We start from the raw sequence: 143,210 nt of genomic DNA on the forward strand, positions 1-143,210 counted from the left end.
ACCTTTTTTTGGGTGTGAACTATAGTGTTGAATAAGCGCATCAACGCTTTTGAGTTTGATACTTGTTTATGACCTTTATGCAGTATAGTTTTTGTTTGTAGTTTGGGTTGTGAGGTATTACACTTAGTTTTTCCAGACAGACATTTATGCCGGACTATCCTTGGCTCTATGTGGCTTTGTATACTGTATGAGTATGTTGCCAAGAAATCCTCTATATTGGTTGTAACTCCTTTGTGGGTGGTGATTTTTATCATTTTGTGTGGATAGTTGTAGTTGCTATTATATTTGTACTGCCCTCATGGTGTAATTTATGAATGCAATCTCTCTACCGTTTGATAAAAAAAAGACTAAATTTAAATATATAAAAAATAATATCATGATTGTAGATGCTCTAATACAAACTTTTAACAATGTAGAATTAATTAATATAGAAAAGTTGATATTGATCCAAATTCCTATTGAGGAGTTAGGTTTAATCCTCGAATTTGGTGACTTTGATCCAAGTCCTTTGACTTTTGTGCCACATAGAATTACATTCCTTTTTTAATATTTTATTATGTAATTTTATTATTTACTATTTATTTTAAAATTATTTTTTATTCCAATGTTACTCCTTATGACTTGAATCGGGTAATAGTCATCTATGTCATATTGCCTATTGCCTATTGCATAGGTATATATATATATATATATATATATATATTCATATTTTCGACAATGTGTCATAGTATTTTATGTACCTTTTTGTAATAGGTAACATACAATTTGATTTTGTCTATTTTCGTATCTAACTTATAGGTAGTCTTTTAATTTATGTTCCTAACTTATAGGTAACACGTTTTATCACTAAGTATTTTTCGTTGCTAATAATAACACTATTTACCTATTTGTCAGGTACATAATTTAATGTGGGTGTTTGTCTGATCGATTGGTATAATATGTGGGTCTTTACTTTTTATTAATTAAATTGTATTTTATCCATATATTAGGAATATTATCAAAGAAATAATTTAAATTTTAAATTCTGAAATTCAATTACAAGGAAATAATGCATTAAATTTAGATTTTCAATGTGTTTTCCTTATTTATCTCAAAGAGTAAAATCGACACAATAAAAAAAAGTAATAAATCTCAAAGGACCTACATCTAAAACAAAAAACGCGAGGACTAAACCCAATGACAGCTAATCGTTTTGGACCTAAATCTAAAAAGCCCTAATTAATAAAATATGTTACATGCTATCTATATATATATATATAAAGCAAAAGGCAGAGAATGGTGAAACATTCAAAATACCAAAAAATGCCCTTGGTTAATGCAAACATTAAGAATTAAAATTATTAATTAAATGAGGATAATATGGTAAATTCACAATTTTTCATATTAAAAAAATTAAAATTAAAAGAAAATTCAGATAATTGATCCTATTTTTATGGAACACAACTATCCATTATCTTTTTTAATTCTAAAATAAATTTAAATTTTTTTAAAAAAAGCCTCTCGCAGGCGCAAAAGCGCGTGCAGAGAGGCTAGTTATTAATCATGTGAATTACATTGAAGCTTAAAATTATTAATCAACTAATAATAATTATTGACACTAACACCTCTTAAGATTTTTGGTGTTTTCACAAAATTCCTTGACGTTTTTGAAATTACACTAACACCCATGAGGTCTCACATGGCTTTTCAAAAAACCCAGTTTCATTAATTTTCCACCTAAAAATTGTTGATGTGAGTTGTAACTCTGAGTTGGGAGCTTTGATCAAGTATGTAAGTTGTAAGCAGATATTCAACCTCTCCGATTTTAATTCTACTAAATACTAGTGTCCAATAATCACTATCTGGAGAAATTATTGGCCCTAATAATATATGAGGATGCTAATATCTTTCTGTTCTTTTGATAACTTTGAGAAAACAAAAATTAAAAATGAGTACTTAAACATGATCTAGGACTTAAGGCCCACAAAAAAAAAAGAGGCAATTGTATATAAACTTTAAGTTTAGGCTGAAATTAAACTCAAGACAACTTAAATTTGGAACTTAAACTATTATAGTCACTGATTGGAAAAAAAAAAAAAGAAAGAAAGAAGAAAAGTATTCAATTATTTCGAATGTCTTGTGCATTAGAATATAATTACATATGACATGCATTATAGAAAGTTCCAAAATTCTTGCAGTAGAACTTACCCATATAGTTGATGACAGTTAAGCTATAAAAACAAAAGTAAAATTGGCTAAAAATAATCTTTTTTTACAATTCTAAAATAGCCCCTTCTTGCATTAAAGAGGCATAAGGACAATAAAGAGAAAACTATAGGGACAACAAAGAGACACTATATAGGACCGAAACTATTATAGAATAAAAGTTGTGAAAAGTGACTTAGGATTGGGATCTAAAAGGGTTTTTCTAGATAGTAAATATTTACCTCTATCTTGAAGGGATTTACCTATACAGTTAATAACAGTTAAGATTTTCAACCTTATTTAGTTCACACTCATTTTCTTCACCTTGCCAAGTCCAGACAATGTCCTTGAGTGCAGGCCTCACATCCTCCTCACAAAACTTGGTGTACTCAAGAGTGTCACCGGCCAATTTTGAGAACTTCACCACCTCCACTTCCGTCGCCACCTGAAACAACTCCGCTGACACAGCCAACTTCCCCTTCCTCCCCTCCTTTTTCCCTTGCAATTTCACCTTGAATTCCTTCTCAGACACCACTCTAAAATTCAACCTCTCCGCCACCACCCGCAGCTTCGCCATGATCGCGGAGGCAGAGCACTTGGACGTGAACATCGACCCGGATTTCCTCTTGTCCTCGAACATGTTCGACAAGTCAAACCCGGATGACATGGACGATATCAATTCGAAAGCATTGAAAAATGGTGGAGATGATGATGAATATTTTGTAGTACTAGTAGTAATGCTACCACTTCTTGACCTACCCAAATTTCCAATTCTATCATCCTTTTTGTTTTGATCGTTTTCAATGGAATTGGGAACCCCAATTGGCCTAGGAAAATTTGAACCCTTTTGAAACCAAGGATCCCTCATTATCTCCTGAAACGAAATTCTCTTTTCCGGGTCAACAACCAAAACCTTTTTTATCAACAACCTTGCCTCCCCTGAAATCCAAGGTGGAAATTCATACTCAGCTTTGAAAACCTTCGTATAAGTTCTCATCACATTCTCATCTAGAAATGGCAAGTAGCCGGCAAGAAAAACAAAGAGAACAACCCCACAAGACCATATGTCTGCCTTTGCTCCATCATACCCTTTTTTCCTCAAAATCTCAGGCGCCACGTAAGCCGGCGTGCCACACTGCGTGTGAAGCATACCGTCGCTCCAATGATGCTCTGGTAACGCTGACAATCTGAAATCGGAGACCTTCAGATCTCCATTTTTATCCAGAAGAAGGTTTTCTGGCTTTAGGTCGCGGTGTGAGACACCGCGACTGTGACAAAATTCAATAGCGCTTACGAGTTGTTGAAAGTACTTTCTAGCCACGTCTTCCTTGAGTTTCCCTTCGAATACCTTGTTGAACAATTCACCACCTGTTACGTGCTCCATAACGAAGAAGATCTTGGTTTTCGTGGCCATAACTTCTTTTAATTCAACAATGTGGGGGTGGCGAACTAAGTGCATGATACAAATTTCGCGCTGTATTTGCTCCATGAGGCCTTCGTTTTTGATGTGGTCTTTGTTTATCACTTTGATGGCTACACTTTCATTTGTGATGAGGTTTCTTCCATGGTAGACTTTGGCAAAGGTGCCTAGTCCTAGAAGCCTTCCCATCTCATACTTGTCAAATAGAATGTTTCTTGGTGACTTGGGACACAGCTGTTGCCCTAACTCTTGTTCCTGCATATTTTCAAAACAAGAATTTCTTTTGGGAATATGAGAAATTAAACAAATTTGAGAGGACTCAGTTTAGGCCAAGAAACTGTGGGGCATGGTAGAGATGGCGAAGACCCAGGTCAAGAAAAATGGAATTGATGATTTTCCTGGAAAACGGTTTGGGATGGAAAGAAAAAAAAAATCTAGAATTTGAATTTGGGGAACATTTTGTTTATGCTAAAAATGGTTAAGACAAATTTTAGAAATCTACAATTTTACCTGAAAAAAAAAAAAAAAGGTTATTGTTGGAGATAATTGAGAACTTAGAAGGACTAAAGATGGCCATGGTCCTTCCCGGAAAAATTGTGCAACATGGTCGGAGATAATTAGGTGGTTGTTGTTGAATGATTACAAAAGGGTGGTGGATGTGGACTGTGGACTATCGTTTAGGGTTTAGGGTGGAGAATTTGGTCTGAAAATAGGAAAATATTTAATAGTTGAAAATGCCAAAAATGGGCACAGAAAAACACATTGTAATAAGACCACACAAGTACTGCAGACATATAGTCCGTAGTATTATATGTGAATTATAAATACGTGTATATTGGTGTCAAAAGTGTATATTAGTGTCGAATTGTAATTTGCAAATAAAACACGCATTTTTCTAATAATACTGTAATATAAAGTAGGGACCGTATGCAAATGAAAAGTTTTATCCAGAATTTATATGAAGAAATCCCATAATAGTAATTCCTGCATAAACTTACTTTCATGATGAAACATACAGCTGCTAACTTTATATGCAGTTTTCAATAAATAAATAAATAGAAAGAAACTTTATATGTGCTCACAGGTGTTAGTTTAATAATATTCATTATTCTCGTATGAATCACAACCATCAGAAAAATCAGCATCATATTGAGAACGTGATATGCTTCACCAAGTATCATTTTCGTGACCAATAAAGGCATATATGTTGTGAAACAGTTTTTTTTTAAAGCATCCACACCGGCTTTTAACTCTATGGTTGTCACCATTGAAACAAATATCAAGATCAAAATATAAAATATTTGGTATTTTAGAAAAACAATTGCAATTTAAATTGAGATTGTGGAGGAAACTTAATGCAAACTGAAGAAGATTTGCTCACTTACTTGCTCACTTCTTCCGATGTTCAAACTAGATGTAAAAATTTCATTTTAATATAAAGTATATAGATGAAAGATTATCTTGTTTTATTTTTAATAAATCTTGACGACACGAGAAGAATTTATTAATAGATGAACGAGCTACACCTCTAGCTTCTATTCAAACTCTAAAAATTGAATAATGTGCTTCATGTTTCTAAAATGGCAGCCGAGCCTATTTCAGTTCATGAATTTTGATGGATCTGGTTTTTGTGTGCAGGAAAAGACAAGGCTAGTGTTGTTTGAAGGATGTAGCAACCAACAACAATATTGGAGGAACATGTTAGTTCAGAGTCCAATGTGGATCCACGTCCTACAGCACCACAATGAAATGTGTCACTCATAACAGTTATATTGTATCTTCGAGCCCTACCAAGCCTACCACCCCCTTCTCTGCACCTGATACAAGGCAGTTGAAGTCCTCGCCACCCTGCAGATCTCAATCTAGCAACTGCACCTGGAACCAAGGTAAAATCAAGGTAAGCTGATCATTTGATTTCATGATTTAGTTTGTTTATTTATTACAATTTTGAATAGTACCTTATAATTAGAGCATCCAACCTAAAGTATTAATTGACAATGTATGAAGAGACTCAGATCATCATATATCGTTGGACAAAACTTTGCTTTCCCAATGCGAAAATTCAGCAACACACCCAAGAGAAGAAGAAATTGGTTCGAGGAAATCTTTACCAGGTTATATTCAAGATTGTCCTTGCTGGACTCTATACAACTCAATGAACAATTGCTAACAATGGCAGAGGTAGTGCATGGGGCTGGCTTGTCAAAATAAGTGCTTTAAATTTTACAGATCTTCAAGATAAATTGTTCAATTGATGGGCGATGGAAATTGTCATCACATTCCACTGCACATTCATAAAAGCATGTCATGTTAAACATTTCAAAGCATAAAAGCATGTCATGTTAAACATTTCAAAGCTTGGAGATGACGGTTCGATGGTTGACTTCTCCATTGGCTTGCGTGGAAAATATTGCTACAAATATAATCTTCAATATCATTGTCTTCCACGCAAGTCTTCTTATGATAAGTAAGCTTTTTCGTAGGATTTAAAAGGAATGATTTTTTATTTTATTTTATGACATTTTCTATTGAAAGGGGCGATAGCACATTAAACTTACACACACTACACAGATGCTAGGACTCAAACCCAGGACCTTGCCTGAGAGAGTAAATACTCCAAACCACTACACTAGTGGGTCATTTGCAAAAGGAATGATATTTTTTTTTTTAAGGAAAGAGCATACCTTATTTATGAAATAAGGAAGCTTTTTTTTTATTAGTTAGGGAACTTAAATTTGTTGTTATCATAAAATGTTCAGAAGGCTCGTAGCATTTGTTTTTTTTTTTTTTTTTGTGTCTCTTGGAAAATATTGGAGACTATTTATTAAAAGTTAATTTTTTTTTTTTTAATGAGAAGATTAGAGTTTTAAAAGGAAAAATCATAGCATTCCTAGTGAGTGGCCTCGTGGCAACATTCATTAATTGACATGGCATGATACATCAGTTGTCACATAAGGTGGTCATTTAAGGTGGTCAATATTGTGTGTCTAAATAGCATTACTCGCTATTAAAATAGAACAATCTCTTTGGAAAGAGTCAGATACTGAAATTTACCATTTCATTAATTGAAGTACTTTTTTATTAGTAGGTAAATTTAAGTTGTTTGATTGGCCAATGTGATCATTACCTCTACATTCCTATTGCCTCAAACATCAAGCATGGCAACTGAAGTGTAAAGCAATTTAGGAGTTAGAACAATGTGGGCCAAAAATTTATGGATGCTTCACATAGAGGGCTCAAAGGGTTAAGAAAATTAGAGAAACGTACTTCTTAAAGTGCCTCCACTTTTGAAGTAGGCAATATTACCTCATTTGAGAGAATTTGTGTAAAGTTTCCTGTCTAAAAGATAACAACTAAATTTAAGTAATCGCTTAACGTCGTATATAATATTCTCTATCTCTTTTCTCACGTGATCAAAGAATACGACCAAGGACGGTTTGGTGTAAATGATATGATTCATACTTCATAGTGGACAACTTGTCCTTAAACAGAATAAAGTTTGGGGGATGGCTTGACAGAACCAAGCAAAATCCAACCAACATTAATGATGAGTTCTAAAACAGATATAAGCTCTTTCATGGGCTTTTCGAACTTTTAAAACGAGAGAAGGCACAACGCTTTAGGTTTCAACAAAAGCCCACATCTTTGTTAAGTGGGCTGCTGTGAAAAACTTATCAAGCGAGTTGGTTTGTTTGAAATCCACTATTTTCTTCATTTCTTAAATATATATATATATATATATATGTATATATATATATGTGTGTACAACTGTTTTTTTATGTTCTTTGTCATATAGTGTTTTTTATTTATAAACATAAGATAAAAATTTTATTAGATCAACATGAAAAACAAAATACGACCTTGAAGGAGCCGTCTTTATCAGTATGGCATACATGAGTAAAAACTTTTCCAATAACTTGAGCCAACTCTAAATAACACGGGGTTTAGTAAAAGAAAATTGAAAAAGTCAAGAGCTTTGATTATTTTTAATTTTCAAAATATTTCCTCATCAGCTTATCTTCCAGGCAATATATATAGATAGAGATAGAGAGCCATGTATTATATATCAATCATTTTATAGTTTTCACATGTTGACGAGAATAATCTCCAGTCATTTCAATCTGATATTTATGTTTTTTTGGAATTAAGCAATTACCGCCATAATAACCAAACAAATTAATATTTCATTGTCATTTTCAGCAAAATTTAGAAAATTATCTAGTCTAGCTAATCAAGCGAGAAGAATCTCCGAATTCTCAGTCTCACACACGTGCAAAGAAGGAAGACCAAATCATTAATTTGGTTCGTATATGTTCTTCTTTTCTCTCATAGATTAGTATTTGTAAATTTGGTCGTATATATATTCTAATTCAACGCAGACATGAAAAGAAGAAAAACAAAAACAAAAAACAAAAAAAAACCAGTTCATGAATGAGAACATGGACGACTATGTTTACAGGTTCAATGGATATATTGACCGTTACCTGCCAAGTTGCCTTTATTTATACTAATCTGGTCACCATGGCCCATCTCCATTCCCAAGTTTTCTTCTTCTTGACTTCTGTGTTTTGCTATGTTTAACTTTTTTCGGGTTTTCTGGTACCAAGCGTGTTTAGTCCACGCATGTATATATATAACGACATAAACATGATCCACTTGCAATCCAACCTACATTTTAATCAAACTTCGTACTAAATACACTGGATTCGAGGTTTTGAAGCAATATTTCTCCTATGTGCATACAATTGCGTGGTTGGATTGCCAACGTTTTTGTTTTTAAATTTCAAAAGACTAGTATATGTTTAGTTATAAATATCGTGTAAAAGACCTGCTAGTGTAGTGATTTGAATTAATTATTCGTTCAGAAAAGTTCATGAATTTGACTCGAGATTCTAAAAACAGAAGAAGATAAACAGGGTATAATTTATTCATGTTTTATAATACAAATTGATATTAATTTTTAAAAGAGGAAAATATATATAAATACTGTATTCACAGCAAAATTTTGACTTTTCGTCTTCTCCCTCCCTTCCCTATAAATCAAACTTAAAAAAATATATTGCATGTTTTAAACTTGACTCAACCCAAGTCATTAAGGCAAAGTCTTTCAAGCCTCCACCCGGTCGACCCGGTTGGTATTGTTTTAATTGCATGTATCTGGAGGGGGTGAGGGGCTGGATTCGTGGTCCAAAAAAGTAACCCGTCTTGACGTGGTTTACTAATTTGACCCAGTTTCGCCCACCCCACCTTCTTTGCAATTAATTGTCTCACTTCCCTCATTGCACTGTTTTGCAAATTGCTAAAATCCAGTTAATCAGTCCACGTAGGTTTTGCGTTGAAGTCTTACTTGAAATTCCCCTTTTTGTAGGCTTGAGTACAAATATACAAATTTTTAATTGCATTCAAGCCCTTCATTGATTTTAACCACCACCTGGACTTAGTAATATTTGATACTTGCAACAATTCTTAAATTCTTCTAAGATAAATTTTTTTTTTAAACAATGTTCATTTTAAAGAAGGGCATTTGTTCTAAACATATCCATTTTCTATCACTTTTTTTTATAGAATAAGCGATAGTTTTGTTATTGATAACCAAATAAAAGTACACAATAACGATGTGCTGAATATGGGTAAATCTTCTTCAATGACCAAAACGCAACAACATGTTGAATTGATCTGGAGAAGATGACTAAAATCCTTGATTCATCAACTAGAAGCACATGTACTCAAACCTGCAATACAGATTCGCCGCGCAATGGCAGAAACGACAAATCCATATCGAAAGCCAAAGCTATATAGAAATAAAACAACATAATGATAAGGCAAACCACAACAAACTCCTAAAGAGTTCTTAAGAATTATTAGACTTAAACAAACTAAAGCAATACCACCACTCCACATCTTCCCAAGCAACCCAAAGGGAGCCATAGCGCCAATGGCAATCCAGGAATTTTTATAGCGGTAGGCTAAATTTTATTTTTTACAGGAGATATATCGTAAGCCTTTTTTTTCTCTTTAAAAAAATTGTAAAAAAAATTTTATAAATCAAACTTGACAACATTACTAGCAAATATAACACAAAGAAGTACGAAATATAAATAAATATCAAATCAAACACAATGTTCAACTACTTGAGATCCGAGTTGAGTAAGTTTTTCAGGAGTTGAAGTATCAACATCAGATGCAGAATGTGTATCCTTGTTATCGTTACCACTTTTTTTGAAGAATAAATAAATAGTTTTTCCTCTCTTTGCCAGTCTTTTATAATCATGTGACATGATATCTTAACAAGAAATATTAGGCACCAAAAATCATATATGCTAATTAATAATTCAAGTTATAAAAATAAAACATATATAACAATGCCCAAAAATTTTCACTTAAACCCTAAATCATACGATAGAATTTTATTAGATTGCATATTTACTATTTCTTATATGCTTTAAGAGTGGGCTTATTTCTACACAGAGATGAGCTTATTTTAAATAGAGGGCCAGACTATTATTTACTTTACCTAAATGTGGCTCATATCACAAAGCCTATAAAATAAAAAATAAAAAATAAAAAAACCAGCACTGGGCTGGAGCCAACTCTAGCCCAAGTGTAGATCCGCCCTAGAGTCATACCGGCTAAACCATAGTGCCGTATTGACTAAACCTAAATTTGACGCAACCTGACATCTTCCTTGTATGTGTGGGCCAAAAGATGATGACTATTTCATAGCGATAACATCGTTTTATGGTGACTGTTTTCACATCACAAAACAAAAGAACAAAGAAGGACCATTCAGGAAAAAGAGGCAAGAGAGGGAGGGAGAGAGGGAGGGAGAGAGGGAGAGGAGATGGGAGGTGGGTAGGGAGGGAGGCCATTGTCCCAAAAAGGGTGGGGACTGAGATTTTTCTTTAGGGTTTTTCTTATGAGAAACCTTTTCTATTACGTTTTAATAGCTCCTCAATTAACAAATTTTTATGAGCACTGGTATGCTAGCTCATCAATCGAAGACTCCCATACTCAATTCCAAAAATCCCCATAAAAATATCATGCAAATGCAACTATTCAACTTAATCCAAACGTGACCATGCCGTCTAATTAATTTGTTCATACCTTTACTCCATGTGCATTTGTACCAACAATAGTCTAAATTCCATCTTAAGAAGCAGTGTTAGTAAAGTCAAACCCAAACGTGTACAGGTGATTCATTGCCAATCCACTTGAAAACTTGTGTTCCACGTCTTCAAAGTGAGCGTGCAGTTTATTCACAACACACTCCAAAAGTCTTCAGTCAACTCCTACTTAGAAGACCATGCCAATTTCATATTTAATTTCTTTTTCTTTTTTCTCGTTTTTCTTCGGGCAAATTAAATAATTTTGTAGCTCACTGCAGGCACTGTTCCTATTTCGGCTGCAATATAATACACGAGCCATTTAATTCAAGTTTTGTAATTTAAATGCGTCGGAATTGAAGCTTGTTTCACTTGGTGAGTAAAGAAAGACTGAAGAAAAAGGACATGCGTGACCGACTTTGTATTTCATGAAAAGTGAAAAGAATATTTTCAATCATACCACAATAAACAACAAGAAATTATGGAAATAAAACGTGTTTTTTGTAGTTTTATTTGGAAAAATTGACAAATTTGGGACCACATGATAGTGATTTGGCAAATCCATGCATCTCCAAATGAAAAGCTGACCTCATTCATGGCGTCTAAGGCCAACTTGTGATTTGAAACTTCTCATATATATTTGATTTTAGATCATATGGTTTAGAAGAAAGTAAAAGTAGTTGAGCCAAATATTCTCTTATCACATCGTCTAGCACATTATTTGATAAAATAATATCATTTACTTTTTAAACTATTATTTATTGTTTTGTGATATTTATGAATTAACGAGTTTTAGTGCAGTTTTTGTTCGTTTTAATTTTGATTGACACATTAGTTTGTTATCTTCTTAAAATGAGTACTTTAAATGTCATGTTAATATCTTTGATTATACTATTAAAGTTTATCTAATAAAAATTTATAATTGATAAAAAGAGAAAAAAGAATTAACAGATTTAAAACGATAAAACCCACGAGGTACAGTGAAAGAAAAAAAAAACATGCAAAATACTGAATTACTAATAGATTAGAAAAAGGAGCTTCTTACTCAACGAGGAATTTAAAGATGAAGAAAAAGATGTCATTTTTCAGGTTCATTGTCATATGGCCGACACAAGTGGGTGACAATTGGGTGACAATATTACAACATTCTCCATAGTCAATGTCAAGGTCAAATTCTCTGTACGCTTCTTTGTTTCTTTCTTTCTTTCTTATTATAATTTTTATTTCTGTTTTTTTGTCGTTTTTAGAGAAAACAGGTAATGCATTCAACCTAAATATAACATGACATAATAAAAACGAGTATATTAACAGTAGTCTCGTTAAAATATTTCCGAAGAAAACCACTTTCTTGATTTTGTCTTTTATCTTTTTGGTTAACTTTCTTTCTTTCTTCGAACAAAAACAAGAAGAAAAAAACTCTGTTTATAATTGGTGGGGTCCTGTGCGCCTTTTTTAGTAGTTGGAGCCTCCCCCAATCAATCTTGCAAGTTGAACTGGGGGAGTTCATTAGTCTCAAACACGTGCTTGGAAGTAAGACCACAGCCTTTGAATTCCAATATAAAAAGTCTTGAAATTAAATGGATATGGACGTACGTGACAAAAAAAAACCCATTCATGAATGAGAACGTGCGTGGACAATTTGTACAGGTTCTGTTCAATGGACTGATATATATTCTACTGTTAGTTTATAGTAAAATTTCCTTTAATAATTTTGGTCATGGTCTCCATGGAACTTGAGTCTCGTTGTACTTCTCGAGGATTAGGTATTTGACTTTTTGTGCCCAATCTGATCAAGCTCATGACCTCATTGTCTGACGTACTCCACCGTCCAATTCATCAAACTATACAATGTGAAAGTCTAACTTTAACCACTTTTGATCTAAAATTATTTGCCCCAATCAACCAGTTTAAATCCACTTTGAATACTTAATTTGATTTTTTTATTTGATTTTATATACAAATGATATTCTACTTTAATATAATATGAAGGAGTTTTGAATTCGGGTGCAGAGTGGAGAGTAAATCCGTTCTAACGAACATTTTTTTGTTTTGGTCAAACTGCTCTAGTCACCTTGGCTAAGCCCATGTCTAATAAATAAAAATGAACTAGTTAGGTCACCCACAGTATGGTTATTTCTCATGTCAAAGATGCATATTTACTTTTCACGAATGGGTGAAGTCATGAATCAAAGAACTTAGATAGGGAAATCAAGGAATTGGAATTGAATTGGTATCAACTACTTCCCCTTATTGACCTCATTCTTGATTTTGGGGGTTTTAAATTATAGATTTTAACGTGAAACCCACATAAGTTTGGATTCATTATGTGTTAATAAATGAGGAGGAAGTCAGGAATTGAAATCATTCCAATACTCATTTCTAGTAAGTAAAGAAGTGCATGTTAAAAAGATTTGATGCACTTATTACAACTCAAAAAACTGCAATACACAACAAGAAAATAAAAACCAATTTCTTTCCACGTCAATCTATACACTGTAGAACCCATAACACATGACTTAATTACCAACTTATAAGTATATACATAATAGTAATACTGGAGTATAAAACTTTCACCAATAAGTACCGAGAGGAAAGTAATGGCCAAACATGTGTGGAGTAATCTCAACACACGTACGAGAAAAACTAATCATACATGTGCAGACGACCACACAAGGGAGACTTTGGAAAAGTCCAAAGGAAAGAGAAATTTTTTATAAAAAGTCAAAATGGACAAATTGAACAGGTAAGCAGGGGAAAATTCTGGCAACCACACATGCATGCATATATTCTTGTCAAACACGTGCAAAGGAGGCTCGATGAATGTACATGCCAAACTAGTCATACACTTGTGTAAAATACATTCACACTAACATAGTGGAAATATGTTGGTCATGCACTTGTATGAAACACATTCACACAAGAAGAGCATGGATATGCTGGTCATACATATGTGTGGAACACATTCACAAAAGCAAAGTAGAGAATTGCAGGTCATACACTTGTGTGAAACATATTCACACAAGTAGTGCTGAATGTGTTCTTTATGGCAAAGACTAACTATATTGTAATCGCTGATCTGATTTGGGAAGGGTACTTATGGTGGTTTTAAAACCATTTCTCCAAACTCAACATAAGTATATAAAAACGCAAAGGCAAATCCTTTTATAAACCCTTTAACACATTTTTCTAATCCTTCCCACATCTCAACACATAAGTTATATATCATTTCATTGAGAGATTCATCAAATAATTTTATTTGAGGGATACTCTTTAGGGTATTCTACGATTTTTTTTCAACGATCCAAACAGTTTATTATTTTTCAAGTCTTCATTCATAGATTATCCTTACAAAAAATCAACAAATTAAAAATTATTAAGGCATTTAATTGAGACCAATGAAATCAATAAACACAGTACTTCAATAAAGCACTTAACTTTCAATAATTTAATTGAATAGTCAAATAATATCGGATTCAAGTGATTTTTTGTAGAGATGATCTTTGAATGAATATCTATAAAATAGAAGGTTTAGATCAGTGAAATATAATACAGAATAGGCCCTACAAGGGTGTCCCTCAATTAAGCTTATTTGAGAGATCCTTCAAAAGCTTTCTCTCTCTCTCTCTCTCTCTCTCTCTCTCTCTCTCTCTCTCTCTCTCTCTCTCTCTCTCTCTCTCTCTCTCTCTCTCTCTCTCTCTCTCTCTCTCTCTCTCTCTCTCTCTCTCTCTCTATATATATATATATATCGAGAGAATGCACTCTCATAACAATAAACCTTAGTAAGCTTTTCAAAGCATTCTCAAACTAACTCATACTTAGAGAAATCACCAATAGAAACAATGAAATGTTATCACATAAATATCAAAGAATTTTCACTTTAAAACAAGTAAATGTCAATAGTCATGAAATGTCTTCAGTTAGAGTATACTACGTCTTTTTCACAAGTTTCCATCGGTCCACAAGATGTCGTAAGACGTACTCTAAGGTTAAGGAGGCCTCAGATGACATCCGGTCAACCAAGCCAATGGGGCCATCATCTAGTTACGACCTAAGATTTTCGATATGAAAGTTCCTATAGATTCTGACTGGTCAACTAAACACATTCAAGAGGTTGGTCACGATCTAAAGGTCAGATTTTCATTGATCGCACACTCGGGCGGCGTTTGATTAACCTAACCTTAGAATTGTCAATTCCAAATATCTGAACTCTAATTCTAGATCCGTAAGTTCCTACACACTCATGGAAATATCAGGAGCAACAATCTCATAATGGGATCCATGCAACGGTTTGATCGTTCCAGATCGAACAATACATTATAGCAAAACCTCTAATTGTCATCAAGCGATAAAATCTCACCAATCGAAGTATACCATCATGCTCGGGACGACATGGTGTTAATTCTAGGTCTAAAATAGGTCACCAACAACTAGCCCTCGTGCCACCATCGATGATGGTGTTTCAGGGGTAGTTTTCGGTGAAGGAAAAACTCAACATCACCGGGGAAGGCCCATACCAAAATGTTTGGAACGACAAGAAGAACAACTTTTGTTCTAGTCTCGACGACACTAGCTGGTCAGTTTGGCCGAACACTCCCCCAAAGTCGCGGCTGTTGTGGGTGTTTAAATCAACACCAACCACTTACACCAATAGCTAGAGCATGAGGAGGGGATGAAGATACATGGATGGATGGACGAAAACGGCTGCTACGATCGTCGAAAACGGCATCAGAATTTTCAGAAACCCTTTGCCCTTTTGAAGCTCAAAACAACGTCGTAAGTGACTGAGTTGGCCGCGTCCTTGGCCCAATGAGTTCTGTGGTTTGCGCTGAGCATGTCCTACCGGTCTTGTGGTCAATGGTGATCGTTCTTGTAGCTAGATGTGTGGTGCTTATTTTGAAGTGTTAATAACATCTCTATTTAATAATAATAATAAATAACAATACATAAAATAACAATACATAAAATAATGTCACTTTATTATTGTCCCCCATCGTTAGTTGAAATTAGATTTTAGCCTCGATAGCAAGTCAATTGAAGCCTTGAAAATTTATAAAGAGGGAGGGAGAGAAGGGAATAATCTCATTTGTGAAGTCCACAAAAGATGCACTCATGTGAGAAAGAAGAGCTCAGAAAAGAGAAAAAAAGGAGTAAAGGAATAAAAAAAGAAAAGAAAGGCAATTCCATATACTTGTTGGGAATGCTTTAACACTCAGCATAAATATATGAATTATATATAATATTCCTTAATTCATCAGTCATATTATTAAATTATAAATATAAACATGTATTTTGTTTGAATATATAACACATGTGGGCATTATAATTAAGTAAACACTACTAATAATAGTTTACTGCTGCTGATGCACATAATCGTCATTATGCGATTTAATTAATTCTATGGGTACGATTAAGAAGAGTATCGTTTGAGTTGCAGTACAAAATGGAAGTCAAAATTTTGGATAAAATCCTTGGCATGTATTTCAACAATTTTCCATCTTGATTAACAATGAATTAATTACTCCTTTTGAAATGGAACCCCAAAATAATAGCATATGCTTTTGTGTATGCATGCCAAGTTCCTACCATCTCTTTGCAAACATAAGTTTTGAGTTGAGCTAGCAGCAGCCAACTTTGACATTAACTTTTTAACCTTAGAAGTATTTATTATACAACTTACTACTACGATTAATAAATCATTTTATAAAAGGATGTGATGACTAAAATGGCATGTAATGTCACCAGGGAAACTTTTATATGTTTAACACTAGCCGCCATGCATCGCATGAGCACGTACAAGAGTTAGGGAAGTTACTATAGGAAGAGAAAAAGAGTGTATGGGAGAGACAAAAATTGCTGTGCATAAATGTCAAAATGGTCATACTGTGTTTTTCCTCTGTTAGCTTATATTGGACATTCCGTACAATCATATTTAAAAATGTCATAAACTTTTATAAAATTAATAAATAAATAAAAAATTATATTTTTAATTTGGGAGGAGATATGCAGTTTCAGGAGATAGAAGGAATGAGTGATCTGATAGTCGGAGATCGAGTCGGGTAAGGTGGAGGGGAGATCACATTGCCGCAACTAGGGGCGCTAATGGGAAGATAGGTAGCTCCTAGGTCGGGGCGGCGGTAAAGGTAGGTGGGAGCGGCCGTAAAGGTGGGTGGGGCCTCGTGTGAAGGGATCGGTCGGGTTGGGTAGGTAGATGGTGGTTTTTTTATAAAAAATAAAAAATAAAAAAAATCATTTCTTTTATTTTAAAAAATTTGAAATTGAATTTTTAGTAGCAATTAGAAATTTGTATTAATTTTAAAATAAACTTTAAATTTTTTGAACATTAACTATATGTAATAATAAACAACACCTAGTTACCATATGACTAGTCAACAACTAGTCATAGACTCAAGAACACTAATGCACGTTAATCATATCTCCAATCAAACAATCAATTTAACTTGCAAGTCTAGAAGAATTCAAAGTGACAATCTAGATATTCAAAAGAATATGTCAATTTAGGACTCCTGAGTGCTAGAAGCAACTACATTAAGCAAGTTGTGTATATTCATTCAATATCACCAAACAAGCAGAGAATGAAGAACATGTCAACATTAGAAAAAGTTTAATCATAAACCCACCACGGGGAAAAATTGGAGACCAATAAATCCACTAAATTTGAGGAGACTTGACTAGTCGACCAAACTAATCAACCAGGTACCAAATAAAAAGCCCTGAATATTCAAAAACATGATGCCATGCAATATTTGTGAGTGATTTACCTTTGTTGATCATGAATTGCAGCTTAGGCCATGATGAAATATATCCTCAATGAATGAACCTTCTCTTATCCTCAACTTAACTAGAACCTAACAAATGGGGCAAGGAAAGCCAAAACTTAACCAGAACCTAACAAATTTTTTTATAATGAATATACTACTGTTAATCAAGTAACGTGTAATTTACTAATATTTCTCTTTTCAATATTAGAACAGATTCGCACGGTAAATATCATCCCCGAAAGAAAGTACTTTTAACCCAATACATCTAATGTAGTGATGAATGTAGTTCTTATCTGTCATATCATTCGTCTGGGAATTCTACAGCCGCGTTGACAGCTTTGGACTTGGGGAACAAAACATAGAATATATAGAATATACATTGTTATCCAATGTAAAATTAATACATGGTTTTCATTTCATGGAACGTGGAAAATGTTTCAAACTTGAAAACGTGACAGAGAAGTAAAGCAAAGCGGCCCACCCCCCCTCCCCCCCGCCCAACAATTACCCCACTATATATAATAAAATAAAATAAAAGCATATAATATAATTATATAATTAATACAAATGACAGAGACAGCATCGGGTCAATATAGAACTTCTCTATGTTCCCCCCTTTCTATTCTTTGATTTGCTGAAAAAGAAATTAAATCCATAACACAATTCAAATGATTTTATTTATTTAATTTGATATGGCGTGCTTGACTTTGCACATCTTCTACCCCAGAAATTCAACGCTCACGACCGACATGTCGTACAACTTGCAGTCTTTATAATATTCCTCTATACACAAACAGCACACCAACTCCAAGCCAGTCTCTTGGCACTATATTATTATTATTATATATATGGAACCAAAAGCTCATGCCAGCTCTTCACTGAGACTACTCGTTTATATCTTTATCTTTCATTCTCTTTCTTCCCAGCTTCCTTTCTGGTTCTATATATTTGCTTCATCCGCCCAAGTTTACACAACTTGGTCAAGATTTTGGTGAAGGAGTCTTCTGCCTTGTGATTTTATTATTTCTTCTTCTTCTTCTTCAAAGTCAAATTCAGGAGGTATATATATAATATACTTGGTGGTGAGAGATTTGCCTGCTCGCTGTTGAGGATTTCTGGAAAAGAAGAATTCAGGTGTTGTTTTCAGAAGGATATGGACTACTCATCTGCTGCATATGATGATACTTCTTTGGATCTTAATACCAAGCCTCTCCGACTTTTCGATGATACTCCGGTAGGTGCAAACTTTATGTATCTGAACTTTTAGTAGAGAACTAAGCTCTCTCTCTCTCTCTCTCTCTCTCTCTCTCTCTCTCTCTCTCTCTCTACTAGCTATTTATCTTTGAACTTACAGAAGTTGATTGGTTTTTTTCAGATCAAGAAAGAGGTGCATAGCAAAATATTGATTGACTTTGGGAGGCAGCTTTCAGCAAATGAAGAGGTTTGTTTTCAATTCTTTCTCCACCTTAGCTTCTCTATCTTCTGTTTTGTGGCTATATCAATGAAGGCCTTGAACTAGGATTTAATGTGTCTAGGAGCATATTTTTCAAGCTATTATCATATTGGATAGAAAGCGCGTAAATCTTCGTCAGAAGTCTTACAAATTAGGATGATTAAAGTACTAAATATGATACATGAAATATCAAATGATTTATTAACTATTGGATTGCATGTCTAAAGAGTTTGTTTTATTGTTCTCAGAGTGGTGCTCTATTGGAGGAATTGCAACGGGTGAGTGCAGAGAACAAGAAGCTAACCGAAATGTTGACGGTGATGGGTGAGAGCTACAATGCTTTAAGAAGCCAGTTGCTGGATTACATGAGCAAGAACCCAGAGAAGGAGCTTAGCCCAATTTCAAAGAAAAGAAAGTCTGAAAGCAGTAACAACACCAACACCAACACCAACACCAACAGCAACAATATCATCAACGGAGCAGTGAATGGAAACTCTGAGAGCAGCTCCAGTGATGGAGAATCTTGCAAGAAACCAAGGGAAGAGACCATCAAGGCAAAGATTTCAAGGGCTTATGTTCGTACCGAAGCATCAGATACAACAAGCCTGGTAAGTAATTAGTCCTTAATCCATGTATTAAACAATGTCACTGAGGAATGTTCTTGTTGATTTAGTTAATTATTTAAGGTTTGTATTGAGAAATTTTATGTGTATTTATAGGTTGTGAAGGATGGATATCAATGGAGAAAATATGGCCAAAAAGTTACTAGGGATAATCCTTGTCCTAGAGCTTACTTCAAATGCTCTTTTGCTCCAAGCTGCCCTGTCAAAAAGAAGGTGAGCCCAAATTCAAAACCTTCCCCCTCTTAATGCTTCAAAACTTATTATGTAAATAGAAGAATTAATTGGTTTTAGGAGCAGGATTTCTGTTCCCCTTTTAAGTGGCATATTAATTAAAGGTGCTTCTTGTCCATGGTTTTTGCTCTTCAGGTGCAGAGAAGTGTTGAAGATCAATCTATTCTGGTGGCAACTTATGAAGGTGAACACAATCATTCCCACCCTTCTCAAATTGAAGCAACATCAGGCTCAAACCGCGGCATGACCTTAGGATCAGTCCCCTCCTCAAGCTCCCTTGCCTCATCTGGACCTACCATCACTCTTGACTTGACCAAATCCAAGTCCAGTGCTGATACCAAAAGTACAAAAACAAGAACCGAAACACCAGAAGTTCGAAAGTTTTTGGTGGAGCAGATGGCTTCTTCCTTGACAAAAGATCCCGATTTCACGAAAGCACTAGCAGCAGCCATTTCAGGAAGAATACTTCAACATAATTCTTACTGAAAAGGTTGGTTTTCACTTGGTCAGACTGGTTTTTGAAGATTAGGTGTATGTGTAAATACAACATTGGAAAAGAAGACATAAGGACACAGCTTTTGAATTCACTTTGATGAGGGCCTAGATTTCTTCCATAATTGGACTCCCAAGTTTCAGCTTATATAAACTGCAGTGCCTGGCTATCAATTCAGCTAGGCATTGATCTGGAAACCAGTCTTTTGATTTCAGCCAAACCGGCTTTTGTAGCTCTGGAAATCGATCATTTCATTCTTGCTTCAAGCATGGCCAAGACTCAAGAGGTCAAGAAAATATATTAAACAACTCCTAGATCATGTAGCTGTGACACACTGTATTATGTACTTATTTGAGATGCAATATATAACAGTTTTTCTCTAAAAAAATTCTTGCAAATGCTGCTTCTCTTTTACATGTCCTACCAAATTTGGCATCCATTCTAAAGAGGATGCTCAGTTGCCAAAAAAGAATTGAGTGTAGATAGTTGATGTGCGACGAAGCTCATAAAGGATCTTTTTCGACCAAAAAAACAAAAAGCTGATAAAGGATCTCAACTACTGTGAGATTCTTTTGCCCATTGAAATCTACGACAGTCGGTGTTTGTTTCTCGGTCAACGTTAGACACAGGAGGCTTTCAAAGAGAACATTGTCTTTGATAGAACCTACCACTGCGTTGAGTCAAAAAGAAAAAGGGAAAACAATGAGGCAGTTGAGCGAAACTGGGGAAAAAAGAGAGGAAGAAAACAAAATCAACTGCATTAATAAATTGTGAGCAAACAAAACTGACCCAAATATATATATTCTATAGGGAACAAGAGCTAGCCCAGTCTAATGGAGTAATTTACATTTAATGACCTCATTAGTTATCGTTGTGAAAAACAAGTTATTCATAGCTTTCTAGTCCTAAGTTGGATCCTACCTCCAGCATTTTCTCTTCGGTTACTCGAAACAGCGATCTTGTTCACGTGCTTCTGCCATGGCAGTCCTGAAAAGGGAAGGATCCAGTGAGATGATCATTTGTTAGTCCACCAGCTCCACGGCAAACTTGAGTGAATGTAATCGGCCTTAGGTGGTGATTTGAGCAAATATTATCATCACTTCGGATTAACCAATACATGTAAGCATCGTGCAGATTATCTAAGACATTGAATTGAGGAGTATCACCCTCTGTCCTTTCACCGTACTTGTCCAGATCATTCAAAGCTTCTTCCTTTTCATTCAATCCTTTAAAAAAAATTTCCTCTTTCTTGGAACTTTTGGTTCCTTTATCACAATCCAAAAAGTAACGGAGATAAAGACGTGACATCAAACTTTTAAACCTCTCAGCAAAAGCATCCTCTTGTTCAGTTATCTTCTCTTCAGCATCCAAATATCCTCTATACACATGTCACACAGTCCATTTTATATCGAGGATCCAGCAAACTATAATGCAACAACTAAGGCCTCGTTTGGTTCATGGAAAAGAAGGCTTAGGGATAAGAAATCAATTGTTTTCTCATGTTTGGTAAGACCATGCATTTTGCTTTTCCATGTTTGGTAAGTCCATGCATGGAAAATGGTTGCCTAGCACATGGGAAAGTAGGAGGAAAGTGAAGCCCTCCTCTTATCTCGGGTTTTGTTTTTCTCCTTATAGGAAAGTTTGGGAAAATGAACCAACATTAAATATATATTTTTCATGAACATTTTGTTCACATTAACAATTTAGAATTACAATATAGCATTAAGTACATTTTTTATTTATTTCATATGGGTATAATTGGAAAATTAAACAAACATTGTTTTACATTCCTACACAAACGGAACATGTGAAAGGAAATAACGTGATATTTTCTGATTACTTTTCCAGGATTACCAAACATGAGAAATGAATTTTTCATTTTTCATCCCCTTGGAAAGACATGGGAAATTATTTCTTAGCAAACATTTTCCGTGAAACAAATGGGGCCTAAGAGAATCCATATTGCAAAACTTGGGCTTGTGTTACTTCATCAAAGTAGGTATTGGAAGTGACATAACATACAAGTAAACCCAAAGAGAAAAAAGAGAAATAACATACCAGAAAGAGATGCCCTGCTAATTTTTGAATCAGAGAAGAAATTATGTAGAGTATAAGAAATCGGTGTTGTTCGGAGAATTTGTGAAGTTTCCGGGGAAATCCGAAATTTTCTGAGAAAATTCCAACAATTTCCGAACACATTCCAGTCCAGAAAGGGGCCAAAAGAAAGAATGAAAAATCCCATATCCAACTAGTGGACCCAACTTATCCAACTACCTTCCACACAACAAAATCACAAGTTTTTATATGTCCTGCTAATTCCCCATAACAATAATTCAAAAAACAAAGAAAAAGAGAAACTTGGCAGCCACAATTCATGGCCACTACAGCATCTCTGCTTCCCAAACCCCCCTCACCATTTCTCACCAACACACGTTCATTCCCTTCAACACATTTCACCAAGCTCTCATTTTTCAGCCCATCAGACCACCCCCATTGCACAAAAAGGCAAAACCTTCAGACACATGCCAAAAAGAAGAACCCCTGGCGTGACCCTTTTGATGATGGAGAGGACCCAGACATGGGGTATGGCTCTCTTTTTTCAGAGGGGAAGCAGGAAGAGGATGACAGACCGCCCGAAAACCTGGATAATCCATACGGGTTCTTGAAGTTCCCAATGGGGTATAGTGTGGAAATTGCATCATTGGCTTTGAAAGTGAGGGGGGATGTTAGGAGGTGTTGTTGTGTGGTTTCTGGTGGTGTGTATGAGAACTTGCTGTTTTTTCCGGTTATCCAGCTTATCAAGGATCGGTACCCGGGTGTGCAAGTGGATGTAGTGGCGTCTGCCAGAGGGAAGCAAGCTTATGAGTTGAATAAGAATGTGAGATGGGCTGATGTCTATGATCCTGATGATCATTTTCCTGAGCCTGCTGAGTACACTGACATGGTTGGACTTCTTAAGGTTGGTTTGTTCTTGTTCTGTTAAACTATTTTTGTAATTGATTTATATCTAAAAGTTGATAATTTCTTTTTTGGGTCAGTTGAATAGATATTGATGAGCTTAAATAGAATGTTATCCGGGTGATGTTGAATAAGATATACAATGTTTAAGGCTCTTTCTGCATATACCTGCCAAAATTTTGTCTTTCTTCTATTTGTCTGCAGTTATACCATGTTTCAATGGAAAATGTGGTGCTCCCATATAGGTTGGGTATGCTTAGTGTAAGTTATGTAGCCTCAAGCATTTAGTTGACATGATGGTTCACATGAAGTGGAAAACAGGACAAGAGGTATTGGACTATAATGAGAAGAGGAAACAGGGAGAGCATTGATGGCCTTGCATGAATGGAAAATGAAAAAGGAATTAGTTGTTTTGACTAAAAAGAGATATGATTCATATGAGCGTTAAAGTTTTCAGTAATGAGCACAACGGGACCAATACAAATCAATGTAAGTTTATTTAAGATGAACTAAAATGCAGATGTTCATCAGTTTGCTACATCAGCAGCAACACGATTTTGTAAAGGGTTAAAAGTTTTTATAGGTAATGTAGCCAAATTGTGTTTGTTATAAGAGTAGTTATATGGCATGGTTCTTTCTGTTTGATGGAGCTTCTCCAAAGAGATCTTTTTTTTGGAGATGCTCTCTCACAGTGTCGTGTTAGAAACACCAGCTTCTCTATCCAGCTGCTCGAAGGAGACGTGGTTTTGCTTCTCGGATAGCAGATAAAGGATTTTCATATTCTGCAGCAAAATGATTCTCTCTTCTTGAATCACAGATAATTAAGAAAATAAGATTATCATCAAGAATGACATTTCCATTTTTGTCTGCAATGCTGCGTTGGACCAATTAAAGATCGACTAAAGGGGCTTTCATACTCAAGTACGCTAAAAACAGATTATTACAGGCCTACTACAAATTTAAGAATCCTTGCTAAATCTTGGTTAGGCATTATGTATTTGTAGTTCATAATTATTACTACTTGATTCAAAAATTTGTAACACACTGCTCTGTTTTTACAGAATAGGTATTATGACATGATCTTATCAACCAAGCTAGCAGGGATCGGACACGGAATATTCTTGTTCATGACAACAGCCCGAGAACGGGTGAGCTATATTTATCCAAATGTAAATGCTGCAGGAGCTGGATTGTTTCTATCTGAAACATTTACACCAAATAGCATGAATCTCTCTGAAGGCGGATATCACATGTGAGTTTACAACATATCACAGATTATTTTGATACTTGTTGCGAAATATAGAAACCTCTTGAATACAATAGTGAGAATGTTCCTTTTGAGCAAAGATAGTAGTAACATGAATTGGTAAAAATATTATGATATGATTTTGATACTTCGTTTAGATTCTGTATCTAGAAGATTCACACATGTTTGTCCATTCAGGTATCACCAGATGGTTGATTGGTTGGGTAGACCGGTGCGGGATGTGCCACGGCAACCTCTGCCGCCACTTAAAGTATCAATCTCAAAGAAGCTAAAGCAGTTTGTAGAGTCCAAATATCAGAATGCAGGTGTAAGTAAAGGAAAATATATTGTGATTCATGGGTTGGAATCGGATTCGAAAGCCTCAATGCAGTCTAAGGGGGATGCTGATAGCTTACTGCCCATCCAAATGTGGGCTACAATAGCTCGTGGTATAAGGTATGAAATTTTATGGATCTTTTAAGGTATTTTAGATTGAACTAACTAGCATGTTTACTTAATAGTTATATATTATATATTTATATACTCTTTTTTTGTAACAATGGTTTGAGTTGACAGCAAGTTATTAATGTGGATTTGCATTTGTTATTTTATATTGCAACAGGGAATTTAGGCCAGTTTTTGTCATTCCACATGAGAAAGAAAGGGAAAATGTGGAGGAAGTAGTGGGAGAAGATACCAGCATTGTGTTCATAACAACCCCTGGGCAGGTATGGATAACTTTGCTAATTTCCCAAGAAACAATTGTTGAGCAAAAATAACCGAACTTGGAAAAATGACACGCGGGAGAAATTTTGGAGTGATTATGGTGAATATATGGGTGGGTAGGAGAACCATCTGTGTCATACAAATAATTTTTCTGTGCTTATCTTGACACTTCATTCTCCTACTGCCCCCATGAAACCGCATTTGTTTCGTGATATCAATCCTCCATGTAGAGCAGTGTTTTAAATAGCGATTTCAATAGCGTGCTTTGTCGCTAGCTTTATGGCGTAGCGCTCGACTTTTTCTGTTAAGGTTGTTTCAGGATAGGTGACAGGATTGACACTCTTGAAAGCACAAAGTATGTTCAAATTCTAATGGTTTCACTTTAATTTCACTCATTTTTTTCTTCTCTGTTTTCTGCTTCAGCTAGCTGCCCTTATCAATGACTCGGCTGGTGTAATAACCACTAACACTGCAGCTATCCAACTTGCAAATGCACGCGAAAAACCCTGGTAAATCACATATGGCAAGACTAGTTTGCTAACATTACATAAGTACTTGCTTGAACACATATCTGTTGTGTTATTCACTTATTTATTTGCCATTGAATTTTGAGCTTCAAATCGGTTCCCTTCCAAAACATACACCATATCATCGAATTCTTTTATTCGAAAACGTCATTATTTTGCAGCATTGCATTATTCGGTTCTGAAGAGAAAGGGAAACTATTTGTTCCCAACGCAGAAGAGAAGAAGAATTGTGTTATTGTTTCATCCAAGACCAGACAATTAAAGGATATCGACACTGAAGCTGTTAAACGCGCACTTCAAATTTTCAGTGTGTCCTTAGCTCTAGTATAAATGGGGTTGAGGGTTATCCTGATAACTGATTAATTTTTTTTAAAATTATTTTCAATGTTGTATTATATGCATTCTTTACCTCAGTTTGTATAGCAGATCATTAAGTTACAATAACAATTAATAAAATTGATTCTCTCAACGTTAAACATAGTCCCAAATCATTTGGGACAGATTATCCCTATTGAGTTTAACATGATCACAAATCAGGAGATCCCGGGTTCGAATCCCGGTAGTCGCAACGTTTCAGTGTAAGTGCCCGTTTGGCATTGCTTATTTGGGGTGATAAGTGATTTTTTTAAAATTTTAGAAAGCCCAGCCCGTTTGGTAAACTATGAGAAAATCACTTATTGTTGAAAATTGCTGTGAGAGAAAGCTATAAGGAAAAGCAGCTAATGAGGTGCTTTCATTTTCTGATTATGCGGGAATCAGTTTCAAAGAGATGCTAGGTTTAATGATTATGCGGGAATTAATACCAACAACACTTTTAACAAAAAGTTTACCAAACGCCAAACTGCTTTATCTCACAGCTGATTTCTCTCACAGCAAATTTGACAGCTATTATTTTCACAGCACAGCAATGCCAAACTGGCCCAGTGCCCGTTTCGCATTGTTTATTTGGGGTGATAAGTGATCTTTTTAAAATTTGGGAAGCCCAGCCCGTTTGGTAAAGTATGAGAAAATCACTTATTGTTAAAAATTGCTGTGAGAGAAAGCTATAAGGGAAAGCAACTAATGAGGTGCTTTCATTTTCTGATTATGAATGAATCAATTTCGAAGAGGCGCTGGGTTTAATGATTATGCGGGGATCATTTTCTGATTATGCGGAAATCATTACCAACAACACTTTTAACAAAAAGTTTACCAAATGCCAAATTGCTTTCTTTTACAGCAAATCTGACAGCGATTATTTTCAAAGCACAACAATGCCAAATTGACCCATAGTATAGCCATACGGCTATACTATTTAAATACATTATATTTAAAGGTATAGCCGCACGGGTATACTATTTAATAATAAAAAAAGGACCCTCCTAGTTGCATTAGTTTGTACCTTATAGATATTAATTTGCTAGTTTCAACATATCAAAAGTAAATATTAATCTTCCACTCTATGATATTTTAAAGATTATTTGTATAATACGTGAATTTTGTGTGTCTTACTGAAAATTTTGTAAAAAATATGTGTATAAAACATTAGAAATACATACATATATGTACAATAAGACTATTGTATGTTTGCCTTTTAAAAAACATGATACGTGTATAGAACACGAATGTATTATTGAAAAATACTTAAGTATATATATATATGTGTATATATATGCACATGTAAAAGACTAGCCGCTTGTCTATACTATTTATTAAAGACAATTTTTAAAAACTAGTAAAGCAGACTGGCTATACTATTTTTTAAAAAAATTGGAAAACATCTGATATGGCCGCACGGCGATACTATTTACTAAAAACAAAACAAAGCAGCAACACAGCGCTTAGGCGTCCCCGTGTAAAATAGTTTAGCCGTACGGCAATAAATTAAAAACTGAGTATAGCCATACGGCTACACTACTTTTTAATATAAAAAACCCCACAGCGATTATGCGCCAAGTGTCAACACAGAGGATATTTTTAAAAAAATAAAAAAAATGTAGTATAGCCATTCGGCTGTACTATTTTTAATTTTTTTAAAAATAAACCCTCTATCGATTAGGTGCCACGTGTCAAACATAAGTATAGCCGGCTGGATATACTATTTTTTTTATAAAAAATATGTAGTATAGCCGAGCGGCTATACTATTTAATAATAATAAAAGGACCCCCCTAGTTGCATTAGCTTGTACCTTATAGATATTAATTTGCTAGTTTCAACATATCCAAAGTAGATATTAATCTTCCATTATATGATATTTTAATATAATTTTTATAACATATGTTATTCTTATTCAATAATATGTGAGAATTATTTGTATAATACTTGAATTTTGTGTGTCTTACTGAAAATTTTATAAAAAATACATGTATAAAACATTAGAAATACGTACGTACATGTACAATACAACTATTGTATGTTTGGTTTTAAAAAAAATGATGCTTTGAATCCCGCCCTACTGAGAGGTCGATTAGAGATAAGAAATTATTGAAGAAAGAACAAGATGTTTATAGCATGAATTAGACTTAGTTACTATTAAACAGGCCCTAAGGACCAATAAATAAAACAGCCAATACCCTGTTTGTTTCTCAAGGATCTAAATTTGAGCAAAAAATTTCATTGAAGTATCATTTAACATATGAAACCATTACTGGAATTGCATTATGTTTAGCATTAAGATCAATGGTGGCAGTTTAGGCTAATGTATGTAATGCTTGGCTCATTTACAGGGCCTTTAGGTCCTTTTGTGGTCCGAAAGCCTTCAACTCAATTCCAAGGTGGCATGGTGGTTTAGTGGTGAGGCGCTGTATAGTGGCTTTGCGTATGGCAAAGCAGTGCACTGTGAAGATTTTGTGGACTTTAGCTTGAAGGTTTGGAACTTCTTTCTGCGCCGCAACAAAGTGGGGTTGGGGTGGGGGAGGTGGTTTCTACCCCTACTCCCCTCTCCCCCTCCTCTTTTCTCCTCTTCCCTCTTCCCTTTTAACCCCTCTCTATTCCTTTGTCCGAATTTCTGAGGGTGACTCTTTTGAGTTGTTGCCTTCTTGTAAAGAAGCCACTCCTCACCCCCTCTGTATCTCTCCTTCCCTCCCTCCTTTTCCTTCTCCCTTTCCTCATCTTCTTAGGTTTCTTTTTTGTTGTTGTTGTAGGTTCTTGGGTTGCAGGAGCTTCAATGGTATTTACCCTGTCTCCATTTCGGCGGCAACGACTGCAGTAGTGGAAGCATTGGAGGCGCCTCTGCAGTTTTTTGTTTTTTGTTCGGGTCTGCCTTCTTGCAAGCCTTAGTTGTGGGCCTTGGTTAGCTTTGTTTGGTTGTGAGTTGTTTGGTGTTTAATAAGTGCATCAACTCTTTTGAGTTGTATGAGTGTTTATGGTCTTTCTATGAGAGAGTTTGCATTTGTAGTTTGTGTTGTGGGTGCTATACTTGGCTTTTCTAGATAGATGTGTATGCCTAATTGTCTATGTCCTTATGCAGCTTTTAAAAAACACATTTTATACTCATTGGTTATATGAAAAAATCAAAAAGTCTTTAAAAAAACACAGCCCAAAGTGGAAAGACAAAGGAACTGTCCAAATCCCGACATTAGTTACATAATTTCGTAAACTGCTAGCATAATTAATTGTTGAACATAGTAAATAGGGGGATTATTGAAAATGGAACATCATTTTATTATCATTATTGCACAATAAAACATAGGAACAGGCATATAAATTGTTTTATGATTACATTGAAAGAACCAATTTACAAAAACAAATGCTACCTAATCAAAATTGGTAAAATTCAAATCGAACGTAACAACTCTCATAAAAAGTACAACGAGCCACCGATAACTTTCAAACCTAATCATGTGAATAAAGTACCGATTTTATATCTAATTCATATTGGATCATCATTGAAATTAGTACTCACCACATAGAAGCCATTATATGTGTCACTTATACCAAAGAAATTTATATCTGAGTACTTTACGAGGCAACCCATTATTAAAATTATAGCTCCATGACTGAGCGAGCAACATTTGGGGAGTTCTTGGCTTGCTTTACTTATACATCCTTGGCATGTGTACCACTTATCCTTCCAAATAGATCTCCAACATTGTGCTAGCCCATATACATAAGTATTTTGTTCTTTGATAGATTGAATTGTTCTATTGATGACTCCAATTCGTTGACCTAAAATTGAAATTTGTTCAGATAATATTTTGTTCAATAATTAATTTAATTTAATTTATTCATAATACCCCTTAGCTCTACTTGATTGAAACAATTATGCGCCAAAATAGAAGGTCCATTTTTTCCTAAGGTCTCTGGCTGGAAAAGAGAGAATTATAAAATACTCAGAAGGATTAATGATTTTGAAAAGCACATGTTGTTTTTTCCTCGAGAAGAAGAGATAGTAATTATTGATGAAACATAACAAAGTACAAAGCACCCATAATGCAGAATATGGGTACAATATTTCCAGTGCCGAAATACAACAACATGTTTATTTGATTCGGAGAGAATTATGCCTAAACCATAATGACTTGAATCCTCGATTCAAAAGCCAGAAGCGCATGTACTTAGACTTACAATACAGCTCCACTGCTCAACGGCAAAAACGGTAAATCTGTTTTGAAAGCCGAAAACTAAAAAACAAAGTCCTAAAGAGTTCTTGAGAATCATTAAACTAAAATAAATAAAGAAACAGAATCACCACTCCACATCTTCTCTGACATTCGAAGAGACTCATAACGCCATACCGGCTAAACCCCAACCCACACAATCCGACAACTCCCAATTTTGTAACTCCAAAATCTGAAGTGCAACCAAATCTTTGATTTTGTGGGCCAAAGCTGCAACTATATCATGGCGACAATGGTGTTTCAAGGTGGTGGTTTCAACAACACAAAACAAACCAGCATAGCAATTGATGCTAATCCAACCGACATCGACGTTGCCGCCTCTGCCAAGATAGAGAGCACCACTAGCAGTTACCCAAGACCATTGTCTATCTACAAATCACAAGTTGAAATGAACCACAAACATCTGAAGTAGATCTAAAGCTGGAGCTCCAAATCTTCAAAAAGAAAACAAACAAAAACAACTAATAAGAGGGCAAAATATCAACAATAAGCCAAAGGGGAAATAAAGCAATAAAAGGAGTTTAGAGAGGGGAAGGATTGAGAGAGGAGGGATGGGAGGAAGCAAAGCCACCCACGCCCCTTTAGGAGGTGGCAGCTTGGAAGGTTTTCCTAGGGTTTTTTCTCCTCTTTTTGGTTGAGGACTCCTCCTGTTTGGCAGGCTGATCATCTGATACGTGATCTCCTTAGCTGAGGCCCCCTGCTCTCACGATTTTGTTTATGGGAACTCACGAGCAACTTCTCAGTGGGTCACCCATCCTGGTATTGCTCTAGCCCAAACTCCCAAATGGCCTCGTGCTAGATGGAGGTGGGTATGTACATATAAGGCACATCATCTCCTTTCCATTGGTCAATGTAGGATGGTACAATTCACATTATCAAAATAGATGATCACCCGGTACACATTTAGAGTACATTGACTTGGGACACACTCCATGGCACAAAACACCTTCATGAAGAACTTTGACAATGGGAACTTAAATCTCAAGGAGAAGTAGAAGGTAAAGAATGTGATAATCCTGGCGTCTGGATTGTTCGAATCCACACGAGGCACATCGTCAGTTAAAAACGCCTCTAGCTTGACATGCACATCATTGGGTATGGCAGAAGCATATGTGGTGCACCACTTATGGAAGTGAGCCTCGGTCGTGACACGATAAAGATTAGCCACAAATATTTTCTTATACACCTTGGAATTGCCCCACAGGTACAAGGGCACTTGCGAATTGGGTGATCGGCTCCCCTCGTTAGACGAGATGGTTGCTGAATAGCTACAAAAAGGAAAGAAAAAGTGCAAGTCAAATTACAAGTCAAAAATCACAATTCAAGTCTTAAAGGAGGAACCCTAACTTGTGGCGCAATAAAAAATCACAAGGAGAATGCAACATGGCCAGAGCTGGCATTGAAGGCCCTCGGCCCGAGCCGAGCCGTAACTTGCCCATTAGGTGAAGGATCATCCTAGCTTTAGAAGGAAAAAAAAAAAAGAAAATGTTATCGGCGAACAACCGGTAACCGTCACAGCAGTAGCCGCCATTCGACGAAGACTACAGGCGCCTATAATAGGAGTTGTAGCACTGTCCAGCTGCCAAACTGCAACGAAAGTGGTAATCCAGCAACCAGGCTTGCGACGAGCACATCAGAAGAAAGAAAAAAAAAAAAAGGTAGCAGCTGTAGCCACCACCGCCAGTGGTGGCGGCAGCCTCGATCATGCGGCCATCATCCCATTGTTTTTGTTGCTCCAGCCTCCACGCCACAACGACAACTAGCGGGGCCCACTCCAGTTGGTACTCGCTGTGAGAAAAAAATTGAAGAGAAATAAAAACCCAAGCGTGACCTACCTTGGTGTGCGTGACGACTCCTCTCCTTGACAAGCAGTACACTACTCCAAGATCTCTCTCACAAGCTAGAATGTAAAGGATGATAAGTTTGCAATTTGAAGAGGAGTGAAGAGAAACCTTGCATTTATAAAGGTTAGGCATCCTAGGTCAAGGAGGAATAACAAGCCTATTCCAATTAGTAGCCCAGCTCTACGAAGAAGTCAAAATCTTGCTCCAGTTAGGAACCCACCTCACAAAAGAAGCCCAACTCAAAGAAGAAAGCCCATATGCAGTTCTAAAGCACGAAAAATATTTCTCATCTCCTCTATGCCTCACAAGCGCTATGCAGAAGTTAGGGACATTTGTGGAAACACATATTTCCCTGGTCAATAAGGAGATGACACATGAAAAAGGAATATTCCTTAGGTTAATTTAATTAGGGAAATTATGATTTAATTAAAAAAATTATCTTTGATTTAATATAGGAATATCTCCCTAAATCAAGGAACAAATTTCTACCAAATCTCTTGAAGTAATTCCTATCATCTTATGGGTAAAAATAATCATAACCAAATAAGGATTACTCTCCCAAACCTTAGTATATAAGGAGCCTATAAATACCTGGCTACACAAGGCATTCAAGGTAATTCTAAATTCCTCTCTAATTCCACAAACCCTAGAGAAATCACACACTCTCTCTCTCTCGCCGCCCCTCTCATCCCTCTCTCCTCACATAGCCACAAGCTACCACACATGGCTAAGGCCACCCGGCTCTCCCCTTAAGAGAAAACTCCATCCACTTTAGCTATTTTTGTATCTTTATCAAGATCTAATCGAACTAACTTAGGCATCAGAGGGCCTTTGGCCAACACCCCCCAAGTGTGGTCTATTTGCCCTTATCTATTTTGCAGGGATCGAGGAAGAGAGAGAAGGAAGATCGAAGATCGAGGAATCAACTCACAAATATTCCCTGTGCGGAATTTTGCTCAGACATAGTTTAGTTGTTATTTTTTCCGCTCTAGTTTCCATAGATTTCAATTATGTCTTTACATTTTAATGCACATTTTCATTCTTGTATTTCAATTCCATTTCAATTCAAGTCTTAGTTTACTCTTTGTCATTCTTATTAATCTCGTTTACTTTCAGCACTTTAATTCACACACTTGTCTTTAAATTTTTTACTTTATGTACTTTAATTTCCGTTATTGTCTTAATTGAATTTCCTTTTCACACTTTCTATTAAGTTTAATAATATTTAGTTTCAATTCCTTTTACTTTCTCTTTCAGTAATCTTCATTTCCATTCACTCTATATCACTTGGTTGCTCACATAAAGTATTAACCCTGAGATAGTGAAAGAACCTAGGCCATGAGGAGAGGTTCCTTGCTTGACCAAAAAATTGTTTGATTAGAATCAAATCTTGCATGCATTATCTACTCACATTTCATTCAAGCAAAATTCGTTGTTTGGTGCTGGCACACTTGCACACCCAACTAAAAAAGGAACAAAAAAGTCCTTTCCTTGGACTACCCAGCCGAAAAGAGGGAAACAACTAGTTTACAAAAGACTTAATCATTCTAGCAAGCCCATCATATGACCCTGTTTTTTCTTTGCCTCTCAAAATTCACTTTAATTCTCATTTCCACCCGAAACTCATTCTAGCATCTCACTGAACACCATATTGTTAAGTCTATCAATAAATATGTTAAGCTTCATGGCATGGTACAAGTGAGGAGGGTAGGATGAGTGAGAGAGAGAGAGAGAGAGAGAGAGAGAGAGAGAGAGAGAGAGAGAGAGAGTTTGGAGGAGAGGGTCCAGTAGTAGGGGCAAGATCGGGGTATGTGTTTGGTTGTGTAGTGTGAGATCAAGGTAAGGTTTGGCTTGGTAGTTCTAGGTTGTTTTTTATGTGTGTGGTTAGGAGGGAGATAGAGTGAGGTGGTTAAAAGCACTAACCGTGCTCAATATCATATTGGGTATAGTTATGTTGTATTCTTGTGGGCATAGAGTGAGATGGATAAAAGCACTAATTGTGCCTAATATCATATTGGGCAGAGTTATGTTGTACTAATTTTTGTAGTTGGTTGTTAGAGAAAACTGATGGGAAAGGATGTTTGAAGTGATGGGTGCTCATAAGAGATATGACGAGACATTGGGGAGGAGAAAGATGAGTCAGGAGGCCTGTGCATTAGAAGGAGAGGAGGAGAAGGTGGAAGAGGGCCTAGGGTGAGCCCTAGTTGCTTGGTTTGTTTTTCTTTTTCAAATTTTGGTTTCTTTAGTTTTCTAAATTTGATTTAATAATATCACTTACCTTTTACAATTTTATGCATTAAAATATAGTCAAAAGATTAAATTGAATTACATAAGAATATTGTTTCACAAAAGAATACTATGGATACTAGTCCCGCTCACCTAAGGACCTAAAAATGAGATCCTGTGAGCAACTATTTAATAAAAACCCAATCTAACGGCACATGTTGTTAGTATTTAAACCCTCATTCATACTCATTGTTCTACCCAAACAATTATCTATTCTAATCCACTATAAAACAAAAAATTAGGGATATAGTTCATCCCTATCCCTATCTTCCTATCCTGCCCAGCCATCTTTCTCCTCCCCCTCCTTCCCTTCGCTATCACACTTTCTCAGTCTTCTTAAAATTAGGGATACAATGAGCTACCTGCACATTAATGAACTTGAATGCTAATTGTTAGGGAGTTACATTAGTTACCACCAAATCAATGAGATCAATTCAATATGATTTGTAACAGCTTTGAGTTATGAGATTAATTGTAATTTACTTTGTAATTAGTATAGCTGTTACGTTAGAAATTCATGTATAAATATTGTAGTCTTGTATCCTTCTCAAATAAGTAAAGATAAACCTTTTCTACATGGTATCAAAGCTTTACCCTTAGTACGATATTTGTTGTCCTTTTTCTTTTTCTCATGGTGTCCTCCTCCTTCTCTTCTTCTTTCACTCTCAATATTGCTAGTCTTGTCCATCAAACTCAATGATACCAATTATCTTATCTGGGAATGACAAGTTAAGCCTTTTCTCATTGGACAGAATCTTTGACGTTTTGTTGATGGCTCCTATCCCTGTCCTACTGCCACCATTCTTGATCATGCATCCAAAACTACTAATGATACGCCTGCCACTTCCCAAAACCCTGCCTAAATCTCTTGGTACCAAACTGATCAATCCTTGGTCAGTCAACTTTGTGCCACTATTTTGGAATTTGTTATTTGTCTGATTGTTGGTCTTGACACATCCTATGCTATTTGGGAATCTCTGGCTCAAAATTTCTCCCAGCACTTTGTTGCCAACTCTACTCAGTTAAAGATGCGCCTCATGTCACTCCCCAAAGGTTCGCAGACCGTTTCTGAATATCTCAACCAAGGCAAACCCCTTGCTTATCAACTTGCCGCAATTCAAGACCATGTCTCTCTTACTGATTTGGTTACATATGTTCTTCTTGGATTGGGACCTGACTATACCACCCTTGTCACTGCTACACTCTTCTTTCCACCTATTATTTGCTTCCCGGTCTTCATACTCGTCTGCTTTCATTTGAAGCATAGTGTTGAGGCCCAAAAAATCCAAGGCTGGGCCTAAATATATTTCTAGCCCAATACGACACCTAACTTAGGAAGAAACCCAACTTGGATACGCAAGAGTTTGTCATATATGCTTGTACACATGCCACACCAAGCAAATAAGCAACATGTCATGCTACAACTTTAAGTGGGCCCAAGCCACGCGAATGCAAGGGGCTTGCTGAGTGTGTTGTGGTATGAATGGTTACAAGCATTCATGAAGCCCATTGATGGGCCAAGAAGTGGAAGTTTTGGGTTGCTTGGGAGCACTAAAACTTTTGCCCATTTCTTGAGCCCAAACATATGGTTAAGAATGAGAGAGGAGCAGCCCAATAGCTTAGGACAATATCCAATAGCTTGCAAACACTTGGAGAAATCCCACATCAGCCAAAATATCTAGCACCTTGATCAAATAGGCTGTTTCTAGTAGCTTGAGCAAACTCACAGGCCGCTGGAAATAAAATACCAATAGTCTAGCCCAGCATCATGGAAAATATCCAGCACCTTGATCAAATAGGCTGTTTCTAGTAGCTTGAGCATACTCACAGGCCGCTGGAAACAAAATACCAATAGCCTAGCCCAGCATCATGGAAAATATCCAGCATCTCTGTTAAAACCAGATCGAAGCCAAACCATCAAAACCAAGCAAACCCATGTGCTGATCATCTTTTTGACTAGCACCCTTACCCATTCTTTCATATTCAAGCTTTGGTGAGAAAACAAGAAGCCAAAGTGGGTGGCGTCGTACCCACATAGAGGAGTCCAGCAGCCTCAGGACCTTGGAACCCCAAAAACTTGAGTGCCTATGGGTTTAGGCTAGGGAAATTTCACCAAACAAGATTAAATGGAAGAAAGTGAAGAAAAAGAGGAGGGAGGCTTGACAAAATTAAGGTTTCCAGCGCCTATAAAAGTAGGCACTTCCTACCCAGCAAAGAAACTCACCTTAGTTGTTGCAAGCCTTCCAGCAACCATGAGAACTCATCGAAGGCAAGCATCCCCTAAGGAACACTTTAATTCCATGCTTTGTTCTCCCATCTTCTTTCTCTTTCTCTTTCTCTCAAAATCCACATCCAAAGAGAGCAAGCATCATCTCTCATCCCTAGAACACTTTAATTCCGAGCCCTATTCCTCCATCTCTTCCCATTTTCTCTTCTGTCAAGCAACCCAGGAGCCTGACGAAGCTTTCGTCTAGCTGTTGGAAATCTGCTAAAGCCACCCATGCTTCCATCTTCCTCATCTCTTCCCATGAACACATCCAGAGAGAGTAAGCATCACCTCTCACCTCTGGAACCCTTCGATTTCAAGCCATGTTCTTCCATTATTTCCATTTTTCTATTATGTCAAGCCATTCAAGAGCTTGACGAAGCTTTCGTCAAGCTGTCGGAAGCTTGCTCAAGCCACTGAATCTCTTCCTTCATTCTTTCCTCTCTTTCTTCAACAAATCCTCTCAAAATTCCCTTCCCCCTTACTTCAAGCCTCTGTCGTTCTACCAATTTCAAGCTTCCTCATCAGCGTGGCCCCCATTTTGTTGGACCCAACCGGCCCAATTTTTATCGTCCTTCACCCACTTCTGCCAATTGGCTTTTAGGCCCTGCACCATCCTCTTGTGGGGCTAGTCAGTACTAGAACTATTAACAGTTTGGTCATATTCCGCTCAATGTCCACAAACTACGGATTTGTCGCGCACCTTTGTTGGCCTCCATGTCACTCAACCTACTGATTCCGCTTGGTACATGTACTCGGGAGCCACCAATCATATGACTCATGCCACTCCTTCCGTTTCATCTCATCCCTTTTCCGACCAAGTTGTTGTTAGTAATGGTGTTTCTCTTCCTATTACCAAGTACCATTTCTTTTTCTTCTTGGCATTTTTTTTTTCGTCTGTATGATGTTCTTCATGTTCCTTCTCTTTGTAAAAATCTTATGTCTATTGCTCAACTCACTCATGATCTTCTTGTTAGTATTATCTTTTATCCTTGGGGTTATGTTATTTGTGACTTACATTCTAGTAAAATTCTTTTTCAGGGACAATGTAAAGATGGTCTTTATCATGTCTTACCGTATTCTTCTCCATCCCATGGCTCTAAGCAAGCTCTCATCTCCATTCCCCATCCTCCATCTGGCATCATCATCTCAGACATCCCTCTGATCGTGTTCTTGGAAATCTAATTTCTCGATCCTTGTTAGGATCTCGTTTTTCTTTGTCTTTCAATAAATGTACTCTTCGTGCACTTGCAAAATCTACTCGTCTTTCCTTTTTGTCTCATGATCATTGGCACTGCTTCATTTGATTTATTACATTCTGATGTTTGGATGTTCCCTACTACACCTGTCTTTGGCTTCTGATATTATGTTATTTTTACGAATGATTATACTTATTACACATGGCTTTTTCACATGCACCAGAAATCTGAAGTTTTCTCTCATTTCTCTAACTTTGTGACTTATGTGCAAACTCAATTTTCATCCTCCGTCAAACAATTCCAAAGTGATGGCGGCAAAGAATTTGATAATTTGATGTTCAAGCATTTTTTTGCACATAAAGGCATTTTATATAGGTTCTCTTGCCCTCGTACCCCACAACAAAATGTCCTTACTGAAAGAAAACATCGTCATATAGCTGACATAGGTCACTCTCCTTCAAACTGCCCAAATCCCACTCAACCTATGGGTTAAGCTCTTTGTATTGTTTTCTATTGGATCAATCATCTTCCTACTCATACTCTTCAATGGATTTCTCTATTTTTCAAACTATATGGCAAATGACCTGATTACTCTCTCCTTTGTACCTTTGGCTATGCCTGCTTTCCATACCTTAGGGATTATGTTTCTAACAAATTACAACCTTGTTCTTTAGCTTGTATTTTTGCAGATTACAATGAATATTATCATGGCTATCGATGCCTTCATCTTCTCACAAACCGTCTTTACACATCTCGGCATATTATATTTCATGAAGATTCATGTCCTTGTACTGCTGCTACCTCTTCATCACCACCAGTTCAAGAAATTGTTTTTGTTCCTATTGGGCCTACACCAATTAACTCTATCTCTGATAGGCCTTCCTCACCACTTCCCTCAGTCGGCCCAAGCCTACAACAACAGTCTTTGTCTTATGTATATTATGTTGAGACGCCTTTAGACTCTATCATCTTTGTAACCTAGTCTCATATCGCGTTGCCCAACCATATTCTGCCTACTTCTACTCCATCGAGCCCTGCTACGCATTACACAAACTCTCCACCACATTCTCCACCATCCACAGATTTGTCTCTCTCTTCTTCAATGCAGGCACGACCTCTTCCTATTGGTCGCTCCAGCCTAATTCATACACACTCTCGCTTTGCCATCTAAAAACCCAACCCAAAATTTTAGTCCAACTTCTCTGCTCGTTATCCAATTCCACAAGCTCTCATAGCCGCGATTGAGTCCGAGATTGAACCCACTTGTTACGCACAAGGGTCTAAGTCTCCCCACTGGCGGTAGGCCATGCTAGACGAGTTCAATGCTCTACTTCGCCAATGAACATGGTTTCTTGTCCCCTCTTCTTCCCATTAAAATGCAGTCGACTGCAAATGGGTATTCAATATCAAACGATGCTTTGATGGATCAATTAAAGCATGTCTTGTCGCCAAAGGGTTTCATCAGCAATCCGGGATCAATTATTTTCACTCTTTTAGTCCAGTGGTCAAGTCGACCACTATTTGCACCATTTTGAGCATTGCTGTTTCTTGTGGGTGTGGAATATGGCAACTTGACGTTAAAAAAGCTTTTATCCAAAGTTATCTCTCCGAGGCGGTGTTTATGCAACAACCTTCTGGCTTCGCTAATCCTCTTCGGCCCACTCATGTTTGCAAACTCCATAAGGCAATATATGGTCTCAAGCAAGCCCCCCGCGCTTGGTTTCAGAGGTTTAGCGCTTTTCAACTTCAGGTTGGTTTCATCGAAAGTCGATTTGATTCGTCTTTATTTATGTATCGTGATTGCTCGCATGTCATGATTTTACTCCTCGACGTCGATGATATTGTGCTTACGGGTAGTAATCCCTCTCAACTCTTCGCTTTTATTCATGCTCTTAGTATTGAATTTAAGGTTAAAGATCTTGGCAGGCTTTATTACTTTCTTGGCATCGAAGTCTCACATCTCAAAGATTCTATTCACCTTACACAAAATAAATATACACTCAATCTTCTCTGGAAAAGTAATCTCCTAGAGTGTAAACCAGTCTCGACCCCCATGGCCTCCTAGACCTCTGCTTCTTGCACTGATGGGTCTCCCCTTACTGATCCAACTCTATATCCCCAACTCGTGAGTGGTCTTCAATATCTCACCATAACTCACCCCGATATAGCCTATGCAGTTCAACATGTTTCTCAATTCATGAATTCTCCTAGTGAGACACATTTGGAAGCTGTGAAACATATACTTCATTACCTCAAAGGAACTCTTGGCCATGGTTTATCCCTTTGCCATTCCAATGAGTCTTCTGTACTTATTGCATACTCGGATGCCGATTGGGCAAGGTGTCCAGACACTTGTCGATCAACTACAGGGTAGTGTATCTTTTTGGGACCTAATCTCATTTCATGGAGTGCCAAGAAACAACGTACAGTGTCTCGATCTAGCGTCGAAGCCGAATACCGTGCTCTAGCTTATGCAGGGTTGATACTATTTGGATTCAAGGCCTTTTATGTGAACTTTGGTATCCTCTCCCTCGTCCAATTATTCTTAATTGTGACAATCTTTCAGCTACTTACATGGCAGCTAATCCGGTATTTCATTCTCACACAAATTTTTTTGGTCTTGATTATCATTTTGTTCGCAAAGGCGTTGCCCCTAGAAGTCAACAAGTTCAATTTATTCCCTCTACACACCAATTGGCTGACGTTTTCGCCAAAGGTTTACCCACAAATTAGTTCAATCATCTCGTTTCCAAACTTGTCACCTCCCCGGAGTCAAGTTTGCGGGGGAGCGTTAGGTAGTTACATTAGTTACCACCAAATCAATGAGATCAATTCAATATGATTTGTAGCAGTTTTCAGTTATTAGATTAATTTGTAATTTATTTTGTAATTAGTATAGGACTGTTACATTAGAAATCCCTATATAAATATTGTATTCTTGTATCCTTCTCAAATAAGTAAAGATAAACCTTTTCTACACTAATCATTGTGACCTTAATTGAATCATAAGAGACGTCTCGAACTCCATGCGACAGCGATCCACAACTCAAACTACCACTCTGTATTTGCACAGAAAAACCGCAGAAATTAAAATAACTGAGAATCAACATAAGCTTCTTCTCTCCACCCTAACAAAAACACTTCATCTTCTTCTAATATTTATTTATCGTGTATGCGTTTTAGTTGACAATAGGAATTGGCTAGCCATACACTTTTATAAGCCTTGCTCCTACAAGAATATGCTTTCTTTTGTACCTATATTCAGAAACAGCGATGAGAAAGGGAGGGGGAGAAAGATGACTGGGGAGGAAGGGGCAGGGATAAACATGTAACCCTAGTTTATCTATATATATAAAGTAAAAGAAAAATCAGATAATGAATCCTATTTTTATGAAGCACAACTACCCATTATCTTTTTCAATTTTAAAATAAATTAAATTTTTTTTTTAAAAAGCCTCTCACAGGCTCAAAAGCGCGTGTGTAGAGGCTAGTTATTACTAAGTTTTTGTTTTTTGGGGTTAGAGTGGTTAGAAGGATTGTATGAGTAGAACAAGGAGTATGAAAGAGGGTTTAAACTACTAACAACATCTGCCGTTAGATTAATCCAAAGGTTTTTATTAAATAGTTGCTCATAGGACTTTATTTTTAGGTCCTTGGGTGAGCTTGACTGCAATAGATAGTACCTTACGCAGGATTAATGAATTAATGTCATTACATAAGATGTTATGGCAGAAGACAGAGAAACCAAATTCGACATGAATGACGCCGGACAAAAGAGAAGAAAAATCTACTGCAATCTCAATTCAACAACTTTTGGTGTTCTAAACATGATTGATTCTCTGGTCTAATTCAAAATGTTGAATTATGAAGGTGGCTTTGCACGAGTTGTAGGATCTTCCTTTGACTCCACTAGTATCATTACGACATAGCCCAACGTCCACAACAAAATGTATCGAAATGGTACCAACCACAGGCATGCGAGAAGACTTAAAATACTTCCCACATACTGAGGATCTTTTATGTACCCAAATGGAAATTCTGTCACCCAGGGAATGTTCTTCCCAAAACGTACTCCATAATAAGTACCAGATTCGCCGAGCAACTGATAGACCCTAAAATTGACAGGAAAATAATCAGATATAGATATTTGGAACAATCAATTGACCAAAGAGAAACAGAAATAATCAATCTTTACTTGGCAACTTAAAATCCCTGCTGCTGAACTCTTGGATAGACATAAATTACAGGCTACATTTAATGATTAAGAGATTTCATAGTTCTTTTAAACATTCCATGCTATAGCTTCATGCTGACCACCATATAATTGGAATGTAGGCTACAGTTACATCTAGCTTACGGTTGAGACAAACTGAGCTTCAAAGAGAGATTTCAAATCAAGGACATTTTCATGGTACTTTAACAACCAATGGAATTAATGAGTCCTTCCTCACTTTAGGCCTATCTTTCTATCAAGGACCCTTGCGGTATTCTCAATATGCTTCCCATTATGCACAGTTCATCTATTTCGACTGTTGCAGATAAATTTCAATTTACTGAAAAAACTAGTTTATTAAGTGTAGTAAATGCAGTAATGCCTTAGTATAGCTACCGAGTGGAGTAGGCTGATAGGGGTCATCACTCCCCGTCCAAACTCTTCATCCTCTGTGTTGTCTTGAGCAGCGGGGCGGAATGGATCATCAGAGGGTGGAAATTTCCTCCAATCGGATTTATTCTTCATGGGCAAGATTCTAGCCGCAAGAATAACTTCACAAGATGCTACTCAGTACTTTCTTCTCCTCATCTCCCTTTTTCTTGCATTACCCTACAAGTCTAAACTTGTTTTCTTTGGGATGGGGAACATAAACTTTACCTTAAAAAGTTTAACTGACAGGGATAACACACAAAATTTGTAACGTGTTCAAGCAGATATTCACCATGAAGGAACATAATGGTGCATCAACCAAACACCAGTTCTAGCATATTGATTCTTCTAACCGATGCCTACTAAGGAGAATCATTACATTAAAAGTGCACACGCTATTTTTGTCTGAACCCTTACTCTTTCCTTCTTCCATTACACCATGAAGGAAAATCAATTCCCAACCCTCATGAAAATCACTATATTTAACTAGCCATACCAGAATATTTCATTAACATGAATTATATGATTTCATAAATTCAATGAATCTTTCTTCTCTCAGTCAGGATTTTTACACAAAAAGGCCTCCTTTCCCATTAACTAGGATTAGCTGTCTATAGACGTACAAGAAGAAAGAATGGCCTGTAATGTGCCATAACCATCAAGGAAAATCATTTCCCAACCCTCATGAAAATCACTATATTTAACTAGCCGTACCAGAATATTTCATTAACATGAATTATATGATTTCATAAATTCAATGAATCTTTCTTCTCTCAGTCAGGATTTTTACACAAAAAGGCCTCCTTTCCCATTAACTAGGATTAGCTGTCTATAGACGCACAAGAAGAAAGAATGGCCTGTAATGTGCCATAACCATCAAGGAAAATCATTTCCCAACCCTCATGAAAATCACTATATTTAACTAGCCATACCAGAATATTTCATTCACATGAATTATATGATTTCATAAATTCAATGAATCTTTCTTCTCTCAGTCAGGATTTTTACACAAAAAGACCTCCTTTCCCATAGAAATGATGACAGATCTCACATCACATCACTTTATCTATTCTAGGATCACAAATACGAGCTGAACCACGTTTGGTGTGTACTAAAATGCACCCTGCCCTCCACATCAGACATGAAAAATATAGGCATCACCAGTACCCATCAAGGGAATTCATTTTAAAAGCAAACAACCTGCATAGGCTGCAGCTGTGCAGCATGACACATAACAATGGCCAACATGAAAACCATTTGCCCTGAACCATCAGCTCTAGAACAAGAACTAATTAAAGATGATTAAAAAGAATTTTCTCAATCCTATATGTTTGACAAAAAGAAGATGGCCAAGAACCTCAGTGCCCAAACAACAGTAAAGACCTCTGCAAGTTTCATAAAGATTCAATTCAGGTAAATTAATTCCCTGCCATTAAAAGACAGAGCTTCACAAACTGCCTAATCAATGAACCCATATATTAGTTGCACATGGGTCAGTGAACAAACAACTCCTCTCCAATCTTTCCACATCAACACATCCAAATTAAACTGAAAACTACCCATGTCCCAAAATCTTGTCAGTGGCAAAATGAACATGATATAGTGAGCTTCCAATCACACAACAATTAAAAACACCTGAATATGTGTAAATGAATATAGCTGGACTGACCTGAAGTTGAGGAACTGGCCAAAGGCAATGAGGGGCCAGAAGTAAAGAAGGGGAGGCCAAGTGAAGGTGGAGACTGAGAAGAGAGAGAGGAACTGAATCAGCTTGAGGAAATGAGACACATAAGCCATCACTGTGCATGGGTCACGCCCTTTCCCACACAGGTCAACCCATGTTTGTGGGTAAGTCCATAGCCAATAGTAGAATGGGAAAGGTGAAAGCAGTCCTAGTGCGGCTGCTATCCCCATTTCTTTTCACCTGATTTTCTCTCACTTTCTCGCGAAAATCTGTGGTGCAGCGAATCTGAGCTGAGGTATTGTGTGTGTGTGTGAATTTGGAAATGGGACAAGGGCCGTACCATGGTCGGGTACCGAGGCCCATTCTCATAGCCCAATGATGATGCAATCAAGGGACATTGCTTAAGGAGACCTAAGATTACAAGTGGGCAAAATATTAGAATGTGAGCATCTAACGCATCAATCGTAATGATGGGTAAAGAGACTCAAAATCATTTAACTATTATGTAAGTCTATAATTTCTTGATGTGAGATTTACTCCTGACACAGAAAATCAAACGAATTATTCAAATCAATCAAATCAAACCAAGGTCTAAAATATCGATGGTATCGGAAATATCGGTAATTCAAAAACACGGAAATTTCGATGAAAATACCGGGATATTATCGATATTGATAAAAATTGAATAAAAACCACAGAAATTGTAAGAAAAACTTGAAAATTTTTATTGAACTTTGGAGGATGTTTATTCAGTCAATTATCTATTAGTTTATCACGAAAAATTAGAAAAAAAATGCATTGCATGATGGGTTAACTTATTTAAGTTGATTATATAACGAGTTGACAAACACTGTGAGTGAGAAAATATGCAGTAATTAATGAAGAAGATTAAACACACCATAATCATTTATATATTATGATTTACTACAATATTTTACACTTTATACATTGCATGGTAAGATACATAAGTGACTTAGTACCACACAGAGTTCTTATGAGGTTCAAAATTTTAACTATCTTCATCATCTCTATGTGTAGAGTAAGTGTATTGTGAAGAGTAGTCATGAAATGATAAACCCCCAAAATAGTTTTGCATGTAATTGTTCAAAACTAAACAATACAAATATACATATTTTAGCATATTATCACAAAAACATAAGCAACATGATGGTTAAGGCATTGGATGAGTGGCAAGGGTTTGAATTCCCTTTGTGTGTGTGTGTGTGTGTGTGTGTGTGTGTTTTTTTTTTTCTTTTTTTTCATTACATCAATATTTTCGATATTATAGCGATATTTAGACAAAATATTGTTGAAGTGTTAACGAAATTATCAACATCGATATTTATACGATATGTTTATAGATATGTTCCGTAATATCCGTGACTTGAAAAAATAATAATATCCTCGATATTTCGTCGATATTATCGATATTTTATACTATGAACCAAACCAATTTGTTATTTGATTCAGTTTTCACATTAAAATACTTAATCTTGGATTCTACCCAACCAAACTGCAATTAATTTTATGGGAAATAGCTTAAAATGCCACCTTTTTTATAATTTTAACTAAAAATGCCATCCCTTCCCAATTTTTTTACAACTACCACCTATAAATACATTTTTATTGTGGAATGATTGTACCCATTTCAGTTTTTCAGAAATTGGGTTCTCTCTCAACTCTCTTGGCTCTATCTCTCTCCCTCGTGTAACTCTCTCTCTCTCCGACGCAATCGTCTTTCTCCCTCAGCGGTGGCTATTCATCCAAGCTTAACTCCACGATTCACATCCACGAGGTACTGTTCATCTTCCTTGTCTTTGAAATTTGGGGTTTTTGTGAATTTGGTTTATGGTGTATGGATTTGTAAGAAATTGATTTAGGGGTTTCTTCGAAATTGGTTTTGGGTCTCAATTCTTTGTGCCCAAGTACTAATTAATACCAGTCATGGAGAATTGTCACTGAATGAAGCATCCGTGGAGAATTGTTGGATGAAAATATCTTTGCTATATTCATGCTACTTCCTCTTGCGGGTGGTTTATGTTGAGTTAATATTTAAATTTTAAAATGCATTCTTTTTTCAATTTTGATTTCAACGTTTTCTTCAAAATTGTTTGTGTGTAAATGCAAAATAAAGGCATAGATTCTAATTGGACTATTCATTTTGCCCAAAAGCATTCCTGATGCTTGATCTTTGTCAGTGTAACAATCATGTTATGGAATTATAAGTTTGCACATACAATTTGATGGTTGTCTAATTATATGTTTCATGTTTTGGAAAATTTATGGTATTTCTTGAAACCAACCATGGTTGACTAGTTCACATTCTCATTATCAATGTTTTTTTCTTTCCCAATTTGCTTTATCCGCCATATAGTATTGTGATTTTAATAATTATTTTTCTTATAGATGTTCACATATTAACTGGTGAAAATAATTGAACAGAGAAAATCCAATGATGCAGAAGTCGAGTCACTGCGAGAGCAATACCATCAAAGGGTTGCAACACTTGAAAGGAAGGTAGGTCTTCTCATAAAGTCTTGTTTATAATCGTGCTTGGATTGATCTGGGTGTTATATGTGCCCCTTATGTTTTTGATGAAATTGGTACTTGCCTATTTTTAATTCAGCTCCTGATAATTGGAGGGGCTATGCCAACTTATGATTGCAGGTGTATGCTCTTACAAAGGAAAGGGACACGCTTCGGCGGGAGCAGAATAAGAAAAGTGATGCAGCTGCTCTTCTGAAGGAAAAGGATGAAATAATTAATCAAGTTATGGCTGAAGGTCTCTTTCTGTCCCTGTCTGTCTCTGTTTCTCTTGAGAAGCTCAATATGTTCTACATATTTTGTGCCTCATAGTGAATTTCCGTTACTTGTAAATCATGATTTCCTTAGCGTATTTAATTGCATTGTGTTTCTCGTTTCGGGTAGAACAGAGTTTTCAATGATAGGATTTATTTGGAAAAAAGGAATTCTGGTAGTTATGCTGTGTTCTCTATTTTTGCATGAAAGTTGAAAGTAAGATGTCCCCTCTATATGTGTGACAGCTTCAGGATTATGGCCTTCGTCTACTGAAAGGAAATTGCTATTTGATCCTGTTATATCTTTTATGGGACAAACAAATGAGGGAAGTAGTGTTGATTCATCACAGAAAGCTGAGTCTTCAGAGCATCCACCAAAGGTTGACAAATCATCAGGGGAATCTGAATCTCCACAAAAACTCTCTACTGTTGAGGCAAAGGAAGGGGTCAAAACAGAAACTTTACAACACTCTTCAACTGAACAGATGGCTGATAAGGAGGAAACTGAAGTTGTCAAGGAAGAAACAGATGATAAGCATGCTGCGACGGTGGAGGAAACAGAGACTGTGGTAGCTGAGCCTGAAAAATCTGAATCTGAATCTGAAAAATAGAAAATCTATATGTTGGGGGTTTTCTGGCTAGCTAAAAATTGTGAGAAATGATGAATCCATCTGATTGCAGCCTATTTAATGTTTAATACCTTCATTAAAAAAAGGTTGTTGACAGTGCTTTGACTATCTTGCAGATTATAATGGCAAAACCAGCAGGTGGCCCTAGTGAGAGAGATCAGCATGCAGGGATGGATGAGGACTAATTTTGTGTGTATGACAATTGACTATCTTTGCTTGTATTGCTCTATGTTAGGGATCTTTTGTTCCATTTTAGTAACAATTTTGTTTAGGAGAAAAAGAAACATATTGCAGTTCATGCTTTGTAAATGCCATCTTCTGTTATGATGGACACGTGGTATGCTCTTGTTGGGTAGGTTTTGGATTGAAACCATGGTCGAGTGCTTGAGCCATGTTTAGTGTGAAGCTTGAATGGATTTTCTTTTCTGTTGTATTTGGCCCTTGTCTTTTCAAGCATGCCAAAAATCATCCTAGTTTTGTAATATGTGGTTTGTGTCCAATTAATTTACTGTGGACCTTGCATTTTTGTACCCAATATTTGATAGCTGCGTTCTTTTGAACGAAGATTCATTGAGGGAGAGAATTACTTTCCTTTTGAATATGAATCGATGTGCAACTCCAACTATCATTTCAAAGGTCAACATCAATTCATGCTAATATAAGGATGGATAACAATTGTCGTCTCCATGAGATTCGAATTCAGGATTACTTTTCAACGAAGTGGAGACTCTGTTATTAGACCAAATGGCCATTGACATACGATATAATAGCAATATTAGGCCAATACATGTACACTATAGAGGCAATATTAAAGCAATATAACCACAATACGATAGCAATAATATTACAATATCACCTATAAAAATATAATTATTGTCCACTTATTGCTGATTTTTCACATGTTCAGAAATTTTGTTCTCTCTTAGCTCACTCGGCTCTCTCTCTCTGGCACATCTCTCTCTCTCTTTGGTATCTGTCTATCGCAGCTCTCTATCTCTCTCTCTCTCTCTCTCTCTCTCTCTCTCTCTCTCTCTCTAGTGCAACTCTCTCTTTGCTCTCTTTCTGTAGCGCAGCTCTCTCTGTCTCTCTCTAGCTTCGTTCTGCCTCTTTCTCCCCTTATTCGCTCTCTGTCTCTTTATTCATACCTTCCTTTTTTTGTAAATTATTTTTTAGTTGTTATTATTTTTTAAAATAATTTCTTACAATGTCTTACGATGCAATTATGATGCACCTGACTGCCTGTTTTTGAAAGGCACGTTGTTTCTTTCTCCTCCTCGTCTTCTTTTTGAATGCAATATGGCCCAAACAGTAAACCCATTGATGAGCTGTAGTCAATATACATACACTAGAGAGGCAATATTAGGTCAATATAATGGCAATACGATAGCAATAGCATTACAATATACATGCAATACGATGGCAATATGCATACAATATTAGTACAATACACAGGCAATATTAGTACAATACACATGCAATAGTACAACAATATTAAGTCAATCTACATACAATACACACACATCCATTACAGACTACAATTTAGACATGGAAAATAAATCGCCACCGAACCCTAACAGTACTATCCCAAGAAGCAAAAATTATTTCTTTCATAAAACTTGACAATTCAATTGTTATTACATAGTCAACCAATCTTTGCTCTATTACATACATACTTCCCACCTATAATTATAAATAATGGAGAGCTCACAAATTCTACTAATTTGATCTTAACTTCATCAATTTGTTCTTCGTTGTATGAGTTAGCTCTCCCTTCTTGCACATTTTCCAAGTTGTTCTGTTCTCCTCCCGTGTAGCAATATCAGCAACAACAGGTTATCTACATATCTGAAATCATAACTGCACATGATTCTCAATTAGCAAAGAGGAAAACCATTTTCTTTTATAACTTCGGTTCTGAAATATATAACAAAATGCAAATATCTTTGCTTCTGAAAAGGAGCAAAAGTTTGTCAACCAATTCATAGTAAAAACGAAGAAACTAGTGAACATAACCAGAAAAATGCTAACCTGCAAAACCAACTCCAATACTTTAACCACATCATTAATACTTGAGATTTTCTTCTCATGGATTATGATTAGAGGATTTTCCAATTCCTATCAGCACATACACAAGTTTGAAGATAATCAGCATCAAGCAAAAAGGGACTTGAGGTGCTGCTAACTTTAACAAGCAGCCCTCTAACAGTTTCAAGACATAGTTATCGCTGAGTCAAACTAAAACTTACACATTTCTGATTGTTCTGGTTGGTGATGAAATAAGGGGATATGTAGCCCCTGTCTAGCTTCATTCCCTCAACAACCTCCAGCTCGTTGTCCAATGTTTTCCCATCCTGCAAAAATTAACATAGTGTGAAGCTTACATGTTTTGGGTATCATTTGGGAATAAAAAACTAAAATAAAATTATTTGCCCTCCAATATATTTCTGTACAAATTTCATAAGACCCATACATACCTCACTTTAAAACAACAATAAAAAGAAGCTGATATCATCCAGATTTCAGCCCTTGCAATATGGTAACTACACTAATATGCCTATGACAAATCTGCTGACTAGAAACAGACATAGGCAAATAAAGTCACATACCCATCAGCACAGCCACTGTCCAGGTCGTGATGAGATACAAGCCAATAGACGACCACAACCAAATTGCTCTTCAATATGCTGGTCAAGAGTTGTCTTTATCAAACGAAATCAAAGAACCAAAATTTTAAAGATTCTAACATAAATGAATTACCTGAAGTTTAGTAATCAACCCTTTCTTCTCTTCTGCAAAAAAGAAGGAATTTCCATAATTATTGATATGATTGCATAAAGAAACCCTCCTCGCATCCACAATAGAACATTGGCTACGTTGAAATTCACTATGAGGCACAAAATATGTAGAACATATTGAGCTTCTCAAGAGAAACAGAGACAGACAGGGACAGAAAGAGACCTTCAGCCATAACTTGATTAATTATTTCATCCATTTCCTTCAGAAGAGCAGTTGCATCACTTTTCTTATTCTGCTCCCGCCGAAGCGTGTCCCTTTCCTTTGTAAGAGCATACACCTGCAATCATAAGTTGGCATAGCCCCTCCAATTATCAGGAGCTGAATTAAAAATAGGCAAGTACCAATTTCATCAAAAACATAAGGGGCACATATAACACCTAGATCAATCCAAGCACGATTATAAACAAGACTTTATGAGAAGACCTACCTTCCTTTCAAGTGTTGCAACCCTTTGATGGTATTCCTCTCGCAGTGACTCGACTTCTGCATCATTGGATTTTCTTTGTTCAATTATTTTCACCAGTTAATATGTGAACATCTATAAGAAAAATAATTATTAAAATCACAATACTATATGGCTGATAAAGCAAATTGGGAAAGAAAAAAAAATTGATAATGAGAATGTGAACTAGTCAACCATGGTTGGTTTCAAGAAATACCAGAAATTTTCCAAAACATGAAACATATAATTAGACAACCATCAAATTGTATGTGCAAACTTATAATTCCATAACATGATTGTTACACTGACAAAGATCAAGCATCAGGAATGCTTTTTGGCAAAATGCATAGTCCAATTAGAATCTATGCCTTTATTTTGCATTTACACACAAACAATTTTGAAGAAAACGTCGTTGAAATCAAAATTGAAAAAAGAATGCATTTTAAAATTTAAATATTAACTCAACATAAACCACCCGCAAGAGGAAGTAGCATGAATATAGCAAAGATATTTTCATCCAACAATTCTCCACGGATGCTTCATTCAGTGACAATTCTCCATGACTGGTATTAATTAGTACTTGGGCACAAAGAATTGAGACCCAAAACCAATTTCGAAGAAACCCCTAAATCAATTTCTTACAAATCCATACACCATAAACCAAATTCACAAAAACCCCAAATTTCAAAGACAAGGAAGATGAACAGTACCTCGTGGATGTGAATCGTGGAGTTAAGCTTGGATGAATAGCCACCGCTGAGGGAGAAAGACGATTGCGTCGGAGAGAGAGAGAGTTACACGAGGGAGAGAGAAGGGCTGAAGAGAGAGATAGAGCCAAGAGAGTTGAGAGAGAACCCAATTTCTGAAAAACTGAAATGGGTACAATCATTCCACAATAAAAATGTATTTATAGGTGGTAGTTGTAAAAAAATTGGGAAAGGATGGTATTTTTAGTTAAAATTATAAAAAAGGTGGCATTTTAAGCTATTTCCCTAATTTTTTTCGGTTCAATTTTGCCTATTCAGAACCGCCTAAACCAAACCAACCATCTATGTTTTATCCTACCATCAATATCAACCATTAAATATATATATTAAAAAAATAAATTAAACTTACAATATGATGCTCCCTTTGGTATATGTAAGAGTAGAGCCAGCCCTAGCCCAGGGCTACCAGGGCCCAAAACTGTGGGGGGCACAAAAATATGGTTTTTTAGCCTATATATTTACATTTTTTTTTATAAAAAAAAAAACCCAAAACCGCTAGTGTCCTGGCAACACCAAACCTCTTTGAGATTCTCTAGGAAACTAAATATAAATTGTATAATATAATATTTCAAAGAACAAAAATTAATGAAACTAAACATATGGAAACAAAGAGTTCTAAAAAAAACAAAAAAAACCAAACAAATGTTCTTTTCTTAGACAAAAAAAGACCTGGCAGTGGCAGCAACACACATTGGAAAGCTTTAACAATTTGAAGGTCTTTTTTTTTGTGTCAGTCTTTTTAATAGATGTATAATATGAATTTTGTAAGAGACATTTTTGTTAACTTATTTTTCTTTTTATTTGATTTAGCAAAAAACTCAACAGAGATTCTTGTTCTTCACAATTGAAAATTTGAAGTTTCAAGTTGAAGAAAAAAAAATGCTGAAAATCCAAAATTTATTATTCTTTGTTCATTAGTTTTATTGTTATTGTTTGTGTTTTTATAAAAATTAAAAATTGTTACCTAATAAAATTAATTTATTGATTAAAAAAAAATTTAATTTTAGTTTTTAATTTGTCTAAAAGGGCACTCTCTAGAAATTTTTCATGGGCCTTAGAAAACCCAGGACCGGCTCTGTGTAAGAAAATATAAACTATTTGTTTAATTGCTTATATGATAGGGAAATAATCAAACCAAACCAAATCTAACCAAATTGAAACCTCACTCCCTCTTGATGTTGCATTTGTTCATTGTATGATTTGAGGTATAAATCAAACCACGTCGGGCCACACCTATCCCTAAAAATCATCCAAATAAAAAATTATTTACTCATCTAATTGTAATGAAATAATAGAGAAAATACTTTTGTTTTCATAGAAATCATCCTTGAAGTATCGTAATAAAATAGACGGTTTTAATTATGAAACCACGCACTAATGGAAGAGGGAGAAAGATGAGAAGATAAAAGATAAAAGGAGAAGGTAGTAGCTACTCTCTTATTTCATGATGAGTACCACATACACTCACCCTTTCAAATTAAGTTTGAACTACCAGCTTTCTCAGGCAACCTAAAACTTTTTAAAAAGGGGAGGATGCCAAATGCCTACAAGGTCTTGGTGCCAGTCAATGAGAGCAAGTTCACATAGTTTTCCATCTTCTTTCCGATTCATATAGGCGGCGCCACAAATTTTTATTTTTAGGTGATGATCATGGACCACTTGTCCCATGTGATGCCAGGTGCCAAGAGAAAAAGCCTACCCTTTTTTTGGATGATTATAAATACTAATTGCTTTGTTGAATTAATAATAACCAAAGCAGGACATGCATGTACCTTGCATTGCATGTATATATATATATATTCATTTGAGAAGTTTGAAAACGCGTTATGGATATCTGCATGATTTCACACTTCTATGGCAATGTGATTGTTTGCAAGTGGAAACCCAACAACAAGTTTTCTCTTTTTTGGGTGCTCTACCTATAAAGAATATATCATCTAAATCTTGTCAAGAATCTATGAGCAACTGGTTATGCATAATTTTTGTGCTTTTCATAATGTTTAATATGAAAGAAGAAAATATACGTCACATCGGGACGTCGGTATAGGATATATATGTTTTAATAAATAAAGAAGAAAATAAAAATTTATGAAATTGACAGGAGACTTATATACTTATAGTTGTAGGAATTCTAAATTATATATGATGCATTGAAAACTAACCATACCTATTATCTCTTGGAATTTTTTTTCTAAACCATACGTATACATACGGTTTGGAACCAAGGACTTAAATCGTGCGATTGCATAATGTAAAGCAGCTTTATAAAGCAAGGGACTTGAATCGATTCCATGGCATTTCCTTTGTATGTTCATTTTTATATATACAGATATCAAATTTCATTCTCAACTTTTTAGGATTTAATATATGTTGAGAACCAAATTTCTACAAACCATTTGTTTCACTTTGCTTCTAGCTAATCTGGAATATTATCGTGAACTTTTACCATCAACATAGTCAACCCAACTTGCCAATAAATCTTAGACCAAAAAGTTTACTTCGTTATTACAATTATTAAACCAATCATGTGAAAATTAATCAACAAATTGGTGGTAGCAATAATTGGATCACTTTAAAATAAATATTTCTCGGATTTATGTCAATTACATATTTCCATTAGTACAAAGGACCCACTGGTGTAGTGATTTGGAGCAAATGCTCTTTTTAAAAAAGGTCCTGGATTCGAGTCTTAGTATTCGTGTTGTGTGTGTGTGAGTTCACTCCTCTCAATAAGAATGGTCTTTGAAAATGAATAAAAAATTATTTAGTAGTAAAAAGGAGCATGAGGATAAGATTATGCAAAGCATGGTTATTTTGATCATGTTAGTAAAATGAGGGAATATTCTCAAAACAAGAAAGAGGGCAGATACATACAACACTTCTTCTTTTTTCTTTGTGTTTGCCATACCCCAAATTATAATACAATTAAACACACTAATTTATCTTTGTATGCAGCTTTGTGCAACTAGAAAGAGTGCACAGATTGCGGAGATAATGGCCATATATACCAAGGGTTCGATAATTGATCAACAATGCTCTTTGGTGAGCATTTCCAAGATACAAGGCAAATGGGCAATACAAATTTACCTTGTCAAAGGCTCTTGGCTTAATGCTAATTTAATCCATTGGAGAGGGTAAGATCTCTCATACACGAAACCCAATTATATAGATGAGTTTCACATGCGCATGCATTCCATCTTTATAAAAACAATGTTTTAAACACTGGATTTAAATTAAAATTTAAAACCTTCTTAAAAATGAGCTAAGAATATTGTATATCAAGTTAACATACTCCCTCATGTGCAGTCACATCGTGAACTTAGTTGGACTTGTATGATGACATGTTAGACAATTATTTGAACCCTAAAAGCATTTTTTAATTATATGAGCGATATTAAAATAAATAAAAAAACCAAATCTGAGACCTCAAATGTAAAAATAAACACTACAAATCTCTTATCCACCTTAAAGACATTAATTGTTAACCAAGAATGCATAAGTGGAAGTGTGGTACAATTTAGTTTTATTCTTTTGGGATTATATTGGAGTCCTACAAGTACAGAGGTATGGGGCTCGAGGTCAAATGGGGACAAGATAATGAAGTACATTTTGGCTGATGTGCCAACATATGGATGGTCATAATCTATCCAGTGGGATATTTTGGCCTTTTTGTTGGCAATGACATCCTCTTTTTTTTCTTTTGTTTTTTTGGGAGTGTGCTGATGATGTCTCATTTCTGTTTTTGAGAACAATTTCGTGTTACAATCCTAGTAAATATGTCAAACATCAAATGACCATATATAGTTGAGACTTGAGATAAAACATTATTTCCTAAGATAGGCTTTAAGCAACACTTGTTTACAAATTACAATATATATAAGCTGAGAAGCAAGCATCATTCCTTTTGGTGGTGATGATGTACTCACAGGACCATTTCACATGCTTAACAATTACATGGTGCTCGCATGCTTCCCTCTCTCTCTCTCTCTCTACCTGCACCAATAATTGGTGAAACAAAATTAGTATATTATGTTTATATTTATATGATTTAAAATTAGTATATTATGTTTATATTTATATGATTTGGGAAGGGTTCCTATGTGTTCATAATATATAGGCTTTTAATTATATGCATTTTGGTAATCTAAATGCTAGCACACAAAAATTTTGGGGAAGGAGAAAAAGGAGAAGAATATGATAATTGGATTAAATTGTTATCCAATTAACTATTGAAAAATAAGGATTACATATGAATTTTTAGTGATTAAAAGCGTTTATTTTTGTGCCGTACGCCAAGATATTGCGTTAAAATTTTCCCTTTCAATTATTACTTGTCTCGAGAAAAAAGATTACCTAATAAAAGATTTTATTTATTTATCCAACTAGCTAGATTACATTTGAGTATACCACATCAAGTATATTCAGGTTACGGAACAGATTACATTTTCACAAAGATGAAATAGACATAGGCATATGAATCTCAAATCTGTAATAGATGTGTGATATCCACATAATTTTATTTTATTGACTGATTTTGTTGAATTTTACTATACTTACAAAACAAAACCATACCCTCACTATATATTTTGCCTATATAAAAAGTGCAATGATCGATGTATGACCACAGAGAATCCCCTGTCATAAAATAGTATATTGGTACATATGTCATAAATATGATCATCATTAGTCATATAGTTATATCATAAAAATCCCCAGTTGACACACTCTTCCACATGATAAATTCTATTCTCTCTCTCTCTCTCTCTCTCTCTCTCTCTCTCTCTCTCTCTCTCTCTCTCTTTTTGAATTTTCTATTATATGTTGTGTGCTTCATAGATATCATGTACCTTATTTGATGTCCATTATTGGATTGAATGTGATAACTTACTAAATTTAAAGTATGTTGAAGGAGGAAAGTATGAAATGTTGTCCAAATTAAAGGTAGATGGTTTATTTATGAAGAAAATTTATGCGATAAAATTTTCAAAAAATGATAGAATATCAGTATCTTATAAGGTATCACTAATAACCCCTTTAAAATGAAAAATATTTAGCATCTACCTTCATTTTTTCGTTTGACATATACCTTAAATTTAATAGTTAATTATCAAATCCAATCAAATCCTAACACCAAATCAACCTTATGAGCCAATAATTGAAACAACATCCGGTCAATTCCCCAATGGAACAGTACATATCCTGCGGCAATGTGCACTGGTGGGGTGCCACATCAGCACACCTCTACTTATAAATAAGAAGAGAGATTGAGGCACAGAGAAACACACTAGAAAGATAATACCAACTATATACTTTGAGCATCATAGTTCTAATTTCTTTCTCTACTATGGTGCCAACTAAGGTAGCTGCTGAAAATTCGCCATCTCTGGTGCTGCCGCTTGAAGTGGTGGTGAGAGAATATGACAAAGAAAGAGATAAGGCGGCGGTGGAGGAGATGGAGAGGCGGTGTGAGCTTGGGCAGCGGGGAAAACCTTCTCTAGTCACTGATCTCATGGGTGACCCTATATGTCGCATTCGCCATTTCCCAACACACGTTATGCTGGTAATTAACCTCTTCCTCTTCATCTCCATATGCATGCCTAATCACAAAATTAAATGCATGATATATTTTGATTTGGAGGGTTCATAGGGTTTTTTACTTCTTGTATAAAGCCTATTTTGTTTAATATTCTAATAATGACTGACTTGTTTGTGAAGAAAGAAAAACGTTAGGCACGACATATATTAATATTATATATAATACAAATACTTTATTTTTTTTAAAAAATTTGAGTGTTTTACCTGGAATTAACGAAATGTAATTGGTAACCCAAAAAAAAAATTGTAATTGTGAACAGGTTGCAGAGTATGGAGAAAATGAGATTGTGGGTGTCATAAGGGGTTGTGTAAAAGAGGCCACAAGAGGAAATTCAGTTTTTGTAAAGCTGGCTTATATTTTGGGACTAAGGGTCTCTCCCACGCACTGGTTCCTCTCTCTCTCTCTCTCTCTCTCTCTCTCTCTCTCTCTCTCTCTCTCATTTCTTGTACTTTATTTGTCGCATTAATTCATTATTTTGTTTTACCCGCATTAACATGCAGATCATATACATTTATAGCTCTAAAATATGTCAGGAAGATAATTTTCACTGAATAGTTAAGTAATTCTTATGCATGAAACTGTTTTGTTTTTTTCTAGATGGTAATAGTGAAAGCAAGAAACACAGTAATTAATTTTCACTTCTTTATTCTTTTTGGCTTCTCTTGCTTTTGTACTCCCAAGTTTGCTCCTTGCACTACTGAGAACCTGTTTTCTTGCTTTTGTACTTCCATCTCTACATTTCTTAACACAAACTCTCTCTCTCTCTCTCTCTCTCTCTCTCTCTCTCTCTCTCTCTCTCATGTGAATAATCGTAGCTTGATTCTAATCCCACTCCCACCCCACATACACAGAGAGAGAGAGAGAGAGAGAGAGAGAGAGAGAGAGAGATTAGATTCTAGCGTAAAGAGAAACGTAATGTTCCTGGTATCATGGAAAGGAGCAAAAGCATGCAAGTAGCTAGCCTGTCATCGACACATGTATCCACCAGCCGCTACTTTTGCTAAAGAAAAAAAAAAGATCAAATCTCTTTTTAATGGAATGTACTCCTTCCTCCCCATCCCATTCTCTCATTTCTTCCATATTGTATGTACGATTTGCTACTAAATTGCCTCATCCACAGAGTGTGCTCCATGATCCACCCCCCACTTTTCTTTATTTTATTATTCTTATGTTTTCATCCTTTTCCTTCTTCGCTATGTATCTAGACAAAACCTCCATGGATGCATGTCAAAGAAGCATGCAAGAATAAATTATTACTTGTGTACATTAGCGCTGGGAAGATCTAGGGTACTTACGTAATATTAACTAGTTATACATTTTGATTGTAATTGCTGTGAATTTTCCATGCAGGAGGCTAGGCATTGGCACGAAACTAGTGAGACATTTAGAAGAATGGTGCAAGGAAAAGGGAGCCGAGTATGTATATATGGCCACAGACTGCACCAACGAGGCCTCAATCAATCTGTTCACTATCAAATGTGCATACAAAAAGTTTCGTACACCCACCATTTTGGTCCAACCAGTCCACGCCCACTACAAGCCAATATCTTCATCAGCCAATACTAATATTGCAATTGTTCAGCTGCCCACAACCCTAGCAGCCTCAATCTACCGCCAACTCTTTTCCCAATCATCAGAATTCTTCCCCAAAGACATAGACGCCATTTTGGCCTGCAACCTCAGCTTGGGTACTTTCATGGCCCTACCAGTAAAGTCCCTCGCAAAATGGGACCCACAAAAGTGGACCCTGCCTCCAAACTTCGCCATCCTTAGTGTTTGGAACACCAAAGAAGTGTTCAGGTTACAAGTGAAGGGAGTTTCAAGCCTAACATATGCATGCTGTGTAGGTACAAGGCTTGTAGATGCATGGCTTCCATGGCTCAGATTGCCTTCGTTTCCTAATTTCTTTAAGCAATTTGGGGTTTATTTCATGTATGGCTTGCACATGGAAGGGGAGCATGGAAATCGGCTGATGAAGGGTTTATGCAACTTCGTGCATAACATGGCTAGGGATGATCGTGGATGTGCTGCTGTGGTCGCTGAGGTGGGCCAGAGGGACCCAGTTCGAGAGTCGGTCCCACATTGGAGAAAGTTTTCATGGGCAGAAGACACGTGGTGTGTCAAGAAGCTTGATGAAGCAAAGCAAGGAGGAGAGAGATCATCATCAGATCAGTTTGATTGGACCAACACTCCATCTTCTTCTTCGTCGCATATTTTTGTTGACCCTCGTGACTTTTAGGCATGTACTCACTTGTGTCGAGAAGAGAAGGAAAAGAAAAAAACATGTTCATAGTTACATCTTATAGAATTGCAAGTGTGTACGTATAACCCTACATCCAAGTCAACTGAAATTACATGTTCTCAGAAATAACAAGAAAAAAGAAGCATGTTACCAATGAAAAGCAAGAACCTTCTACAATTTAGGTGACTATAAACTAATCAGAAATAAAGAGATCAATTGCGCCATTCACATCATGGGCGCAATTGCGGTCCCAGAATCTTTGTTGAACAAAAGCTGGGGCCTTTGACACCTGTTGTGAGGGCCTAAAGCAGAGATGCGGCTAAATTCTGGGTATTATTTTTCTTGTGATTTTTTGTTTTAAGTACTTTTATGTTAAAATTCATACTTTTTTTTATTTTTTATGGAGATTCATTATCATACAAAATACCATTAATTATATATAATAAAAAAACCTTATATGAAATGGACTTTAGAAACACACCCAAAGTCCACTTATAACATAACAAAGAGGGTTTTAACTTCTTATAAATTACAAAACTGCCATCGATTTCTTAAAACAAGTCCAACCCCAAAACTTCATGAAAAAAAAAACCCAAAACACTCTCAACAGGGCATCAAAATAATTTAATAACCAAAATTAAATTCGAAAGGGCTAACTGTCATTTTTTGGGTTTTTTTTTTAGTTTATTTATAAAAATTAAATTGTGTAGGATTTATCTATATCATTAATATTAAAAATGAATATATGACTAAATATATATATATATTTTTCATTCTATTTTATGATTCTTACGTAACTTTTTTAAAGTTGGTCCTTTCAAAGGGTTGGAGACATTTTCTTCCCCGTGTCCAGTGGGGGACCAAAGATTGTATTATACTGTAATGGCACGTTAATGATGGGTTAAAAGGTTTTTAAAGGTACATCAACACAATCTTATAATTTAATTACAAATGGTAATTAGGCCCTTGATTCTGTTGCTTTAGTCAGTGGACCTAGGTTTAGAGGTGTGGTGTGGCTGTCCTACAAATATATGGTCCTTAATTATATTTAATCGCCAACAAAAGAACCTATTCTTTCTCTTTCTGATTCTTTGTTTTTGTTTTTTTGTGTTTTTTTGGACTCTTTATGTTATAATGTTAGACGTTTTCCATTTGTTGATACCCTCATAGATCTTCAATTGTCTAGAGGAAGGTGAATTCTTGCCACACCCGCTTCAATCAGTTATTTTGTCGGAAAGCCAGACCATAAAGAAAGGGAGAAGAGCTTGTATATCATGAGGATAGCCATGTTTTACTATCCCCAACTAATCACCCAAAAAAAACAAAAACCCCTAATCACCAATCATGTTTCTTCATGTCAAAAAGTTATCACCCTCGGCAGAATGTGATTGGTTGGAATAGCAAAACAATTATATCCCCGTAATATACAAGTTTTTCTGTAAAGAAATGTGCTTTAAAATATAACTAAAATGCACCTTCAGCAGTTTTCTACTTCTTTTCTTCCTTTTTTAATGGAAGATAATTTCTTCCCTAAAAGGCTCTGTTTGTAAGATAATTTTATCCGTAGTCTCAGATTTGGCCAACTGATAGTTCACCCAAATAACAATTCCCTGGTATGATCTACATCAGCTCAGGATCCTTGGTTCCTACGCAGTTGAAAGCATTCAATATGAATAACTCAGATGACCATGGAAATCTTTATACCACTGTAGATGTTATTACTAAGAGAACTTCATGCTTCTTCCAGACCTCTGTGAAGGGAAAGTCTTCGGATTTTAACATAACTATTAATGGGTGGCTTTCGGTCTTACATTTCCCAGGCAGCCGACCAGTTAAGGTCAATTAGAGATTCATTATCGCATGTTAAACACTACTTGGCTATATAGATTGTATTTAACAGTGACCTTACAGTATTGCCAACTTAGGCTACAAACTTACAATAAACTATGACCTCTATTGTACATCAAACTTGCAGACTGCGAGAAGTCAGCGATAAGCACAGCAATACTTGTTCGGAAATCACATTGTAGAAGCTTTAGCAAAACTTGAAAATCTGGAGGACTCATTTTCTAGGAGAACCTGCGGATTTCCTTGTTCAACCTACATGGGTGCAGAGAACAAGATAAACAGTTTTTTAAAGTCGGTGATTTCAGAAGGCAAGGAAACATTTTAGCCACTCAGTCAGTAGTGCAACTGTAGATGACAATCTAGTAATGTAATGAGAATGAGTTGACATTTAATCAGCAATATGGAAGACAGAAGGCAGCCGATTTATTCTGTTGAAGCTATATTTAATCTTTATAGGTGCTGTGATATTGGCCTTTGCAACCAATATAATCTAACATTTTAAAGATGTCTTCACTTTTCTTACAAAGAAACGTTATTTCTGGATGCAAATCATAGACATCAAATAATGACAAAAAAGAAACAAGGAACACAGGAAAACACACAGGTAGATACACGGGAAAGCATACGACATACCAGGATACCATGGTCAAGGACCAAGACACTGTCCATATTTAAGACAGTGGAAATACGGTGAGCAATTGTGATAACTGTCATCCCTCTGCATTCACTAGATATAGTTTTTTGTATTATTGATGCTGTTTGCGTATCAACATTAGCTGTGCATTCATCCAAACAGAGGACCTGAAGGATTTCAATATGATCAGTCTTTATCTGTTAATAAAGTAAAACACCCCTTCCCCAAATGATCCATGCAACACATGCCTGTACAGAAAAGCAATAAATATGTACACTTAAATTTAATTTCAACGTGGAAATGTTTATTTTTCCATCTATTTCTTGTTTTTTCTTTACTACTTGTAAATTGATTTAATGGATCATACAGAATTTTGAAATTGTACTGGAAGAATAATCCATTCAATTTCTCAGAAATAACAGGAGAGACATATAGACATAAATAGAGGTACACATTACCAAAGAATTTGATCAAAAAAGAAAAAGAAACGAACAGAATTTGAGTTTGACAAGAAGAAGGCTGAAAACTTGAAAAAAGTGGCATAAAAGGTCAACATCGCCGAAATCCAGTAATTCATCCAGAGCAATCACTTTAACCAGATTGAAATGATTGCAAACACGACTGGCACGTTCTGTTGAGTGATGTTAAACGGATCCTTGGAAATTTTTATACAATTGAATAATCAAGAAACTTACAGAAGTTCATATTTCACAAATATTGCAATTTCGGCATATGGTTATTTCATTGTGCTGTCCCTGAACTATTTATCACTGTACCTTTGAAGACTTCAGAAGTGCGCGTGCAAGGCAAAGAAGCTGTCGTTGCCCAACAGAAAATGACATCCCTGATTCCTTCAGGTGAATATCTAGCCCTCCTGCTGCTTCTACTTCCTCTTTGACATGGCATCTCTCCAAAGCCTTCCAAATTTTTAAGTCATCACTCAGCTGGAATGGATCTAGATTGTCCCTATAAATTTGGAAGAAATGCACGAAAATCTACTTATTAATTAAGGTAGGTCATCTGACCAATATTAAAGGTTACAGGGCTAAAAGAAAGTATGAGATCTAAAAAGTTAACATCAAAACAATATACCATAAAGAAAATATACCACAACTACGAGGACTTAATAGAGTACCTTAATGATCCTTCAAATAAAAAAGGAGTCTGAGGAACAACAGAGAAATGTCCACGAAGATCTCTGATAGGAGCACTAGCTATGTTTATGCTATCCACAAGAATACATCCTTTACAGATCGGTGTGAGGCGGAAAAGGGCATTCAAGACACTAGACTTTCCAGCTCCTGTCCTTCCAATAAATCCGACCTAATTAACAATCAAGGGGAAATAATAAATGAGCATTATCACATAAGTTCTAACCTTTAACATCAGGCTGAGTATGTACCAACCTGCATCCCGCCCTCGATAGTAAAACTAATATCACGGAGTGCAGCTGGTAAAGACGGCTTATATCTCAAGGTTACATTCTGGAATTCAATCTGTCCTTGATAGGGCCAACTGGGATGTAAGGATTGGGATCCATGCAGTTCTTCTTGTGGAACGTCCATATACTGTGAAACGTAAAATCAGGACATAAGTAATTTGTAGCAATCTATATCAGACAAAGATCCATCTTTGTACCTCAAGAGCTCTTTCAACTGAAACCATTTCCTTCTCCGTTTCAGTGAAACTTGTCAAAAAGCTTCCCAGCAAAGACACAACTGGAGCTGCGTAAGACAGAGCCAATCCTACCTGTAAAAGAATGCACATCCTTTTAACTCTATCTCTAATTTGACAACACATGGAAATGGATAAAAGACTTCAACTTTGACTCAAATCTCAAAAATGAAATTTTAATTGTAATAGGTTGAAGATAGATGAAGTTCTACAGAACTTACCAACCCTGGTGTACTGAAATTGATTGGTAAACTGCCATGAGATCCAATAACAGCCATGACAGCAACAAATGAGATGATAAATGCTGCTAACAACTGAAAGAAGATCACTGCCAGAATGTCAGAGCAGGCTATGAAAAACTTTTCTGGTTTGCCTGAACTTCTAGCAGTTATTTACATTCTAAAACTTACTAGATCTAGATCCCAACCGACAAAACTCAACTTATACTAAAAGGCTTCAATTGCAAGGATTTGAACTTAGGATTGCCAGTTCTGATAACCATGATAAAAACTTGTGGGATTAACTGCAATTTGCAAAATATTAAGCTGTCAGGATGTGGCTTATAACAGGTTATATTTTTTTCTCCTAAACTATAAAACTTATGTTCCCTCCTTCTAACCATACAATTTAAGAAGAAGTTATGCTCAGAAAGTTCACTTCACAACTAACTTGTACCCCATTTGCTTCAGATTATTTTGTTCTCATGATGAACAAAGCTCCAGAGTATAAATGTGTACTAGTAACTAAAATTGACTAGAAAGGGAGGTTGTTAAATACTGAGATATACCTGAAGACGCAGGGAAAGCCACAAACTTGCTGTTAACTCTGTGTAAGAAGTTTGTTGATACAATTTGACCTGGTCAGTGAATCTGGCAAAAAAAAGGTCCTGTCCACAACCGGAATTGATTGGTTGCAATATGTCTATCAATTTTACCATAAGCAAAAATCATCATCAAGACCAGTAAGAATAAATGCAACAAACAATCCATCTTGTACATACAATAATACCAATAAAAAGAAGAAAGCAGATACGTACTATTTCACTCAAGCTATTTTTACTAGAGCACTAGAATAAACTTTATCATCCTGATGGGTAACTATAATTTCAATGATACTAAGCTATGTTTCTTGTTTAGTTGGGCTTCATTTCTTCTGGTTGGAGTGATCCTGATTGTAATTGTCCTAATAAAAGTCTCAAATAAAGGATACTAAGATATGAATAAATCAGAACACAATAATACTTAAATCTCGTGCACCTCATACCACTTCCACTAAGCCCATTATGAGCTCTCTCAACATTTTTTTCCTGAACTATCCTATAAAATTTTAGGTTTTACCATGTCTCTAAAGAATTTCAAAATTTATAATCGTGCTCATTTTTTGCTTCATCCTATGATCCAAACGGATTCATTTGTTATATGAAATTATGAATGTTCTTTTGTTTTTAACCAACTGGATAAATGAGAGCAATCCCTCTAATAACACCTTTCACAAATTATTTAATGTGACTGGTGCAACTGGGAAAAGTGATGCTACTACAGAACATAAGAATTCCCAATATACACTCGCTTTGAAAGGGGAATGGAACATTTAAAATTAGCAGTACTTTCTAAACTTCATTTCACAATTTGAGGACCAACATAACACTATTAACTGCAAAAAAAAGAGGAAGCAGATATTTTCATAGATTTTGAAAATTTTAAGCTGTATACTATTTTTACTGCACATACAACTCATTTATGTCGTGGTGCACCTTTGTTCATGCATGTGTATCCATGAGTATCAAGGACCTTTGAGGCAATTATACATTCTTCCCCATGATATCATCATATAAATAATGGTCGTCGTCTTTTACAAAATATGTACCTCAGACTTGAATGCTCGAATGGTTGATGAGCCATCAAGTGTCTCTGTGAAGGATGTATAGATGGGAGATCGAGAAACACTGTCCAGCCTCCGTAATTCCCGAGATGTTGATCTGTAGAAGAACTGTATAATTCTTCACCAATCAGATTATTCTTCCTTTTTTTATATATAAAATAAATTTTCTAAGCAATGGATAGACCATAAAGTTGAAAGATGTCATCTGCCACATTCTTAGGATCGAATCACATTCTGTTTTAATGTGATCCCAAATTATGTTGTATTCTAACAATCTCCTCCCATGTTTGAAGTATCATGAGTCCTCCACTTGCTTTGTTTAAAAATCATGCTAATCATTTTCATGAAAACAAGATATTCAGTCCTAAATTCCTTTGTTAACATATGCTTGAAAATGATCCAAAACATGGAAATATTTTACATCATTTGTTAGACAGGGAAAAAAGGTAATATTACAACTAAAATTTCATATGAAAAAAGAACTGGCTCACCCTATAAAAAGGGGGAAATCTATCGTAACTCTATGTAGAATTAACAATTTTGTGTCACTATCTTAAATTGCCCTGGTCTCTTAGAACATTGCATTTCCATAACTCGATTTCCCAACCTATTTTATGAAAAAACAAGGAAAGAATAATAAAACTTTCCATGCGCCTGGTCGCAAGTTTCATATATTAATTAAACATTCCCAAAGTTCTCAGTGGTTTGAAATCATATTTGAACCCTGGCTCAGACAAAAAAATTTAAAAAAAGGGCATGAAGAATACCTGAAGTTTGCTGTAGATATACCAGAATGGCAATAGCAAAAGCAAGAAGAGGACCTAGAGACAAGCATAAACCTTTAGAACAACATTTCAACGAATGAGGATGGCCAAAAGTTTGGAATTCCAGAAAAATGCCTAACAGAAGTTAAACCTTTGGATACCTGTACGTATGACAAAACTATTGCAATTCCTAGCAGGCCAACAAAATTGGCTAGGAGAATGTTAAGAATGAAGGGGAGAGAATCATCAATTGTATATAGATCTGAAGAAAACCTACAGGCAAAACAAATACGTAGAATTTAACAAATTATAGCTAATAAAATCAGGAAGATATATCTTATAATAACCTGTTTAGTATTCTTCCGCCAGGTGTCTGATCAAAGAATTGCACTGGTGCATTGATAAGCCTTTTCAGCAGTGTATCATGCACCTTAACAGCAGCTCGTAAGCCACCAAATGCAAATGAGAAAGCCCTCACTAATGTAAGAATTGAATTTACAATGCAAAAGATGCAGAGTATAACCTGCACTAATCCAACAAAAACAGAAACAAACGTCTTAATAAAAAAAAATTAGGGGCATTTCCTTTTCTTTTCTTTTTTTTGGAAAAAATAAAATATCATTGACCTTCTTACAATATGAAGCTGTCTATAAGCTAAATTCATAATTTCAGCAACAAGAGTAAAAGATTCATAAGCTGGTATGTTTATCGATTGCAGCACACAGTATAGATAGATCACTTCAAAGTTCAAACCAAATTTAAAACACGAATGGACAACTTTTCCCTTCTTATATTTTAACCGTACAAGGGATTCTAAAATTAGTGTTAGAAAATAGGGAAAGAATAGTAAATAATTAGGATTCCAATTCTTGGAATCCCTTGTTTAAGGGCATGCTCTATGTTTTGTTGTTTCCTAATTTGGTTGTATATCATAAAGTAGTTTCCTATTCTGAATAGGGCTGTAAGGTTTATGATAGGGTACAACTTACAACCCTACAACCAAATCGGAAAACCGGATCACAGCCCTGATTCAAACCAAATCTTCCTGGAATCATAATCATAATGTAATTTTATTCCAACTATCAGAACTCAAAAATAAACAAACAGAGAGTATGAAGAACTATCTATTTATAACATATTCACATTTAAGTCTTCATATTTTGACGATCTGATTATCAAATTTGAATGCATAATTTGGAGCTACCGTATTGTAAACCTCTTGTAAAAATATGCAATTTTTGGGCTTTCTGAAGGCTTCTACCATTTGAGAGAATCGGGACTTCTTGGTAACCTTTTAATTCATCAAAGTTTATTTTAAAACGAAAAATCATGCCATAATATTGAAAACTGTGGAAGTTGTTTACCAGATAAAAGGATGTGGAATATTCTTTCCGACTGCTTCTTGTTGCATCAACCCAATTTGACAGCCACAGATCATTCCCATTACGAGAAGCTTGCATTAGGATTGCTGACAGGCATATTACAACTGAAATGAACCAACCAGAAAATGTGGCATAATTCCTGCAATCATAATTAATATTAATCCTACATAATAGATAATGGAAACCCCAACTATATCCATAGCCAATACAAAATTCTTGTCTCTTGCATGCAGTGAAATGTTAAATCATAAACTTTCCTGTAAAAGATATGAACTATGAAGAGTCAGCAATTTTTTTTTTTTTTTAAGAGAAACGATATATCGGTTTTCAATGCAAAATAAATCAACGGAACAAAATTGATATCAGTTTTCAATGCAGTGGAGTGTGATACTCACTTGTAGATGGTAAGTTCTACTCTGCCCTCTTTTCGTGCCTCAACTTCAATGATCTCTTGTGTTCTATCTGAAGCAGGCACAGTATCTTTTTCTAGCACGAGATTTTGTTGGCTTTCAACATGAATATCTTCGACTGCACTGCATTCTTGGCTTTCATTTTTTAAACATATATCAATTTCATTCAGTGGAGAGAACACTGAATACGAAGAAACAGGCCAATCAGCCGATCTTCCTACCCACTTGACATGTCCTTTGTCCATAACAACAATTGTATCGGCTGAAGATATTGCCTGTGCAGTAACAGATGGAATCATTTGCAAAAGAACTGGAGATTGGAATTATATGTGGAACAGTTTTCTATGACTTGAAGTGCTTTATAGTTTCTCATAAACCATAAAATTTTGCAACTAAGATGATAACAACTTCGCCAACTGAAACAAAATATATTTTAATAATACAAAAAATTGTATAATGACAAGCAATCATGCATCAAAACCCATTCAATGTAAGAAATTCCAAACAAATTCATAGAAAATGTTGTTCTGGTGATCAACTGAGTTCTGTTCAAGTCAAAATTGATGCAGGATACGGGTGAATTGAGTATTTGGGTAATTTAGCGGAAGCAAAAACAATGGAAAAACAGAAAATAGGTGGTAAAAGACGCCTTGGCTTCACACACCAAGGAGTCTCCAATCTCTGGAAAGTAAACTTTTCTTAATATCTCAAGTCTCAACTCCATAATGAATTAAATGAGAGAGGTATTTATAGCAAACTAAAACCTAGAGACAATACGATAAAAAATCCCTTGCTAAAACAGAAATTCTAACCTAAATAAAATAGGGAACTTAGAAATCCTACTAAAATCTGGAAAACTTAAAAATCTTACTAAAATCTGGAAAACTTAGAGAACATGTTAGAAACTAATCGCAGGAATAAAAAATTGCCAGATTTAAAGACCAAATTAAATGACTTCCTCTTCCGTCTCTTTCTTTTGTAAACTCTCATGGGTTTGACAAATATGTCCTCATCAAAAATAATAATAAATAAAACTCTGCGGAAACAGGTAAACCTGAACATTGTGGGTACAAAGTACACGAGTCTGTTGTTTCATAAGCGGACCCAAAATGGCATTATACAAAATACACCGAGCAACTTGTGCATCAACTGCACTTAGGACATCATCAAGAATAAACATATCGGAGCCATTATACATGGCCCTGCAATTGCACAAAGTTACAACAAATTTGATCAGATTCAAGGAAAGAAAATAGAAGAAAGAATTGAGGCCCATTCATAGCTAGCTGTGGTGAGTATAGAGAGAAGATGTAACCTTGCCAAAGCAATTCTAGCTCTCTGTCCACCTGACAAGTTGATTCCTTTTTCTCCAATGTAAGCCATGTCACCTCCAACCATTAATGAAATATCAAGGTCTAGAGCACTTGCCTCTAAAGTATCCAAGTATCTACCAACAAAAAGGAAAATCACAGTAAGAAAATTGGGGAGAACATTCCCCTCCATGATAAGAAAAGGACCCACTTGCACAAAAACTGGAGAAAACTCGTTCATAACCAGGGTCGGCCCAAAGTAAGGACACAGTGGGTGAACTCTTTACGCCCCACATCAGAGGGCTGAAAAAAATTAATCTATATGTATGGTGAAAAAAAAAATACAAGCACCCCAAAAAATTGTATACGTACAGGGGCCCTTTTTCTTTTAGAGAGAGGGCAAAAACGTATAATATGTAAAGAGATATCATACAACCAAACTCAAACTTTTGGAATTACTCTAGTTACATTGGGTCATTCGAAAATTTGAATTTCGAATATACTTCTTAAACTTATTTCATATCATGATAGATGCCATAAGCCTGCATATGCTACATTATTTTATGGGCACTAAGATATAGTTTTTCCTTTAAATGAGGTTTGAAACATTGAACTACAATGCAGAGTGGGGCCCACAATGTGTCTCTTAAATAATCCTATTTAAGGGATCCCTCAACTGAAGCTGACTATGTACATATGCGCATGTGTCTGAAAAGATGAGGTTCTTCAGAACCCTCCACCTGACCGCCCTGTCAGTACTCATGGACAGGCACTACATACTCTTCAGGGTTTAAATTCAAGTGGTTACTTTCTAAGTTCAAACGCATCATAATAGTTGGCTGGACTTCGGGTGCTATCCACCATCCAATCAAAGGCATCTACTGTAAAACCCATGAGCCCTAAGCGCTGTGTGTATTTATTTTGCAAGCATTAAACTAAACCAGGGCCACCTTAAGCTTATTATATATTATATATGTATCATCTTCTAATCATTGGGGAAAATAATTCTTGTGTGAGACCGTGGATATGTACAAAAGAACCCCATTGTTTGTTGTGGCCCTAGGCCCAAAAAACTCAGGTTCAGTCCTGTTCTCAATTCCAAAACTATCCAGAAACGGGCCTGATGCAAGACACGTAGGACCTAAATTTATTAGTTTCCTAGATTCTCTAGTTTTCCAAATTCTAGTAGGATTTCTACTTCTCCAAATTTCCAGATTTCTAGTTTTAAGCTTCCTATTTTATTTGGGTTAGGATTTCTGTTTAAGCAAGGGGTTTTTATCCTATTATGTCTGGGTTTTAGTTTGCTATAAATAACCCCATGAGGTTCTTTAAAATTCAGATTTGGATATTGAGTAAACCTTCTCTTAAAACTATGTGATTTCTGTCCTTCCTTCTCGGTTCTCTGATTTCGGTCCTTTCTTTCGTCCCTTCGATCTATGTTTTCGTCTCCTCGACCTCCAATATTCTTCTTGTTCTACTGTTCTGCCCTTTCTTTCGTCTTTTCAATCTATATTTTCGTCTCCTCGATCTCTTATATTCTTCTATGTTCTATTGTTTGAGTGCTTAATCTAATACCTACGGGCTGTCCTACATCAGGGCCCCTTATATTGGGAGCAGCTCAGGCAGTCCTGACATGCAATACATGATCTCTTTGTAATTGGCCCCCTTCACTTCATAAAGAAGAGCAGGATGTGTTTACTATGAAACTAGCACATTCACAGTAAAACACAAAATTGAAAAATTAATATTAAATCAGACTACTTCATCATTGGAAAAGGACCACACCTTTTGGGATCATAATGCTTTCCAAACAGTATGTTGTCACGTATTGTTCCAGATAGAATCCAGGGGACCTAACATTTAAAAATGCAAAGGACAGGTCGATAAATTCTATTTCATAAGAGCGTAGCTATAGCAACCACACTAAACTAATCACAAACCTGTGGTACATATGCTATAGAACCACATGAATATACTGATCCATGGACAAGTCGCATTTCCCCCAAAATTGAATTCAACAAGGATGATTTACCTGAACCAACCTGAGAGAATTCAACAAACACACTGAATGGTGAATGCAGCAGATGTCAAATTAATTCCCCCTCACGAAAAAGAACTATATCACATATTCTAGTAGTAAACCAAATTTGATATATCTAATTACAAATCTTTTGCTTATAATAACATTCTTGAAAAACTTTACATGAAATTTTATTGGCTTCACCAAAGCCCCAATTTCATGCACTACAGAGTCCCGCATCGCCTAACAGTAATATTTAAATCCATTACAGATTGCAATCTTTTTTTTTTTTTTTTTTTTTTTTGAGAGGGAACAAATTTAATTAAAAGGCAATGAAAAGTACATAAAGCGAGTGAACAAGAAGTAAACCAGTAAACAAAGTACAATGGATTACAACAGAATAACAAAAATAAAACAGCCAAGCTATCCTATCGCAACCTTCCAATTTAGCAAAATAGAAGAGGATTTTAGATCCCTGAACTCTGATGAAACTACAATTTGAGAATTGACATATACACGATACCTACAGTTCATCATTATCCTTGTCCCTTAAGCGTGATTCAGACCCTATTTAACATGAACTATCAAGAGTCACTTAAGATTACTCTCAGATTTGATTACACATCCTTTGTGGATGTCTACTCTGTTTGTAGAACTACAATGTTAAATTGTTTTGCTTTGATAACATCTAACAAATGATGGGAAGAAAATCTGAACAGCATTAGAAATAATCATGTCTAGCTCAAAATAGGGAACTTTTGTGAAACTATTTTCCATTCATAAACAATCTAACAAATAAGCTAAGAAATTCGGTTCTGCATCCAAAATTGCAGATAAAAGGTATCAGATATGAAATGATAATGAGCATATTTTAATCTTCCCATAACTGACCTCTCCAATCACTGCAATGAAGGAACCCTTTGGAATGCCTAGAGTTACATGTTTCAGCACCAAATCCAAGTCTTTTTCATCGCTGCTTGACCAAGCAAAACATGAATCATCGAATACAACAGCCTTATCTTCATGGAAAATTTCAGATTTGTCATTTGAGAAATATGGTGAAGATGAACCAGCTGTTGTTTCCAGTTTTGATTTGTGCTGAGAGCAAGATAGAAACCTGCTCAACCGCTTGATAGATATGATGGCCTGGGATAGAGTAAGGAGAGCACATACATTTCAATCAATAATTAGAAAAGTATGAAAAGGCTGTACTTCAAACCCACGGAACAAGGAAAACTTACATCAATTAATCCATTAATGACCCATGGAAATGAATTTAGAGGAGATATCAAAGTATTAAACAGAGCAAGACAAGTGAAGACCTGCATTTGGGGTTTTAGAGAGGTAAGTTTTTCTTGGAAATTGCTTCATTGTCTGAACAATATGAATTAAAATCATTATGCTCAGGGAACAGTGGGTACCGTTGCAGCATCAAGTTGATGGCCCATCAATGCAAAAAGTCCAAATGTGAACAGGGAAAAAAGAGTTGGTGTTGTAGCCCAAAAAAATACACACCAGGCATCCAAGTATTTCCGTGTCTAATCAATGTAGATAAATCAAACATTATTCTATGCAGCTAACAGGAGCACTGGAAGAAAAGTAAAGATATCTAATCAATTGATTGCTCTTGGGTATGCCAAAAATAAAAGTAGAGTCATACAGTTAAGTGCATAACTTCTAATGATCTTGTCTCCATCAACCAGCTAGAAAACAGAAGCTCCCACCCATGCATCTTCAAAGTGCGGATATATGTCAACAGTTCTCCTGTCCTTCTTATCCTGTCGAGGACCACAGTTGCTGAATATAAATATTGAGAAAACACAACAGTACTCTGCAGTTTTTTTTCTTCGTCTTAATATAGCACTTACTACTACTGTTAAAATACCAATCTCAAAAATAAATCATTAGTGTGGAGAAATACACCACCAGTAAATAGACATGAAAAAAATAATAATAAAAAAATTGCTGATCCGGACAAAAATAAGAGTCACATGGCTAGAGTAATGATTTTAAACAGAGAAATCCATCATCTCACAACAGAAAATAATTTTTAGATTTAAATAAACATATAACTGAAACTATAGTCATTCTTGTTATCTCCCAAATTCCCACAGTAGAATACCCTATACTTGAATTTTTGAGCAATACATGGCCTGTTCGCTCTGTTTTAAGTTATTAATTGGATTATTTCCAATATTTTGTTGAGTCCGGGTGTGGCCTGTTGGCACTCAATGGAGCTATTTCAAACAGATGCAGAAGAGTCTTTCAAAATTCAAGAATTCCAAGATGAAAAAGTTGGTGAACATTTTGTTCAATTTCTTGATACTGATTTTATTTTGTCTCAGGATACAAGCAATTTCAATCCTCAACATGACAGGGAGTGTTAGGCTTGATATACAACAAAATACAATCAATATGTTCGGAGCAAACTTAAATACTGCACAATATAATGAGATAAAAAGTACATATACCTCTCATCTTTCTGCTTCATCATTTTCACTGTAGCACTTGCAATCAATGTAGATATCCATTTATTCACTATAAGGAGAAAAAAGAGTTTCAATCGGATATATATTGAAAGCATATTTTATCAATTTACTTTATGATATACTTTATCAGTATATAAGCGGGTGCATAAATGAACCTAGAAAAATTCCATCTCTAATTTTACAATGACGGTACCAAAACAAATATGGGAGCTCTTATTGGCATTCCAAAAACAGTCATCCTAAACCCACTATATGATGGAGATTACAAACTACCCAAATATACCCGAATTCAAATACAAATCCAAGTCAAGCCCAAAGTCATCCATGCAACCAACTCTCACCTCAAGGGGAATCAGCATACCTCTTTACACACTTCTAAGTAACTTTTAGTATTGCCACCCTTTAATTACTATTCAATTGAACAAAATCTTTGACTTTCAATAGATGTCATAATTTTTTTGCATCATCTTCACATCTTACAATAAATATAATTGCATAAAATAAAATAAGAACAAGGCTGCTCCGCTTTTCCCAAATGCCGTGTAAGAATTAGGATATTGAGAGGTACCTGGTATCAGGGAGATGGTAATTGCAATCCCAGCAACAAATGCAAATTTGACTTGTGTATACAGAAGGAACAAAGCCACCCCAATTTGTAAGGGTAAGCTGAAACAGTCATTAAAAAAATAGGGTTGATCAGAAAACTATACTCCTAAGATAACACCATGGATTCGCTTAACGTTCACAAGAGTGGTGGGAACATAATGAGCTAGTTTTCTGATCTCAAAAAGAACATTTAATGGCATGACCCATGCTAACAAAGAATTAAAAATTAAATTAATTATCCAACCTTATGATTTACAGAAATGAGAATCGTCATCACAAATAGAACAAAAACAAAATGAATGGGATACAAAGAAACATTGATAGGGTAAAAATATTAAACAGATAAGAACACACATAAAAGAAGGAAACGTATGAGGGTCGATGAAACATGGAGCCAGAGCCCATGAAACATACTTTTTCTATGCGAAACAATATTTTATTAAAGAGCTTAAAGTCAGATTACAAAACTTAGTGAACCAGAGGTCCACCAAAAAATGATGCAACCCTCAAAAATAGATCCCAAATATACCTTTTACATTGTTTAAATACAATTCTAAAAACTATCCTAAAACTGCTCCCCAATGAAATAAATTTACAGAAATGAAAGACCCCTGAAGGCTGGAGAGAAGGAGAGAGAGAGAGAGAGAGAGAGAGAGAGAGAGAGAGAGAGAAGACCATAAGGAAGCCCAAAACCTGACTTTATTTATCCCAAGAACTCTCCTCTATATGTAGTTTTAAAAAATTCTTCTATTTCTCTCCAACCAAAATTACCCAAGAGACAGATAACACAGTGCAATTTGACAAAATTCTTGCCTTCCACCACCAAAAGACCATACTTTTCATAAAGAATGTTTGAAAGGTGACTAAGGAATAACCTAATTAGCCCCTGCCTCCCTAACTAACCACCAATACCAATTCTCATCTTTGTTTGGAGCACGGTACCAAAGCCCATGTATGGTTGAATTAGTATGTCTTAGTATATTCAAATCACCTCCCTAACCATTCTGTAAATCTTGTTTCTTCTAGTTGACAAGAGGACTCGTTCAATACTCCATTAGATCTCATTGACACTGATCTCACTAATGAAAGTGTCAATTAATGTGATGGAATTCTTTAGAATGGAGAAAGCTATTTATTTTAACGAAAGTGGTATCTTCCATTCGTGAAACCTCCAACTTTATCAGATGAGAATATGGCAAAAAATTCTACAGTAAACAACAAATAAAAAGAGTACTAAACAATAAAACAATTATTTCTTAAATTAGTTATACCTTAGAAGCAAGGGTATAATGCAATAGAAAAAAGGGGCCTTAGGTCATGAATGATTTTTACACTCAATTTAACATTAGTAACTCCAGAAAGGAAAAAATACGGGTGTTGGTGTAAAACGAAACGTTACCTCCACATATCATGGAAACTGTTACACAAGTTGACAGTACGATCAGAATCTATTGCCATGAATGTCTGGATTTCCCCCTCAGTAAATTTTGATCGCTCTGCTAGATTGATATATAGGCACTGGCAAGAGCAAACTTAAGATAAAGCAATGGGAGTTCTTTTAAAGTAGACCAACGGCCTATCAGTCGAAAACAGAGGAAAAAAGAAAATCCCACAGATGCATGCACATCAAGTTTGCCAGCTGAATATTTAATTGCAAGTTCCAACAATCCTTTCCCATAATACAGAAATCAATACCTTGATACGTAGGAGGAGCTTATTTCAAAGTAATCAATCAGCGTGCATGCAAGAAATTTACAATCCGAAGCATAATTATAAATGTCAGTTGACAGACAGCAATATATTGCTACTTGAACAAGGGCAAGCTAGACAATGCAAAGAATCATTTTTCTTTCCAGAATATCTGGAAGAACCAAAATGGCATAGAACTTCTATTCTGGCCTGTTATATCCTCTTCTTTCATCAGCACTGTTGGCTCCACCTTGAAGGGGCATTTTCTGTTCATTACTTTCCTTGACTGCTTTCTTGTAAATGGCCATCATTGTTGGTAACAGCAATGAACCTATCTTTTAGATGATTTTTCACTTCATTTTAATTTTTCTTTATCAAGCCAACCCAGACCAGAAGATAAAATTAAAAAAATTAAACAGAAACTCTTTTCATATTTTCGATTACTCGTAACTGCAAAAATAGCAGGCAAGTGACTATGGAAAAAGTTGAGAATTTTGAGAAATGTAGCATTTCGTAGAAATCACAAACAAATCCTACATAGCAATGTCCTCAAGGTCATCTCAAGAAAGATAAAGTAAAAGACAATATGTTTCTCTCAAATCATATGTCATAAATTACAATAACGTTAAGGGACAGTCCACAATTATTTCATTTTCACTCAGGTACATAATAATTTCATGTCCCAAACACTTAAATGAAATGGATATAGAAAGTATATACCTTCTGATAGATAACAGTGATGATACTAGATCGTAGCTTTAGCTTCAGTCTCGAAAGATGAAAACTATATTGTGTATCCAAAAACGACCTACAAAATTGGGAAATTTATTCAACAAATTTTACTTTTTTTGACATCTACTGCAAAATTAAAAATATAATTATATAAAAGAAAAGGACCACACAAAATAGGTTCCTTTGGATAAAAGAGGTATGCAGCTATGGAAAAGGTATGCAGCTATGGAAAACACATCATAAATAAAAGGACATTAGAGTTCAAGAATCTGAATTCTTACTTAAAGATAGATATGAGGCCCAAGGATATTGCAAGAACATAACCATCCCAACTCTCTGTACCTGATAAAACAAATAGAATAGTGAGTCAACAGTATAAGTTCAAATTCAATTAAAATTTCACAAGGAAGCCTTTAGTGAGCAACAATCAAGGGAACAATAAGGCCGCCATATGTAGTTTAAACAAAAATGCCAAGAACTGGAGCTCAATTGAATGTCAAAATCGAGAAGATCTCGCCCATTGGATAAGATATCCGATGACAGAAAATCCATCAAATGAAATATTGTTTTTATTCTTTAATAGAATACTGTTTCTCATCAACAACAAAAAATACTGAAAGGTCATCAAATGACAAATTGGATGGAGGTGCTCGCTAGAGCTTTCGCCTTTCCTTTTTTTCTGAATCCAAACCTTCTCTCTCCCTAGAGCTCTCACTTTACCTTGAAGAAAACATTCTAACACATAAATTATAGGGTTATTTTCATTTTAGTACCCTGAAATTTTCACAGAATGGCATGTTAGAATCCATGCTTTCAATTTTTACACTTTAATATATAGATGTAAGTGCTCTGGACCCTACTAGCATACAAGTTACAACAATAGCAACTCTTGCTCTACCTCTTAGTCATATAGAATCAGAACTAGTATTAAAGATAAACAAGAGCTCCTATTACCTTATTTGTAGAAAACACATAATATCCTGAGCTATACAACTGTATTTACAAAATAGACACACACACACAAGGTTGAGAAAAATATTCACACATTACTGTGAAAGTCCACTACACCCTACAAAGTATTATTCAGAAAACAAAGTGATGGCATCAATAATACTATAAATCATTTTCCATAAAACACAATCAATGAAAAGGAACCCATCAAATTCTGCAAAACCTTGTTGAAGGAAGCGAATCAGTTTATTGAGAAGCAACGGTGCAGCAAAACCAACACAATCATTGAGTACCTGGAAAAATTGAAATGTTACATGATCTTTTTTCCAATTTGGAGTCCATTTTTCTTCAATTATTCATTGTTATGAAATTGGTACGATGACTTGCCTATATACAATGTGTCTAGAAAAGTATATCATTGTTTAAATATCTGACTATCCTACGTATACGGACTAAATAAATTTATAAAGCATGCATTGCGCACAGCCACAATGCTTTTACTGTTCATAATGGCTACCCAATATGCTTCTACAATGCAATTCTTCTATTTCACTTCTGTAAACATAAGCATCAATTTCCAGTAACTCTATAATATAAGTGGAGACATTATATGCTGACCTTAATTATAAAGCACAAATATGTAAGAAACCGATTCTACAAGTAACAAACTGCTAAGGACACAGTTACGAAGAATAGAATATCTCAAAAGTAAAACAATTTTTGCAAAATACCAGTGTTTTTTTCAGTTTATTTTGTTTTACCATGCTACTTTTTTTCCTATATCACACTAAAGAAAAATTTATGACCAACAAAAAGCAGCAGCATATTAATTAACCGGAAATATGTTTAAAATTCATCCCCTTCGCATTTTATTATACTTCAAAGAAAATAAGAGGAAAATCCATTAGCAGAAATAAGAACCTTCAACAAGCCCAGACGAATGTATGGCCATCCATATGCACAACAAATTGCCCTAAACAGGGATGGATCAGGGCAACTGCTCTGTTGGGATTGCCAACAGCTAAGCAATGTATCATGACATGAACAGGGATCCATATCAGTAGGAAGCTGAAGCAAATCTTCAAAATCAAGCTGCTTTGTGACACCATGATTCATCACAGAAGTGATAGATCTGAATGTCATAAGATCGAAATAGCTCTGAGTGTCTCCCTTAGACAATCAATAAACATTGAAAGTATGAGCTTAATAGGTACAACTTCAAAATCAAGACTAACAAACAACATAGAGGAGGGAGGCATCTCGTTCCCAATGGTTACAACTTTAAAACTGAAACAACTACCTAAGGAAATAACCAGCATCAAACCCTTCAGTTTAAGTCATCTTGATTGTGTGGGATGAGCTGAATGTAATGTAGTTACAGCTATTCTCTAGTCTGGTGAGAATAAATGGACATGATACATCTCTCACTTATTTAACAAAGGTTTTAAATGGTGTGCTCTTCATACAAATGCGAACTAGAAAACTGCCAAATCATAAACAAAAGAATATGAGAAAGCACATTCTTGGACTATCATATTAAATCATATGCTCAATGATGATTGCTATATGTGATGCAAAACTGTGGTGGCCAACATAATATGTGGATGGAACATTATTGTTTGATTTGGTTTATGGTTTTCTAACCTTTCATTCATAATTTTCTTGCACGATACTAAATCATAGATGTAATCATTCATCAAGAAAAACCATTAGGAATTAATGATTGGAGCATGTCAGCATCTATATTTATACTTACTACAATGTATAGTGGAACTTGAAAATAGCGTAGGAAGCCAAAGGGAAAGATCAAATACCCAAATTTAATGAAATTTTTTTATAACACAAACATTATTAATACAAACGGAAGAAATATAGAAGTAGGATGGATGAGAAAATCCATGATATCCAGAAAAACACCCTCAAGCAAAGAACACATATTACATTCAAATTAAAACTCTCCCCAATCACGATGAATTACACCAAAAGGAATATCTCTAAAAGTTTCAGACCAAGACACCCAAATTATACACACCCAAAATCATAATAATAAAATAAATTTGTTGTCTGAATCTTATTGGCGTAGGCATTTATTCAGTCATACTTTGATAAAGAATACTTGTAAACGTAAAATATTTGCATATAGTTGTCATCTATACTACCGCAATAAAGGTTACAAAATGTAACTCCACTGAAACATAAAAAATCTAAGATGGAGGAAGAGGAAATCTTTAATAAAATAATGAATGGTTAAAACAACAATGTTATGTGTGAAAAAAAAAAAATTAAAAAAAATTTAGATATATAGTGTTTCCAGAAAAGATGTATCGTTACCAGTATTTACTTACAAGCTACTTGTTAGTTGTTAGGTGTTACCCTTGAGAGCAAAATTTACCAAACAATAAAAAATAATAAAAAATATACATTCAAGAGGTTAATATCACACCATTGCTAAGAAAAAGTAGCATGACTGTACACAACTTACAGATTCATTAAGGCAGCCTTCCTCAACATCTGTATCAGCAGAAAGAAGTGAATCTTCCAGAGAACTGCAATTTAACCAAGCAAGCAGGACAGTTAAAGTATCTGAAATAAAGGATTAGGATTAGGCTGTGAAGGGATCAAGCCTATACAAGAAGAGATTACACAGAGAGAGAGAGAGAGAGAGAGTTAATGAAAGGAAACTTGCAACTTTTACTTTCCAATACTCTCTAGGTCATACTCTTCATTGCATTGATGAGTTATTTTTTGTAGAGTATGGTATTTCATCATTTTATGACTTTCACCTCCCTACTCCATCAGGTTGAACTCACAATCATTAGGCTACATCTGTGGTCTTATCCAAAGTTTATATCATGGATGTAATTCGACCAGTATCCCAATTTACAGTACAAATTGCACACAATGTTTTCTTTGCAACTATGATCAGAAAGAAAAAAAATTAAAGGAAAGAATTAAGTAGCTGGCACCTTCTCTTGTATGATGCCTGCTTTATTCTGATAATGTTTATTGATACGCCAAAGATGATGTCTAATGAAACAGTACAGATCTCTTTAACGCATAACAAGACCTGTCAGAAAGAACTTCTGAAAATTAATAATTCCATTTTAGAAGCAAAATAATCAGACACCATTTCTAGAACCCAAGTATTTAAATCAACCTCGTAGAGTTGAGACTAGACGCCACAAAGAACTATTATAACCACTATTTATTTCTTTGGAACTTTATGAGAAGCAGATTGATAATTAAAGTACCATAAAATATCGAGTTCATTCAACAACAAATTTTATCTATCTAATCTTAACCTATCAAAAGCTGGGCAAGTTGGGTACATCTTATTACCAAAGCTAACCAATTGCAAAAAGAAAATGTCCACCTTACCAGACAACATCCTTTATATAATCTCTTCTTTCAAAGAGTTTATTGGCCTTTTATACATATAATCTCGTCTTCATCATGGACTGGAATTTTAACAAGACGAAAACCACATTGAACAACAAAATGGCAATAAAAAGCTTCTAAAAAGGAATGTACCTGGAATGGGGGATATGCTGTGAGCAAATGAAGTGTTCCCAGAAGCAGTTTTACAATCCACCAGAAACACAAGATCCGGTTGCAAAAGATGTAGCAACCATTGAAACACTTTGAGAAGAGTATGATAAGAGTCTACATTTTTTTTTCAAAACATGACTCAGTGAAAATTCTGAAAAAATCATAATATGCTGTTAACATGTCACTGCAATAAAAAGGGAAAGAAAAGGGAAAAAAATACCTTACCCATGATGCAAACTGAGAACATCTGAAAAACCATTCATGATGTGCAATAAAGAAGCCATGATGTGCTTTCTTCAATAGTAATGCAATGTCCAAAAAGGATATACATGCTCCAATGGCAGGAAGAAAGAGAAAGAAAAACTTTTCCAGAAAATTCATCTGAGGAATAATTGTGAAGCCATCAGTATTATGTAAAAATCTTCAAAGGAAATTATAATGTAGAGTCCTTGTCTCACAATTCTAGAATTCTCTTTTTGTTATTAATGAGAATTTGTAGAAAAATAAATAAATAAAATATAAAATACACTGGAAGGAGGACATTTGACAAGCGAACCTGAAAACACCAACTAAAAACAGAATACATGTAAAAGATGTAAAATATCTAGAGGATTCCATCCAAATTATATTTATGCTCATAGACTAGTATGCTCAGTATGGATAACATGTCTAATTTAACAAGAAATTTCTTCTATAAAAAATTAATAAATTGGCAGGTCCAATATAACTTGATATTGCTTCTATAACGAGGAATAGGAGTATAATAAGGATTATGGATGTAAATATCAAGGTGAGATTTTAGACTAGTAGTTCATTTCTTGTTATGAAGTGTAATAAAAAGTTAAGGATCAGCACATGAGGACTTGAAGGTTTTTTCATGGCCAAGGTCATGGCTCATAAGCACTTACCAAGGTTTAGTGAAATACATGATACTTATAAATCAGATCAAGTGATAATAGGCTTAAACTAGGTAGAAAGTGGAGCTTCAAGCCACATGCATTGTTTCGAGCAACAGTGACAGGTTAATTTCAAAATAGAAACCATGTCATCTATTTAAAAATTTCATAAGGTTGTAAAACTAGATAAGGCATAAAGTTTAAAGAAGTAGAATCACCCTTTACATACATCTGAAAGTTGAATGTGTGATTTATTTAGTGGATTATCCCTTCATAAAAAGCATTATGACAAATGGAAAGATAGGTAAACACACATTCAGACACAGAGTGAGAAGTTAACAAGAACGCTCGCAAGAGAGAGAGGGGGGTAATCATTTAAGACTAAAATTTTCAAGTATTATTCAGATAACTCAACATCCGAATGTTTAAGCGATGAATCTGCCTTCCAGAAGAAGAGTTGGGAGTCTTCAAAAAGGAATTTATTATAAACTAAAACATAAAGCATGTAAGCTTCAGTTTCAATAGAAATGTTAAAAGAAAATTAAGAAAATAAAAAGAAACAACAATAGAGATTAAGTTTAGTACTGAAAAGACTTTTCACAATGAGAAAATGAAATGTGCCTGTTTCACTATCTTTGTCGAGTGTGCATTTATGTAATGTTTGCATGCATAATAAACCTTAAACTCAGGCAAAGGCATGCTATGGTTCAGAGAGTCTTATTGTAATTGGCTTTCCTTATTTTCTTTCATTTTTTCTACATTTTCTGAGAAACAGAAAAATAATGCTTCAGGAGAGTGTAGTTATAGCAATGCAAGTAATATACTCTTGCATTCTCAACAACCAAGAACAACATAAATAAAACCCACCCTCAAACTTCTTTTGCCAGTCCTTTGATTTATTCCAAGTACAGCAATCATAACAATAGTCACTGCATTTGCACCAAAACCTAAAACAGTAGGGACTGTTAAGGAGAAGCAGTTAATAATTGAAATAACAGGTTCATCTTATGAAACATAAATTCACACTAAACACCAAACTCCAAAGGATATATGTTTCCAAAACACTTGGAAAGTCTGTTCCCATCCCATACCTGAAAAGGATGGCAGCAATTTACAATGAAAATCAGTTAAATTCATTACTGTAAGAATGGAATTATATTATTATGTATAAATTCAGAAAACCAATTGAGCCATTAGTTTCCTTGCCTCAATAAAGCACATAGGTGCAGGTTCTTGACACCAAATAGATAGAAAAATTAAAGTAACTAGAAACATCACCAAAAACTGAAACAGAGACCAAGTCTACCTGGTACTGAAAACTGATGAAATACAATAGAATAAATTATTAATCTTTTCAGTATTAATTTAATAAGGCTTTTGGAGAAGATTATGAATTATCACTTTAAATCAACTCAATTCTGTGTAGACCAATTTATATTTTCTGGATGTCCCATAAAATTAAAAAGAACATATAGAATTTTAAATTTCTTAACATTTTTCCTCCTTTTTTTCAGCAACCAAATGCAGCTTCTTTTTTTTCTTTGGGTGATCAAACTGACGCTCCGCGTTTGGTTGATGAGGAAAGGAAATTTAAAGAAACAAAAACTACAGTGAAAATTGAACTCAGTTTAACAAAAGAATAATCACACTGAGTTCACTTCTTTTCCTTTCTACTCCAGAATCATTTTCTTAGCTACCAAACACAGCATATAAGAGAAATTTTAAAAAAAAAACAAAACAAAACAAAACAAAACACGAAATTATGCTGACTAAATTCAAACAAGATGAGCGGAAGAAAGTAGAAGAAGATAAAAATAGAAATGAACAGAGAGAGCGTACGGATGGAGAATTAGGGCAAATCAGGTTCACGAAATCGTCCATTTTCTGTTGCTTCGTTTCCTTTGCAGAGAAGAAGTGACCGGTTTCTTCAAGGCACAAAGCTGCAGAGTGGGCAATTTTACTGGACCCAAAAGAAAAGGGGAAAAAAAAGTAAAAAAAGAAAACAAACACAAAAGCGAAACCCAAAAAATAAAAAACAGTTAAAAATAAAAAAGTGGGCATATTCGATGTCACGTGGACTGGGGATGGGATCATGGGACGAGAATGTCGACCAATAAATAAATAACATAACAATGTGAATGTCGTCGACCACAAAATCAATAAAATAGTAATGCGAATGTGGACCGAAATATAAATAAAATATAATGGGATGAAAATCGAGATCCAAATAAATGAATTAGAATATAAAGGGAAATTGAAATGCTAAGAATGAGAATATAATTAGTCTCAAATCACACTCAGTTTAGACGACTCTTAATAGCATTGTTTGGTTTTGATGCTTGTGACTTGAGATTTGAATTTTAGGTCAAGCCTAGATGTGAAGTTCGACTGAGTTATTGTGATGTAAGAAATTGAAAGAGTTCTAGTGGTATTTAGCCCTGCTTAATTGGGATAAATTTTGGGGGAAAAAAAATAGCTTGTGTAATGCATTAATAACATTGTTTTAAGAGAGAATGTTGATAGCATTCTCCCGAGCAATATTGGCGAGGGAGAGTCGAACACATTACCTTAGTTCATAGATTCCAAATTTGAATACCTCTTCTTTGGGCAAAATTAAAAAAAAGCATTATTTATTGTGGAGTGATGAGTGTGTGTCAATTAATGAGATTAAGTAGTTTTAACAATCATTAAGCACTAACTATACCCTTGTCTCCCTTAACCTTGTCAGATTGGCTGTAAAAACACAATGGTTTTGTCAAATCATTCTTCGCGCCAATTTCTTTCTCAGACTCATGTGTAATGGAAACATTTGCTGGTTTAATATACAGTTATTTTCAACATTGGACTAACGAAGACTTTAGTACTGTGAGTTCATATAGTATCTATAACATGAGTTTTCAAATTAAGAGCAGACACACATTTCTGCACTCATTAAATAATTAGTGTAATTTTTGTTTTGAAGTTTCAGATTTATTAATGGAGGAAAAAGATTAAATTAAGTCCAATGAGAAAGTAGGAAGGAATAAACCAAAAAAAACAGGAAAAACTAAAATGAATTCTGCAGAAAAAAAAAATGAAGAAGCAATGGCATTGAAGTATATTCTGCAGAAAGCCTTTCCTAAACCAAACAACAGATGGAAAACAAGTAAAACAAATAGCAACATAATGTAAGAAAGAAACTAATGGAAACATAATGGAGATCCTCAGTTGCTCCAAGTTTTTTTTAAAACCTGTTTACCTTCATTGTCTAGAAGGCGATTCAAACTTGGAACTTGTACGCGCATGGTATTACGACTAAACAAAAGTAAACAAAAATTAGGACAGAAGCCTACAAATGCTTTAAGACCTAACCAACAACAAATATAAACAAAACCATATTCTAGGCATCAACTAGCCCCCTCAGTAAACAAACACTACACAAGGATTCTGCAGAAGTAAAAGCAAAAGAACACGAAAAAGTAAAATGAATTTTGCAGAAGCAATGGCATTGCAGATTCAAATGATTTAAATCCAATATGGCAGCTTATTTATAAACCTGCCACTTGTGGTGTGTTGAATGGAATTCAAGGGACTATACAAGTAGCAAATATGACACCATTCCTTTTCCAGAATTAGGCAAACACAGGACTAATAAAAAGAACTTGGGGCTATAATAGTTATAAACTTTGCATCATTCAACTAGAATATAAATTTGAATTTTTTTTTTACAATTTCGTGGTTATGAACTTGAAATGAATAATTTCAAGTCATTGACTTTACAAATTAAAAAAAATATACAAGAATAAAGAATCCTAATGTGCAGCTGGTATCTCAAAACCCGGTAAGGGATGAATTCTGGGAACAGTGGCAGTGCTTGCACGGTAATCTGCTTTCGGTTTGAAGTAAGAGACACCATATGCATAGCCCAAAGATGAGTTGACCACCTTCAACTTGGCATGACCCGCTTTTGATGGTTGAGGCGGCGCTACGAATGGATGAGACAAGAGCCTTTCCGCTGTTGATCTTTCACAGGACCTCATGGCAAGGCAACTCTTGAGAAAATCCCTGGCCACATCTGAGATCTCGGCCGGAATTTTGGAAGTACGTAGATGATCAAACACCGTCACGTCGACGGAATTGTCAAGATCACAACCAGGCTTCAAATCCCAGGGGGAGTTTCCGGTTAGCATCTCAAACACAATACAACCAAGAGCCCAAATATCACAGGACTGATCTTGTTTGTTATCAAATAAAGCCTCTGGGGACAGATACCTAGGAGTGCCTCTCCACCGACTATAGTTGTCCTTGGTTTTCTTAGCCAACCCAAAATCTGCAATCTTGGCTACAAAACTAGTTGTAGCACCAGACCTAGCTGTAGTAGTGGTAGTGGTAGTGGTAGTGGTAGTGGTAGTGGTAGGCACAAGCAGAATGTTGTCCGGCTTCAAATCGCAGTGAACATAGTCACACTTGTGAATGTGTCTAATCCCTTCAAGAATTGATCTTGTATATCTTCTAACATCATCTTCAGGCAATCCAAGACCGTTGGATTTTTGTATGAGGCCATCAAGGGTTCCTCCAGAAGCAAATTCTAACAACAAGTTGTAGACCTTGTCACCCTTGTCTGTGGTTGTGGTCTCTTCACCGAAGCGCTCGATAACGAAAGGGCAGCCCTTGATCTCAAACAGAACCCCTGCCTCATGTTCAATAGACTCCGAAGCAGACACCTTTGCCGATTTCACCGCCATCATCGCAGGCAAATTGACCATACGGCTAAACTCACCCCTTCTTCGTTTCTTGGGAGTAGCGAGAAAAACAGAACCAAAGCTTCCTTCTCCAATAAACTCCCCTCTCTGCCAGTGCCCTCCATGACTCCACATGCTGTGCTTTTCCCCTTCTAATTCTTCTTCAACCTTTCTTTTCATTCTTCTTCTTCTTCACTCAGTTCTCAGTTCTCTGTTTTCTCTCAACAAGGAAATACGTATTTCTCTGAAAAAAAATTAGCGGCTTGCTTGATTGATTGTGCCCTATAATGCTTTATAGTATTGGTTTAGGGAATAGGAAGATGTATGGAATGTGTAGTTTATTAGGGTTAACGAGATGTATAAAGTCGGTCAGGTTTAATTGATGCTTTTGTAGGTTTTGATTTGTGACGTAGCCACCAAGCTACTAGCTAACAGACAAGAATTTCCACAATACTTTATCTTCGTTTTTTTTTCAATATCGTTTTGTTATTGGTCTGAATTTTTTACCGTTTGGAACGGAGAGAGGAGAGAGGAGATTTGACAGCTGTGGAACGCAAAGATGGAAACCTTTCCTAACAAGAAAAGGAGTTAAATTTTTTCTTATTACTTTTTTGATGGAAGAAAAGAAGTTCAAATTTATTAAAGAAACGTTACCCTCCGCTTATCACAAGATAATATGGTAATTATCTACACAACCACATTTTATTGTAGCAAGATTTTAGAGACTTGGATATCAAGGTTGTAACAAATGGATACATTGGGAAATCTTTCCTGACACGTAGACACACAACAACATTCTTGATGATCTCACGAACGGAATGAGAAAAATGTAATATGTAATGGATGTGGAAAGAAGAGGAAGAAAAAAAATCGCAAGAACATGAAAAAGTAATATGTAATGGATGTGGAAAGCCTATTCTAAACAATATATAGACCACTGAAACCTACAACAAGTGAAAAACAACTCAAATATTTGTATTTCAAACACAAAGTCATATATAATGTAACGACTCAAATTATGATTTTGGTCTTTGCAGTTTGGTTAAGCTCCATTTTGGTCACTCTATTTTTAATTGCTACAATATGAATCATGTAGTTTACTAATTATTACAATTTAAAGACAAAGAATTAATTATGAAAACTTTTTATATAGAATTAGCACACTATATGGGTGTCTATGATGTTTTCACCCTTTACAAGAACCCCAGTTAACTCACTTAATAATTATGTAAAAAAAAGTGACGTAATTAAGTTATAGTTCTTAAACTACAACAATTAATGAACTATAAATAATTTTCAAGTTACAACAATATTATTCAGAATTCTCTTCTAATTGATGCTTGTAACTGGGATTAGGCATTACATCTTCCCGTTCTTTTTCATTTGGTGATTAATAAAGTTCCCTCGTATTGTCGAGTTTCCTACTATTTGATTTAAACTATAGCAACCAAAATCGTAATTTGACAAAATTAAAAATTAGAAAAGGTAAATAAAACCACTCAATAAATTGTCAAAAGCGTCCAAGTTCAATTGTCTCAAAGTTTGAGGACCCAACAGCAACAGAGTCCGTAAAGAATTCCTTATCATCATCATCTAATCCATTTCGGCTTTTTTTTCCCTCCTCTTCTTCCTCACAGCAAAACCAAATCAACCACAAAACACAGAGATGGCCATGCCCACCATGGCCTTCTCATCGTCACCTTCCATTCTCTCTCTACATTGCGCAACTCACCACCCTCTTGTTCGTTCCCACACTTCTCTCTCTTCATTACCCAAAATTGCTACTGCCCTCTTCAGCTTCTCAACTTTTCAAACGCTTCCAAAATTCCCGTTGAATAGTAACAAAAGAATCCAATGCACTGAAAAAGGCTCTTCAGCTTCAAGTCTTGATCCCAAGTCCGGAGTTTCAGTCTACAAGCCCAAGTCCTATGAAGTTCTTGTCGCTGATGCTGCAAAATCGCTTGCTTATGCTCTTGAAGATGGAAAGACCCGCTTGGAGATTGATTTTCCGTAAGTTTTTTTGCCCTTGTTGTTTGGATTTGTTGAAAAGTTCTGGATTTTGAGAAAGTCGATGAGAATTTGTGGAAGGTTTTGAAGTAGATATTGTTTGGATTTTTGGTCGTCGAGTTTTGTTTGTTTTTTGGGCATTAACCAAAATTGATATGCTATGCATGATCCATAACGTGTTACCGTTATGATGTTGAGCACACTGCAAGTTTGTTACTATGAATAACTTGCCATCTAGAAGAAAGATGGAAAATATCTTTAAAAGGTTGAGAACTTTATGAAAATTAATAAATAGAACAAGGCGTTCGGGAAAATTGCTTGATGGAAATAAAGAACCTAAATTTGGCTAAGATAGGGATGCCTGATAAAGAAAAACATTATCTTGGAGGTGCTTTAACTGTAATGTAAAATGTTTGCGGAAGCTTGTTGACTAGCTTTTATATTTAATAGAAATGAGGTTATGTAATTTAGAGACTACTATATCAAGGAATTACTTTTCCTATCAAACCATAGTAATGTGAGTTCATTCCTGTTTGGGGTATTCCACTAGGAAATTTTGGTTAGTTGTATCTATTGTTTAGGCGTTCTAGTGGCTTTCATATATTCTCCTAATACTTGTTCTTTTTCATGTACCTTATTTTTTCGAGCTTGTGCCTCCAGACCCCTGCCTAGCAACATATCTTCTTATAAGGTATCTCTCTTTGCTACAAAATTATTAGATGGCTGGATGACCCATCATGGTTTACACCTGCTTACTGGAGATTGTTTTCACATATTGATTGTAAAAGCATCCTGTTTTGACTCCATTTAGTCTTCACAGTTGTTTGTTGATTTGTTATTTTTCTGTCAGTCCTTATTTTTGATATAGTAAAAGGCTTTATAATCATGCTATGCTTATGCTCCAACCCCAAAGAAAAGATGCTATACAATACCCTACTATCATTGTTCTTCTTTGATTTCCTCTTATCAATCACAGTGATATAGCTTGTTGATGACACATAGCAATCTGAATACATGAGACATGATTTTCTCAACTTCCTAAACATGTAAAAGGGGTCTTCAGATGACTTCATTGATGCCAACGTACAACTGGCCTTGGCTGTTGTAAGGAAGCTCAAAGAAAAAAGGGAAACGAGAGCTTGCATTGTAAGTTGAATTTTCGTTTCATATAGACGTTTTATATCTTCCATTTGAAGAGTATGTTGACAAGATTTCTTTCTTCAGGTGTTTCCTGATAAGCCAGAAAAGCGCAGGGCCTCTGAGCTGTTTAAAACAGCTATTGACACGGTAAAAAAAAAAAACTCATGATTTTACTAATCGTTAATTCTTTTTATGTAATCAAGTGTAACAGAATCTCCTCAGCCAACAAATTCAGAATTGGTATAAAATTTTGATTCACAGAAAAAGGCTAAAAAAAGTAAAATACATTTCGTAACATGCTTTTAAATAAAATTTGCATTTCTTATGAAAGAAGTAATGTACACTTGTTGATTTGTAGAGATTAAAATTTACCAAGTTTGTTATGTGTTTATACGTTTATCTTATAGCCACGAGAACTATTCACAAAGCAGATTACAGTTCAACAACTCCTTGTATCATTGTTTTCATTCTGATTTTTTTCTTCAGCTCGATGACATAACCATAGGTTCCCTGGATGATGTCCCTGGTGGTCCAGTAACCAACTTCTTCAGATCTATAAGGAACACACTTGATTTTGACTTTGAAGATGAAAATGAAGGTTGGTCATAACTTATAGGACTCAAATGCTTGCTTGTTTTCCCTTTTCAATTGATTGCTTGTATCCCTCTTCTTAGCTTTCACCTCAACTGAAGAATTTTCATGCTAATTTGATATTTTTTTTTTTTTTTGGTTCAATGCATGATCCATCTATATAATAAAGAGTATTAACTTTTTTTTTTTGGGTGAACAAAATAATCATCCTACAACGCCGGGCACACATTGAAGAGTATTAACTTTCATCTCTATGTCATCTCTTAAAATTGCAGGTCGTTGGGCATCCAATGAGCCTCCCTCTCTTTATGTATTCATTAATTGTAGCACCCGTGACCTTGCTTCAATAGAGAAGTACGTGGTATGGTCTCCTCATTGTTAGCTCTCTCAACCATTTTGAAGTTTTGACTTTCAAATATATTTCAATACATTTTTTGAATGAATGCTCTTTCCGACCATTAATTTTTGTTCTACCTATATATGGTTTTTATGCCTGATGATTGTATACTTATATAAGAATTAACTATGATCTTACAACTTCAATTCTTTTAATGTTTTTTTGGGGTGTCATGACTTGTTGATACTTACTAATTATATTAATTAATGTTTCCCAATGATAATATTTTGGTAAGAATCAGTTTGATATGAGTTCATCTCTCTAGTGATGCAAATTCATCTATTGGAATCTAAAAACCACTGTTTGATCTAGAAATCTAGAAACAGACCCAAAAAGGAAAAAAAGATATAAAAAATCAAGAAGATGGGCACAATTGGGGAAAGATTTGAATGCATGTACATATTCTTATCTATATGTTTCAACAACTTTATTTGCATTCAAATTCAGCCATTTCGAGACTATGAACTTGAAATTTACAGCTCTAGAAATTGAATGTGCTAACACTGGTTATTTGTGATATATTCAATATGTGCTCCCATTTGCATTTCTGGATCTGTGGTGTGTTGTTTTAAGACTAATGTTGGCTGTGTTTCTCCCTAAAATGTAGTGTTATGTGTATCCTTCAACATGCATGTGCTCTTCTTTTTTTTGTGTGCATATTTACTAAACTCCATTCAGGGAAATCATATGATCAGTTTATATTTGCATTTGCTGGCTGCTTGAAATTAACCATGTACAATAAACTAAGAAAATTGTAGTTCGTGGGCATGTGAAAATGTGCAGGCATCTTATGCTGTTTCCTGGCTACATAATCTTATTCCAGAGTCTAATTAAATTTAGCATAGAGTCTAATGGTGTCATTGTCTTACTCTTAAGTTTGAAGTTGTATGCAGCCTGAATTTGACAATTTCACATGTTAATCATGAGGATAATCTGGTTCCTCTTTTCCAACTGTGACTCTTCGAGATTTGCAGGAAACATTTGCCATGTCAACCCCGACACTTCTATTTAATCTTGAACTCGACACATTGCGGTAATCCTTATGGACCATACATCCAAAGTTGATTTTGCTATTCTCTGACTATAATTTTCATTTTCAATTAGAATCTGTTAATTATGCAGTGCTGACTTGGGCCTTGTGGGCTTTCCAACCAAAGATTTGCACTATCGCTTTCTTTGTCAATTTATTCCAGTGTTCTATATCCGAATAAGAGAGTACTCAAAGGTATAATTTATTTACCTTTAATAATTATTACTTGTTTTCTTTCTTGATTTAAATTTTTGGTAACCATTCATTTGTTATCTCCTAAGACAGTAGCAGTAGCACCTTATATAGTGAATTACAATGGAGCATTGTTTCGCCAATACCCTGGTATGTATTAAAAGATTTCTCATATACTGGATTATTGCTTATTCTTTATCTTAACTTTCATAGGTTTATAATTTATTTATCCCAACAAATTGGACGACAGTCCTTAGATCGTTTAGATTATACGATAAGGTCTTCTTGGAAGAACGATTAAAGAATAATCCAAAGTTATTTTAAGTTATGCTAATTTATGCAAGACCTGTTATTCACATGATAGTGGTTTCTCAGCACTGATGCTGCTCTGGACTTGATGAAGAATACATTGTCAATGTTTGAGAGTCTTGATCAAGGGATTTTGTTCAGAAGTCATCTAATGCTCACCTTGATGGTTGGCCAGATTAGGAAAGGACAGGTGTAGTGGTTACATGATAAACAAAAGATATAACCCAATTAGCGCGTCATGCAATATTTACTTGTTTTCTTTGGACAGTTTAGAGTTTGATTATTTTGGGACCATTTGTACAGCTTGCAGAGTGAATTGGTTATCTTTGTTATCTTTATGTTTGAATATCTATTCTGCAAAATAGAGTTTGTCTGGAAGAAATATTAGAAAAATTAATGTGTTCGGGAAGTAACTAAAGTTCTACTTTAGCTTCTCCTTGGGCATCTTTGTCTAAACACTTTAAAGATATTCCTTTTAGTGTTATTCTTCTTGATTTGGGGGAGCCTTGATTTTATTGTAGTTTAAATTTGTACTTAGGGTGTTGATTGACATCTCTTTCATCCCATTAGTATCATTTTATTTATCAACAAAATTTTGTTCCTGGGAGATGGAAAAAAAAAGTTCCCACTTTTATTGTTTTTATAAATTTTAGAAGTTAGTAAATTCATCATATAGTTCAATTGTTTCCTTCTTTTACTTTTTGGAAAACATGACAATGTCGATAACATGCTATGCGTTGTACAATTGATAGATCTGATTCTCACTGGACATTTACAAAGTTTTACAATGCGACTGCTTTCAGTGTCTCTTTGAGCCTTTGTCATTTTTCTACTACTCTTGTTAATTATCTCCTAATCAGTTGGCATGGATTTATGTTATCTTCTGTGCATTAGCATTGATTTTATGTTTTCATTATGGACGCACTTTTGTAACCCCAGGAAGGTATTGCTGTACAATCAGCTTGTTTGTGGTTGTTAACCATGATTTTGTTGCACTTTATTTTTCTAACGCATCCACTGTTTTCTTCAGTATGAGTGTGTGCTTCATTCAGCATGTGGCGGTGTCTCATCTTTTCTCAAATTTGTGCAGGGCCTTGGCAGGTAATGCTTAAACAAGCCGATGGTTCTTTTGCTTGCGTAGCAGAGAGTGCAACACGCTTCACTCTGGGTGAAGTATATATCTTTCTCAAGCTCCAGTTATTAGTTACTTTCTGTTAGTTGCTAGGAATACTTTGGTATGCTTTCGGGCTGATTATTTGTGTGGTGTTTAGACAAAAGAAGAACTGTTGAGGGTCCTGGGACTGCAAGAGGAACAAGGAAGCTCGCTGCAATTTCTTCGTAGAGGCTACAGGGTTAGCTCTCCTTATCTTAAACGTTTTCCTTTATCTATAGATAGTTTTTCCTATTTTTTGTCTCACTAATTTCTTACTATAATAATATTATAAATTTAAATTGGCAATCCCCAACCTTAGTTTTCCCTATGTTTTCATGGCAATTAAACTTTTGGAACTTAAATAACCAACCCCCAACGTTCATTCTCTCTCTCTCTTTCTCACATTCACTCACACGCTCGCATGCATACACACACCCTGTCATGTTTCTTAGTGGTTCTGCAATCTGTGGCTTTCTAAAGGTTGTCCTTTTCCATTAGAAAATGGAAGATTTAAAGGAAAGCTCAATTTGTGAAATTAAGTAATAATTCCCCTTGATCCAATAAGGGCCAAATCATTTATATGGATTCCTAAAATTTGATTCATCTAAATCAAGTCAAGGCACTCAGTTGGTACGGTGTTTTGGATGACAATCTCCTTTGTTTATTGAAACCTTTGAAATTTTTCTTAGGTGCATTGTTATGCACCATATTGTACGGCACAGTTACTGAAATTTGCTGCTGCAATCTGGGATCATAGTAAACTTTGCTCTCCGCAATAGATTTTTGCAATGCATTACTTCTGCAATCTGCTTTTCTGAAAATTTATATAAAAGATACGAATATGTTTAAGATTATGAAGTTTCTAGGAAAAAAAGAATTCCTTTAGCAATGTTACAAGCTCAAAACTACCCCAAGCATTGAGAATTTAAATTCAAAGCCCAAAGTGGTGTTTCCATGAAAAAGAACAAAATTGTTCTACATTGATGTAACAGAATAGTTCTGTGGATTGTTACACATTCTTGCTTCATAGAGCATACCATGGGACACATTGTACATAGTGTATCTTGATTGTAATGCATTGTTGGTAAGTGGAGTGCACCATGTTCCAGTTGCTCTTCTGTCTACTGCTATTGTCTACTTTCCTTACAACACCGTTTCATACAGATAACCTAGGTTGCTGGTTCTGGTTTGGAATTTCTGACTGCAAAAATTTCAAACAATGTCTTACCAGCTGCTAAATATGACTAACTGAAATGTTATTGAACTGGTCGACTTGATGAAATGGACTAGAAAATTGAATGTCATGGAGCACCTTTTACCTTGTCTATGGTCATTTTCAGAAGTTACCAGTTTCCCTCTCAAATCATTTAAACATTCAAATGCAAAAACATATTATGAAAGGAATAACAATAACTTGAAAATCTAATTGGATGGGATGTGATCTAATATTGCAGAGCGCTACTTGGTGGGAAGAAGATGTTGAGTTGGAAGTATCTTCTGCTTGGCGTAATTGAGCAGCTGAAAGAGATGAATGCCAGTTTTCCAATGGATCCGGGATACTCAGTTGAGTTGGATAATGCATAGATGTAATCAAGGCATGATGTTTTTTTCGGGATTTTTATGGTGAAATGACCCAAAATGAAAACCAGTACGCAAAATAACTCATTTGTTTCTGAAGTAGAAAATTAACCATTTCTGTATTGGGAAAGACCATCGTGTCCGAGATATGAGTTGAGATGGATTGAGATGAGCGTATAAAGCGCTTTCCCCATATGCAGAAACAGTTGGTTTTTCTAACTTTTGAAAGAAGAGTGAGTTATTTTTCTTGATTTTTATTTTGGGTCATTGGAGCATTAAACCCATGTTTTTGCCCCCTATTTATTTTATTTATTTCATCAATTTTATTCATATATTGTATTTATAAAGTTTGTTTAGTACGTAGAAAATGTAAGTAAAATACATTCTATCTCTGCAAAGTTGAGGTAGCCCACCTGCCATAGCCAACCACTTTAAACGAGAAAACTGAGGGAGCCATGAAGCAGACCTTCAATCGAATTGTGATTTTCACATTTAAAAGAAAATTGGCATTTGGATTGCTAATCTAGTTTTGGAGGGTTTGAAAAATAGCTGAACTTTGTTATGCAAGTTCTGTTGACGCGCAGAATTTGGCCGTGCCCTGGGAAGGAAAGTTGCAATTGCTGAGGACATCAGCTTCTATCAAACATGAACTCGTTAAGCCAAACACCAACATGAGCATCTTTCATAGCTGGTGGACTGTAACATGGCATTCTTCCCTTTGATGAATAATATCATACAAGGAAGACTATGGCTACCCTTTTCATACAGCTACATAATGTTGGCATCCATTTGATTTAACGACACATAAAGCCTATAAACATATAATAAACTGCCACCAAAATCATGCTATGAAAATTGTTTGTGTGAGTGTCTACCTAGTGGTATACATTTTATACAGCTCTTGGATTTCGGACATCAATTCTTATCATCATAAGCTGAGAAGTCAGGTTCGGGGGGCCTTCTGCAGCTTGATCAGCTCTGTGATACCCATGCTACCTGTGCTACCTGCACTGCGAAGCGCTATTGCTGCAAAGAGGGATGCAATGAAGGTGGCACGAAGTTTGCTTGTAATAGAACCGCCTTGATAATCATCATCATCTCCTTCGCTGTAGTCAAAGCCTTCTTCCTACTTCTTACGCTGTTTTTCTGCAAATTTTCTCCTGTAGTGGTGCTAAGCAGCTTGGATAAAGCAGGCTGCCCAAGTCCTCCACTGCTGGGAGTAGAAATGGAAGGTGTACTGAACCTGTCTGCTATGAAGGTGCCCAAACTGGCTGGCAACAAATTTCAACTCCTCTGCTTCTAAAGCAAAAGCCTCAAACTCATTTATAGCCTTCACGGTTCGAGTAGATGATGGTAAGTTAGAACTAGCTTTGGGATCCAATGCCCATGTTAGGAGCTCTTCTCCACAAAAGTCTCCTTCGAGCACACCGCTGTTGAAAAATCCACTCCTACCACCATCTGTCGTCACACTTTCTAGGCGACCACACATCTCACCAACTGGGTCCCCTTCCCGGACAATATAGGTATTCTCTGTGCATAGACTTGGTTTTAGATGCTCACAAATGGCATCAAGCAACCGCTTATCCATATTGGCAAAAAGAGGCACCTGCATGTATATGAGTCAGGACCGTGTGAAGTTAACCGTCATCACAATACAGAAGAGCAAATATGAGCAGACCGACATGGAAGAATTATAAAGATCATACAAGGGGAAGTTTGCAAATTTAAAGAAAAAACAGAAAAATTCTGTATGAATTTAAACCCCATGGCCAAGAAGGTAGCGTACTTCCTTAATTTAACTTGACCTTTTTGAAGGAAGAGCCATCTAATTAGCTGTCCACCAAAGCGCATTGATATGTATGTGTGCATTCCATGCATAAGATTGACAAGGACAAAAACAGGTATAGCTTAAGATTGTTGATCAGGGAAAACATATATATCTGCAATAACATAATAACATTAATGAATAAGAATGAACATTGACGTGCGGATACTTACCCTTCTAACCAAATTCAAGCAGAGATGCCGTTTAATGTCCCTTCTGAGATCTTCTGGAAGACTCCGGAAAATGCTCTCCTCATCTACACCTCGAGTCTCCAACCACTTGTATTGATCGTAGCGTCGACCCTTTCCCTAAGATCTTGTGGAAGCCAGTGATGGTGCATCCCATGCTTAGCTTAGAGTCGCGCTTTTTAATCCTCATCTCCTCGAGACGAATCGTGAGAGACTGAAAGTAGGTCTGGTGAAATTTCATTAAAAGTATCAGTTTTTTTATGGCTTAAAGTTAGAAACCACATACAAAGTAGAAAGTAGAAACAAGTTTGCAGAATTATGTTCATGTTCCGTAGAAATAGTTTCTGGTGAATCTAATTGGTGGAACGTCATAACAATGATTGGGATCAACAATAACCAACACTTTTCCCCATTGTGAAAGCACATACTCTCTCTGGGTTGGGCATCCTCATCTTCAACCAACATTTCCAAAATAAAGGACGTATATGCCTCACCTGTATATTTCCAATCAGAAGGGCAAAGAGGATGAGCCCAAAAATTCCTATCCCTATGGAAAATAGAATCTCTAAAGCAAAGGTACTGGTTTCAAGCCCCTGCCCAAGTGTACTGCAGAAAGTGAAATAACAATGTGCTGAAAGTTAATCAGATTTGAGAACCCAAATCAAAATATTTTGCATACTTTAACAATACAAAATAGTCACTGAACTTTAAATGCAAAGATGATGCCTTAAAAGTTGACCATTTTGAAGGATGCATCAGTTTCAGATATCACAGAACAACAGTCAAAGCATATGATGTCAATATGCAACAGAATTGAAGCTTATCTAAACACACAAGGAAGAAATCCTCCCTACACAAACTCTTCCTTCTCTGCACTAACTTTCTTCCGCAGAGATGTTGCTTATTTTTATAAGGCATGCATACAGATGAGGCACAGGTGAAGTAACAAGCACTGGAGTCTGTGGTATCATATGGAGACTCATGCACAATGGAAAAGCCATACCTCAACAATGTGTCATTTAAAAGTGACCATACCTCAACAATTACAATTTTATGGATTCGTTTCATATTATACATGAACACAATTACGAAAGCTGAGTGCTGAGCTTTGAATTTTATCAACCATTAATTTTCTTGTGTATTATATACCAAATTTGATATATGAATCATGTATGAGTCCTTGTTTTACAATTATGATGATGGGTTAGTTCATGTAATCTTATCTTATAGATTTTGGCAAAAACAAAAGAAAAAAAATCTTGTCATATGAATCTTGCCAAAAAAAAATGATGTGACATGAATTTCATTTTTCACTTAAATTATCAAAGCATTTAAACAAATTAATCTAATGTTATCCGATGGAGCACCAAACATAATATAACTTAGTCAGAATATTTATCTGAAACAACACAAAATACCTTATAAATAAATTAATACTATCCGATCAAAATTAATCAGTACAATCTGAAGTACCAAACGAGCCCTAAAGTTCATCAAATATCTTACTCGGATGACTTTGGAGAAGAGAATTTGAACTTAAGATTTATGTGGGTTGAATTATCTAAACTATTAATTGAAGCTACAAGCCTCCACTTCAATTACACAACAGACAACAAAATCAATCTGATTACCTATTCCAATTATGATTATTTTTTTAAAGAAAATCTAGGCAACATGCTTTAAATGGAACTAGCCGTAATTTACAGAAAAATAACAGGTTTTCTTATTAATCTATGAAATTTCTAGAAACTAAAAAGCAACAGAAAATGATAAAATAAAATAAAAAAGTTTTTCATCTAAGACAAAATATTAAAATAATCCAGCTTCTCCAAAATTGGACAAATCCGTCCAATTACTATTTAACAATTACATGAAAGAACTCTTATGTCACTGTTAGACAATCACCCAAGAGTTGTTTGGGGGACTGAACAATTTTGTCTTGGTGTCTTTCTATTTGTCCTTATATGATAAAGCCCCAAAAAGTAATTGTTTGGTTTGTAACATTAATGAATTATTTAAGAATTTTTGTTTTTAATTAGTTAGAAACATTTCTTGTCTGTTTTCCGTACTTGTATTAGAGTGGCTCCAGCGAAGGAGCCCAGCCCGAGGCAAGGGCAGAAAAAAAAAAAAATTTCGCTCCAGCGTGCAGCCCAGGCCCGGGTTTGGTGTGGGACCCACCAACTCGGGCCAGCCCGAAGGCCAAACCAGCCCCAGGTCCAAAACGCGGGTGCTGACGTCAGCGCTGGCGTCACGCTGACGTCAGCTAGGGCTGTCAAAAAATTTTTACCGTTGGCGCGTGCAATGCACGCGCCAACGGTAAAAAAATTTTGAATCAGCGCGCGCTGACGTCAGCGCTGACGCCAGCGCCAACGGTAGGCTGCCACGTGTCGCGCTCAGTGCCTTCCGATCTGCTTCTCCTTTCTAATCCAACGGCTGAGGCTTTTTTGGGTGAAAAAAATATGAAAAAAAATTCTAAAAAATTCTAAAAAATTATGGTATTTTTTTCTATAAATACCTATCAATACCCTTCACTTTCAACACCAATACTCTTACATTTCATTATACTTCTACTAATATTCACTCTTTTTACACAACATTTTCCTCTTTTTCATCTAGCATTTTGATTTCATATTTTTATGGCTTCTTCTATCGAAACCGGAGGGGCTTGGAGCACAATGGAAGATGTTTCTTTGTGTGAGGCTTGGCTCCAAATTTGTCATTGTCCCGTGTCCGGCAATGAAATGAAATTTTTTCATATGTGGAAAAAAATTCATGCCGAATTTTGTGAAAAAATTCCGGGGTCTACTCGTACGGAGATGGCATTATCCAGTAGGTGGAAAATTCTCAATAAAGAGTTGGGAAAATGGAGAAATGCCCTAGCAAAAGCGATGGACAACTATAGAAGTGGGCAAAATCGTACTAACGAGGTAAGTATTTTATAATTTTTGTGTTATTAAGTTTAATCTCCTAATATATATATATTTTGTTAATATTGCTTACATTTTCAATATGTTGTATATATTTTGTTAATATTGCTTGCATTTTCAATATTTTGTTAATATTGCTTGCATTTTCAATATGTTGTATATATTTTGTTAATATTGCTTGCATTTTCAATATTTTGTTAATATTTCTTGCATTTTCAATATGTTGTATATATTTTGTTAATATTGCTTGCATTTTCAATATTTTGTTAATATTGCTTGCATTTTCAATATGTTGTTAATATTTCTTGCATTTTCAATATTTTGTTAATATTGCTTGTATTTTTAATATGTTGTTAATATTTCTTGCATATCCAATATATTTTAAATATTTATTGCATTTCCATTTTTTTGTTCAATAGATGATTCAAGCACAAATGTGGTTCGGTGCAACCGGGGGTGGCAAAAAAAGTTTCACCCATCATGAATGTTGGGAGGTGGTGAAATTTTGCAAACGCTTCGTAATTATTCCAACGGGTCCGGAGGTTGTGTTAAACGAGACGCCACTCCGTGATTCAATGACATCGGATTCACCTCTTGATTCTCCTATGAGTCAAGACTCACCCATCGAAAAGGAGCCGAGGCCCATTGGCCGAAAGGCCGCGAAGGCAAAGAAGAAGGGTAATTCAAGCAATCAAAATTCACAATTTTTGGAGGAAATTGCAAGGCAAAACGGCATAAGAATAGAAATGGAGCAAAAACGCCAAGAGCACGAGTTGGCCCTTGATGCTGAGTTTGCACGTGAAAGGGAGTATTTGCACAAAAAAGATATGGACAAGACAGATCGGGAAACCATGGCGATGAATACAAGTCATATGTCCCCTGAAACAAAACAATTTTGGAAGCTAGAACGAAGGGATGTTATGAGAAGAAGACTTTTCCGGGATGATGGGCCTAGCAACACGGATTGGTTAAATGATGGAAACCATTAAATTAGTTAGCATATCTTTTATGTATTTGTATTTTAGTTGTTTTCTATTAAAGTTGTTATAATTCATGTATTTTATTTTATTAGTAATTCATAATGACTTGTATTACATTTCATTATTTAATAAACAAAGCATTCAATAAATTACCTTTTTATTCAACATATTCCATACTTCAAACAAAACATAATAAAATTAAAATTAAAAGTACAAACAAGGCACAATAATAAAAATAAAAGTACAAACAAGGCACAATAAAAATAAAAACACAACCAAACCATACTAAATAAAACATAAGCAAAGCATCTATTCTCCATTATTAATCTTCATTGCCTTTCACCGCCCATAGATGCTCCATCAAGTGAAATTGACGCATTTCATGAATATACGAAGATTGCATCTCCGTATATCGATCTATCATTCGGGTCATCAAATGACCATCCCTCACCAACGGTTCCGGCTCAAACGGTTCTCCATTTGGCCCCATGGGCCTTTCATAAATCCGTGTCAAAGCCGTGTTCATTGGATCCGGTTCGTAGACCTCTAAAGCATCATAATCGTACTCATCCTCCACAATCATATTATGGAGGATGATGCAAGTCATCATAATGCTTCTGAGGATCTCCTCATCAAACATGCGGGCCGCACCTCGAATAATCAACCACCTGGCTTGAAGGATGCCAAAACACCTTTCGACATCTTTCCTGTATCCCTCTTGATATGTAGCAAATAATTTTTGCTTCTGGGATCGGGGATTTGGAATGGTTTTGACAAAAGTCGTCCACCTCGGGTAGATTCCATCAGCTAGGTAGTATCCTGTCTGGTATACTGTATTGTTGACTTCATAGGTGACATTGGGGCCCTGACCTCTCAATACATCGTTGAAGACGGGGGATTGACCCAGCACGTTGAGGTCATTTTGTGATCCTGCAACTCCGAAGAAGGCATGCCAAACCCATGTGTCGAAACCAGCAACCGCTTCAAGGATGATACTTTTTTGGCCTTTTCGATTTCCATAATCACCTTGCCAGGCAGTTGGGCAATTCTTCCATTGCCAATGCATGCAGTCGATGCTACCAATCATTCCAGGGAATCCTCGAGCTTCGGCTTTTTGCAGAAGCCTTTGGAGGTCCCTGGGAGTAGGTCTACGCAGGTAGTCCCTAGTGTACAGAGTTTCAACAGCTTGACAAAATCTTACCAAAGCCTCCAACGTAGTGGACTTCCCCATCCGGGCAATCTCATCCACCTGATCAGCAGATGCTCCATACGCCAACATTCGTATAACAGCTGTAAGCTTTTGCTCCGGAAGAAGCCCCAAAACCCCAGCAGCATCACACTTTTGAACAAAGTATGCATCATAATTGCAAATATCATGCATGACTTTATTGAACAAATGAGGTTGCATTCTAAATCGCCTTCGAAAATCAACATCAGAGTACAAAGAAGTTGGGATAAAATAATCTTCCAAAAGATTCTTACCCCTAGAATGCCTATGTCTTTCCACATTCCGGCGGCGGCCGGCTTGTGAACTATGGCGGCGACCTTGGTTCTCTTCTTCTTCCAAAGCCACTGTTATGAGAACTTGCTCATCGACTTGTCTCTGCAACTCATTGACTTCATCTGCTCTACGGTTTCTCTCTCTTCTTTCTCTCTCTTGTCTCTCCAAGCATCTCCTAAATTCTTCCATTCAGAATGAATGAAGTATGAATTATAAACTCTCAGAAATGAAAATATAGAAAGATGTGGTGTGAGAGGTATGAGCTGAGACTCTGGTTTTATAGAAAAATTTGGCAAGATAGACATGCCATGTGGCTTGATTTTATTGGATGAAAATCATATCTGAAATTTGAAATTCATCCGAAATTTGAACCCTAATTTGTATGAAATTCAAAATTTGAAATTCATCCGAAATTTGAACCCAAATTTATCTGAAATTTGAATTTTGAAATTCATTCAAAATTTGAACCCAAAAATTTATCTGAAATTTGAACTTTGAAATTAATCCGAAATTTGAATCCAAATATCTTATCCGAAAATTTTATCTGATTATGAATAGTCTTGACACGTAGGAATCCGAAAATCTTATCTGAAAATATTACCCAAATTAATTATTTTCATTAAAAAATAGGAGGAAAAAACAAAAAAGTGAATAGTAATTGCCATGGCTAAGGGCAACGGGTGGAGAAACGATTTACTATTTGCAAGGGCAACCACTATTCACGTGAATAGTGCTTGCCCTAGCTCCACCCTTGCCATGGCTAAGGGCAAATGGGTGGAGTTGCTCTTAGTAGATAAGTATCCACCGGCTTTACTCTTTCCTTGCTTAATAAGTTCCCAATTTTTCCGTTCTCTTTCTTACCTGGCTAGCTGTCAAAAGAGATAACTTCGTAGTGAGTTAGCTTGGTGTTCACGTCTCAATTCAAACCAATCAAATAAAACTTGACCGTTGGAAAGAAAATCCAGTACACACTAGGATTCCTACTTCTCCTCAAACCCTAAACCGACACATTCATATGCCCTATCCTATATAAACACTGCTGATTCTCCAAACGAATACCTTACAATTCACCAAACAAATTAAAATTTCCTAAGTTTCTGCGAAGTAAAAGAAACCATGAAAAGAAAGTCCGAACAAGAAGAATTTGAAGAATTTGAAGAAGAGAAAAAACAGAGGATTTGGAGTCATGGAGAGCACTGGCTGAGAGGGGAGATGGTTGGAGAAGGAAGCTCTGGTTCTGTTTTTCTTGCCACTCCCAAAAACCCAAGAAGGGGTGAGTTTGGTAGCATGCTAAACTTTCCGGGATTGATGGCGGTGAAATCGGCAGAGGTCTCTGATTCGGAGTCAATCCGGCATGAGGCAGAGGTTCTGTTGGACATTAAGGGTTGCCCTTTTGTCATTGAGCGTTTTGGTGAAGAAATCACAACCAGTGAAGAGGGTGGTGATCACATGGTCTATAACTTGTTGCTGGAATTTGCCTCTGGAGGAACTCTTGGTGATCTGATTGAGAAATCCAACGGTCATGGATTGCCTGAAGCTGAAGTTAGAAGGTATACGAGGTCGATACTTGAAGGGATTAAGCATATTCACAAGTTTGATTATGTTCACTGTGATTTGAAGCCGGAAAACATTCTGCTTGTACCAAATCCTGCAACTAGTACTGGTAGTTTTGTGGCTAAGATTTCAGATTTTGGATTGGCTAAGAAAACCAAGGAGAATTACGGTCAATGGAGAGGCACTCCTACGTATCTGTCCCCAGAAGCCTTAAATGACAGTGAGCAGGAGCCGCCCTCTGATATATGGTCTCTTGGTTGTATCGTACTTGAGATGCTAACCGGCAAGTCCTTCTCAGATTTAAAGCCTGGTTGTGAACTTGAAGATTTCCACTATATGTTTCATCACGTATGTACTCCCAAAATCCCTGCTGAAGTCTCTGGTGTGGCCAGGGATTTTCTTAAGAGTTGTCTTGCCATGAGGTCTTGCGAAAGGCTGACCGCTGAAAAGCTCTTGCTTCATCAATTCGTTATACGGCCAAAGCCATCGAAAGCAGCTCGTCATACAAAGGGGAAGGTGGTTTGCTCATCTTCAGGCTATGCAGATGGCTCCAAACCAAGTGCAGATTGTCACGCAAGCTCTGCCATTGTTCGCAGAATTCCGCCACCACCTGGTTTTGAGATACTTGCTGCTCTTGTTTGATGTGATAAACTCAGTACAAATGTGTTAGGTTCTTTGTTGTTGTATTCTTTTGAATTGTAAAGTCCTTTACTTGAAACTATTCGTTTCAAGTTTATCAACACGGAATTGTTCAAAGTGATTCAAAATTTCTGTCCTGGTTTTTTGTTTACTTTTGTTCGTACTGAGTTGTGTTTACTTTTGGTTGCCCAGATTTCTTTGTGCTTTATTAGCTCTAACAAGGTGCGCACGCCCATAGTTGCGACCTAATCCTAATTAAGCTACTAGCATTTAGATCAGATGCTAATGACTTATTTCAATAATCTAGACTCAGCTTCTGCACTGGAGATAAATAGATTCACAAAGATTTGCAGTAACTTTGGGAGTATTTTCCTTTTATTGCTTGGCCTAATTCCGGGATGGTGGAAGATTGCTCACTTAACTATTTTTCTATTTTTAAAGTCCCTTAATTGCAGTTAACCATTTCAAAGTTTCAAGTTTATAATGACAGACAGAACTATGCAATCACTCAAGTTTCTGTCCAATTTCTGATGCAGATTCACTCTCCCTGATGAATGTACACTTCATTTGATTTGCTTCTTCTTATTAAAACAGCTTTTTTGGTTGGTACTTGCTGCTATGCATGGGATTTTCCCATAGCTGGTGCTTGTTACATTCTGGATTAGTTTTTGACTTGCTTTATATCTGTTGTTGGTCTTGGTCTTTTATGTTTATAGGAGAGGCTTTCTTGTTTTTGCAGATTCGAATTCATTTTTCTTTTTCCAGATAATTGTGATTTATTTCTTCCCCTTCTTCTACTTGTTCAATTTACTTGGTGATACAGTTGGTTCATTACTTTACCATTAATGAAGCTTGTTTCAGCCTCTCTCCGCCTCATTATGTTTCGAGCTTATAAGCTACTAGGATTTGAACCACAGGGGCCCTATATCCATCAACATGCTAGGGTGCTCTTGCTACTAATTCTGAGATCATTCTTATACAAGTTACCATTGCATGAACAAAATTTAAAGAACAAGAGAGACTACACCAATTAATGTACGTATAAGCTGGACATAATACACAGCCTAGACTAGCTAGCCTGTAACCTTCTGTAGTCTGTGGTAGCCTGTAACCTTATGGAGACTCATCTGTAGTCTGTGGTATCATCACCACAGGCAGTAACAGCAAGGAGGCTTGCAATGGGAAAATGAAGTTGAACTAATCTCAGCAGGAAAAAAAAAAGTATAAATAAAAAGAATGGTGTAATTACTCACTTTTTCCTGGAATTAGAACATCAGCTATAGCATACATATATCAGAGTATAATACCTCAAGCAGAACAAAAATTTGGAGAAAATTTCTGTGGATGCAATGACCTTTTGAACTTATAGCCTCTGTAAAGATTCCAAAATTAAATGGTGGATTGTCACCTTCAGCGGTGCAGCTCTTAATAAGAACATCCACTCTGATATATGACCATTCTTTGTATCCTGGGACATTTTCACAAATGCCACAGTACAAGTAGTTTATCCTACATTTTTTAATTTCAATACAAGCCTCCCCGCCAGCATGTGTCATAGCACTCTACAGCTAACAAGTACCAGGCAGCCCCAGTGACCTGTAAACTTTTATCGAACAATGGTTGAAAATTTTCAATAAATTGGTTAAGACACCCTACAAGATACTTGAGCTACTAGTATTCAGAAAATAAAAATGCATGAGAAGTAAAGGCTTAAACCATAATAAAAACTTAAGCTTGTCATGAAGATTCAGTCAGATCATTCCACTGTGTACGTAACTTGGAATAAATGCTGTGCACTGTCCTTGTTCAAAATATTACATTTTTGTATGCAACTAACACTTTGCTGTGCTGGTCATATCAATCTTACTGCATTAGAACTGTTAAACAAGCACTGGACCAAAAAGCTTAAATTGTTAGGGAATGGGCGTCTAGCTAACACCCTCCCCCACGTGCAGCCTCATCTTGTAAGTAGAGAAGCGAAGAGATAGGACACATGGAAACATATAGGTATAGCCCCACCCGCTACTGCACCTTGCAAACCAACAAAGAACAAGGGAATGGGGTTGGAGGTTTCAAACTCATCACGTTCTGCAACCAGACCTCTGACGCCATATTAGACAACTACTAAGACTTCAAGATTATTTTTTTGGTCAAGAGACTCCAAGGTTAAGTTGTTAGGAATTTAGCCAACAATGTTTATCAATTTTGATCAAATGCTACGCATACCACATTGCTTTTACCCGGATATACAGGGACAACGACCTCCCTTCCACTAATAAAAGAAACCACAAATTAGTCTCATATAATCTCGAAGACATTTATCATCTTTGTAATTTTTAAAACGCCAACTCTATACAGGCCAAATTCCTAACTATACAACTTTTCTTATGCTTTGAACAAAGGCAAGTGAATTTATGATAATTAAAAGTGAAACAAAAAGTTCCAGCACATCACACAGTGTAGCATATGCTTTTGTAGTCAGGGGCCGAGCTAAGCAAACAAGGTATTGAACTAAAAGTCAGATATTTGAATTCATCAGGATATCACCCCATACCTAAAGTCATGATGGTTAGCCTGTTTTTAGTATGTGACAATACATATATATTGCACAAAGATGGATCGATATTGACAATGCTAGAGCTAACTCAATTCTGCATTGCAGCCAACCTTCATATTCTTCTTGGGAATTGTCTGGTAGGAAATTTCATTAAGGGAAAAGTTGAATGGCTGAAGCATGAAGATCGACCAAAATGTAGAATGCATAGAGATGACAAAGGAAAACAAAATAAAAAGAAGAAAACACCATCCATGTCTTCTTCCTCGATGGAAAGCAGATAGCCCTTTTACTTGTCAATGTTTTAGTTAGTTCTAAGTATGTTTGTTTAGTCATACTTAGACAAAGATATAGATGATTCGACCAAAAAAAGACAGATGTAGACAATGTAATCTACCTTTTGGATAAATCTCAGTGATTCTATAGAAGCAACTCTAATTGATTAACAAATGACTTAATTTCAAACTAGTGGATGATGAGTATTTAAATTCTAGGCATTGTTGAACAAATGGTTTAAGACCTCAGTTTCTGCAATATTAGGACTAGTTACTAGACATGGATTATGCATAAGTAAAGTAATTGAAATGGTAAATTATAAGAGGAGGAAGAAAGAAATCTCAAAAAAATAGGAAAATGGCATTGAATGGATTCTGCAAAAAGTCTCTCCTGAACAATAGGAAGACTAAAATATAAAGCCAGAATGTATATAATAAAATGAAGGGAACACCCATCTGTAAGCCAAAACTAGCAAAACAAGGACCTAACAAACACACAAATGGTAAAATGATGGACCAACTACGTCTGTAAGCCAAGATACTATTCTGCCCGATTCCAAAACTATCAAACCAAGGAGATCCTGAGTTGCTCCAAATTTTTGTCAAACCTGTATACATTGAGAGTCCAGAAGATTCAAATGGTTCCAACACCATATCAGATTTAAATCCTAGCTGGTAGCTTAATTATAAACTTGCCACTTGCGGTGTGTGCAATGGAATTTCAAGGGACTGTACAAGTAGCCAATCTGACACCATTCCTTTTCTGGAATTAGGCAAAACAGGACTAATAAAAAGAACTCAGGGCTATAATAGTTATAAACTTGCATCATTCAACTGATTAATATCCTAGAAGCAGAATTATAATAATCTCACAACTACGAACCTGCACACACTACTAAAGAAAATAAAACTGCACAAAAATCAGGACTCATAAAAGTAAAAAGAAATCAGGACTAGCATAAGTAAACAACAACTAGAACAAACAAACAAACAAAGGTAGGCATCTTTGTGGTTCTAGAACAAACAAAAAACTGGTTTAACCAGAATGATCAGAAAATAAAACTGGTCCAACTGGTACAACTAAAGCAGTTTTGCCACTCAAAAAGTTCTTTGTGCTTGGATCAGATCTCTACTGTTACAAATATTACTCAATCTATCTTTTGGATAAATCTCAGTCATTCTAAACAGTCAACAAAAATAAGGACTAATACAAGTGAAAAGAAATCAGGATTGGCAGAAGTAAAGAACAACTCGTATATATGTTTGAATCATTTTGTACAATTTCGTGGTTATGACCTTGAAATGAATAATTTCAAGTGATCGACTTTACAAATAAAAAAAATACTAGAATAAAGAATCATAAGGTTTGTATCATGAAATAGAACCTCAACTTCTATAGTCCAGCTGGTATCTCAAAACCCGGTGAGGGCTGAATTCTGGGAACAGGGGCAGAGTTTGTGCGGTAATCTTCAATTGGTTTCAAGCAAGAGGCACCATCTTCAGAGCCCAAAGATGAGCTAAGCACCTTCACCTTGGCATGACTTGGTTCAGATAGTTGTGGCTCCTGTACAAATGGATGAAGTAGGAGCTTTTGAGCGGTAAACCTTTCCCATGAGTTGACTGCAATACACTTCATAAGAAAATCCCTTGCCAAACCAGAGATTTCAGTAGGGATTTTGGGAGTTATTTCCCCAGCAACCATGTCCAGGAAATCATCAAGTGTCGAATCAGGCTCCACATCCCAGGGGGGCTTGCCTGTTAACATCTCAAGCACAATAGCACCAAGAGACCAAATATCAGAACACTGCTTCTGCACATTATCAATCAAAGCATCTGGGTCTGTATACCTAGGAGTGCCTCTCCATCCATCCATATCATCTTTGGTGCTCTTAGTCAATCCGAAATCAGCAATCTTGGCCACAAAACTAGAACTACCACTGGTGCTAGTATCACTAGGAACAAGAAGGATGTTCTCCGGCTTCAAATCACAGTGAACATAATCACAATTGTGAATATGTATAAGCCCTTCAAGTATGCACCTTGTGTAGCTCCTCACATCAGACTCAGGCAGCCCATGACCTCTATAGCTCTGAATCAGACCATCAAGGGTTCCTCCAGCAGCAAATTCCAAAGCCAAGTTGAATATTTCTTCACCTGTGTCATCAATGGTTGTCATTTCTTCACCCAAGTACTGAATTACAAAAGGGGACCCTATAAAATCAGAGAGAATGCCTGCCTCATGCTGAATGGATTCTGAATCAGAGAGCTTAGCAGATTTGACTGCCATGACTGGAGCTGGAGGTGTATCATTTAGATTAAGCTCCCAAAGGGGTTTTTTCCAAAAAGCAAGAAAAACAGACCCATAGCTTCCTTCTCCGATCATCTCCCCTCTCTCCCACTGATTTCCATCACCCCACCACATCCTCTGCTTTTTCCCTCTTTCTTCTAATTCTTGCTCTGCCTTCCGTTTCATGATTTCTTCACTGAAAATACAAAATATTTCTTGGGTTAATTGGAATTGTAACTGAGAATGAGCGGCTACACTTGAATTCTTGATTCGGAGAACAGGAAGATGAACGATTGGGGATTAGGGTTTGAGGAAATGAAGTTTCTGTCTCCAACGGTCGGGTTTTAAGTGCGCCAATACGCGTGAAGTTACAAATTTATTTATTTTATTTATTTTTACTTTGACAACGACAGCTAACTAACCTAGCCAGCTGCCATAAAAAGACAAAATTGAAGAATTTTGAAAAATTGTAGGCAAAAAAATCTTTTGCAAATACGTTTTTTACTTTTAACTTTATTGTTGAAATAAAATCTATTTATTGTTTCATTAAAAATATATATATAATTCTCAAACAATATACCTTGATTAATATGAGGCAATCCTTCAAACCAACTGCAAGAGTCACCATTATGAAAAGCGAAGCACTTGCAATATGATGAGCAATTTCAATTGAGAAAATATATATTTGTTTATATACATTATAGAGAAATTTTCTCTTTTTAATAACTGAAATAGGTAATCAAATCAATCATATTATAAGAAACTTTTCTCATAGCTTGCTATATATTTTTAATTTTCTAGCACATCAAATCATCTTAAAATTTGATATGCCATCAAACTTCAAAGTTTAATAACTAATAAATTAATAATTACAACCCAAAAATTAATAACTTCGAAGTTCCACCAAAATTCAAATTAAAAATTCTTATTTGGTTGGTTATTAGCCAATGAGAATACTATACATTTAATATAAAAATAAGGGTATATTAACGATTTGCTCTCTAAATTTTTACCTAACTTTCAATTAACCCCTTATTCTTTTCTTTTTTTTTTAATTTAAAGAAAATTAAGGATGTGAACTTTTTTTTTCCGCTAATTTCCCTTCTCCGTCTAAATCCACAACATTTCATTCAATTTGCCGTTTAAAATGAGGGCAAAATGGTCATTTTGTACATTAAAAATAAATTAAAATTAAAAACAGAAAATTGAAATACTCCAGCAGCAGAAACAGAAACAGAAAATCATTCCATATCTGTGGTGGTGGGCTTTGGGTAAACGTGGTTGCTGATGACCTTATTGGCGTTTGATGATGTGGTGGTTTCACAGGCTCCAGCAACAGTTGCTGAGGACTATTAGTATAATCTGAAACAGAGCAAAAGCATTGGACAATTTGATCAAACATCATCCTCTTCACTAACCTCTTCTTCATAGGGAAGACACTGCCAGGTTTTGGTTTGAACAACCATGGCTCAGCCTTGGTTTGATCTTGAGATGGGCTCAAAGTCAGCTTCATGGGCTCCTTTGGGTTGTGCTCTGTTTTTAGGCAGAGGAGGTCTTCTTCCCCATCTGGCTTCAAGTACTTCAACGCCTTCCTTTCATCTGAAGTTTTCTTCATTGCCATCTCTCTCTCTCTCTCTCTCTCTCTCTCTGCAAACAAAAACTATCAAGAATGGAACTCTCTCTTAGATTGCACAACCTTCTCTCACCCACCTTCAGACCCAAACTAGCATCCGTTTCGGGTGGGGATGGGGTGGTTGTATGTATGATGGCGTTAGGCGGCGATCTAGGGGTGAATCTCGCATGGGGATGGGGCTGGGGGATCGGTCTCTGAGCCCCTTTGAAGTCCACACCTTGTTGTGCCGATCTTTGTAGCCGGAGGCCCTCGAGACGTGGATGATGCAGGAGTAGTGCCACTCGCGGAAGCGGTTGTCAGCCCTCTTGAGGGCTAGACACGATGGGTCTTGATCTTCGTCGTCGGCAGCTGGGTTAGTGGCACTGCTGCTGCCGTTTCCAATTCTTGGGAACTTACATGCTTGGGCTTGAATCTCCTCCTCGTCCATATCAGTACTTCCATGCCTTTCTCAAACAAAGACTCATTCAATTTGGGGAATTTTTTTTTTTTTGGCTGGGTTTTAGGGTTTTTAGCTGTGTTGTGATGGGGTTGATGTGCTGGAGGAGATAGAGCTGGGGGAGGGAGGCGATAGGAATGCCAGTTCAGTTTTTTTTTTTTGTTTTTTTGTTTTTTTTTTTTTTTTGTGTGTGTGTGTGGTCAATTTTCTTCTTTTTCTTCAAAAAGTTTTTTTTTCCCAAACAAATCATTTAACTAAAAATTAGATGAAATAATGAGAATTTAGACGGTCGGGGGAAAGTGGCAAAAAAAAGAAGTTCATATCCTTAATTTTCTATATAATAAAAAAGAATAGGGGGTTAATTGAAAGTTAGGTACAATTTCAAGGGGCAAATCACTAGTATACCCTAAAAATAAATACAAGTGGTTGGTCTTGTTTAGTTTAGGCGAGTTTACAACCATTTCAGTTTACAGTTTCTAATTTTTCAGTTTTAATTTGTAAATAAATGATGAAAAAAAAAATGTTGAAAGCAAAAAAAGAAAAAGAAGCAAGACCCCAACTCCAAAGAGAAGACCAAACAAGAAATAACTAGCAACTTAGACATAGGCGAAACTAAATGAAGTCCAACAAAGGAAGCCTAAAGTCCAATTTTTCTCACAATTGTACAAACTTTCCAAAGTGCCCTAAACTATTAGGACAAGAATAAAAATAAAACTAAAAACGTTTGTGGCATTCAAGGTTTCACTTATAATTGAGGGCTTAATTGGATTTGGAAAATGAATATGATTATATATAAATTTTTTTTTGGACAGAAATATAATTAGATATCTTGTGTAGCTATGAGATTTGTGTTGCAACTAAAAATGTTGAGGAAACACAAAAGGCTTGTAGTTCAAGTGGAAGAAGAAGAAAAAAAAAAAATCACAAAAAACATGAAAAAAGTAATATATAATGGATGTAGAAAGCGTCTCCTAAACAATAGACGACTAAAACCAACAACAAATTCAAATATTTGTATTTCAAATACAAAGTCATACAGTCCCGATCTGTTGGACCACAGGAGTCCAAGAGATTTGTGGTCACTCACCGTTGGATGTAAATTCAACGGTTCACTCAATCTTGAACTAATTATTGAAATTTAAGGATAAAAACTTAATTATGAAAATTTTTTATATAAAATTAGCACACTAGTGTCTGTGGTGTTTTTAGCCTTACAAGAATCCCAATTCACTCACCTGATAATTATGTACAAAATGAAAGAAGTTGAGGTTCTACCTAAAAATTAATTTGCAATGGGAGGAGTATTTCAACTCTTTATAAGACCTTGCTAGGTTTGTCAACTTTCCAATGTGGGACTTTTATCTTCATATTCCCACATGCCCCCACACGTGTGGTGAATTTTCAAGCCTAGCACGTGGACAACACATATTGAATGACATGGAGCACGTGTGGCCGTTGGGCTTTCATACGTAGGCTAACCTGTTTTGATACCATGAAGGAAGTTGAGGTTCCACCCCAAAATCAATTGGCAATGAGGGGGAGTAGCTCAACTCCTTATAAGCCCTTGCTAGGTTTCTCAACTTTTCAATATGAGACTTTTTACCTTCATATTCTCACAAAAAAAGTGACTGAATTAAATTACTATTCTTAAATTACAACAATTACTAAACTACTACCCATTGGCCAATTGGTTTTTTTAGATTTGTTATTTTAAAATTAAAATAAGATAACAGGTAGCTGTGCTCCATAAAAATAGGACCCATTATCTTATTTTGGAATTAAAAAATATAATGTATAGTTGTATCCTATAAAAATAGAATCCATAATCCGATTTTTTTTAAATATGAAAAAGTGTGAATTTACCATATTATCCTAATTTAATTAATAATTTTAATTCTTAATGTTTTATGTTTTATTGACTGAAATGGTCCCCCAACGATTGCCCCAGTATCATTTTGGTCCGTAAACTAAAAATTTCATTTCAATGGTCCTTTAACTCTTCATTTGGTATCAAAACAGTCATACCGTCAAAGTCTGTCAATTTTAATGTTAAATTGAGGGGTAAAACTATCCATATAAATTAAAATATTAATTAAAAAAATTTAAAAATTGAATCTCACCATAAATACCTACTGTAGTTAGAGGCCAGGAACAAGGAAAAGATGTGATTCACCACCATCCTAAACCCTCTCTCTCTCTCTCTCTCTCCCCTTCCATAAGCCTCCTCTCCCACCAAAAACTTCTCAAGACACCCACTACCTCCTCTCCCAGCTAGATAGATCCTATCACAAAAGCAGAATTAGCAATGAATAGGAAGGAAATTGGAGAATAAGAAGGAAGATAGAGTCGACCATGACATCAGTTGGCTGGAAGTAGATGAAGAGGTAATAGCCGATCACAAGCATAATTGAAGTTCCAACTCCAAAATTGCAAAAACCCAAAATCAAACTCAGAATACCCATCTCTAATTTGCCCTTAAAATTTATGTTTCCAATAGCTGTCTACCAAAGGGTTTTAGAATTTTTCTTATTTAGTTCCTAAGATAGTATTTGATTCATTGAGCTGATGCTACTACATGGACAAGGACACTTGAGATGTTTCATCAGAATGCCCTACCCATGAATTTCTTTCCATTTCTGGAAAATTCAAGGAATGTGCCAACAACTCTTAGAGACTTTAAATCCATGGATTTGTTCCCTCAACAAATTGGTTTTGGCTCCTCTGTTCCCTTAGAAGAGGTTCCATAGATCCAATTTCTGTAAATTTAAAGGCATTGTTGCAGCAAATGATTTTGTTCAGTTTATTGCACATGGACAAGTAGGAAGTTACATATAGCTAGGTCTGTTATAACTTTAATGTGAAGTATTTCTTAGGCTCATTATGGCTTGTTCATCATGTGTCAATTTGAAGAAATATTCCCCAGGAGAGCCTCCAAAGGCACAAATGACTACATTCTATGGCAGACAAGTAATAGTGTTCAACAGAATAATTGACAGAGAGAGGAATTCGGTGAGTTGTAGGGGTAGATAGACTTTGATGATCTTGCCCCTCAATTTCACGGAATAATTGATGGACTTTGACGGTAGGACCATTTTGATACTAAATAGGGAGTTGAAAGACTATTGAAATGAAAATTTTAGTTGGTGGACCAAAATGAAATTCGAGCAATAGTTGGGAGACCATTTGGGTCAATAACCCATGTTTGCATTAACAAAGGGCATTTTCTGTTATTTCGAATGTTTTACAATTCTCTGTCTTTTGTAAGTCTTAAGTTACAACAATATTAATCATGATTCTCTTCTAATTGATGCTTGTAACCGGGGTTAGGCATTACATCTTCCCGTTCTTTTCTGTTTGTTGATTCATAAAGTTCCATCGTACCGTCGAGGTTCCTAAAACAAAAGTCTTAAGTTACAACAATTTTATTATTTATTTATGAAGAAGAGGTAAATAGAACCAGTCAATTAATTGTCAGAAGTGTAGAAGTTAAATTGTCTCAAACTTTGAGGACAAAAAAAAAAAAAAGTTCCTTATCATCATCATCTAGTCCATTTCGGCTTCTTTTCCCTCCTCTCCTTTCTCACGACAAAACCAAATCAACCACAAAACACAGAGATGGCCATGCCACCATGGCCTTCTCATCATCACCTTCCATTCTCTCTCCACATTGCGCAATTCACCACCCTCTTGTTCTCTCCCACACTTCTCTACGAGGACGGATCCATGCTGCTCTAGCCCAGTGTTGACTTTGGAGAGAGACAAATTAGGCTTAGTTGTGTAAGCTTAATCCAAAAAAAATTAAATAATAGCCCACCATTTTTTCTAGAACGTAGCCCATATTTGCAGCCAAATACTTTAATACTTCAATTATTATTATTTTTTTCTCTCTCTTCTTTGTTTTATTTAGCTTTTGATTTGGCTCTAATAATGTTTATATATCTCTCTGATTTTATTTTTTTTCGAATTTATTGATGTTGCTTCTTTTGGAAATATTGAAATATGGACTCTCCCTAATTAAACTACTCTGCTAACCCAAAGTCCTCGAGCTTCAAATTGTTCTTCTTCTGAGCCTTTGAATTTTGGTTTTTCTGGGTTTTCTTTGTTTAGATATCTCTCTGAAAATAGTATTTTTCTTTTAATGAATTCTGAAAATAGTTTTTAATCTAGGGGAAATATACTAAATTAGTCAAAAAGTATGCCACTTTTATATATATATATATATATATATAAAGCAAAAGGCAAAGATTGGTGAAACATTCAAAAACCAGAAAATGACCTTAGTTAATTCAAATATTAAGAATTAAAATTATTAATTAAATGAGGATAATATGGTAAATTCTTATTTTTTATATTAAAACAAAATTAGATAATAGGTCCTATTTTTATAGAACACAACTACCTATTATTTTTTTAATATATATATATATATATATAACAAAAGGTAGAAAATGATGAAATATTCAAAATATCAGAAAATACTCTTAGTTAATTCAAATATTAGGAATTGAAATTATTAATTAAATGAAGATAATATAGTATATTCACATTTTTTCATATTAAGACAAAATTAGATAATAGGTCCTATTTTTATGGAACGTAGCTACCTATTTTTTTTTAATTCTAAAATAAATTAAAAATTTTTATTAAAAAATCTCTCGCAACTTCGCAAGCACGAAAATGCGTGTAGAAAGGCTAATTAATCCGAAGAAGATATTGCTTTTGATATATATATATACAGTCCCCTTCTATTGAGGGATTCCTCAAATAATTTTATTTGAGGGACGTCCTTTAGGGTACCCTACCATTTTTTTCCCAATGATCCAAACAATCTATTTTTTAGGTCTTCATTCATAAATCATTCTTACAAAAAATTAGACAAATCGGAAACTATTTCGACATCCAATTGTGTCTTACAAAATCAATGAACACGGTGCTTCAAGAAAATGCTAAAATTTCAATAACTTAATTGAGTGGTCAAATGATATCGGATTCAAGTGATTTTTTGTAGAGATGATCTTTAAATGAGTATCTACAAAATAGACGGTTTTGATTAGTGAAATACAGTCCGGAGTGGGGCCTACAAGGGGTGTCCCTCAAATAAGCTTATTTGAGGGATCCCTCAATGGAATCTCTCTGTATATATATATGTTTAAAAATAGGGCTTATAATTGATCCCAAAACAAAACAAAAATTAGCCCACCCCCTGTAAATATTCCTGGGTCCGCCATCTTCTCACTTCATTACCCAAAACTGCTACTGCCTCTTAAGCTTATCAACTTTTCAAACGCTTCCAAAATTCCCCGTGATTAATAACAAAAGAATCCAATGCGCTGAAAAAGGCTCTTCAGCTTCAAGTTTTGATCCCAAGTTCGGAGTTTCAGTCTACAAGCCCAAGTCCTATGAAGTTCTTGTCACTGATGCTGCAAAATCGCTTGCTTATGCTCTTGAAGATGGAAAGACCCGCTTGGAGATTGATTTTCCGCAAGTGTTTTTGCCCTTTTTGTTTGGATTTTTTGAAAAGTCGATGAGAATTTGTGGAAGGTTTTGAAGTAGATATTGTTTGGATTTTTGGTCTTTGGGTTTTGTTTGTTTCCGTTATGATGTTGAGCACACTGCAAGTTTGGTACTATGAATAACTTGCCATCTAGAAGAAAGATGGAAAATATCTTAAAAAGGTTGAGAACCTTGTGAAAATGAATAAATGGAACAAGACATTCGGGAAAATTGCTTGATGAAGATATAAAGAACCTAAATTTGGCAAAGATAGGAATGAAGATATAAAGAACAACATTATCTGTGATATATTGAATATGTGCTCCCATTTGCATTCCTGGATCTGTGGTGTGTGGTTTAAGACTAATGTTGGCTCTGTTTCTCCCGAATTTTGGCAATGCATTACTTCTGCAATCTACTTTTCTGAAATTGTGTATAAAAGATGCGGATATGTTTAAGATTTTGAAGTTTCTAGGAAAGAAAATAATCCTTTAGCAATGTTACCAACTCAAAACTACCCAAGCATTGAGAATTTAAATCCAAAGCCCAATGTGTATATACGTAATGCAAAAACATATTATGAGACGTAATCTAGGCATGATGTTTTTTTTTCGGGATTTTTATGGTGAAATTACCCAAAATGAAAACCGGTAGCAAAATAACTCATTTGTTTCTCAAGTAGAACACTAACCATTTCTGTATTGGGAAAGACCATCGTGTCCGAGATTTGAGTTGAGATGGATTGAGATGAGCATATAAAGTGCTTTCTCCATATGCAGAAAAAGTTGGTTTTTCCAACTTTTGAAAGAAGAGTTCTTTTTCTTGATTTTTATTTTATGACACATAATGTTGGCATCCATTTGATTTGATGACACATCAAGCCTATGAACATATAATAAACTGCCACCAAAAATCATACATTTTATACAGCTCTTGGATTTTGGATATCAATTCTTATCATCATAAGCTGAGAAGTCAGGTTCAGGGGGCTTCTGCAGCTTCATCAGCTCCGTGCTACCCATGCTACCCATGATACCTGTGCTACCTGCACTGCGACGCCTATGACCGCGAAGTGCTTTTGCTGCAAAATGGGATGCAAAAAAGGTGGCACGAAGCTTGCTTGTAATTGAACCGCCTCGATAATCATCATCGTCATTATCATCATCTCCTTCGCTATAGTCAAAGCCTTCTTCCTCCTCCTTACGCTGTTTTTCTGCCAATTTTCTTCTGTAGTGGCGCCAAGCAGCTTGGATGAAGCAGGATGCCCAAGTCCTCCACTGCTGGGAGTAGAAACGGAAGGTGTACTGAACCTGTCTGCTATGAAGATGCCTAAACTGGCTGGCAACAAATTTCAACTCCTCTGCTTCTAAGGCAAAAGCCTCAACCTCAGTTATAGCCTTCACGGTTCGAGTAGATGATGGTAAGTTAGAACTAGCTTTAGGATCCAATGCCCATGTTAGGAGCTCTTCTCCACAAAAGTCTCCTTCTTTTAGCACACCACTGTTGAAAAATCCACTCCGACCACCATCTGTCGTCACACTTTCTAGGCGACCACGAATGATGAACAACATCTCACCAACTGGGTCCCCTTCCCGCACAATATAGGTATTCTCTGTGCATAAACTTGGTTTTAGACGCTCACAAATGGCATCAAGCAACCGCTCATCCATATTGGCAAAAAGAGGCACCTGCATATAAATGAGTCAGGACCGTGTGAAGTTAACCGTCATCACAATACAGAAGCGCAAATATGAGAAGACGACATGGAAGAATTATAAAGATCGTACAAGGGGAAGTTTGCAAATTTAAAGAAAAACAGAAAAATTCTGTATGAACTTAAACTCCATGGCCAAGAAAGTAGCATGCTTCCTTAATTTAACTTGACCATTTTGAAGGAAGAGCCATCTAGTTAGCTGTCCACCAAAGCGCATTGATATGTATGTGTGCATTCCATGCATAAGATTGATAAGGACAAAAACGGGTATAGCTTAAGACTGTTGATCAGTTAAAACATAGCCTTTGTAAACATATATCTGCAATAACATAACAACATTAATGAATAAGAATGAACATTGACATAAGTGTGGATACTTACCCTTCTAACCAAATTCAAGCAGAGATGCCGTTTAATGTCCCTTCTGAGATCTTTTGGAAGACTCCGGACAATGCTCTCCTCATCTACACCTCGAGTCTCCAACCACTTGTATTGATCGTAGCGTCGAACTCTTTCCCTAAGATCTTGTGGAAGCCAGCGATGGTGCATCCACTGCTCAGAGTCACGCTTTTTAATCCTCATCTCCTCGAGACGAATCGTGAGAGACTGAAGGTAGGTCTGGTGAAATTTATTTAACGTATCAGTTTTCTATGGCTTAAAGTAGAAACCACATACAAAGTAGAAAGCGGAAACAAGTTTGCAGAATTATGGTCTGTTCCATAAAAATAGTTTCTGGTGAATCTAATTGGTGGAACATCATAATAATGATTCGGATCAACAATAACCAACACTTCCCATCATGAAAGCAAAGGCTCTCTATGAGCATCCTCATCTTCAACCAACATTTCCAAAATAAAGGACGTATATGAAGCATCCATAAGATCAATTTATGCCTCACCTGTATATTTCCAATCAGAAGTGCAAAGAGGATGAGGCCAAAAATGCCTATCCCTATGGAAAATAGAATCTCTAAAGCAAAGGTACTGGTTTCAAGACCCTGGCCAAGTGTACTGCAAAAAGTGAAATAACAATGTGCTGAAATTAATCAGATTTGAAAACCGAAATGAAAACATGTTGCGCACTTTAACAATACAAAATATTAACTGAACTTTGGATGGAAAGAAGATGGCTTAAAAGTTGATGAGCATTGCATATGAAGGATGCATTAGTTTCAGATGTCACAGAACAACAGTCAAAGCATATGATGTCAATTTGCAACAGAATTGAAGCTTATCTAAACACACTAGGAAGAAATCCTGCCTACACAAACTCCTCCTTCTCTGCACTAACTTTCTTCCGCAGAGATGTTGCGTATTTTTATAAGGTATGCATACAGATGAGGCACAGGTGAAGTAACAAGACCATATGGAGACTCATCTCTAGTCTGGGGTATCATCACCACAGGCAGTAACAAGAAGGAGGCTTGCAATGGGAAAATGAAGTTGAACTAATCTCAGCAGGGAAAAAAAAGTATAAATAAAAAGAATGGTGTAATTATTCACTTTTTCCTTGGTATTAGAGCATCAGCTATAGTATACATATATCAGAGATAATTATTTTAAAAAATATATTGATAAATGAGTATCATACCTTAAATTTTTCAGTCCCCACCACAAACAGAATAAAAATTTGGAGAAAAATTCTGTGGATGCAATGACCTTTGAACTTATCGCCTCTGTAAAGATTCCAAAATTAAATGGCAGAATGTCACCTTCAGCAGTGCAGCTCTTATTAAGAACTTCCACTCTGATATCTGACCATTCTTTGTATCCTGGGATATTTTCAGAAATGCCACAGTACAAGTAGTTTATCGAACATTTTTTACTTTCAATACAAGCCTCCCGCCAGCATGTGTCATAGCGCTCTACAGCTAACAAGTACCAGGCAGCCCCAGTGACCTGTAAAATTTTATCCAACAATGGTTGAAAATATATTGGTTAAGACACCCTACAAGATACTTGAGCTACTAGTATTCAGAAAATAAAAATGTATGAGAAGTAAAGGCTTAAACCATAATAAAAACTTAAGCTTGTGATGAAGATTCAGTCAGATCATTCCACTATATACTTGTACTTGCCTCTTAGACAGCCACTAAACCCAATGTCTTAAGTTTTCAGGAAATGACCCAACAATATATATCAAGCAACAAACTTAATCATGTGTAAGTGCAGCCCACCATGCACCTTGCAAACAAACAAATAAGTGAGGAATGGGGATTGGTGGTTTCGAACTCAGACCTCTTAAAATCAAGGATTTGATACCATGTTAGACAACCATGGACCCCAAGCCAACAATGGATATCAAGCTAATATACTCCACAAAAAGCAAGGAGAGAGCTATACAGAAACCTCGAAGGAGATGAAATATGAAGTCCAACAGCACGCTTATGTAACATGAGAGTAATACTTACTTGAGCAGCCAGCAAAAACCAGAGCAAATAGTATGCAGCCCCGGCCCAAGCACTTTCGGCGAAAGAGCCTGCACTCTTTTTAAGGTCTGAATTTAAAGCTAGTAAGCGGATAAATCTTGGCAATAATTGAAACCAGACAATAAATAGCAATGCCTGTTTCGTAGCCAATACCTCTGACCCTTTTCCATGCAAGAATCTCCAAACCACAATCTGTAGTAATGAACAAACATGATAAGAGAACCATCTTTTTCTATTCCAAAGTTTATTGGCATCCAAATTAGCTTACAGTATAGTATTAAGCCATTGGAGTCCTAAAGTTTAGATACTAAAGTACAATATGCAGCAAAGTCAGTGTGTCAAGAACAATAACAAATATTCATAAATCCATGCGGACTAAGAGAAATTAAACAGATTTTTCAGACCTGTGGTAAGGGTAGCACGGAAACAAAGTCGACAAAGAAATAGCGGTGTAGATATCGCTTTGCTATCTGTGAAGAATCTATCACAAGTTCACCTCTTCCGAACACCCGAGATGATGGGGCAATATAAGCTGTGCGAAACTGTAAAGTCATGCGAATAAGGTAGAAAGCATCTACTAATGACCGCACAGTTATAGTTGTGGCTGCTAAGTTTCTATCAATAGTGAGGCAATCTTGTTTCTCATCGAAGATTGGAAGGTAAAAGAACAAAGGATCAATGGATATTGCAAAGATACATGATATGACAAAAAGCCTGTTCCATAACAGAAGGGACTTGTCTTGGGGGTCAAATATCCTTCTATCAGACACTTTAAGATCTTCCGGGAACACTGCACGGGTGACCCCAGTTCTTAATGTTCTACCAAATGTCTTTAGTCCGTCTGATCCCCTCTGAATTCCATACTTCAATGATTTTGATGATGTTGCCTTTCTGTTTCTCCCAGTAAAAGGTAATGCCTCAATATGAAATACAGATTTCTTCATTTTACTGGTATCAGCACTCATCGACATTGTAGAGTCCAAGTCATCCAATCTACAGGTACCAACATATGCCAAGTCATACTAGAGAATAACAATACATCATTGTAATAACAAGAATCCATATCCATTTTTCTATTTGAGATATGATATATGTATGACACAGGTTAGTGTCCTAATTGTGTACTTGTATGTTTTCAGGGATTACCATAACCACCCAACGCAGCCAAATCAAGCAAAAACAGGGTAATTGAATATAGTATAGTTCAATCACGACCTCTAGAAAGATGTATCTCATGGGAAACAAAGAACATTAGTCAATGTATCTGTTGGAAAAAAGATAACATTTTAAGGCTATCAGCTGCAAACTACTAGAAAATTTGTCAATTCCAAGCTCAAAAGTGGCGAAATCTAGTGTTCTACATTACATAAATATGGTTTCATTAAGCAAAGCTTTTGAGTTTTTTAGTCGACCCAAAGTCTCAGATAAGGCCTATATGTTGACAATCGGTCTTTAGAAGAAAAAAAAGGAAAATATGGAAAGCAAAATGCAAGGAGTAACAGATACAATGTACATTATATACCTGACAAATTTCTCTTTCTGGCCACCAATGTATTGTGACTTGTAACCACAATCAAACATTTTTTGCGATCGGTTACATAGATACGAGGCTAGAATGTGAGAATTCACAGGCAAGTCCCAAGTCAAGTCACTGAGTGGCATAAAGCACAAATTATTCCATCAAAGTAAACAGATGTGATGCTGCCATGGATAGATTGAAAAACAGAAAAAATAAAAAATGCACTCAAGTCTCTGAGCTTCATATTGTCCAGAGAGAGAGAGAGAGAGAGAGAGAAGATTAACAAAATAGAATGCAGTTACTTATCTATGATCTTAAGATAACAACATGGTTTCATTCACTCATGCTTCAATATCCTTCCATGCTGTGTGCCATAATGTGTGCCCTAACATAAGGCTTGAGACTTCTTCTTTCAGGTGATTTTTAAGTGTCTAAATTAATTGTGTAATTGGTTGTATTAAAACTTTATTTCCCCTTTCCTTTTCCTTTTTACATTTTCACTTGCCTAAGTAAAAAAGAAAACACAAAAAACAGGGGTGAGGGGGTGAGGGGGAGGCAATCATGAGCCCTGAGGGCTTGGAATGAAGCATACAAAATGATGCAGCCAAAACCAAACCCAACTAGGCCCCAAAAAAGGGAAATTCCATGTTATTGAGGTTCTTTGAGTTAATCTAATTTCAATAGAAACTTGGGCAAACTGTTGTATTGATTCTCAAAACATTCCTTTATGTTAGTTTCTGGTGCATTTATCATTCTCAGCTCCAAATGCCTTAACCCAATAAGTCATTCATGAAGTCCCACATCATTTTTGAATTCCTAGTGCTAATTTCCATGTTTCTAAGTTGTGTAGGAGAATGTGAAAACAAAATTTAGACAAAATGTAATTTCTCCATTAATTATCTGGATATTTTTTTCTTCTCATTTCCTACCAATGATCCAAGTATTTGGCATTGTTAAGGATTGCATCATGATCTATCATCTCACATATAATTTAATATTTGAAAACAGAATCAAGAAGAAAATAAGAAAGAAAATATAATGAAAGGATGAACTTACATTGAAAATATTCAGCTTTGATTCTCTAATAATAATTCATGAATCTTTTGGAAGATATTGAAAAGATTAGGGTTTGAGGAGGAGAAAGAAGGTGGCTGATTTAGAGAGAGGAAGTCGGATCATAAGGAAGGCTGGTATTGAGGACAATGTGGAGGGTGGGAGGGGAGCCAGACCGTTATACCGGTCATGCAAACATAGAGCCTGGTCGACTTGGGCAAGTAGCTTTGCTACCTTTGTTTTCTATTTTAAAATTTGCAAGGGCTTTATAGCTCAAGTGGTTAAAAATATTTACTTCCACACCTGATATCCTATATTTAGTGCCCGTTTGACATTGTTTATTTGGGGTGATAAGTGATTTTTTAAAAATTTTGGGAAGCCCAACCCGTTTGTTAAACTGTGAGAAAATCACTTATTGTTAAAAATTGCTGTGAGAGAAAGCTATAAAGGAAAGCAGCTAATGAGGTGCTTTCATTTTCTGATTATGCAGGAATCAGTTTCGAAGAGGAGCTGGGTTTAATGATTAATCGGCAATCATTTTCTGATTATGAGTAAAATCAATACCAACAACACTTTTAACAAAAATTTTACCAAACGCCAAACTACTTTCTCTCACAACAAATTTGACAGCGATTATTTTCACAGCACAGCAATGCCAAACTGGCCCTTAATTTCTCCTTTCTTCAATATTGTTTGTGTAAAAAAAAAATTAATAATACAATTCCATTAAAGGCAAATGCATTGCCTCTCTCGTCAAATCAATATAAAGAAACATGTAGACTTGGCAATGTGTTGTGTGTGTGGTGTGCCAGATTATGCTTAATCCAAATCCAATTCATTAATTTAGAGCATCTTCAACAGACCTTCTATCCTCTTATTCTTAGCTACTTTGACAAAAAAGAAGGAAAATCCTCCTCCAATAGACTCCCTACTTGGCTCTCTATTTTGGAGAATCAACTTTTGGCTCTCTACATCGAGCAAGGAGGAGAGAGAATTTAGCTAGGAGGAGAGAGAAAAAGGGAGAGAGAGATGGAGATATTTGGGAGGTTGGTGGGGGTTGGGTTTCTACTTTTTTTATATATAAATATATTAGATTTGCAAGAAAAAGAGAAAATAATAATAAAATATTTTAGATTAGTCAAAATAGAGAACATTGCTGGAGGAAACACATTTTAAGTAGTTTGCTATAATAGCTTTCTAGCTATTTTAGCTAGTATTTGGCTAAAATTTGGAGACTCTCCTGGAGGTGCCATCATACCCAAATATATAACACAATTCTTTTCGTAAATTTCAATATCGTATCGTGTCGTGTCGTGTTGCACCTGTTTACCCATTTTTCTCTGTGTTTTTTTTTTTGGTCAATTGAACACCAAAATATAAAATACTATCAAATAATATCAAGTGTAAAACAAAGAGAACACCTTCTAATACCAATTACATAACAATTCACTAACCATTTTACCAAAAAAATCATACCTTAACCTTGAAGTAGTAAAACTCTTTCAAACGGCCTGACCAGCCAAAAAGAGAGAAACAACGTTATATTAACTTACTAACTGATTAGCAGTTGAAATATACTGCCTAAAAAATAAATAAATAAAAAACTTGATACACATTCAGCTCATTCCCTCGTAGTTCAAATATTTTGAAACCTAATAATTGCAGCACCCATAAAAACATACATTACTGTATAATACACTAACTTTGACTTTGAATTGTAATTCCTAAACTTGTACCCAGACAAACATCATGTCACCATGATAATCCATTTTTGAAAAGAAGACAAGAAGATGCCGACATATTTCCTAAACTTAATAAGCATCCATTTTTAATAAAGATAAGATATATATAAGGGTCTAAGTCTCTCATAAATTCCGGTACAACGAAGCAAAACTTACCCAATTTTTTCATACCAATATGTCATGTTTCCTTTGAGCTCTTTCAATATAAATCTTAAGGCAGTAAGACACCACATATTTTTTATTTTTTATTTTTGAATAATCGTTGTCTTCAACATGAGAAAGAAGGCCCATATCCTGACTAGGCCTCCTTGTGCATTTGAATTTAACTGTGTTAATCTTGTTTTTTTTTTTTTTTAAATAATATTTTTTTTATGATGTATGCTATCTTAGTACTAAATATTGTTTTTCTTTTGTTAATGTTTATACCATATCTGACCGGCCAATCAGAGAATAACATGTGGAATTAGGGACCCACAAGAGGCCTACTAAATCTAGGCAACCAGTCACATCCCACAAAGTACCATTGGCTGGTTGTGAGCCTTTGGTATCCTAATCATGGCTAAAAACCACGCTTTATCAGGAATTTCTCACAATGACACGTGACACCCCTTCAGACGATGCCCATAGTCTCACATCAAAATCTCATTCGAGATGCACATCTCCCAAGATGTATAAAAAAAGGGCACAAGTCCCTAAAACAAGGTAACTGCTCTTTGGCACAAGTTCCCAAAACAAGGTAACTGCTCTTTCTTTGTTTCGCAGCTTATCCATCTTGTTGAATAGCACACAGAACCAAAAGCGACATCATCACTAAATTGGGCCCAAAAATATCCAACCATTTTTTAGCATTAATAGTCAGAACACCTACTTCTGCCATGTATGGCCCTAGCCTATATGGGTGGAGTTAAATTAAAACATCTTATTCATCCGCTTAAGGATTATGGATACTGATTGGGACAACTTTTTTTTTCCCCCCTGAAACGTCATGCAATGTTGGTATACATAATTGTCTCAACAATGTCTAAATTAAATAAGTGTGATAGTCGTTATTGTTCTAATTATTAACCTATTATTAGTGGACAACAAGGATCAATTTTACATTTATAAAGTATTGATCACAGGAATGCAATTTGTTGATTTTTTAAATTATATATGTGATGAAAGATATACAAACATGATTGTATTTGAGTGCTGCTATTTTCACCTCGTGCCTTATTTCTTTATTCACCTTATCTTCCCACTCACTATGTAAATTTGAAAAAACACAATCTTATTTTTCCACCCATTATTATTTCTAAAATACTCTTTAAATATTAATTCAAGCAAATTATCTTTGCTAATCATTTGTAGTTGAGATATGGAGAGGATCAAGTTGTGTTAGGCGGACTGGATAAATGTTAGTCTAATATTTTCATTTTTTTTTGGATCTTTTAGATTTTTATTCTCTGCCTTGTAGTTTCTGAAAATATTCTGGATAAATGAGTTGAGGTTTTTTTCCTGAGTCCTTAGAAGTCATTTTACAAGGGGTAAATTTGTCTTTAAAATTTTGAAGATAAAATGAGTAGAAAAATAGGACATGAAGTGGAAATAGCAGCACTCTTGTATATAATCGATGAGATGAAATATTTTCTCTTGAAAGTAGGCTAGGTCAATCTTGACATCTTTAATACCTAAACATTTTCCATCTTTTTTTTTTTTTACTATTTATTTATATTGAGCATATAAAACTACATGTTACACCATGGTCTTTGGTGCCCTGGCCAATTTTGGTTGTGTAACTTTCCTTTATTTATTTTTTGTAAAAATTATGTATGATGTTCGAAATTTAGGGCTTCTTCAACGAGCCTTTGTGTGATTTATTTTTGTTTTAAAAAAATCCTTATCTAAGAAGGACAATCTAATTAATTTATGTTTGATTACCAAACCAATCAGTTTAATTTTTATTTGTTATTTTAATTTTTTGGGTTAAAATTCAAACCAAACAGGCCAATTTGGTCGAGTTCACAGTTTGAGAAATACCAAACCTCCAATTCACTTGAACCAAATCGGTTAGCATTTAAATATCCAAAAATTTGTAGCCAAGGGGTTCGATCCCTTTACCTCCATAATGAACTTTAAGCCCCAAACTACTGCGACATGAAGTTATTTTGTGTAAATTATGTAAAACCAATATATTTCACCACTTTCAAGTCCAAGAAATTTTAAAAAAATAAAAATCATAAGTGATAGCACTTACATAACCCTACCCTTGTGTGCCCTTAGGGTTCAAAATTTTCGGGTTTGAGCTGGGCTTCAGGGGTCTTTTAAATTTTTTGGGCCAGACTGAACCAAGGTTTCAAATGTCAAGGCCCTACCCATTGAGCTGGGCTGAATTGGGCCTCATATGGGCCTAGACTGGCCAACCCTTTTTTATTTATTTTTATTTTTTAAAAAGTATTTTATAATTTAATCCATAACATGTGTAAACCAAATAAAAAGTTTATTAAGTTATTTTACATTTTGATTAAGTCTAAAATGAGGTTAATGAGTGCTTCAATTAAGTCTTAAAAAAAGAAGAGCCTAAACGGTTAATCGGGCTTAGGTGGGCTGTGGGCAGGTAAAGGGTTTCAAATTCTAAGAGTCCTACCCAATTCAATAACAGGCTAGACCGAATGGACCTAAAGAACGAGCTAAGCTAGGCTTTGGGTCATCGGGCCTCGGGCTACCCACTTCGGATCATGGGCTTAAGGCCAAATGATAATTCCTCAATACAAAGCCTTGTTGCCTCGCGTGCTACCTCACCTCGGTGTGAAAACCAAAACCAAACCACACCGAACCGTTCAATCTGATTAACTGAGGGCGTCGATTTTTTAGGATGGTGGTTTGGTGTCAGTTTCGCAAATCCCTCCACCAAGGCTCTTGATTCTGCATTCAGTTTTAGCTCAACAGCGAACTAAACCAAATCAAACCCACCCTTAAATAAAACATGTAATTGCAACACACACCTACATATAGCACAACAAAAAATATGACATAATTACAAAATAAATAACTAATGGAGGGATGGTGCCATAGAAAAAGGATATATACAAATCGAAGTGTGACTATAAAATCTCACCTCCCATCTGGTGGACAGGTCCCACACACACCCAATATCCATGTTCCATGTTCCATGTTCCATGTTCTTGTGCTCACTATATGCTAAGCACTCAAAGGCAAACTGTGTGAAAGCAAACTGTGTGCCCTAGACAGCATTTCACAATAGCAACATTGCACCCATAACCTCATTTCTTTCTTCTTTTTTCTTCTTCCTCTCTTTATTTTTTTGTTTTGTTTTTTGCATTTCATGCATAAAAAGCACACTCTGCATATCCTCACTCTGCGCGTGCAAAGCATTCTTAATTTGTAGACTTTCTAGAATTTGCCTTGAGCCTTTAAAGTGTGGGCATCCCATACTGGTCACTTACCCTAAGGTGATGATTATGTACAGTACAAGCCTGACTTGCAAGGACCACTACTACACCCAAACAAATCAGTCTAAATCAAGCTCCAAATTTTGTAAAAACCAACCACATGCATAGCCTGTTGTGATTATCAAATTAAAATGTGAGTATTCGATTCAAAATTAATTGATAAGAATAAAGACGCCTAAAATCTTTTAAATTATCAAGTAATGCATATAAAACATGTATTTATTTTCACGAACTAGTAAATTTATATGATCGTCAAAATCCTTATCTCTTCCCTCTTCTTATTGACCAAATAGAGCTGACTATGTGAACATTTTCTGTAAACAATGCATGAACTTCTAATAAGTGATATTAATTGGTTTATCCTAAAAAGAAAAAAAGAAAAAAAAAAGGAAAAAAAAAGGGAAAAGCAAACCTATTACAATTCATACATATGAACAATATGTCAATATGAATGGATTTTATTATAAGTTGAAACATGTTATCTAATTATAACGACATCAAGGTCACTATAGTGACATATTGGACCACTAACACTAAATCCTTTGACCACACATACATGAAATTATTATTATTTTAATTTTCAACTTCCTTTATGTCGAGTAACATTTAATGAATCACGAATTATACGAATTTTTCACGAAAAATTTAAAAAACGTCATTGATTACATACTCATTCAATCTCTTTCTAATTTGTAACTTATTTGATTCACGACTTCTCCATTTCAAGAAAACAAATATGGCACCAAAAAGTTATTTAAGTTTACAAATGAGAATGATGGAAAATTGGAATCTCACAATGACATGTGCACAGTACACACGAACATGTGAACCTATTTATACCTCGAGTCGAATAAGGAAACAAAAAGTAATGTTAAAATTCCCTCAGTAAATCTAACCAAGTAAATGTGTACACGTGCCTCATGGCCTGTAAGACAATCATGTTCAACAAACATTCCTCAAGTAATGAGTATAAGAATTTATTACCGACCGAAAAAGAAAAGAACTTATTATGGTAAAGGTCGATGCATGAACTGTAATCATTCATAACTTAGGTTATCATGGCGGATGTTTTTTATTCTTTAATTGCATAATAAAATATTATTATCATTCTCTAATACATATGTAATTATGCCCACCTTTTTACTACCAAATTAAGAAAGTAAGTTAAAATTTAGATACTGCTTGTCTCATTTTTTGTAAATATTTTGTTTTTTGTCTAATTATTGTTTGATATATATTAAAAAATAATTCATCAAAAACGCAAATACATAAATTTTTGCACACATATCACACTGTTACTGAAATGAATATAAAAGCTCCTACTTATATAATACTAAGTAGGGAAGTATTTTTCTTCAAATTTTACCAACCATTCATGGTAAATACTAAATAGTAAAAAGAATGATAAATAGAATTTAAAAACTGGAACCCACCCTTTTTTAAGTTATATTTCACCAACCAACTGGAACCCATCTTTCCCTCCAATTTATTTTTTTGTTTTTGTTTTGTTTTCTGAATTTCAGCTTGATATGACTTTCTCTGCAAAGCCTTTCTCTTTAGTCAAAAGGACCTCCACCTTGGGGCCCTCCCTTCCACACTCTACACGCACTATTTTCTAATCCTAAATTACAGTCACAACATTAAAAAACAAAACAATAAGGGAGGCACAATCAAAACCCATGTCAAAAGAGGACCTTGAAAAGAGAATAGTGATTAACAACAATCTCCATATATTATCCAACTGTAAAGCAAACCCACATTGGATGCTCAAAGACAAAGAAGAAAATTGAAACAATGAAAATGAGAATCCCCAAATATCAGTATCTTCTTCAACCTTTTGTTCATCACTTTTGAAGCCAAACTACAAACCCTGCAGAAGCAGAACCCACCTCACCAACACCAACCATGCCTTCAAGACCATTCCCTCCTTCAAGTCCTGACCTTCCAAGTTTTAGGCCACCCAATTTCTTGACAAAAACCAGGGTCTTGTTCTTGGCCCTCACAATCTCAGCTTCTTTGGTGATACTTTCATCAATAATCTATTTTCTTTACCACCTTTGGCAATCACTTGTGAACAGGGCTAAGACCATTCCATTTGATTCCAGTGCACCTCTCAAGCTTGAAAGATTTTCGTGCAAAGAGCTCAAGAATGCCACCAATGACTTTGATGGTGCCAATGTTATTGGCAAAGGTGGCTCTGGCACTGTCTTTAGAGGCATACTCAAGTGTGGTAAGTTGATTGCCATTAAGAGGTTGGATGCTTTGAATTTGCAGTCAGAGAGAGAGTTCCAGAATGAGTTGCAGATTCTTGGTGGGTTGAGATCACCATTCTTGGTGACCCTTTTGGGTTATTGTGTGGAAAAAAATTGTAGGATTCTGGTTTATGAGTATATGCCCAATAGGAGTCTCCAAGAATCACTTTTTGGGGATGGCCTTTTGACTTTGGGTTGGGAGAGGAGGTTTGAGATCATTTCAGATGTAGCCAGAGCGCTTGAGTTCTTGCATTTGGGATGTGATCCTCCAGTTATTCATGGTGATATTAAGCCTAGCAACATTTTGCTTGATTTCGATTACCGGGCAAAGATTTCGGATTTCGGGTTGTCAAGGATCAAGGTGGAGGGTGAATTTGGGGTTGATATGTTTAGCCAGGACTTGGGGTAAGAGTCAGGAGCTGTGGAAGAGCCAGGAGCTGTCTGGGAACTTGGCTGCGGACACTCCGGCGATTGGTACCCCTGTGGAGAGTGCTAGTGAGGTAGATTTTGCTCTTTGCTTTTGCAAGCTTCTTTCCTCGTCAAAAAATAGTAGAAAAATGTTGTGATGTTAAAGCTTTGAACTTGAATTCTGTGGAACTATAAATGCCAAACATTGCTTTTGAGAGTGATATGAAGAGTTGTCATGGTAAGGGGAAAGAGGTTTCAACTGTAGATTTAGGTGGGGATGATTGGAATAATAGGTTTGTGCCTTATGATGATGAGCTTAGTAGCATTGACCATAGTAAGGAGTTGAATTTTGTTGCTGGATCTGGTGTTGATGATGCAGAGGATACAAAACAGTGGGGGAAGGATTGGTGGTGGAAGCAGGATGGAAGTGGTGAATTGTGTAGTAAAGATTATGTTACAGAATGGATAGGGAGTCAGATTTGCCCATCTACGAATCCCGACTGGGATGACGAAAAGAAGAGCATTCATGAGAAACGTGGGTTAGATGTATCAACTCCAGTTGATAAATTAGAAAATGCAAATGAACCCCAGTTGCAAGAATTTGGGTTTGGAAATCCCAATAAGGGGTTCGAAAAGAAAGAATCGAAGAGCAGGAAAAATCACAAAAGGAAACCAAGGAAGATGCAAGAGTGGTGGAAAGAAGAGCACCTTGCTGAGATTAGCAAGAAGGGTAATAAGCTTAAAAATCTCGAAACAAAGTGGAAGAAAGGCTTCAAAATGCCGCGTTTTGGCAGATGGATGTACCTTCATAGACGAAAGAACTTTAGGGAGCAGAGTCAGGATAAATGTGATCAAAATGGGGAGTTCAGTTTCAGGAGGGGATGGAAGAAAAAGACTGCACATTCTGTTGGAAGTGACGTCTATAGTGGCGATCTATTTAGCCGTGAGCTCAGCAGCACAACAAGCATGAGAGGGACTTTGTGCTATGTTGCGCCAGAATATGGTGGGTGTGGATACTTGATGGAGAAGGCTGACATTTACAGTCTAGGTGTTCTAATCCTTGTGGTTGTGTCTGGTAGAAGACCATTACATGTTCTTGCATCACCCATGAAGCTAGAAAAGGCAAATTTAATAAGCTGGTGTCGGCAGTTAGCTCACGCTGGAAACATCCTTGAACTTGTAGATGAGAGATTGAAGGATGAGTACAATAAAGACCAGGCAAGTTTGTGTATAAATTTGGCTCTCTCTTGCTTACAAAAGATGCCAGAGTTACGACCGGAAATTGGGGAGATTGTTAAGATCTTGAAAGGGGAGATGGATCTCCCACCACTCCCGTTCGAGTTCTCTCCCTCCCCGCCTTCAAAGTTATACAGCAGGTCAAGGAGAAAACAGACTGCCACTACAGAGTAGGGACTATAACATATTCTTCATTTCAAGTTTCTTTTATCATTCCCCACTGGGGATATGGTGAGTGTAATATAGAAGCAATGATTTGAAATCGTTATTTGAAAACAAATTTATGGCCTGCATGTTGTGTGTACCATGAGGTTGTTGTGTGTATATTAGCAATTAGGTAGATGATTCTGCTCTATTTTTCATTGCTGGGTTAATGTTCAAATCCTATTGACACTCCCTTTGTTGTTTTTTCAATCATAATCAGACCAAAGTTTCCTTAAATTCGTGCAGTGGAATATACAGGTCCTCTGTTTTATCCAGTGATTCATCAGGCTTCTGCTGTTTTGAAACAATTGCAGATGGTTTGTCAATGCATGCAGGAAATCAAATGGGAAAACTTTGAGAAACAATCTAGCTGCTCAAAAAGCCTTCCCATGTTTTTAAGTTTGTCTCACATTTCCTTACATTTGAAGGGTTTTTCTTTGGATACATGAACTAATTAAGAAGGTTTTAATTTACACCAGCCAGTAAAACTTTGACAGCCACTGAAAATGATTGATCTTTTAATTTTGGTTGGAGCTTTTTCAGATTGATCATGAAGCACTGAAGTCTTAATCACGGGCCGAAGCTGCTCACTACTAAAGTGTAAATAATTAACCCACGAGAGGCTAAGACTAATCACTCAAAAGTATATATCATAAAGTCATGGCTCTGTCCACATAATTTTTCCTGCTGAATTGTCATTGTCATTTTCCTTTTCCTTTCCTAGAAAGAAGAGAAAGAAAAGTTTGCTATGTGGGCAAGGGAAACATGGATGTGTTGTGTGATATTAGGGACAACTCTTGGAAGCAATATTTGCATTATTCCCCTTATTGAGCTGGAGGAAAAGGACCGCAAAAAGTAAAAGAAAAAAGGATTATGAACCAAAGCTTGCGAAGACTGACATCCAAAAAAAAGAAAGAAGAAAAACCAAAAACACTAATGGCAAGTTACTTATGTACCATTTGAGCCATCTATGAGGTTATCTGGTGTAGTTGCTTGGAAGCATCATAGCCACCACTAGTCGCAGAACTTGCATGGCACGAGGATAACAATGTTTCGCTATTTTCAACTAATCATATTTCGCTATGTAACAAAATTACCATCCATAACGAAACATGATTGATTGGAGACAGCAAAACAGTGTCATCCCTGTGATATACAATGTTTTCTCCTTTCAGAGGCTCAGACTAATGAGCTCTGTGCACACTAGCTAGAGGGCTCTTTTCCTTCTGAAATCTTTGCCAACACTTGAAAAACATCATTTTGGTGGGACTATTTCTATTTTTCTTTCTCAGTGGGCCATGCTAGACAATGGTATACTACATTTTGAGCAGAAAATGTCATCTCACATGTTACATGTCAGATAAAATTGGAACATTATAGAGGAATTTTCTGGTTTGCTCTGACAACATGTGTTTACGGATATTTTCTTAATCTTTAAAGAGATTTTCATTCCACTGAAACAGAATGAGTATCCAACTAAGGAGAACCCTCCTCTATCCATACAATATTCGTTGAACAACACCTAGTAAACCTAATAAAGATGACCCAATTAGGTTTTAATCTAATGGTATTTCTCTTTCTAATATTAGAACAAGTCTCAAATTCGAATCCTCATTTTTAACAAAAAAAGGTTCAAATTCCCCCCTCTTTTGATGCAAAGAAACCCAAAAAACTTTCTACTAAGTTTAAAGAAATTGGAAAAAAAAAAGAAAAGAAGTTGCCTAATTTTCTCAAATAAATGTACTGTAATATATTCTGAAGGTGTACCTGCATTATTAGTGCTTCCATAACTACTGCATAAGTGTAATGTTGAACAAAGAAAATTAAAGGTGAAGAAATACAATATATTAATAGAGGATTCTCAGCAAATCAAGCATGCATGATCTTTCATCTTTGACCAAACCCAGTTAAGTAATAATTATCTCTCTCTCTCTCTTCTAAATAGTTTAAAAATAGTTTTAAAAAATCTTGAACATGTGAGTCTCTTCATAATAACATGAGATCCTTGACCAGAAAAAAAACATGAGATCGTTAACCCATCAAATATTTATTGGAGGAAAGCAATTATAGTCAGCTCTAGGAAATGATCATATTTGTCAATAATTGACCAACAAAACTAGATAATGTAGCTAGGCATTGGTTCCTGAGACCCCTTTTCATGTTTCTTTATTCAACCATAAAAAACAACAACAAAAAGCATTTGCTAGCACCCACGTTCAATTTTATCATAATTGGAATTTCAAATATTCAAAATGAGAATGTGGATAAGTTTATTAACATTTTCATTTTGGAGCAAACCAAGTGGACCAATGCAATCATGTCTAGCCTAGTTCTGTATTTATTTTATGGGCTTGTACTGAAAGTCCATACATTTTGAAACCTGATTGTTCAATTAACTTTGTGGTAAATGCACATTTAATTACAGTAATTTCAACCTTTAATCTTTTAACATCTACCCTACACCAACGGGGTCTAGCCTAGTGGAAATCCCATGACAATATTGTGTATGAGAAAAACCCTCTCCTCCTTCCTAACTGCGACAAAAACAAAAAAAACAAAACAAAAAACAAAACAAAAACCACTTACCCTACCACCCTACATTCGACGACCTCCACCTCCCACATTAGCCCCTTTAATCCTTGAAGGCCCAACATTAGCCCCTTTAATCCTTGAATGCCCAACATTAGCCCCTTCAAGCCTTGAAAACCCAACTTTAGCCCCAGCAATTCCAACAATCCCATCCCAAACTTTAGCCCCTTCAAGCCGTAACATTCCTATCCAAGATATCCCTACAATCCCAACCTCCCAAAATAGACCCTTCAAGCCCTCTTATCCCACTTTACACGATAATTCCAAGCCCCTCCAAGAAGAAAAACTTATGTACCACCGTTTCATTGCCTGGAGGAGAGAGATAAAGAAAGGGGGCAAATGAAATGAAGATAGGGAAGTATTTCTCCCCTCCAAACCCACCTACTATTATCCTACCCCCAAATACATTAGTCCCATCAACTAGTCCTACAACTCCACTTGATCCAACTTTAAACCCTCCTCTTAGTACTGCCATTGCCCCGTCCATTACTACTCTCACCCTTCCAAACATTGCTTATCCACCACCTCCAGTCCCCATCTTCCCACCTCCCCTGCTCCAACCCTTCCTCCCCTTACTTTATGTTATTACCAACTGGACATGGCATTGTCCGAAATTGAATTTCTGCTGCATCATCATGCTCTGCTGATTGCAGGCAACATTCATCCACGCCACAGATTGCCAATAAGTTAAATCAATGCTTAGATAAAGAAAAACACATTGTTGCTTATTCATGTCATTATCTTAAATACACTGGTACATTCAAACATTTAATGTGAAACAAAGAGAACAAACAATGATATTATGGGACATCTGATAACATTTTCAGTGTAAAAATAAGAAGAAAAAAACAGAAACTAGTTAATAGCAAATGCAAGAATCGTATTATAAGTGAAACATAATATTAACATACTTCTCATAAGGAGCTAGGGAGGGAAAGAGAGAGTGATCATCTTTCTATATGTAGTGATTTTTAACAATGACAATTTTATAATTTGACCATTGATCATCTCAATATTATAAGCTTTTGATCAATCTGAGTGATAGTGCTACCTCTGTCATGATGGGCCTGTCATCCGGATTTGTTTTGAGACACCTCTCTATGAGCTTAGCACATTCCACTACTTGCTTCTTGTTTTCTTCTTCCAAGACATTGGCCTCTAAGTAGGTTTCGAAAAGATTTGCTAACTATCTAAACTCTAGCTCGTTATATGAGCTTGAACTGCCTTTGTTAGAATTCTCCTTAAACCAAATTAGTAAACTATCCCATCTCTTCCCTGCGAAGATCTCACATAACAGAATTCCGAAGCTATGGACATCACTCTTTTCTGAAGTACGTCCAGATATAGCATATTCAGGAGGCAGGCACCTATGAGTCCCGGTAATTACTTCAACATCCACATGAGTTTTACCCAACGGAATTGGCACTGAGGTTCGGAACTCAGACAGCTTTGCAACATAGTCTTGGTCTAAGAAGATATGTCCAGCCTTTATATCTCGATGGATGATCATCTTCGGCATGCCATAGTGGAGATAGGCAACTGCATCTGCTACTTCAATTCCAATCTTTAACCTAATCTGCCATTGTAGTGATTGGCCATCTCCATAGATGTGGTGTGAGAGGTTTCCTTTTGCTGGGAATTCATAAACTAGCGTAGGCAACTCAGACTCGAGGCAGCATCCCAAGAGCTTCAAAACATTCTTGTGCTTGCTCATGTTCGAGGCTATTGCAGCTTCATTTGTAATCAGTTCTAGAGGATCCATGTAACTACTTGAGTCTGCTTCAAACTTTTTCACCAAAATTCCATGCTCTTCATGAACTCCTTTGTACAATCGAGAGTTCCAATCTTGATGTGCCATTCCATCCCAGCAATAATCATTTGTTGCTTTCTTGAGCTCTTCTTTGGAGTACATCCGAATCGGATTACAATTCCCATAGAAAGAATGTATAAGCTGTTCTAAAATGGCAGCTCCATTCTTCAAGAAGCATCCCTCCTCTTTTGTCTTGTATTTCTTGTTTCTGAAGCATGATAGCATATTCGAAGATTGGTTTTCAGTTGCCAAAGTTGCAGCACTATCTGTGGACTAGCCTGCTTTTGTGGTCCTGTTTCAGCTGACAGTTAACTAGGGGCTTAACTTGTTGACTAATAATTCTTTAGGAACTGTCCTGGTTTTTTCTGGGTGTTTTCCTATAAGGCTTGTGGAAGAAACAAAACATCTGGTTTTGGACCACAAACGATGAACAATTATTAGAGTAATACACAAGGTTTTATTCTTGAAACACAGGTGTAGTTTTCATTATTTTGGTTTTAATGACACTGTGGCTTATTGGAAGATTAGTTTTCAGTAGGTAACAGAACAGCTCCCTGGATGTAGACTAATAACAGCTCACTTTGCTGGTCCACCCTCTCTGCAGACAGTCAAGCTTGGGGGTGGGGGGGAGGGGGGGTGGTGGCGGCGGCGGCCTTTACGCGTAATACATGAATTGTAGTTCAAATTTGTCTTCATGACTCTTCAATACCTTGAATAGACTTGAAGACTTTGAAAATAAATTGGGTTTGGTATGCCTTTGAAGACAAAGATAAAATTTGAACTTGGAGAAAGTGATAACCCCTAGTTGACTCTCTGCGCACAGGACAAAAAGACTGAGCCATTAATGTCCGCAGCTAAAGTTGTATTGTTATCAACTGGAAAACCAATCTTTCGGTATGCTATCACGCTTCAGAAACCACAAAAACAAGAGAAAAGAGGGCTATTTCCTGAAAAATGGAGCTGTGATGCTGGAACAGCTCATCCATTCTTTTAATGGGAATTGTAATCCAATTCGGATGTACTTTGGAAAAGAGCTCAAGAAGGCAACAAACAACTACAACTGGGATAGAATGACACATGAGAATTGGAACTTCCAACTGTACAAAGGAGTTCATGACGATCATGAAATTCTAGTGAAGAAGTTTGAAGGAGACTCAAACAGTTGCATGGACCCTCTAGAACTAATTACAAATGAAGCTGCTATTGCCTCAAACATGAGCAAGCAAAAGAATGTTTTGAAGCTCTTGGGCTGCTGCCTTGAGACTGAGTTGCCTACCCTTGTTTATGAATTCCCAGCAAAGGGAATTCTCTCCCATCACATCTATAGGGGCAGTCAATTGCTACCATGGCAGACTAAGCTAAAGATTGCAGTTGAAGTAGCAGATGCAGTGGCATATAAAGACAGAGGTTCATGTTCATGTTCCACTATGGCACGAGAAAGAGGTTCATCCATCGACATATAAAGACAGAACATATCTTCTTAGACCAAGACTAAGTTGCCAAATTGTCTGAATTCCAAACCCCCGTACCAATTCCTTGTGGTGAAACTCATGTTGAGGCCATAGTGTTCGGGGCTCCACACCACTTTGCTCCACAACTAAAAATTTCGGGGGCGTTATAACGGGAAAAGTGATGTCTACAATTTTGGGATTGTACTGTGTGAAATTCTAACAGGAAAGAACATTGCTGATTTACAAGCTTTTCAGGTTTTAGTGAATTCTAACGAATGGGAAAATTTGCATGATACAAGCATGGGCCAAGTAGCAGAATGCACCAAGCTCGCATTATGGTGTCTCGAGTCAGATCCTTATGATAATCCCACCATGAAAGAAGTGGCAAGGAGATTCAGATTAATAAAGAGCTTCTAATATTAATGTTTTGTTCTCCTTCACAGTTTAAATCATAAATTTTGAATGTTTTCTTCTTCCCTTAATATCTAAGCATCTTTACATAGAAATTAATATTTTTGGTCTTCTAAATTTTTAGTTGTTTTTTTGTGTTTCCCCCCATCCATTAGGATCTTATATGCATAATGTATTAATTTGGCTATGTCTATCTTGATTCTTGACGGATAATAAAGTATTAAAGCTACAAAATCATGCAACCTTCTTATTTTCTGGAAATTCTTGTCAAAAGACAGGGCAGAACAAGCAAAATTAGCAAGGGCAGTAATGCTTGGGCAATGAGAAGGCAAAGCTCATGGAAAACTGTTACCATGGGAACCTTTTTGAATGGACAGAATTACTATGCAAAGAACAAGGCTCGATTATTTGACACCTCCATGTCGAAGTAGATGCAGCTGAAGAACTGCCTACATCTGTTGCAACTGGAAATGGAGAATATTTGCTGTGCCTATGGTAGATTAGTCTTGGAAGCTAGCACAATGTAGTCACTGACAAGTCTTTGGTCATAGCAGTGAAGCCTGCGCTCCTATTAAACTAGTTTGGATGCCTAAGGAGACAACTCAAGAGACAGGGTGTTGGTCTAATCCTAAACATGGCCCAGAAAGTCAAAATTGTAAAGTTTCACAGCGGTGATTAAAATAGTTGAAGGATGATCAAATTGTAAAGTTTTGCTAATTTGAAACAAAGTTTAGGCAATACAGTTGAGGGTACAAAGGAAAAAACCAGAAGAGTTCAACCCAAATCATATAATGTAAATGTCCAAAGAACATCAACTAAGGAAAAAAAGAAAAGCTTAAAACTAGAACAAATAAGAATAAATTGTACACTTCCCTGAGTTACACCAGCTTCCACATCCAAAACACACCACAAGAACTAGACCCATCCGAATCCAAAGCACAGCATTGCCAAAGAGACCGCTAAGGCCCGAAATCCCTGTCGAGGAACAACCAGGACAGCAGAATCTGATGAAGAATTATGGGCACCTGGGGCGGCCTTGGGGGGTGAAGGCAGAGGATGGACAACAACAGAGACCTTCATGCCATTGTAGCATTGACCATTGCCACAAATGAAGTAATACCTCTTGGCCTGATTGAGGGGTATGAAGTCTTTGCCACTGCTCCAGTTCCCTACAGCACTGTCCAAGGTGCAGTTGTCATACCCAGTCTGGTTTACCTCAAACACATTGTACTGGTTCTTTGGGTACCTAAATGCTGCAAGTTAACAAGCAATATACTTTGAGAAGAAAAGGAAGACCAGGATAAATAAGAAAAACTTGCACAGAAAAAGGCTAAGACAGATATCAAATTGTATGATTAGCCCAAAAAGATAGTAAATTTGTGTGTACACACACCAACAGCAATATTCAAAGTACCACAATGATCAGCTATGAACTGTGAAAAAAATATGAAAGAAAGGTATCTCAGATAGACAATTAAGCTAAAGAAATCCAAAATTAATGTGCTAGGTTCAGTTCAAGTGTACCATAGTAACCATAATATGATACATCTCGCTTTTATCTTCTTTTTCTTTTAAAAAATTTTTTGGTTGTAAACAAGCAGCAGAAAAGTGAAAACAAAAATACCCAAAAAAGAAAGTGGGTTTTAGAATGCAATTCAAGTGTATACCATTTTTCTCATTTTTTTTTTATAAAAAATTTAAACTTCTGTTTTTAACAAGCAGCAGAAAAGTGAAAACAAAAATACCTAACAAAGAAAGTGGGTTCTGGAATGCAAACTGAGTACTTGAAAATGAATCTAAAGAGCGAGAGAGAGAGAGAGAGAGAGAGAGGGAGAGCGAGCTTACAGATGAGGTCCCCAACATAGAAAGTTTGGTTGTTGGCCCAGAGGGTGTAGTTGATGCCAGCGTTCCAGCCACGGTTGGCACCAACAATGTGGTCAGTGGCAAGGATTGGAGTGAGGACTGCAAGGCCGGATATGAAAAGGAGAAACAAGATGAGGTGGGTTGTGTTACAAGACTTCCACATGTTCCTTCTCTGGTTGGTTTCTTCTTTCTCCGCTTTCTCTGTCTCTTGGTTAACGGAAATAATTCGCTGGAGGCAGTTCAAAAAGGAGTCGAGTTGAGTTCTGGGTTTGTGTGGGCTCCACAAACAAACAATTCTTCTTTCTCCCCATTATTTTGGTTTATTTCACAGAACTCCAAAACAATATTTCCATAAAAAAAATCTTATCAACTTGCAATATAGTAAAAAGAACCGACAAAGAAAAGTAAAAGAACTATTGATGGCATATGATATGAGTAGATGGATCAGGCATTGGGAAATGGCCGTTGTGCTCTCCAAACACGCAGGCCCCATTTTAATATTTTCTTGGAGTAGCTTTTAGTAACTTACCCACATTTTTGTCCTTGTTTGGTAAATTGGTACACAAAATAAGAAGCAACGCGAAAAAAAATTATTGTAAGACATTCCGGTGTCGTGGATCAATACAGACTATTGAGAGCTGTGCGACAGTCAGTTGACTGCAGATGTGGGTCATTTCTGTTCTGATCGTTGATTTATGTGAATTTCAATTTTATAAATAATTTCGTTGTCTATGAACAAGTGATTTCTTACCATTTATGCATATAAAATTCGCACTTTATCAATTATTAGACAATATTAATGAGACATCAACGGAGTATAGTTTAATAAAAAAGAATATCGACTTGTACATTAATGGTTTTTGGTTCAAACGTCAATAGTAATTTGATAGTGTGTGTTGGATTTTTGGTTTAAATTTTATTTTGTCAAGCATTAATATTTTTTATAAAAAAAAACCGGGTATTCGGGGCGGGGATGGAGGATAGGCCCCCGATGGGAACAGGGATAGAGATTCCCTAAAACTGCTTAAACAAAGATAGAGGCAAGGACAGGGCCGGGGATGGAAAGTGGGGACTGGATGATATTGACATATCCGGCCCGTTGCCATCCAATGCCATCCCATCACCTAACTGAAGCCAATATTTTCTAATGTGTTTTTCTTAAAAGAGGATTTACACACGAGTCTATTGGATTTCTTAAGCTGTGAACCCAGAGAGCAATATAATTTTGAAGGAGAGTAGCAATTGTTACCAAAGTATTCATATGAAAAATTCTTTCCAAGATTGCTGCCTTAGGTGACTT

General features: G+C 35.9%; 15 protein-coding genes, 3 long non-coding RNA genes and 1 pseudogene across 29 annotated transcripts; 8 read left to right on the plus strand and 11 right to left on the minus strand.

Annotated features, from left to right (window-relative positions):
- Positions 2,391–3,865, minus strand: LOC18783880 (CBL-interacting serine/threonine-protein kinase 5). The gene has a single exon (XM_020560591.1). It carries the CDS (start codon positions 3,863–3,865, stop codon positions 2,456–2,458), a length of 1,410 nt encoding a protein of 469 aa, XP_020416180.1. The 3' UTR covers positions 2,391–2,455.
- Positions 18,350–20,674, plus strand: LOC18782980 (probable WRKY transcription factor 40). The gene is made up of 5 exons (XM_007215847.2): positions 18,350–18,720; positions 18,862–18,927; positions 19,188–19,547; positions 19,659–19,775; positions 19,929–20,674. Exons 1-5 carry the CDS (start codon positions 18,640–18,642, stop codon positions 20,277–20,279), a joined length of 975 nt encoding a protein of 324 aa, XP_007215909.2. The 5' UTR covers positions 18,350–18,639; the 3' UTR covers positions 20,280–20,674.
- Positions 22,335–26,219, plus strand: LOC18782565 (photosynthetic NDH subunit of subcomplex B 1, chloroplastic). The gene is made up of 6 exons (XM_007215282.2): positions 22,335–23,245; positions 24,306–24,496; positions 24,689–24,946; positions 25,113–25,218; positions 25,640–25,725; positions 25,905–26,219. The coding sequence occupies exons 1-6, from the start codon at positions 22,661–22,663 to the stop codon at positions 26,071–26,073; spliced, it is 1,395 nt and encodes a 464-aa protein (XP_007215344.1). The 5' UTR covers positions 22,335–22,660; the 3' UTR covers positions 26,074–26,219.
- LOC18782047 (phosphatidyl-N-methylethanolamine N-methyltransferase) lies at positions 41,507–44,557 on the minus strand. Its single transcript, XM_007215016.2, has 2 exons — positions 44,249–44,557; positions 41,507–42,049 (listed from the first exon to the last, which is right to left on the minus strand). The coding sequence occupies exons 1-2, from the start codon at positions 44,491–44,493 to the stop codon at positions 41,800–41,802; spliced, it is 495 nt and encodes a 164-aa protein (XP_007215078.1). The 5' UTR covers positions 44,494–44,557; the 3' UTR covers positions 41,507–41,799.
- On the minus strand, positions 43,091–44,238 carry LOC109947788. The gene is made up of 2 exons (XR_002270552.1): positions 43,598–44,238; positions 43,091–43,379 (listed from the first exon to the last, which is right to left on the minus strand). It is a non-coding gene; the product is annotated as an uncharacterized LOC109947788 (long non-coding RNA).
- On the plus strand, positions 45,960–47,431 carry LOC109947789. Of its 3 annotated transcripts, XR_002270555.1 has the most exons (4): positions 45,960–46,058; positions 46,706–46,780; positions 46,931–47,045; positions 47,308–47,431. It is a non-coding gene; the product is annotated as an uncharacterized LOC109947789 (long non-coding RNA). The 3 variants fall into 3 exon arrangements; XR_002270553.1 differs by lacking the exon at positions 47,308–47,431 and having other exon boundaries at positions 46,931–47,284; XR_002270554.1 differs by lacking the exon at positions 47,308–47,431 and having other exon boundaries at positions 45,966–46,058; positions 46,670–46,780; positions 46,931–47,284.
- Positions 49,273–50,386, minus strand: LOC109947790. Its single transcript, XR_002270556.1, has 4 exons — positions 50,297–50,386; positions 49,937–50,041; positions 49,719–49,805; positions 49,273–49,547 (listed from the first exon to the last, which is right to left on the minus strand). It is a non-coding gene; the product is annotated as an uncharacterized LOC109947790 (long non-coding RNA).
- On the plus strand, positions 57,011–59,910 carry LOC18781798 (probable N-acetyltransferase HLS1). Its single transcript, XM_007217490.2, has 3 exons — positions 57,011–57,255; positions 57,551–57,678; positions 58,642–59,910. The coding sequence occupies exons 1-3, from the start codon at positions 57,040–57,042 to the stop codon at positions 59,528–59,530; spliced, it is 1,233 nt and encodes a 410-aa protein (XP_007217552.1). The 5' UTR covers positions 57,011–57,039; the 3' UTR covers positions 59,531–59,910.
- On the minus strand, positions 61,288–84,530 carry LOC18784185 (ABC transporter C family member 13). Of its 10 annotated transcripts, XM_020558794.1 has the most exons (36): positions 84,208–84,522; positions 83,419–83,459; positions 83,236–83,323; positions 81,698–81,853; positions 81,455–81,586; positions 80,890–80,990; positions 80,406–80,469; positions 78,845–79,093; positions 78,147–78,216; positions 77,254–77,314; positions 76,961–77,048; positions 75,951–76,069; positions 74,514–74,611; positions 73,928–73,994; positions 73,117–73,234; positions 72,878–72,994; positions 72,698–72,778; positions 72,348–72,602; positions 71,377–71,478; positions 71,222–71,289; positions 69,442–69,573; positions 69,181–69,328; positions 68,112–68,401; positions 67,699–67,855; positions 66,682–66,857; positions 66,496–66,607; positions 66,338–66,391; positions 65,556–65,678; positions 64,477–64,575; positions 63,911–64,003; positions 63,654–63,764; positions 63,422–63,583; positions 63,151–63,338; positions 62,792–62,981; positions 62,015–62,182; positions 61,288–61,633 (listed from the first exon to the last, which is right to left on the minus strand). In XM_020558794.1, the coding sequence occupies exons 1-36, from the start codon at positions 84,460–84,462 to the stop codon at positions 61,553–61,555; spliced, it is 4,614 nt and encodes a 1,537-aa protein (XP_020414383.1). In that variant the 5' UTR covers positions 84,463–84,522; the 3' UTR covers positions 61,288–61,552. The 10 variants fall into 10 exon arrangements, with proteins under 10 accessions (XP_020414383.1, XP_020414384.1, XP_020414388.1 ...); XM_020558795.1 differs by lacking the exon at positions 78,845–79,093 and having other exon boundaries at positions 84,208–84,521; XM_020558799.1 differs by lacking the exons at positions 83,236–83,323; positions 83,419–83,459; positions 84,208–84,522 and having other exon boundaries at positions 78,845–79,055; positions 81,698–81,815.
- Positions 86,160–87,269, minus strand: LOC18783727 (mitogen-activated protein kinase kinase kinase 2). Its single transcript, XM_020559841.1, has 2 exons — positions 86,767–87,269; positions 86,160–86,715 (listed from the first exon to the last, which is right to left on the minus strand). The coding sequence occupies exons 1-2, from the start codon at positions 87,267–87,269 to the stop codon at positions 86,160–86,162; spliced, it is 1,059 nt and encodes a 352-aa protein (XP_020415430.1).
- On the plus strand, positions 88,644–95,816 carry LOC18781601 (protein LOW PSII ACCUMULATION 3, chloroplastic). The gene is made up of 12 exons (XM_020560451.1): positions 88,644–89,099; positions 89,757–89,787; positions 90,150–90,242; positions 90,321–90,383; positions 90,723–90,834; positions 91,103–91,188; positions 92,199–92,257; positions 92,347–92,449; positions 92,536–92,596; positions 93,846–93,928; positions 94,027–94,107; positions 95,363–95,816. The coding sequence occupies exons 1-12, from the start codon at positions 88,756–88,758 to the stop codon at positions 95,420–95,422; spliced, it is 1,176 nt and encodes a 391-aa protein (XP_020416040.1). The 5' UTR covers positions 88,644–88,755; the 3' UTR covers positions 95,423–95,816.
- On the minus strand, positions 95,986–107,212 carry LOC18782226 (annotated as a pseudogene).
- LOC18784130 (mitogen-activated protein kinase kinase kinase 1) lies at positions 103,973–105,228 on the plus strand. The gene has a single exon (XM_007216836.2). The coding sequence runs from the start codon at positions 104,024–104,026 to the stop codon at positions 105,101–105,103; it is 1,080 nt and encodes a 359-aa protein (XP_007216898.2). The 5' UTR covers positions 103,973–104,023; the 3' UTR covers positions 105,104–105,228.
- On the minus strand, positions 109,167–113,325 carry LOC18783542 (mitogen-activated protein kinase kinase kinase 2). The gene is made up of 2 exons (XM_007217528.2): positions 111,635–113,325; positions 109,167–110,412 (listed from the first exon to the last, which is right to left on the minus strand). The coding sequence occupies exons 1-2, from the start codon at positions 111,835–111,837 to the stop codon at positions 109,323–109,325; spliced, it is 1,293 nt and encodes a 430-aa protein (XP_007217590.2). The 5' UTR covers positions 111,838–113,325; the 3' UTR covers positions 109,167–109,322.
- Positions 118,584–123,501, minus strand: LOC18784037 (putative cyclic nucleotide-gated ion channel 8). The gene is made up of 7 exons (XM_007216442.2): positions 123,443–123,501; positions 122,325–122,913; positions 121,903–122,112; positions 121,083–121,390; positions 120,391–120,502; positions 119,874–120,110; positions 118,584–119,466 (listed from the first exon to the last, which is right to left on the minus strand). The coding sequence occupies exons 1-7, from the start codon at positions 123,499–123,501 to the stop codon at positions 118,726–118,728; spliced, it is 2,256 nt and encodes a 751-aa protein (XP_007216504.1). The 3' UTR covers positions 118,584–118,725.
- On the plus strand, positions 131,359–134,065 carry LOC18783151 (putative receptor-like protein kinase At1g80870). The gene is given in 3 exon segments (XM_020560764.1): positions 131,359–132,341; positions 132,343–132,501; positions 132,503–134,065. Coding segments are annotated over 3 exon segments (2,163 nt in total). The 5' UTR covers positions 131,359–131,591; the 3' UTR covers positions 133,757–134,065.
- Positions 137,218–138,676, minus strand: LOC18783916 (non-functional pseudokinase ZED1). Its single transcript, XM_020560412.1, has one exon. It carries the CDS (start codon positions 138,408–138,410, stop codon positions 137,562–137,564), a length of 849 nt encoding a protein of 282 aa, XP_020416001.1. The 5' UTR covers positions 138,411–138,676; the 3' UTR covers positions 137,218–137,561.
- On the plus strand, positions 139,082–140,053 carry LOC18783394 (non-functional pseudokinase ZED1). The gene is made up of 2 exons (XM_007215960.2): positions 139,082–139,592; positions 139,860–140,053. Exons 1-2 carry the CDS (start codon positions 139,082–139,084, stop codon positions 140,051–140,053), a joined length of 705 nt encoding a protein of 234 aa, XP_007216022.2.
- LOC18782669 (lamin-like protein) lies at positions 140,791–142,247 on the minus strand. The gene is made up of 2 exons (XM_007215008.2): positions 141,893–142,247; positions 140,791–141,300 (listed from the first exon to the last, which is right to left on the minus strand). Exons 1-2 carry the CDS (start codon positions 142,071–142,073, stop codon positions 140,963–140,965), a joined length of 519 nt encoding a protein of 172 aa, XP_007215070.1. The 5' UTR covers positions 142,074–142,247; the 3' UTR covers positions 140,791–140,962.

Source organism: Prunus persica, chromosome G3 (genome assembly GCF_000346465.2).
Source record: "Prunus persica cultivar Lovell chromosome G3, Prunus_persica_NCBIv2, whole genome shotgun sequence".
Taxonomy (NCBI): Eukaryota; Viridiplantae; Streptophyta; class Magnoliopsida; order Rosales; family Rosaceae; genus Prunus; species Prunus persica.

Coding starts and splice junctions, on each gene's coding strand:
- LOC18781798 (XM_007217490.2), top strand. CDS start 57,040: ATGGTGCCAACTAAGGTAGCTGCTGAAAATTCGCCATCTCTGGTGCTG. Junction 57,256..57,550: donor TCCCAACACACGTTATGCTG/GTAATTAACCTC, acceptor AATTGTGAACAG/GTTGCAGAGTATGGAGAAAA. Junction 57,679..58,641: donor AGGGTCTCTCCCACGCACTG/GTTCCTCTCTCT, acceptor TTTTCCATGCAG/GAGGCTAGGCATTGGCACGA.
- LOC18783880 (XM_020560591.1), bottom strand. CDS start 3,865: ATGCAGGAACAAGAGTTAGGGCAACAGCTGTGTCCCAAGTCACCAAGA.
- LOC18783916 (XM_020560412.1), bottom strand. CDS start 138,410: ATGCTATCATGCTTCAGAAACAAGAAATACAAGACAAAAGAGGAGGGA.
- LOC18782980 (XM_007215847.2), top strand. CDS start 18,640: ATGGACTACTCATCTGCTGCATATGATGATACTTCTTTGGATCTTAAT. Junction 18,928..19,187: donor AGCTTTCAGCAAATGAAGAG/GTTTGTTTTCAA, acceptor TATTGTTCTCAG/AGTGGTGCTCTATTGGAGGA. Junction 19,776..19,928: donor GCTGCCCTGTCAAAAAGAAG/GTGAGCCCAAAT, acceptor TTTGCTCTTCAG/GTGCAGAGAAGTGTTGAAGA.
- LOC18783727 (XM_020559841.1), bottom strand. CDS start 87,269: ATGAAAAGAAAGGTTGAAGAAGAATTAGAAGGGGAAAAGCACAGCATG. Junction 86,716..86,766: donor CCGGACAACATTCTGCTTGT/GCCTACCACTAC, acceptor TACTACAGCTAG/GTCTGGTGCTACAACTAGTT.
- LOC18781601 (XM_020560451.1), top strand. CDS start 88,756: ATGGCCATGCCCACCATGGCCTTCTCATCGTCACCTTCCATTCTCTCT. Junction 89,788..90,149: donor GCAACATATCTTCTTATAAG/GTATCTCTCTTT, acceptor AACATGTAAAAG/GGGTCTTCAGATGACTTCAT. Junction 90,384..90,722: donor TTAAAACAGCTATTGACACG/GTAAAAAAAAAA, acceptor TTTTTTCTTCAG/CTCGATGACATAACCATAGG.
- LOC18782047 (XM_007215016.2), bottom strand. CDS start 44,493: ATGGGGATAGCAGCCGCACTAGGACTGCTTTCACCTTTCCCATTCTAC. Junction 42,050..44,248: donor GGCCAGTTCCTCAACTTCAG/GTCAGTCCAGCT, acceptor TGTCAATTTTAG/GGTCTATCAGTTGCTCGGCG.
- LOC18784185 (XM_020558794.1), bottom strand. CDS start 84,462: ATGATCCCATCCCCAGTCCACGTGACATCGAATATGCCCACTTTTTTA. Junction 72,995..73,116: donor TAGAAGTTATGCACTTAACT/GTATGACTCTAC, acceptor TACATTGATTAG/ACACGGAAATACTTGGATGC. Junction 71,290..71,376: donor CTATAGCATATGTACCACAG/GTTTGTGATTAG, acceptor TTTAAATGTTAG/GTCCCCTGGATTCTATCTGG.
- LOC18784037 (XM_007216442.2), bottom strand. CDS start 123,501: ATGTTTGATTGTGGTTACAAGTCACAATACATTGGTGGCCAGAAAGAG. Junction 122,113..122,324: donor CCGTGCTACCCTTACCACAG/GTCTGAAAAATC, acceptor TCATTACTACAG/ATTGTGGTTTGGAGATTCTT. Junction 120,111..120,390: donor TTCTGATTGGAAATATACAG/GTGAGGCATAAA, acceptor AAATTTCACCAG/ACCTACCTTCAGTCTCTCAC.
- LOC18783394 (XM_007215960.2), top strand. CDS start 139,082: ATGCTATCACGCTTCAGAAACCACAAAAACAAGAGAAAAGAGGGCTAT. Junction 139,593..139,859: donor AGTGGCATATAAAGACAGAG/GTTCATGTTCAT, acceptor AAATTCTAACAG/GAAAGAACATTGCTGATTTA.
- LOC18782565 (XM_007215282.2), top strand. CDS start 22,661: ATGGCCACTACAGCATCTCTGCTTCCCAAACCCCCCTCACCATTTCTC. Junction 23,246..24,305: donor ACATGGTTGGACTTCTTAAG/GTTGGTTTGTTC, acceptor CTGTTTTTACAG/AATAGGTATTATGACATGAT. Junction 24,947..25,112: donor ACAATAGCTCGTGGTATAAG/GTATGAAATTTT, acceptor ATATTGCAACAG/GGAATTTAGGCCAGTTTTTG.
- LOC18782669 (XM_007215008.2), bottom strand. CDS start 142,073: ATGTGGAAGTCTTGTAACACAACCCACCTCATCTTGTTTCTCCTTTTC. Junction 141,301..141,892: donor CTATGTTGGGGACCTCATCT/GTAAGCTCGCTC, acceptor GTTAACTTGCAG/CATTTAGGTACCCAAAGAAC.
- LOC18784130 (XM_007216836.2), top strand. CDS start 104,024: ATGAAAAGAAAGTCCGAACAAGAAGAATTTGAAGAATTTGAAGAAGAG.
- LOC18783542 (XM_007217528.2), bottom strand. CDS start 111,837: ATGGCAATGAAGAAAACTTCAGATGAAAGGAAGGCGTTGAAGTACTTG. Junction 110,413..111,634: donor GTCTTCCCTATGAAGAAGAG/GTTAGTGAAGAG, acceptor TTGTATTTTCAG/TGAAGAAATCATGAAACGGA.